Source organism: Lytechinus pictus, chromosome 11, assembly GCF_037042905.1.
Source record: "Lytechinus pictus isolate F3 Inbred chromosome 11, Lp3.0, whole genome shotgun sequence".
NCBI classification, from domain to species: Eukaryota; Metazoa; Echinodermata; class Echinoidea; order Temnopleuroida; family Toxopneustidae; genus Lytechinus; species Lytechinus pictus.
In genome coordinates, this window is record NC_087255.1 from 11,856,865 (window position 1) to 11,985,893 (window position 129,029).

Consider the following 129,029-nt stretch of genomic DNA (forward strand, 5'->3'; position numbering starts at 1 on the left):
CATCATCATCTTATCTATCACCACCACCGTAATAGCATCACCACCACCACCATCATCATCATCATCATCATCATCATTACCATCATCAATATCATCAACATCAACATCATCAACATCATCACGATCATCAACATCACCACCATCATCATCAACATCACCATCATCATCATCACCATCATCAATATCATCATCATCATCAACATCATCAACATCATCACGATCATCATCATCAACGTCACCACCACCATCATCATCATCATTATTATCTTATCTATCACCACCACCGTAATAGCATCACCACCACCACCATCATCATCATCATCATCAACATCACCATCATTATTATCTTATCTATCACCACCACCGTAATAGCATCACCACCACCACCATCATCATCATCAACATTATCAACATCATCCCGATCTTCAACATCACCATCATCATCATCACCATCATCAATATCATCAACATCACCAACATCATCACGATCATCATCATCAACATCACCACCATCATCATCATTATCTTATCTATCACCACCACCACCGTAATAGCATCAACACCACCACCATCATCATCATCATTATCTATCACAACCACCGTAATAGCATCACCACCACCACCACCACCACCACCATCATCATCATCAACATCATCATCATCACCATCATCATCATCAATATCATCAACATCATCACCATCATCACCATCAATATCACCATCATCATCACCATCATCAACATCATCATCATCATCAACATCATCACGATCATCAACATCATCATCATCATCATCATCATTATCTTATCTATCACCACCACCGTAATAGCATCACCACCACCACCACCACCATCATCATTATCATCATCATCATCATCATCATCAACATCACCATCATCATCATCATTATCTTATCTATCACCACCACCGTAATAGCATCACCACCACCACCACCACCATCATCATCATCATCAACATCACCATCATCATCACCATCATCATCATCAACATCATCACGATCATCATCATCAACATCACCATCATCATCATCATCATTATCTTATGTATCACCATCGTGCACCGTAATAGCATCATCACCACCATCATCATCAACATCATCATTATCTTATCTATCACCACCACCACCGTAATAGCATAACCACCACCACCACCATCATCATCATCACCACCAGCACCACTATCTTTCATCATCTTGCCCCCTAACAAAATAGCTTGTTGCCGCCCCTGCATGTACAATATGAATCAAAACTTCGAATAAGGGAAATATCAATCTCTTATATGGGACTAGTAAATTATGAGTTTTTATATCCGGGTATCCATGATGATTTAACAGACGTCACCATGACATCATTGTTGTTGATTCAACCTTATAAACGGCTATGCTTACTGTGCCGTACTATACAGTGTTCATACCACAAATTCAAAGAACTTTACAGTATATAGGTTTACATTATTATGTGTGAATAAATTATCATTTTCTGTTTTCTAGTAATTTTCATATATACAGTGTATGAAGGAAGTGGACCCTACGCGGAACATGAGGTGTGCAGCGCATCATAAAAAATGAGTAGACGTAAATGAGGAGATATATGATTTCTTTCCTGGTGTGATATTTATTAATCTATATTTCATTTTATGTGCCAAAAGCGAATAATTTTATATACATTCAAACGTTAATAATATGGATTTGTTCTGTATAGACCTGTATAGGAAACAAGCGAAATGGGTATAATGAAGTTAAAGGGCAAGTGCACCTCAAAGACAAGTTGTTTTGAATGAATAAAATTATCATGAAAATTTCATCAAAATCGGATGTCAAATAGGAAAGTTATGAAAGTTTCGCTCATTTCCACCCAAAATGGTTCTTAGTGTATACGCCACAGTGATTTCAAAATGAGGAAGTCGCTGATGTTACACTCTATTTTTTTTTTTCATTTTACTGTATGTATAATAGGCCTACAATATAGATCTATCATTTTTTTGCAGAGATGACAAGAAAGAAGCATCTTGATTAATAGGTTTACAACAACGGCTTCGTTCATAATATTTCAAAAGGAATCAGACCTTATTTTAAATTTTGATATATAAACCTAAGCAATAAGTTATTTCATATTTTATAGAATGAAAATGAATAGAGTGCAGGGTGACGTCACCAGCGCCCTTATTTGCATACCGATCAGGATTTTCCTATAAAACCTTTTTTTTTTAATAAAGCGAAATGTTTTAGATTTTTTACATCCAATTTTGATTTAATTTTAAATATTTCAGGGGTTGTTTAATTTTCTCTTTTCATTCAAGTCAACTTTTTATTTGGGTGGACTTGTCATTTAAGGAAAAAAAATAAAGAGAGAAGGGCCCGGGCCCGGGGGGGGGGGGGGGGGTATGACGGAGTTTCCTGTTTTACTTTCAATAGAATGTCACGGCCACCTGAATTGAAATTCGGACATCAACCAGAAGGATACTACACTTGGCCTATATTTTGTCGGAAAAAACACCGAGATTCAACAAGTAAAACAAGTTACATTCATGGTATTGCAATCAACCAATGTCCATTCACCTTTTTCACTTTCTGTCGATTGTCATGGTCAACTTCGGACAATGAAAATTCAATTCTGTTTGTCAAAAGGGAGAAGTTCACACGATGACCTTTCTGTGTAGCGTATTACATGGCCAGTGAGCGAAGAAGGTTATTTATGTTTTAGAATGATGTTCTAGATATTATTGTTGAGGTATATCTACGAAGGACTATTTCCTTCAGTATATTTATCTGCGGTTGTCATTATTTAGTCAAGAATTCACGAAACAATAGGAGTCGACTCGGGCAACTATTTGCCACCGCTATCGTGCAAACCACTATTTCAGTTCACGCGAGTGTGGGGAGCGCTGAAGAGCCAGCGGTGGACGGTTTGATACACGACTGGAAAAAACCGGTTTTCATTATGTGAGTTGATGACGAAACGGCATCCACTATTCCATGTATAAATTCACAGACACCACCTAGTAATACATATTATGTGATATACAATTCTCGTGACAATTATTTTTAGAAAATGTACCTATATCCATTTACTAGATCAATTCTTTGTCCATTTGCGACGTCAAAATAAGATTTTGTATCATATTTTATCACAGGTCTGCAATACACACACAAAAATAAAATTTTGTTTTCTTTTTTTTACAAAATAAATTTCAGTTATAGTGCTGCATGGCCGGTCTTCTACAGTGCTGAATTTATTAATTGTTGTTGTTGTTATTTGCTTTTTGTGAAATAAATCCCCCCCCAAAAAAAAGAAAAACAAATTTCTGTGGTCCTCTAATAATGGATCTGACCTTTAATATGTTATTAGATGTTTTATTTTGTGTTGGTTTAAATGTCACTACAAGGGGTACCTCCTTGGTCAGAAAATATCATCAAGAATAAAAACAACAAAATCATCATTCCACTCTTAAAACGTTTTTGGCAACATTCTGTCCACACAACAGTAGCGTATACGCAGGATTTTTGAAAGGGGGGTTCAAGCTGACTGAAATGTTGACAAGCAAAAAAAAAAAAAAAAAAAAAAAAAGGGTCTCCACCACAAGTTTTACCTTCGTTTCGTTCCCTAAACAAATTTGACAAGCGAAAAAAAAGTCTTCAACTTTTTTGAGGGGGTTTTGGATACCAAGAAAAATTAAGGGGGGGGGTGAACACCTGTAACCACCCCCTGCTTGCGTACGCTACTCCCACACAACAATTGGTTCAAAAATTTATCCAACAAAGCACACATTATTGCTACCCAGGATTTGATAAAGTTTTAATATGTTTACAAATTATTCGGTAATTTCGGTTTTAAATATGCCCAGTTCACCATTGCTCAGTACGCCAACCGGTGCTGAAAAGTGTGGGGGAGGAGGGAGGGGGGTGGCGAGGAACGAACCCGAACTGTCGAGGCGAGCGATTTTTGCATAATTTATGTGGAGGTGCAGTGGCCTAGTGGTCTAATATAAGGCGCTGGATTGGAGATCTGAGGATCGGGGGTTCGGATCCCGGCTCGGCACATATGCCCTTGAGCAAGGCATTTTATCCACATTGCTGTTTCATCGTATATCAAATAAATGAAAATGCTATATGCATTATGAATACCAACGCGTGGTCTTGTCAACAAAATTCTTGCTTTAAATAATGCAATTTGGCACATATTATGCAAGCGTCTATGTCGACTTAAAACGTCTCTTTTCTGTATGCAGCATAGGAGGAAAGGATTGCCCCCAGAAACGTTTGAAAATTTACAATGTTTTACTGAAAACTTTCACAAAATTCATCAAAAGTATGTACGAAAATTAATGCTTCACAAACTCAGTTGCTTCGCACCCTCGCTTTTGAAACTGGAAACGAAAGATAAATAAAGAAAAGGGTGACATAATGATATCATCTTTGGCATATCCATCAAAAAATTAGATTTGAATTAAAATTGTTAGATTTTTGCGCTCGCTTCGCCCTCTCGCAGGTTTAAAAAGTTGCCCATAATGTCATATTTGGACCCCTCAAGACAAGTGTTTTGGTTCGTTACGCGACAGTCTTCTTCCCTGAGGAGTGTCATCATTTGTCAAGCCGGTTTTGAGGATATAATTGTGATCCTCCCCCTAAAAAAAAAAAAACACCCCAAACTTCCTGTTAAACGTCTTTGAAATATGGGGTCTATTAATTCTCGAATATTACAATCCCAATATCGAATTATTATTCATTATTATTCTGATTATCATTATTATTACCCTCATTATCATTATTATCATTATTATCATTATAAGTAGTAGTATTAGTAGTAGTAGTAGTAGTAGTATAGTAGTAGTATATAGTAGCAGTAGTAGTAGTAGTAGTAGTAGTATATAGTAGTAGTAGTAGTAGTAGTAGTAGTAGTAGCAGTAGTAGTAGTAGTAGTAGTAGTAGTAGTAGTAGTAGTAGTAGTAGTAGTATATAGTAGATATAGTAGTATAGTAGTAGTAGTAGTAGTAGTAGTAGTAGTAGTAGTATATAGTAGATATAGTAGTATAGTATATAGTAGTAGTAGTAGTAGTAGTAGTAGTAGTAGTAGTAGTAGTATATAGTAGATATAGTAGTATAGTAGTAGTAGTAGTAGTAGTAGTAGTAGTAGTAGTAGTAGTAGTAGTAGTAGTAGCAGCAGCAGTAGTAGTAGTAGTAGTAGTCGTAGTATATAGTGGTAGTAGGAGTAGTTGTAGTGGTGGTCGGAGTAACTATTATCGATAATGATAATGGCAATGTATATACAAAAGAAGCTCTCCTCCCTCCCAAAGCTTCGGCGCCACTGCATGCTAGTCTGCTGGACAAACCCTTCACTCGAGTTAAGGGTCTGAATGAGCAGCCTACTCATGCCTTGTGTACTGAAGGCTCTCAGTTTTGTATGTGCTAGTCTTTGCGTGGAGGCACATTTGTTGATCAAAGTTCCAATCAGGGTCTGTGCCTGCAGACTAACTGCATGCACGCACACGGCAGAACTTCCACGAGTAAAAAGGTTGGGCGAACTTTGAACTTGAGTGGATTACCGAGAATTCGGGGTAGTCGCGATGTCCAGACCCCTTCCAGTTTATTTCTTATTTTCGGGACGTGGATGGGGGGTAATGGAGACCCCAATTCGTTTTCGAAAACGCTAGTGTTCGAGAGTACAAAAATCAGATTCTGAGGCATGTTAATGAAAATATATCAATTTTTAACGAGAGGTTCACCCTGAAGAAAAGTTTTCATTTTTTAATGGTTCATAACCAACCATTTTATTTTTCACTTTAGTCAAGAGCGGATGTGAAATAATGTATGTTCATAATAAGGTACAATATAAACCACGATATAGGAAAGCTGACGTCACACTTTAAAAAAAATTGTAATAACTTTTTTTTGATGGATTTTCCTCAAACCTTCACAAATTATGTTATTTTTAACAAGCAATAAACTTTTCGTCAGGTTGATCTCTCCCTAAAAAAAAATCAAATCAATAAATGTAGATAATGGCATGAAATCATGCTAGAGACTGCAAAGAGGTTAAATTTGCATTTTTTTACGGTCACACAAAATAATGCTAAAGCAATGGTTTGGTTGTTTGTCTATTTCATAGGTTTTCACTGTATAAAATTAACAAAAATGTGGCCTGAAAATGCGTTTTCCATGAAATTTGGTAAAATCCGTTTCCTTCCGTTAAACTTTCCGTCTTCCGAATTATGGACAAAGATAATTTCTTTCGTGCAAAAACTGAGGGCTGTAGTCTATATAGCATTACTACAGCATGCATTATTGAAAACAGAACATGACCTGATATTTTGGCTACCACCCTTGCTGTAGGCATTAGGTCTTTAAAGTTAAATGTGACAAGCAGGCATGGCAAAACCCTCAAAAAGTTCCAAGAAATGAAATTTCAGTTAAATGTCCTTACTGTTAGAGGAGAAAAAACAAAAAAAGTTGTTTTGAATAAAAAAGAGAAAAATCCAACAAGCATTGAAAATTTCATCAAAATCGGATGTAAAATAAGATTTATGACATTTTAAAGTTTCGCTTAATTTACAAAACAGTTATGCACATCCCGGTCGGTATGCAAATAAGGGGACTGATGACATCACCTACTAAATGTTTCATCCGAAATTTTCAGCGTTATGCTATAGTTTGATTTTCTCTATTTATTCAAATCAACATTTTTCTTTAAAACGATAATGAACTCGCTACTTTAGGATGATCCTATAACCCTCATTACAAAGAGGGTATACACCTTTGAGAAAAGAGTGATAAGACGTTCTAAGCACAATTACCCTTACGCTATTGTGCTAAGATAACAAAAAAGAGGATTATAAATTCATTGAAAGTTACCTATATAGAAAGGGTCATTGCAATATTACCTCCAAAGTTGCTATTCGCTAATTAGGCACATCCTGTTCATGATAACAAAGAAGTAATACAAGAAATTAATCCTGTTTTCAATTGATTGGAGTTCAAATTAAGGGGACTACTTTGTTTTCAGCAAGATGAACCAAAATTAAAAGCAGCATAGGCCTAATGCCCCAAAATTAAATGCAACATAGGCCTAATGCCCCAAAATACAAAATGGGTCTGTCAAAACAGCCGTTTTTTGACAGTGCATATAGAGTTATATATATATATTAAAAAAATACTGATATCTCATCCGCAATTCTTACCAAAAATGACTCTTGATTTTCTCCTATACTGAAAATGACACCGTGCGATTTTTTTGTGAATTTTAAATTGAATTTAATTGAACTGAATTGGTTTATAAAAAACGGGTAGCTCGCAGGCTGAAAATGTTCAGTTATATACACCAGATATATGGCACAGGTCATTAATTAACTTATTTGAGAAAAAAATTGTAAAATGACAACTGTGACTGATGAATTAGCAATAATTGTGAAAAGGTCCCTATATATGCAGAATCCTGTAAGATGTAACTATTCAATAAAACATACCAATATTTTTAGACGAAAAACAAATAGAGCTAAATACCAATCAAATAAAAGAATATGAATTGGTTTGTTCGAGGAAATTTCAATAATGTAATTTATTGATGTAAATAAGAAGAACCCTTGCCATGCATGCTCACAAATATTATAAAAAATTAAAATAATAATTCCCGTAAAACTGTGTGTGTGTGCATGTGGAGGGGACCTTCAACGGACAGGCAGCGAATATAGCCATACACTTATTATATGGCTTATGACTTTTAAAGGACAAGTCCACCCCAACAGAAAGTTGATTTGAATAAAAAGAGAAAAATCCAACGAGCATAACACTGAAAATTTCATCAAAATCGGATGTAAAATAAGAAAGTTATGACATTTTAAAGTTTCGCTTAATTTCACAAAACAGTTATTTTCACATCCTTGATGGTATGCAAATGAGGAGACTATGACGTCATCCACTCACTATTTCTTTTGTATTTTATTATGTCAAATATGATATATTCTAATTTTCTCATCATTGGCAAGTGATACAACAATTAATTCATCCCTGAACATGTGGCATTAGCATTGTTTAATACTATATGTTTCAGTCAAGTTACTCCTTATTGTCAAATCTATAAAAAAAATGAAATATTGTATAATTCAAACAATAAAAAACAAAAGAAATAGTGAGTGATGGACATCATCGACTAACCCACCTAGTTGTGCATATCACTGTTTTGTGAAAAATAAGCGAAACTTTAAAATGTAATAACTTTCTTATTTTACATTCGATTTTGATGAAATTTTCAGCACTATGCTAGTTTTGATTTTTCTCTATTTATTCAAGTCAGCATTTTCCTGGGGTGGACTTGACCTTTAAAGGGGTAGTCCATGCTGAAAATGACACGATTTAAACAGTTAAGGAAAATCTGAAAAACAACTATCTTTATTTTAAAATCGGACAAAGAATAAATAACAAGGTTATGGCTTAAAAAAACTGCATTATTTTGGTGAAACAGTATATGTCTTTATGAATGAGCAAAGTGATGATAACATATCCCGACTTGTTATTTTGTTATTATGTTTATTCATTTTTTATCCACTGAACTAAATAGATAGACAACTGATTTATAGCATCAGATATATGTTTTGCTGCAAATTATTTCATTATAAGGGATACATTATATCATTCATAAATGTATTAAAAATGAAATAAGTGTGATTTCAAGACCGTAATAACACAATAAAATAGAATTGGGATAAGAGTGAGATACAGAAGACCAAAAACAAAACACTGAAACATTAATCGGACAAGGAATTGATAACAAGGTAATGACATTTTAAAAATGTGCATTCATTGAAATAGTTCTATCATGAATATTCAATGAGCAAACTGATGATTTCATAAAATTCCCACTTGTTCTTATATGCATATTTTATTACGTGAAATTATGTATATTCATTTTTTTTCCTCCAGTGAACTTCATCGACAACTGATTTAATTAGATAATTTTTTGCTGCAAATTATTTTATCACAAGGGAGACACAATCATTCACAATTAATGTATGACAAATGAAATATAATGATTTCATGTAATAACACAAAAAACGCCCACCTATACTGAATATTCCTGACAACATGCATAAATGACGGTTTCACAAAATATTGCTAAAGTTTAAAATTCAATAACTTCGTTATTTGTAATAAGATTTTAATGAAATTTTGCTCAATGAATTTTAGATTAATTCCAACATTTCAAATTTATTTGTCGAATGATGTACCATGCAAGACAATTGGTGCTGACCGAAAAAGAGAATAACAAAGATTTTAGCATAATTATAGGTTAGGCTATATATTTCGTTTTCATCGAGGTGGATCATTCCATATCCTCACCATCTGCTAAAATTGCGTGCTAAGTCACATTCTTATCGTTGTATATTTTACCCATAAGGAACAATAGCAAAAAAAAAATCTATATATATATTTCAACGAGATATAGGCCTACGAGAGTCTACAGTGATGCTGCGTGTATCGTTCATATGCAACTACAGCGACTGGAAGCACAGACTACGATTGAGTTGCAAATACCAGTTATAACCAGTTCCGAAGATCGAGAGCGAAGCGATTTTTTTTGTCGTCTCTCCTCATTTCTCTCCCTAGCTCTCTCTCCAGATCAATACATATACATACATAATACTAGTTCCTCATAGAGGTGGATACACGATATACAGCTTACCAATGATTTAAGATTATTAAATAATCAGAGAGATGTAAGCTAATAACTCACCAATACACTATCTTTGCAATATCATAATCAATTAAAGATACCACTATACTATATAAATAAAACATCGCCAGTGTAGTATTTTGAAACGGGTCCAATCATGCATGACGTATTAACGGGCGATTGATAATACGGGAATCCATTCGTTTGGTCAGCTGTATTGTTATGATTTTATACAGGGTGGGTGTAGAGGTTTACTGTGTAAAGAGGTTTTGGATTGCAGTATTTTCTTTACGGGATTGTGTGATGTCGAAATCAAAGCACCCATCTTATACACATTTTATGAGAAATATAGGCCCTATCTCTGTATTATTGACAGGGGAATGAGCCTCGGGAAGACCCTATAGTACTAAATTACGGACAAATAAATATTCAAGCCCAATCAACAATCCAAAACATTGCCACATCATAGCGCATTGAAACTTATATTATTTACCTTCATATGATTATCATTGCTAACTATTTCATATTTTAATCAAGGGATATATTGGTTCAGTTGTTAAGATTGAACATGAATTAAGGCCTGTACTGTAGAAAGAACAGTGGCAAAGGGTAAACATTCGGATTAAGAACGAGTAATTGGGTTATTGACCCATTTAGGAAGGTTATATTTTAGCAGTCTTTTTCAAATGTATGAATTGGTCAAGGACCCGAAGGACAAGGCTCTAAACTCGTTACCCAAGCCTGAAATGTTTATGTGTGTCTATAGCTACAACAACAGTCATGTTCAACTGTTGGTCATTTATTTTTAAAGTTGAAGCAATTATGCCTGTATAATATTTTCCTTACTTAGGGCCTATTAAATATCCCCCAATTATTTATTCATTTCTGAAGAGCTTCGTGTGATTTAAACAGGTATATTAGGCCTGGTAACCCGGTAAATGGGAAACCTATACCGCATTTGCTGGATGGCCAAGAGCGCGAAAGTTCGTTGAATGTCAACAATGGTTTCAACAAAACGTAAATCACATGACTGCGAGCTCATGAATATTTTGAAGGTGTGTACACAATAGCGTTTCTCGATTGGCTGCATTCCAAAAGCGAGCCCCCTCAGCTGACTACGTAGTAATCCTAATTTGCATGAATATGCTAATGCGTTACGCCATGTGCACAGCAAAGCTTTCTCGCCACTCGCCTCAAACCGGTTCTAAGCAGATCTTCTCTACACAGGAAGCACTGCGCTCGATCTTGAATCCGCATCATCACGCTGCTACGCTACAAGAACTCCACCGAGTATTGTTGTGGTTCGGGGGGTATATAAGATGACAGAATCTCGCCGACCGGTTAATTTTCATTTGACAGTGATCATGTTGGGGTACTACATTGAGAGATAACATAGGTAAACGGCTTTCAAAGCCATAACTTTTCTTGACTAAAATAACATCGGACAGTCAAAAACATTTGCAACATCATATTTGCCGTGAGGCTAATTCTTTGTAGGAGGATCAGATATTGTTTCCCTTTATTTGTTGTGAAGAGTCAACTTTTCAAGAAGCCAAAATGATGCGACTTGCACGACTTCCCTACACTGCAGCCGCTAGGAGGAGCAGCCAGAAATTGGTCAGGGACCGGGCACTCCCATCGCAGGTGGTGGCTGCCCCGACAGCCTCGGCCGCCGTCGTCGTCGAGCACCGCCGACACCGTCATCAGCTAGCAGAGACCATGCGACAACTCCTCAAGAATGATCGAATGTTTGACAAGATTTACCAGAAGCACGATGCCTTTGCTCAGCGTCATCTTGGACCACGTAAGGGCGATGTCAGAGAGATGCTCAATGTCATTGGGGCAGATGTGAGTATATATTTTCATTTTATTTGTCTAGCCGGTATTAAAATATTTCGTGTTTTCAAAAATAATAATAACTTCCCATTTTAAATCGGCAAACCATTATTACCGGCACTGCGGCAGACTTAAAGAAATCTTAACTTGGGACTAGGGAGTTAACTGATTTAGGAGTGAGGAAAAATGTTCATTTAGCCAGGCCTGATTAAATTTTAAATTAAATTTCAGAGAAAGAGTTAAGTTCATGAATTGTAGATTCTCGCTGTTTTGTGACTCATCATAATATAATCTAGCTGTAATGGTATATTAGGCCCTAGTTATTTTATTATATTTATTTCTTTGATCAGTTAATAATATATTTCATTTCTGTAATCAAAGTTTCTTGATGGTAGTTACAACCCCACCCAAGCGAGTTTACCTTCTATTTTTATTTTATGGTTGCAATGTTGTGAATTACTTTGAAAAGTTTTTTAGGCGCCTCAATTAGTTGGATTTTTTTTTACCCAGCTTTCTCTAAACTGAGAGAGCATTTGAAAAAGAATTACCATGCATGCTTAACATGTTCTAAACTCGATCAATGAGAACAAATTAAGAGGAAAGTGGTGGCTGAGTAATTAAATCGAGTTAGTTCAATAGTTGTACTTCTTGTACCGTAGGCTGGCCAAGTATTTTTTATATTTTTACAACGCCAGCGGTTTATATTCCAATCGAACGCACACGCGGGCTTTTCTCTTGTCTTCATTTTTTCTTTGAAGATTGACACTGACAAGACTAATTTGTACATTCCTTTTTTTTTTAATAGGCCTACTTTTCCCTATTATTGTATTTGTTTGAGATGGAAGATATAATTTGAACTTCCCTCCAAATGAAGAAGACTGCGACCACTCTCAATCAATGAACAAGGTTATGACTGCGACCTTGTCTTGTCTTAGTTCTGTTTATGCACATGGGCTGGCCGCTGGTCATTTTTTGTTTACATTTTTTTGTGTTGCATGTCATTCATTTCAATTCCCACGGTCGTATCATGCGTTCATTGAGCAGAAAGCCGGTGTGTTAGCTTCGCACTCTGCGTGTTCTCCCGGCGCGCTGATTGGCTAGGAGCAGAACCTTAGTCGCAGGCTTTTAGCGCTGATTGGTGGAATAAGTTGTTGTGCAACAAAAGTTCGCTATCGTTCTTTATGAATGGGTTTGTTGTGTATGCGTACTAGTAGTGTGTACATGTATGTGTATTGGGTGTGATAAGTTCGTTGAACCGCAGGGAGGGAATTTCAAAACAAACTAGGGGTCTCTGCGCCCTGCTCGATCATTGTAAACAAAGTGATCTTATCCCCTTCCTCTTTGTCATTGTCATTGTCCTTGGTTCTTTGTGATGATTTTGGAGGGAAAAGGTTGAAGATCACAAGAAGGTCAAATGCTAGCTTTTACATGTATATGTAGTGATCTTGTAACACAAAGAAGTATTATAGGCCGACTGTGTCCAGAACTGAACCTCATGTAATCTCTTTTTTTATTATCTATGCTTTTATTATAAATCATCAAGAATCACAAAGTTTTAAGGAAATCGACAAGGATAACAAAAAAGTCAGAACATGAAAAGAATAAATATTAAGAATAGAATTAAAAACAGAAAAGGGCAGAATGTTTATAAATGTATTAAATGCGGCTAGTTGAATTTGAAGTTTAACACTAGAAATTCAGTGATTTACGTTTGTTTCATCAGTATCTATGAATAAAAAAAAATCCAAGGTAACTGGAAAGAAAACTATTTTAGAAATACAGCTAGCAGCTGGTAATTTGACATGCATGTAGGCCTAATTTGCAATAATGTAAGTACTTACATGTAGCTCATCTGTGTTGTTACAAGTATTGGCCTACATGTAATTGACGTTGATACCCTGTTTACATGGAGCTACAAATAAATAGATGAATATTATCTGGTCACATTGTTAATAAAACCAACAACTGATAGCCAAAAAAAAGTTGAGGCTGATTTTCTACTGTGCATGAGCTCAAGACAAGTTGAAATTCATTCATGTTCATAGTAGCTGAAATAAATTGCCATGTTCTGTTAACGGCCCCTCTGTTGATTGCGAGGTATTTTCTTTTCATTCCAGAGCTTGGAGGAATTACTCAATCTCACTGTACCAGAGTCCATCAAGCTTCAGAGGGACCTCGATGTTTCACCTGCACAAGGTAAGTACTGATATATCTGATCACCTAAATCATATTGATCTCGTGTAAATCTTGTCATATCTGTTTTAAAAGCATCAACAGAGGTACCCAATAAGGACATTTGTCAATGATCATTGAGTTAACTGAATGAGAATGATGGAAACTACTGGAGAACATGATTAAACTTTTGTATGCCCTGGTAATTCGATATAACTGGAGAACGGATTTATAGAACATGATTATATTGTAAACAGCGCTTTTTTGTGTGTGTTTTTTGTAACATGGTAAATTTCAAATTATAAGAGCAAATAAACTGCTATAACCTTACAAATTTGAATTTTAAAGTTCCCCATTTTTACAATTACATTTTAAAATGTAATTGTATAATAAGACAAAACAAAAATATTTTGTCACCTACCCCACTCCCTTAAAAGGGGGGGAATAGTAACAAGTTTGAGCTTGGTTATAACTAAAAGCTAATTTTGTTAAATCGTGTCCGTTTCAGGCGAGACAGAAATGTTGGAGAAACTGAAAGAGGTAGCGTCTAAGAACAAGTTGTTTCGGAGTTACATCGGCCTCGGCTACCACAGCTGTCACATCCCTCTTACAATTGTCAGGAACATGCTGGAGAATCCAGGCTGGTAAGCAATCGCATATCTTTGAAAATAACCACACAAAAAAAATATTTAAAAGTATTGTACCTTGATTTTAATAACTTTGTATTTAAGCCACTACACTGTATTTGACAGCATTGACACTTTCAAAAACTTGGCTGTTTTGTAAGGACATGTGATGATATGGAAAAATTCAAAAGTAAAAGCTAAAGTTATAAAGTGAATGTAAAATGGAGAAAAATACACATGACGTCCCTATTGTAAATGTGCAATTTAAATTCTATCCAATTTACAAAACAAATCTTTTACTGAAGAAGAGAAGAAAAAACTCTCTAGAGGCATCAGTTTGCTTCATGATACTTAAACTTCATTGAGAGATGAAAAAGATGAAATGATAAATTTATCTTTCTTACAGGATCACCCAGTATACGCCATACCAGGCGGAGCTCTCACAAGGCCGTCTGACTGGTCTTCTCAACTACCAGACCATGGTTGCTGATCTTACTGGTCTTGATATCGCTAATGCATCCCTGCTCGACGAAGGGACAGCGGCAGCCGAAGCCATGGGCCTTGCAAAAAGGTACTTCAATTCATTCACTTATCCCACGATTTACCAAATTCATTCGTTCTCTACTCTTTGATTTTGACACAAAATGAGAATTTATTTGGATTTAGATTTTGATCTTGACGATAATTGTGAATTAACACCATTTGCCTTACTCTATGATGTCCAGAAGATTGTAGGTCATTGCAGTTTATTCAAAATTAGTCTAAGATCTCTGTTTATGAAATTCTGACACTGATTTTCATTGATTTGATTTGATTTGTTCTCCCCTATTCTAGGCATACCAAGCGGACACTGTTCTATGTTGATGATAAGTGCCACCCTCACACTATTGCACTTGTCAAGACACGTGCTGGGTAAGTTCAATTATCTCCTCTTAATCAATATTTTGTCCAGTTTTTTGTTCCTGTTGCAGTTGCTGTGTTTTTCGTATAGTCCACTAACTCATTGGTCATCAAAAACTTAGTCTCCTGCACTTAAAACAATCACCTTGTCATTGTACAAGAAACAGAATAGCACATTAATACATGTGAGTTGTATCATTCCCTGTATTGCACATTGTATTCATCATGGTTTATTTGGGTACCATTCTTACTTGTACATGTACATATCAAATGGATTATTGGCCAAAGGAACAGGAAGGAATTAATAAATAATTTTTTTGCTTCTAGCAGGACACAAGTGATTAATGCATGACACCCAACTTGAGTCAAGGGAAAATTATTTCAGTTTCTCCGCTTCGCCTGCATTTTCTCAGTTTCTGTGACCTCTCTCTCTTAACTCTCTTTCTGCTATTTGCTAGCGCTCATGAGTATGGTTATGTCAGTGGTCTCAAAAGCGTAACGTGTGTGTGTGTGATATATTCCATCAGACAAGCGAACTAATGTCCTTTTTCTTTCTTTTTTTCTCCTCTCTAATTTGTTGCTGCATGGTTTATGCAATGCATCTTTTACAGTGTTTTACCAACGCCGATTAACTGATCTATACCTCGTTGAGAACATCGCTGGAGAGCAAAGAGGTCGTCACCGATTACTAGTAACCCATTAGTTTGGTCACAGAGAGATAAGAGACAGTAGAACCCAGATCGTCCTCTGTGAGAACTGAAGGTCCATCACAACAAACTGTGATAGCACCTTGATTGAATGGTGAAGGTTGGGCATCTTGAGCTTGAGGCAAAGACTGCCCTGCCATACAAACTGACAAACACTTGAATCACCAGAAGGACTAAGCAACCTTGAGGGAAACCACCTCCGCAAGACGGCCAAAATGTGGGAAGGAAATGCCAGTGATTGAATGAAGGATCGAGATGCGCGAGTAACCAATGGTACCAGTCAAGTTGGGTGCAATAGTATAATTGGCATATATATCCAAAAAGGTAAATGCATGGGATCAAGTGTAAAGTCATTGACATGGTTGAGTGTTTACTAAATAACTAATAACTTTCAATTTTTTGTTCACAGGAAGTCCTACATATTGAAACCTGAAGTGCAGTATCTGTCAACATGTCACTTATGAACTTTTTTTTCTTTCCTTTTTCTTTGTATTTACAGGCCAATCGATGTTGAAGTGAAAGTCATGCCTCACGGTGAGATGGACTTCAGTGGGGATGATGTTGCTGGGGTTCTGTTTCAATATCCAAACACAGAAGGAACCATTGAGGATTTCACTAAGCTGGTCAAGAATGCCAAGAAACATAAGGTAAAGATCACTCAATACCTTCTGAATTTGCAAAATTTTTGTAATATTCCTTCGGATTGTTCATCGGATGTAGGAAAGCTGTAAATTTTTTATTACTTAGAAGGATCTTGTTATTGACCTTCATTATTCTTTAACATTGACCTTTATTATTATTCTTTCAGACTCTAACAGCATGTGCCACAGACCTGATGGCCCTTGTCTTGTTGACGCCCCCTGGTGAGTTTGGAGTTGACATCGCTCTTGGCAGTAGTCAGCGCTTTGGTACTTCCCCAGGCTACGGGGGACCGCACGCTGCCTTCTTTGCTGTCAGAGATTACCTGAAGCGTCAGATGCCTGGTCGCATTGTTGGTATCACAAAGTAAGTATACAATCAGTTCCTCTCGTTGGGAAGATGGGAGATTGCCGATAGGAGAATATTTTTGGATAAATTATGTTAGTATATTAGAGTTCACTATATAAAATGGCTTGATCTTGATTTATAAGAATCTTTTGAAGTAATCTAATCGGGGATTTAAACCGATCGTTTTGTTTGAATGCCAGACTTGGTCAACTCTTTATCTGATTGCACTTTATCCAAACAGGGACTCCGCTGGAAACCCAGCCATGAGGCTGTCACTTCAGACTCGGGAACAACATATCAGGAGGGAGAAGGCAACCAGTAACATCTGCACATCTCAGGCTCTTCTCGCAAACCTGTCGGCCATGTACGCAGTTTATCATGGACCTCAGGGACTACACCACATCGCCAGGAGAATCCACATGGCTACAGTCATTCTTTCTCAAGGTAGGTTGTCAGTACCCTTTTCATCTCTACCTTTGACTTAAGATTACAAACAATCTTTCTGAATGTTCCCAAATAGCTGGATCGAGACTCTCCAACTTTTGTAAAACTATAGATTGCAAAAAAGATATCTGTTTAAAATAATGTGTGCTCTTGAGTCTAAGTAAGTAACCTAAAGACATATCTTTAACACGATACTCTGCAGAACTAATCAAATGAATGTTTATAGTATTCATCTTGGGTTCTTTAATTTTCAGGTATTCAGAACTGTGGAATTGAACTAAAAAACAATGGTCAGTTCTTTGATACAATCAAGGTCCAGTGCAATGGCCAGAAAGCTAGCATTTTGAAGAGAGCCGAGGAGAAACAGATCAACTTCAGGATCTATGATGATGGATGTGTAAGTACAATGCATTATTTTTTAAAGGATGTTAGAGTTATCCAGTGATATAAGTAGCATATATATGGACAATTTAGTAAATTCACTCCATCATTGAAAATAAATCTTCAACTGAATGCAGAATTAAAAGGAATTCAAATGTAGTATCCGAGGCATTTTCATCACAACTGGGAATTTTAGAGCAACTCTAAGTCGCACTTAAATCTTGGTGAAACACCCAGCTTTGTTTTTTTAGGAATATCTACCACTTATTAGTTATGCTTTGTTCTTTCTTCTTCCACTTACAGGTTGGCATTGCCCTTGATGAAACCGTGGAGGAGAAGGACCTCAACGATCTTCTTTGGGTGATGGGCAGCAAACAAACCGCTGCAGAGGTTGCTCAAGAAATCGCCCAGGCGCCTCCTGCAACCGGTGTCATAGATGGCCAGTTTTCCAGGAGGTCAGAGATCCTCACCCATGAGGTCTTCAACAGGTCAGTTTACCATGCTTGATCCTCTCCAGAAACAATTCTTGTACAATATTCATAACATATTCTTTTAAATCGAATGACAAAAGTATGGATGAATATTTCTGGCTTCACATGAGCTGACCAAGGCATTTTGATTATCCTAGAACTATTTCCTATCTGATACTCCATGAGTTGTGTGAATCCTGTTTCAATGTCCAAAATGACCACACTTATAGATTCTCAGTCTTGAATAAGTATTGATTGTGGCATTATGCTATCCTGAGATTAACGCCTGATTTCTGGTTTGCACCCTTGCAGCTACCATGCAGAGACTGCCATGGTCCGCTACATGAAAGAACTGGAGAACAAGGACCTGTCCCTCGTTCATTCCATGATGCCTCTTGGCTCCTGCACCATGAAACTCAACAGCACATCAGAACTTGCGGTAAGTTCCCTGGCCTGTGGACCTATTAAAACCTCAGAAGCTTTCTGTCCCATTCTTTGCCAATTGTAGTACTGGAAATGGAACTAATCTGAGCTTGCTTGTTGTTATTGAAATGATTTGTTATATTTGATACGAAGCTTTGTTGATCTGACTGCTGGGAACTTGTAGGAATTTCTATGGTTATTGCCATTATTCTCACAGTAACAGAAGTGACTTATTCATTACTCTTCTGATTTTTTTCCCTCTGCAGCCCGTTTCCTGGCCAGAGTTCAACAGTCTTCACCCATTCGTTCCAGTCGACCAGGCAGAGGGTTACACAGAACTCTTCAATGAACTAGAAAAGGACCTTTGCGAGATCACAGGCTATGACAAGTTTTCATTCCAGCCAAACAGCGGTGCTCAGGGCGAGTTTGCTGGCCTGATGTCCATCCGTGCCTACCAGCAGAGTATCGACCAGGGACACAGAAATGTAAGTCAACTTCCTTCTTAAGGATAGTATCATAAGAAAGAATAGATATGTAGAGATGAATATGGGGATATTTCACATAACTTTAAAACTTACATCGTCACTTAAACTTAATATTTATTAATGAAATCCTTCCATCTAGTAAGATGAGAGTATGGTCCTTCAAATGACATCTACATTTCTTCGAGTATCCATACAAAGATGGTCTTTGAATGTATAGGGAATAACATGTATTAAAAGAGAGGGATGAACAGTTTCAATTTTTTGTTTGTACAGAAACTTATGTTTTTATATTGTATTTATTCCTTTTCCCCTTAGGTTTGTCTGATTCCAACTTCTGCCCATGGTACCAACCCAGCCAGTGCCCAGATGGCTGGTATGAGTGTAAAATCTGTAAAGGTCACTCCCTCTGGAAGCATCGACTTCACTGACCTCGAGAAGAAGGTCAACAAGTACAAGGACAGACTAGGTGCCATCATGGTCACATACCCATCCACCAATGGCATCTTCGATGAGGGCATCAAGGAACTCTGCGAGATGGTTCATCATTTTGGAGGCCAGGTGTACCTAGACGGTGCCAACATGAACGCCCAGGTGGGACTCTGCCGCCCCGGAGACTACGGCTCTGACGTGTCGCATCTTAATCTTCACAAAACTTTCTGCATCCCCCATGGAGGTGGAGGACCAGGCATGGGACCCATTGGAGTGTGAGTATCTTTCTTATGCCATTACCTTTTCGTTACCCATCTGATGATCCATTTAGTTAATATATTAATGGGAGTTTCAAAATTCTATGCACCGAATTGGAAAATTCTGATTAAATTGCTTGTTAGTTAGTTCATTTTTTTTTCAATCGAAATTACTTTGCAGAATAGATTTTTTTCAATGCCAACCGGATAATTATGGACTTTCTTTCTTATCTATTTTGTCCTACAGTAAGGCACATCTTGCTCCATTCTTGCCAACCCATGATGTCATCCCCGTCCCTGGAACCAACCAAGCCTTTGGCTCTGTCAGTGCTGCTCCTTGGGGCTCCTCGTCCATCCTTCCAATCTCCTATGCATACATCAAGATGATGGGAGCCAGAGGACTGAGGAAGGCCTCTGAACTAGCAATCCTCAATGCCAACTACATGATGAAGAGGTTGGAAGACTCCTACAGCATCCTCTACAAAGGCACCAACGGATTCGTGGCGCACGAGTTCATCCTCGACACCCGTGAGTTCAAGAAGGATGGCATCGAGGCTATCGACATCGCTAAACGTCTCCAGGACTTTGGCTTCCACGCTCCCACGGTTTCGTGGCCAGTCACAAACACGTTGATGGTTGAGCCAACAGAGAGCGAGGACAAGGCCGAGATGGACAGATACTGTGATGCACTCTTGTGTAAGTTTGAAAACATTACTTGATAGGTACTACAAACTTTTCCTCAGGGAACTCGGCTTGCACGCCCCTAAGAAACTAATCTTTATTGAAGAGTTAAAATTCTAAGAGTAAAACCAAAAAAGCAGGACATTCTAGGCACCTTTCTGTGATGCATATCTTAACTAAAAAATTAATTTCAGTAGTAATGTAACCATCTTCCTGATAACATTGGTAATTGAATTCTAAATCTCTGTATTCTCTCTCTCCACTACAGACATCCGCTCTGAGATCCAGGACATCCAAGATGGCCGCATTGAAGCAAAAGACAGTTCTATCAAGAATGCCCCACACACTGCTGCATCCGTCATGACTGCTGATTGGAACAGACCGTACACAAGGGAACAGGCTGTCTATCCTCTGGTGAGTGTACTTTATCGTCAAACAAAACCTAAAAATTAACCAATATCTGTTGGAAATGGAACTGTGTGTTTAACACAAAATTTTGCCAGAATCTGGGATAAATTACATGGGGAGCCTGGGTAGATTTGGTAGATTTCATCCCTGAAATGGTCAAAACGGCCCTGGACAATAAGGAAGAGCCAATCGAAAACCCTGATTCATTGCGGTGTGAAAGATTATCCAATGTTGAAAGTTTTAGACAGTAGAGTTTGAAAATATCCCCCGAGAATACCCTAAACAATGCCTGGACAGAATTCCAATTATAAGTTTTTGAACGTGATGTTTAATGTGATCAATTAATGTTACAAAGGTATTTACAAATCAAAGAAATATATGATTCTCGAATACTGTGACAAACATTGCTAACTTGCTCGTAAATCTTTCCTCTTTGTTCTAACAGCCCTTCGTCCGTCCTGACACCAAGTTTTGGCCGTCTGTAGGCAGAGTGGACGATGTCTTTGGGGATCAGAACCTGAAATGCAGCTGCCCGCCGGTCGAGGCTTATTCCGAGTCAGACTCCGACGCAGAGCCCTTCTACGAGCTGGAAATTTAAACAGCTAGAAACTTTCACGGAAGACAAACAAAGAAGTGATGAAATAATGATAACGAAGTGAACTTCAAATTGGACAAATGAGATGTAGAAAGACTTAAAGCTGCCAACCAAAGAATGAGAAGCAACTACAACTCGTGGATTTTTTTATCCTAAGATGAAGCAATGAGCATGCAGTGGAGGGTTGATGGTACTCCAGCATTGCCAACAGTATCTGAAATAAGACTTCCCCGAATTGATAGGACAATTCATCAAGGGCAGTATCAGGCCCTAAGACTGTCAAAGAATTGATGATCACCTCGTAAGAGCTTTTGCAACGGCATGCATCAGCATAGTCTTACAGACATCCTTGTGATGGAAAGAGGATTGTCATTACTAGGACTTAATATCTACATGCATATTCTTAAGTGCCTTTTTAAAACGATAAGACTGGGAGATGTAACATGGTTTTGTTTAAGTTTTGGGATTATTAATACAAATAATCTGAAATTGATCAGGGTTAATGATCAGTCAGTCCAGGTAAATGTTTTATCTGTTTTGATTTACAAATTTTGTTTCATCTTAAGTGCAATGTAAATGGATAATCCCAATAGGACTTAAAAACCCTGTGATTTGAAAGTCCTGTATGAATTCTTTGCTTGCGTTTATAGTTGTTGTTTTTTTGGTCGTAAAAATGATGGAACTAGCTTAAGTATTCATTAAAATGTTACAATCGATGAGAAGAATTTTAATAATTCTGTATTCTCATATCTTGGCTTTAACTGTGTAAGGTACAAGCAGTAGAATTTCATTTTTTTTAATGTGAAAACATTCCTTGAAGAATCGAAGGTCATTTATTATTATTCTGTAATACTTTGGATACTAGCCTTGTTTTAAAGGTATAGTTGACTTATTTTGCATAAGATGTGTATATGTGAATGTGATGTCATTGCTTAAGTTTTATACCCCATATCACTGTGTGATAATGGTTGTTGATGTTGAGCTGTTATTTTGAATGATAAGTATATTGGTCATACTGCAAACAAGATATGTCTTGGTGAGTATGATGCATAGCTGTGTGTGTTTTTTTATGTCATGATTTCTCGAGCATTTAATTGGGGATGTACATGTATTTTTTTATACATGAGTGAATGAAAGTGTAGTAATTTATTTATTCAAAATGCATTCTGACAACTCTTGGCGTACATGTTTATATTTGTATTCCAGGAAAGATGCTTTTATTTCCTTTTACATTGTCAAGATATGCTTATTGAGTTCTATATTGTGTGTGCTTAGTTTTAATTTATCTTAAGTAAAAACTCATGTTCATACCCCCCACACTGCTCTGTCATGCAGTATATCTATGCTCGGCTCTATGCTATGTATTTAATAAGAATGATATTTGTATAGTGCAGGAATGTAAAAATGTTATTTTAACGCCTACTGAAAATGTACAGAGATTAATCAGTAGGCTCGTTAGAAGTTTTTTCGATGATGTACTATGTGAATATCACTTACCCGTTATTTAAGAAAACATGAAAAACAAAGAAAAAAATACATAAATGATTTACATTCAAACATAATCTATATAGTGTGTGTCTTGTAATTTCATTCATGTTTGTAAAATGTATGTGTGTTGAAATCAGAGGCTGAAAGAAAGTTAAGGTTTGACAATTGATGATCGTGAGAAAACAAATTGATTTATAGAGGGGGGACGGAGATAGAAAGAGAGTGAGAGGAAGATAGAGCGAGAGGGTGGGGAAAATAAGGACATAATAGAGTATGGATTGAAATAGAAACGAAAACCCAGATGTTCCATACGAAATCCATAGGCGGATCTAGGGGAGGGGCCCGGGCCCCCTATTGGTGGAGCAAAAAAAAGGGGGATGAGGAAATAAATGATAAAAAGGGGAAAGAGAGGAGGAAGACGAGTGAATTAAAAAAACTTGAAAAAAACAACAATTATGTCACTATATACAATATTCGCTTGCGCTTCGCGCTCGCAATGCCTGTTTGATTAGAAACATGAGCTCAATAGGCTGATAGGGAGCTTAAACTTATCAAGTTTTTGAATATACAAAATACAAAATACAATATACAAAACATATATCAGCTCGGACATCAAGCTTTCATCATGTTGACCTACAAATTGATTTTTTTAAAGTGCTCTCGATGTAAAATGTCCGAATGTCTGAATATCAATGTTTTTGGCTCGCGCTGCGCGCTCGTATTATTTGATTTGCCAAGTACCATATTGTCTTTGTGTATTCCATAAGGTTTTCAAAACGTATCAGCTAGCGCTGTGCGCTCGCATTTTGATTGATAAGTTATGTATACCTCTATATTAATTCTAAAACGAACTACTTTAAAATCCCCTTTTCATGACAGTTTATCAAAAATTTCGACTCGCGATTTTAACCCATCAATCCTATTAATAATTACAAAAGTGCTTAATGTCCAGTTTTCAGGCCTTAATATCAACAAATTTCGCGCTCTCATTAGGCTTATTAGATTGATGAATAAGATAACATTCATGAATTCTTAATAACTGAATTATCCCCTTTTTCAGAATGGAATATCGACAAGTTTCGTCTCGCGCTCAGGAAGATGAATAGGAAGATAGTGAATATTTTCATATGATAACACAATGTCCTTAGAATGTCCCGGTCCTGGGTCAAAATGATTAAGAAAATATATAAGCTCGAGCTCGCATCATTTATGTAATGCGATCCACTTCTTCTTCCCAATTTTCCTACACAGTGCTTTGAATATTGTTTAAATAACCCTTTTTCAGTTCGGAATATCAAATATTTACAGCTTGCGCTTCGCGTTCGTATAATTTATTTTCATGATAAAAAAATGTATTCAGAATGCCCAGAATCTAGGTCTAAATCTAAAACACGCGCACGCATGTTTATGAGATACACAGGTTGTTCTTTATTTAAAACGTTATTATCCAGTTTCAGATCAGAATATCTTATTTTGCTCGCGCTTCGCACTTGCATTATTAATGTAGGAAGATACCCAGATACCCATTCTTTTCCTGATTCATAAGACGGGCACAAGAACGCTTAGCGTTCGCATTATTGTTTAGTTATTTCTATCCTGTTCATGATTACAAAAAGTGCTTGGAATTTCCATTTTTTTAGGTCGGAATGTCACAAACTTTCAGCACGCGCGCTTCGCGTTCGCATTTATTTTTTAAAAATTTAATTGTCGAAATATGTATCGTCTTCATAGCTTGCTGCAAACAGTCCTTAACAGGTCCCTTTAAGATCAGGTCAGAACTTATTTTAAGAATTTTTGATTGCGCTTCGCGCTTGCAGTAATGATCTAGTTTCTGACAGCATATTGTTTTTATTCTGCATTTGATTAAAAAAAAATGTTTTTCCTATTTTCGTTTTGTTTAATTTGTGACTCTGTTTATTGTGAGAAATATTGATTTGTCATTGTAACTTTTGTGAGATAATTTAAAAAAAAATGTATATTTTATTTTGATTGTAATCCTGTATTTTTCTATTTGAAATCAATAAGAATAAACTTGAAACTTGTTCAGGATCACAAACATTGCCCAGAATGTTCAATATTCAGGACAAAATGCATGAAATTTCAGCTCGCGCTTCGCGCTGGCACTATTTAAATAGGGCTTATGAGATTATTATACATTTATATTGTTTTAAAAGAATAAAGCTAGAAATTGACTGTTAGCGGCCGATCGGCTAAAATATGGGTGAAAAAAATTTATGTTCCCCCCTGCTATTGGCGAAAGCTCGATCCACCCCTGGAAAACCAAATTATTATTGAACCTTGCTGAACTTAGAAGAGAGAGAGGGGCACTAGCGTACCTACGGGGGGGGGGGGGGCAGAGGGGGCAGTCTGCCCCCCCCCCCTGACGAGCTTGAAAGACCTTTTTTGCCCCCCTGACGAGCTTGAAGACATTTTTTTTTTTTTTGCTTGTCAAATTTTTTTCTGGTACGAAATCCTTCATTTGTGATTGAAGACCTTTTTTTTTTTTTTTTGCTTGTCAAATTTTTTTCTGGTACGAAATCCTTCATTTGTGATTGAAGACCTTTTTTTTTTTTTTTTTGCTTGTCAAATTTTTTGGCGGACGGTTTTGCCCCCCCCCCCCTGTGAAAAATCCTAGGTACGCCACTGGAGAGGGGGGTTGCTTTTTTTTGGGGGGGGGTGAACATAAAGGAATATCCCGATGTGACCTTGATTGTGTATCCTTTTAGGGAGGACAAAGTGAAGATGAAAATAAAATCCATATAAAAACTGAAGGCTGTCAGATTTTGGGGATCAAAAGGGCCCGATTTCGATTTTTTTTTTCTGTACCCCCACCATTTTGAAGTCTTTAAACTGCCTCTTTTAATGGGAGCACTAACCAGTATATGGATGCACAATCTTATTATTTTAATGGTCTTATCGTGACCTATACCGAAAAATCAGTCTATTTCGGTCTGGATATATTCCGCTGAGACTTCGTCTGGCTTCGCAGCATCCCCATGAAAATAATATTAAAAAGTGTTTAAAAAAAGGCTCCTCCCGAAACGACGGATTTTTTTCAGTCTAATAATGAACTTGCATTTCAAACTGAGTTTTGTCCACACAAGCCATGAGAGGGCGAAGAAAAGAGGGAGAGGAAAAGGAAGGGGATGTGGATGATTTCTTTCTGATTTTCAAGGCACAAAACTCCTTTCTCCCACTTGAATTTCTGATCAAGACGATTTTCAAGAACGCAATAAACTTGGAAAATGCCCAATATTGCTCGGGAATTTCTGCACGTGGTCGGTTTTCAGAGTTTACCCAACTGATACCGATGATTGCATTTCAATCGCTACTTCATCAAGCAATAATTTTAGTAAACAGAAAACTGCTGACAGTAAGCAAACATAAGAATACTCTCCATGAGTTTACCTTTGATATCAGTTGTTGATGATAAAAATATATCTTAATTTTATTTAAGATAACGCGATTATGATATTGACATGAGTAAAAGAAACGTACTAAAAATAAATCATTGTTTTAACAGTCAATCAATTTACTGATTTTCAGGGGCGTATATCCAGTATAGTCCAATGGGGGGGGGGGGGAATCATCATTTTCCGCGAACGCCTGCTATTGGATTCGCCTGTCAGTTTTCACATTTCGCCTCTTCTCCCTTTTGGTTGAGGGTCGACCTTTTGACAGTTACTTTTGTTTTGTCCTTTTAATTGTTCAATTCCTTGCATAACAAATGGAAAGGAACAATAAGCTCCCCTGCCCCTGTATCCCATCCCTCCCCCTTAAATTCAATCTCATATATATTTATTCTGCCCCCCCCTCTTTTTGCCCCGTCTGTTGGAGGAGGCGGTCCCTTCGGTCCTACTGGATTCGCCTGTCATTTTTCACACTCCCCTCTTGGTTGGGGACCTTGTGACAATTAATTTTGTTTTGTCCTTTTTATTGTTCAATTCATTGGATAACAAAAGGATAAGGAACCACAAGTTCTCCCCATCCCCGTATCCCATCCCTCCCCCCTTAAATTCAATCTTCTTATATGCTTCAAAGTTACCTAACATTTTATTGGGGAGTTCATAAGATTCTCCGACATAATTTCTGAGGGAAAATTATTCCATATCATCTTAAAATATGATGGGTGCATAGATGTCACAAGACATCTTGTGCTGTTTGCGCAAAATGGACAAGGCCCACGCATTTACAAGGGGGGGGGGGGGGGTGGCCTTCGTGACTGGGGATATTCTTCCTTAACACGGCCCTTGTTCCAGAAATACATCTTTAGCTTGGAGAAGAACCGGAGATGCAAGCAAATTAGTCCATTGCTCTTCACTGTATACATGGAATATAACGCTGTATATAAGTCCGTCACTCTCTGAATGAACTATTATTTTGAAGAAAAAAATGTTTAACAATATTGTTTGAATTTTTAAACAAGTTCTTTAAAAGTTTAAAGAAATTGTTTAAAAGTTTAAACGATCGTTGTTAGAGTGACGGGCTGAAACAGCGTTGCTTGAAACAGCGTTTTGATAAGTAACGTGTTGTTTAACATAAGGATGGCGATAGTTTCCCTTTTTTGTGAAAACCCGTGATTAACTGTTTCAATAGTTTGAATCTGTTTCAAGAATGATGGCAAGATTTTCAGAACAATTATTTGATAGGGGCATATATACTTTCGGTTACACAAAGTATCAATATTTATCCACCTTGAAATCATGCCCCTATAATATCTCCATGTTTGGATAACGGTAGTTTTCATTCCAGTGTCTAGAACCATAGACTATCATGAGCGTGTGTTTTGGGGGTGTGTCGGGGGCACGGCTGATAATCATCTCTTTATGACATCCTTGACTCGAGTAAACTCTGGGCATGAGTCACGCGAGCGCGAACTTTACCAAAACTTTGTCATTTTTTGTTGCCATTAAATTAGTTATAGTCGATCACAAACCCAGATAACCTAATAACGATTTAAACACAAATAGATGAGGTGCCATTCGCAAGGGGGTGGGGGGGGGGGGGGGTACAGAGTGTCACTCTAAAAGTGTCCCTTTTAAAATGTGCTGATCGCAAGTTTTTTTTTCGTATAATATAGTGACCACCCCCTTTCTTTCAACTCTTTCAAAAATATGCATCATTTCACCGTATAAAATGCCCTCTTAAAAAAAATGGGTAAAATGCTCCATGAGGGTAATAATGTGTCCAACCAACATTTGGTATTTCTTTTGGGCATTTTTATTCATCCAGTGTGATGAAAATTTTGCCCATTCTACAGTAATTACTGCTTATTTTTTAAACCTTACTGGACAATACGCTTCCCGAATTGGGTAAAATACTGCCCCAAATTGGACACATTACCCTCGTGCTGGTTAAAATTTTACCCAATATTTTTTTACAGTGATAATATAGTCCTAACTGTTATGCCTTCACTCTCAAAACAGAGAGTAAAAATTTACCCAATATCGGGTAGAAAGGGAACATGCATGTTTGCTGGGTAATTTTCCCCCCAATATTGAGCAAAATTCAAGTTTCAAGGGTAAATTTCAACGCAACATTCCGTAAAATTTATAACATATTTGATATCTTTTTACCCAACAAACAAATTTGGTAAACTTTTTTTAGAGTGTTTGATCCGTTTTTCCCTAGATAGTGCCCCCTTCCTAGCTCTTGGATAGCACTCACTTTAAATTCTGCATGAGTTCATTTTTTACATGTTTTATAAGAAGCGATAAAGGACAATATACAACCCTCAGTGAGTCACAGCTAGGCTCCATCGTGAATGTACTCATAATATTAAAAATATGGCTATCGCTATCATAATATTCATACTCTCACATTACGTATTAATTCAGTTGTGAATATTCCAAATTTAATATGTGATATTATTCAATTCATATATTTCATAATTATGAATATTATGCAACACAACATACGACTGTGCATCTGTTTTCTTTTTGATATTTTTTTTCATCGTAGGCTACTGTCCGACCAGTTATAATTTGATTTAAAAAAACCTGCGGAAAACCACACCGGCAGTCAAATCGGAATTGTTGATGCAAGGTGTATGTTTGATAACGATCGCTAAACATCAATAGTATCTTTAAAATAGTATTTTAAACATAAACAGATATGGGACAAAAGTTCACTACTCTCGGTTTTGACTTTGGAATTGTAACGACGAGGCAGCAGAAATCGATCGAGAACCAGTATAAACCGGTTCGTGAATGTTCGTTGTATGGTCTCACGGATTGAAATTGTTCGAATGGTGGCGGTATAGTGCGGTGGGTATCCTTGGACTACATACTGTACATGAAATCCGGGGTTCGATTCCCGGTACTGTGCGTATGTGGAGAAAGATATATATATATATATATATATATATATATATAGATAGATAGATAGATAGATAGATAGATAGATAGATAGATAGATAGATAGATAGATAGATAGATAGATAGATAGATAGATAGATAGATAGATAGATAGATAGATAGATAGATAGATAGATAGATAGATAGAAAGATAGAAAGATAGAGAGAGGGAGGGAGGGAGAAAGAGGGGGAGAGAGAGATGGGAAGAGGGGAGGGGTGCAGATGAAGATAACTTATTGAAAATATTGGGGGTTTTCCCGTTTATGGCGCACAGTGGCGGACCGTGACACAGAGGAGACAAAGCATGGGGGGGGGGGGGCACAGCATTGTTCACAAACAATACAGTGCCCCTCCAATGCTTTGTCTCCTCCGGGTCACGGTCCGCTACTGATGGCGCATATAGGCCTATATATTTTTTCTTAGGCCTATACGTCTTTTCAAGACGATTTACAAGAACGCCATGATTATTATTTTTTTGTACATTTGTTTACTTTCAAAATTCAATTGCTGCATTTGATCTCCAGGTGGCACTGGGGTATGAAGTGTACATCAAATCTGCTGACACAAAAGAAAACATCAAGATATTATGAGTTAACAGTTGATATAAAAATTGCATCGTGTGCTTATTATGTTGACAAACGAAGATAACCTCGATTAAGTCCATAAATATTGATATTAGATTATTGCGTTTTCAAAATTTTCATTACAAACATTCATTAGTCTTTAGTATACTGCCGCGTCAAAATAATTATATTAAAAATGCAGGGGCCATCAGCGATCGTAAGCAAAATTCTAGGGCTTATAGGCTAAACTTAATCATGAGAAGAGGTAAGGCTGTAAATATAGGATAGCAAAATTACAAGGGGTTGAAAGTGTTTTTAACTTCAAAATCTAACTCAATTGTACTCACAATTCCTTTTCATTATGACATAATCAAAATGCAAATGTTCAAATTCACGGTCACAAATGGACAATGGTATGTCATACGAAGTCACGTTGTATAATATCATGCTGGTCGAACAATGTTGCGTCGGTCGTCGAAGAAAAAAAACGTAAAGTAAATTGTCAAAACATTTCCGGACATGGTCGCGGGGGTGCCCGGGGGGTGCATTTTTTTTTCTGGGGGTGCGGAGCAACCACTGGAAATTATAGATTGGTAAGCTATTGAGTTTTGACCGAAATGACCTACATTTTGTACATTATTTTGGAAGTGAAAAAGATTTTTTGTTTTTCCTTTTCTTGACAAACTTAAACAAAAACAGTTAAACCAGCCCCCCCCCCCCATTAAAAATCGTTCCCAGGCCCTGTCCGTAGACCCGCCTTTTTGTGACGAAAACCATCCAAACTTGTTAGTAATTTATGGTGCGATATCATATCGAACAATATACGAACGAAACTCATAAAATCTAGGTGCATCTAATTTTATTCGGGGGCTTTCATACATGGCCTGGGAAGCGGGGGTGTGATCAGAACCCCCAAAATTTTCCTTGGGGGTGCTGCGTGGATTATTCTCCATAGGCAGCACCCCAATAATTCTGGTTAGTGTTAAACAATTGAGAAATGTAAGCAAAATGAGATATTTTGGGGTAAAACCCCTTTCCTTTTTTTTTTGCTGATCAAATTTCATTTTGAAGTGACTTTTTTTTCTTGTCAAATTAACATCAGCACCCCCAGTAAAAAAAATCGTTCCCAGTGCCCTGTTTTCATACATAAGCTCTCTCTCTCCCTCTCTCTCTCCCTTTTGAGCTACGATCATTTTATGGTTGAAAAAATATACGTCAAACGTTCCAATAATGAGCCCGAGACTCGTGATCACTGATCTCTTGATAGATCAGTGCTCGTGATTTGCTCGTGATATCCACGTACGTGTTATCCCCATTCTGAGAGCACTCTCGTAAATCCAGATGAGGGGGGAATATCACCCACTTTTGGGAGATAGAGGGGGGGGGGGGAGAGGAGCTAGGGGTATAGATCTTAGGTGGGAGTGATTGGAAGACAATACAGGGAATGATTAATATGAAATAGGAAAATGTTTGTTGATTTCAAAGCTTCAAAATGTTATGATTCTCCATGACAAGGAAACAATGGGGCCTATTCCTCGTGGAAAGAATTCTGTATAGGGCCTATAAGGCCTACTCTGAAGATAATCATGTAATGAGGTAAGTTTGTAGATAAAATATTTGACAAGTCAAAGTGAAAGGGCTTGGAAGTGTGTTTAACTTCAAAATATAACTCTATTGTAGTCACAATATCTTTTCACGATGGCATATTAAACTCGTTTTAAGAAAACAATTTTTACTGAATAACGATGTCTGGGAAACCAAGACTAATTCGAGGTCATATCACTGTATACAGATGGGTCACATTCACGGTCACATGGACAATAGCACGTTCTTACGAAGTCACGTTGTATATCATGCTGGTCGAACAATGACTATGTGGTATGTTGCGTCGAAGGAGACCGTCGAGAAATTATTATTGTCGAAACATTTCAGCGGATAGGCCACCTGGAAGCCTGGACTGGAAGCGGGGTGCAAGAACTTTCTGAGAGTGCGGAAGAACGTACCCCTGGAGAAAAGAGCGAGTTTTTCTGACAAAAACTGTCCCCCCCCTTTTTTTAATACAAATCGGCACCTCCATGTTTTAAAAATCGTTGTCATGCATGTCCCTGACGTACATATGGGGGGAGGGGGCTTGGGGCCGTGGACCCCCCCCCCCCCCAAAAAAAAAAAAAAATCACGACCAATAAAAAAAGAAAAGGAAAGAGAACGGTGATCAAAGATATCTTCTGAAAATTATGTCAAAATCCATCCCGAAATTGGATTTTGTAATAGAACTTTCGAAATTATTGCTCGCTCGCAACTATACAACTTTTGCCGATACACCATATCTGGCCCCCTCAATTTTTTTCGGCTCTCTACACCACTGGTCGAAAGCACTGGCATAAGTCCAGGCGATATAGTATCCACCACTTTTTTAAGGAGAGGGGGGGGGGGGGGTAGGTATAGGGTAAAAGTGATTGGAAGGCAATTCCGGTATTATAATAACATGAAAGAGGAAAATGTTTACTGATTTAAAAGCTTGATTTTTATTATTTGATTTGGTAAGATATCTCGCTGCAAAGAATGGGAAATATAGTTATTTCAATTAGTGAGAATATGGAAATATGAAAGAAAGAAGAAGAAAACAAATTCCCACACAATGTTACCTGGGAATCGTATCTAGCCAACAATAAAAATATTAAAAATAGACATGGATATAAAAAGTTCGTCTCTATTGTGATTCAACTGTTTACAACCGATTTGAAAGACACATGAAAATCTAAAGGGAACCAGTTTAAACTGGTTTGAAAAGCTGTGGGGTCTAGTCTCAATCATTCAGACGTCGATATTTTTTTGTCTCGTCTTCACCAACGTTTCCATCTGATAAAGTATAGTATTTTCAGTATATTCCACTGTCAGTAGGCCTATTTTATGTGCTCCATTAGTATATATATAGACCTGGATCTATAGATGCACTTGATCATCTATGACAGTACCAGATATAGGAATGTCAACAAAAAGATGATGAATTTCCGAAGTGCGTCACATCAAAGTTTCATCCCGTTTTTTCCACCCCTATTAAATTCAATGTTTTTCATCATACTTGTAACTTATGCATAAACTTGTCATTAAAAAAAACGTTTAGGCTGAAAGACTACAATCGCACGCCAGTTTGTTTTTGCCTGACAGCCGTGCTCCAGTTTTGGGTTCGCCATGTTATGGAGGTAAACCTTTTTTTTTACATCCAAGTTTATATAAGGGAATTTCATTACCACGAGATTCGTGCCTAGATAGTCTGCATTCTTATCCATAATGGTACTTTGTCTTCGTCAGTATGTTATTGTCATTTTGTCCTCATTTTTCATTAATAGCAATATTTGTTTGACATTTTCAAAACATGTTTCAGTATTAATGTAAATAAAGAGCAAATGTGGATAATCTGTATATCTTTTGTTTTCCCAGTGCTCAGTCTTTGTGGTGGCAACCTCCCATTAGCAAAACCAAGCTCGAATCTGTTTCTATGATATATTTCTGCCTTTATACGTTTTATTTATTTATTTTACAAAGAAATACGATGACCTGAAGATGAAGAAAGGAGAAGTAGGAAAAGAATAAAAAGATGGAAGAGAAGAAGTAGAAGAAAAAGGAGAAGGAAGAGGGCAGGGAGAACAAGAGGAATATGAAGAGAGGAGCAGAAGGAGAATAAGAGGAAGAAGATGAAGAGAAAGAAGAAGAGGACGAGAAGAAGAGACTTTGTTCTTTTCCTGTTCCATTTTACCATTCAATAATTTACTCCCCCTCTCCCTGATTTCTTAATAATCCTGGATGTTTCCTTATTTCTCACAATCATGATTACATTTCCCCTTTCTTTCCATATTCTCTTCTCTTTTTATTCATTTCTTTCCCTTCCTTTATTTCTACTCTTGTCACTTCTCCCTGTTCTCATTTTCCCCGGTATTTTTTTGAATTTCTCGGCGAAAGCCGTTGGGGGGGGGGGGGGGTTCAGGCTAGATCGCCCCAGATTACGCCACTTGATACCAATTGTACAGTAATACTTGGTCATGTCCACGTTTCATGATATAAGTCTTAGGTTTTGATGACATTTCAAACACTTGACTTGGTTAAGCTGCCGCCACCCTTGCCGTCGGAAAAGCAGCGCCTATAGTCTCGCCCCCTACCCACTCTATAGGCCGCCAGCACTGTCTGAAAGAATGATAAGCACAATCACAAACAAAAGACCAAGAGATATGTTTACTTTGTACATGTTTATTTGTGAGGACATAAATTCGTTGTCGTTGCAAAAAACGCCCTTAGCACCGTACTTTCGTGCATTGCATGCGCGCAGAAACGCCCTTAGTTGCGTAAGGGCGTTTCTGCACCAGTGAGGTGCGCGGAAGTGTGGTGCTAAGGGCGTTCCTGCACCGACACAACAAATCATTGCCTTAATAAGATAGCCTGAAACAATATGGCAGCACAAAGGTTCTTACCCATGCAAAATACAGTGTTGTACAAATTAAGAAAAGAACATTTGAACACTGGACAGCAAATCATTGAAAACTCGAACGATCACTGAAGGTGATTGATATCCCTCCCGTACACTGTTACCATGGCAACAGTTTCCATCACATGAATTTAAGAATTATACCATCACTGGAGACCTTCAAATCTAAACTGAAGTCTTATCTTTTCTAATAGTATTAGATATTGGCACTTTGACACTGATCCGAACTCTCTCATTCTTTCTTTTCTTGTGTGCCTTGGAATAGAATATTTCTAGATAGATGGCGCTATATAAATGCCTATTATTATTATCATGAAAAATATGTCTTGCCAATTTTTACCTCAAGACCAATGTGTGAATCAAATTTCATGAGAATTGGTTAAAAACTGATGAAATAGTAGTACAAACTACAAGATTTTTACAAATTTTGGGCATATAATGTTGTTACCATGGCAACACAATTTCTGACACACACAAAATATGTCTCCCGCACATCTTTTCTTTGAAAACCAATGTGTGAGCCAAATTACATGAGAGTACAGAAGCAATCCATGAAATATTATAATTGGGGGAGAAGATCCTTTGTTCATGCATGCCCCATGCTGTGGAACAGACTTCCTGAAGACATCAAAGACTGTATCTCTGTTGAGTCTTTCAAAAATGATCTTAAAACATTCCTTTTCACTTCTTAATTTCTTCATGCACATTGAGCACTCTACAGAGTGGATTTGATGCTTTATAAAGTCACATGTATTATACATCTATATATAATAATAATAATAGGCATTTATATAGCGCCATCTATCTAGAAATATTCTATTCCGAGGCGCATTGTTTATTATTATTACCCCGGCTTTAGCTCGAGCTGCCTTTCAGCGCTCAGTGCATTCAAGAAATTAATCCTGCTGGGTACCCATTCACCTCACCTGGGTTGAATGCAGCACAATGTGGATAAATTTCTTGCTGAAGGAAATTACGCCATGGCTGGGATTTGAACCCACGACCCTCAAGTCAGAAGACTAATCCACTGGGCCGCAACGCTCCATATACCTGAAAGAAGTGAAGGCTATATGATACTGGTCCTAGCTTCTCTTTTCCTTTTTAATAAACCAAGCTGTACCTCTGAATATACAATTTGAGTATTTTTTTTCTTCAAAATTTTGAAAACTATTAAAGCATTATCTTTAACTTGTAATTTTCACATAGATTACCCTGGTGAAAATAATTTAAAAACAAATACTTGATTTATCAAAGAGGAACAGAGAATCTACGACCAGTTTCATCTCGCCTTCCTTTCTTTCATCGAAATTCATCTAAATATGAAACCTTAAGGAGGTAGCAATGAGCCAATGATGACATTCTATGAACCCTGATATGGAAAAGCTTAAGATTACAATTACAATTCATTTACAGATATCCCAAATAAAATTATTTGTTATTTTTGCTCAATTAATATTAAATATTAATATATAATAAAATATAATGCTGCCATCTTTATTAAAAGTTGAAAATACATTCAGGTGTAATAAAAATATATCCATTTACTAATGGAAATAAAACTGAAAAATCCCCCAGTGTTATAATTTTTCAAAAATTAGTAAAACTTGAAAAAGCTAAGGTACAACAATGTAAGTTTTGTGTATATTCACTGCTTGCCAGCTGAAAAGAAAAAAAAACCCTCATATTATTGTTTTGAAACAAGGCTTTATTGTGACTTTTGACAGCCTAACTTACTTAACGCCAAACTGTGTCAGGAGAGTCGTGATTAGAAAGGTTCAAAAATAGATTTCCAGATTAAGAATTCGTTCATTAGAGATTTTTAGTATGAACCGATGAATCATGATCAGTGTTTAATACTCTGGAATTGAAATAAGATTTTAATCTGCGAGACATGATACTAATGTAGGATAAAAATTATTTCATACATTCTCAGTATAACACTTTAAAAATCTAAATCATATATTGTAACTTTAAAATACTTAAGAATGATAGCAAAGAAAGAATATCCCACATACACTATACATGTATGTGTCAGGCTGTATGGGGAAAGTGGGGATTTTCTATTTTTGGCTTGTACCCAGATAAAAAGATTGCATACTTGATCTGTAATTAAAAATAAACAATAGCAAAGTCAAAGAGTCACAAACTGCTGGCTTAGCAATGCAATTGTCACCAGGGTCCCATAACACAAAGCTTAGCAACGATCGTAGAACATTTTTCTACGATTGATTCCATTGACTACACTGTACAATCAATCGTACAAATCAAGCGTACGATTAATCGCTAACCTTTGTGTTACGTGACCCAGGCTATTCTGCCATCCCATGACAAACAGTAGCAACTCTGATTTTTTTTTTGGGGGGGTCAAAATTGACTTCTTTTTATTGAATTGGGATATTTGATGTATGCTCAAAATGATGCTAAAGGAATAGGAGTCACATGGACCCATATTTCTGAAATATAGACATTTCAAAAAGCTAGTTACTTTTAATTTTCCCATTAAAAAATGACCCATGTTCCTAATTTTCTAAGAAAAATTAATCCACAGAGTTGCGTCCTTTTGTCATGGGATGGCAGCATTTTCTCATGGGCGTATATGTATAGAGTACCAAAGCGTGACATCATCAATTTTCACTTTTTGCATTTCAGCGTTTTTGTACCAGATCTTGGTATAGCATGATGAAAAACCCCCACAACCCAAATATGTATTCATGACGTCATATCTCAGGCCCCCATGGACCGATTCTCACAAAATTTTGGAAGTGGGGGTTTTTCATCAAGCTCTACCAGAATATGGTATCTAAAACGCTGAAATGCAACAAAAAAATTGTGACGTCATCACTTCGGTACTCTATACATGTATATGACAGGTTGCACTTGGAACAAAGACGCATTACCGGTAATTTATCTCCCAATGTTAATGAAGTAAGAGCTACCTATCATGGAAGGGCCTTCATCAATGATCTATCTTACTAACTGGAAGAAGAGACAGATCTTGTTTAAATGCCCCAATGTCCGTTATACACACCCCTGACATGCCCTCATCCTGGGGGACAACTCTTGATTCTGATTGGTCAATCTCTGAGTGGATCATGCTCTGATTGGTTGAATCCATCTCATCTCCATTTTGATTGGCCGATGTGACGGCTACGTCATCCATGTCTGTGTTTTCATTGGTGGAAGGTTTCAAGGGGTTTTTCTTCTCGTGCTCACCGTATCCGATGACCTAAACAAATAAAAAAGAGGAACGTTGTCAATTTGACATCTTTCTCCATGATTGCAGAGCTGATTTTTATGAGGTATTGCATGGACAACAATGTGCAAACAATCAAGGCCTATACTCTTAACACTGTGTGGGATAAGTCTGCATTACCAAAAAAAAAAAAAAACTGTGAAATATCATGTACCAACTGTGAAAAATATCATGACTTTTTGAGCCAGCCCCCCCCCCCCCCCTCTGTCCATATTGTCAACCTTAATTGCCTTGCATAATTAGTGTTGAATACAACCAAAGTAACGCTTCCATGACATTTGCTCCAGCTAAAATTGCTCCGCTATGAATTCCACACACTAATCGAATGACAACTTCAACCCTGGGTTTAACACTACCCTAAACCTAACATATAACTATATATTGCAACCATAACATAACCCTAACCCTATATGTACATCTTAGATGAAATAATGCCTGAAGCAATTGTTGCAGGAACAAAAGTGTAACCCCCCCCCCCCCCCCCCCGGTATCATAAAGGTTTGCAATTGATGGCAGACATTATACAAGTCATTCTCAAGTTGTAATCTTTAGTTACAATTAATCATACCAACAATACTAGTACTGCAAATGATGTATACCTGAACACTCAGCTTGCGGAAGTGAGTACCATCATGTATGTGATCCATTAAGAAGGATTTAATGTCATTCAGAGTCAGAGATCGCAAGACTTCAACCTTCAAAATAAAATAAATCAAGCATATTCAATAATATCAGCCAGAAAAGAGACCAGGGGGCGTTTCATCAAACATCTTTGTCTGACGAGTTGTCAGATCTGACACCTTTCCTTGTTTCTGATTGGCTGAGAGGTACTGTTACTATGGTAGATGTCGCATAAAACGTCTCACTAGTCCTTTCATGAAACGCTACCCCTATATTGTTGAGTTTGAGATGATCACAATATGAATGGAATAATTACATAACATGGATTCAACTTTAAGAATTTGAATACCATGGCAAAAATTATTTCAGTTTAATGACAGTACTGTTTAATATGAATGGAACATTTCAGCATACAAAATATCCTTCTCAAACCTTACAGCCGAATTCACCGTCATTAAACTTATTATTCATCATCATCATCATCACTATCTTCATCATCACCACCACCACCACCACCATCATTATAATCATCATCATCATCATCATCATCATCATCATCATCATCATCATCAATATCATCATCATCATCACCATCACCACCACCACCACCACCATCATCATCATCATCACCATTCTCCTCCTCATCGTAATTCTTCTCTCCTTCCCTTTCCTCCCCTTCCCCCTCCCTACCTTCCTGTGAATCCTATCGAATGTGTATTCCTGATTGATGACATATCCCCAGTTTCTGTCCGATTCTTCCAGTAACGAAGCGTCTTCGCAAAGGAGCATGTTGATCAGACCGTCCATCTGAGTCTTGAAATCCTCTTGGGGCATATCGTCAAGCTGGTCACTGAACGTCTTCAAGAAGGCATCCATACAACCATCTACATAGCTTGCACTGAAAAATAACAATAATCATACAAATACTATTACTAAACACTAACACTAATACCAATTTAGTGGATATATAATACAGGGTGTACTCACTTGTGTAACAATAATTTTCTCGATTATCCACAATATTTCTGACATAGATTTGTTGGTTCATGTACATGTAATTATCTTGAGCCTCTACTCGTATCAAACAAATGCATGGTACGAACAATGTCTAATACAGCATTGTATTTTCTATAATTTCAACAGATTTAGAAATTTTCAAATGCTTTCATGGGGCGTACTCACTCACTTCTGTTGGATAATGTAGTTTTCATCGGTTTATTTTCAATTGGTCTAATTACCAACTCGTCTACTATAATTTGGTCTACCATCAGTTCGTCCACTATCCACATGGTCTAATTGCCATTTCGTCTAATAACCAGTTGGTCCAATAGCCATTTAGTCCATTTACCATTTGGTCTAATTGGACTAAGTGTTAATTGGGCGAAATGAATGAAAATAACATGGATATTAAACCAACTATTTATGAGACGAAATGGTCATAGACAAATTGTGTTTAGGCAAAGTGATGATTGGACCAAATGGTTATTGGACGTAATGGTTGTTAGACAAAATGTTGATGGATGAAATGGCATAAGACTTAAAGAAGGTAGACCATGTGGAGAGTGGACAAGTTGGCAGTAGACAAATTGGCAATTTACCTCCTCGTCATCTTTTAAACACAAGGAAAGAGCAAAGCAAGTATAGGAAACATATGGAAAATGCAATTCTGAATTCTACTGTATGGTTTCCCATATTTCTAATAAAGAGTGAGAATGCAAATTTTTTACCTGAATTTACTTGCTTGCGTATGGACTGAAATGGCAAAACCTAGCACACCAAAGGTATTTCTCATAGATGCATGCACTGTATACCTGTTGATAGAGATAAGATAATAACAATGTAAATGTGATGTATAAATATAAAAGTATACACCAATTCATCGCTACCAGTATGTTAATACAAATCTCTATAGAAATGAGCTGGTATTCATCATTTCTTTATTGAAGAACGTGAATAGAAAACACAGGATTAACATAAAAATAATGATAATACTACTACTACTAATAATAATATTAATGATAATAATGATAATAATAATATTAATCATAATGATAATGATTTTAAATCTATTAAGTTCATGACACTTAATATTAAATTCTCCATGTACTTTTAGAATTTATTATATTGAACTAAACTAATATAATCTATTTTAGGAGTTAATAGGTGATGGGTTCAATTAACAGACAATTAACATTACAATCAATATCATTTATCTCATAAGTACGACGGACTCGAACGAAGGACAGATTTTGTATAAGATAATAAGGCCTTAGAAATTTGCTATTTCCCCATGATTTGGGACTTATGTTCCCCTTTAACTGAAAACATGGTTGCATGATGAATATATCGCTGCTACTTACCCTAATTGTTGTTGCGTTCTCAAAACATGGAAGCATGGCTCTTCCATAACAATCTAATCAAAGAAAGAAGTAAAAGAGGCGAACAGTGAATAATTAGTTAAAATGATAATTATCAGATGGGTGCTTCATAACACTTTATGCACAACTAGTGATCCTTACTTTCAAGCTAATTCAACATCAGTGCAAATTTCTCCCCTCCTCCTCCTTTCTCTATTCATCTTCTTCTTCTTCATCTTCTTTATCTCTTCCATCTTTTTATTCTTGTTTTCCTACTTCTCCTTTTTTCTTCAAACTTTAGGTCATCATGTTTGTTTTCATAATAAACATTAATAAAACATAAAAAGCAGATATATATATCGTACAAGCATATCGAGCTTGCTTTTGCTAATGGTAGGTTGGTACCACAAAGACAGAGCACTGGGAAAACATATGATTCATATTCATCTTCTTCTCTCCTCCTCCTCTTCTACTTCTTTTTCTTCTTCTTTCTCCTCCTCCTTCTTCTCCCTTCTACTTCTTTTTCTTCTTCTTTCTCCTCCTCCTTCTTCTCCTCGTCCTTCTTCTCCTTTTATCCTTCTTTTCTCCTTCTTCTTTATTTACTTATTTATTGTTGTTTCACATAATTCACAGTCATATGCATGAGAATACAGTGATACATGATTATAAAGACAATATTACATGAAAGAAAATACTACATGATCTCTCATTAATAGAACAAACTTAGGTCTTGCAACATCTCCTTCTCCTCTACTTCCTATTCCCCTTCTCCTACGTTCCCTCCGTTTTCTCCTCCCCAAACTCCTCCTTTGCATAAACTGCCATCTACTGTTCAATGATGAAGATTCATGTAGATGTACTGAAGTGCATGTTTGTCTTCAGTAATCATTAATTCATAATCATTATCATTTCCTTAACATACCGTGAGTGCATCAAGAACACTTAAACTCATGACTGTTCCTGGACCGGCCTGAAAGTAGTTCGTGATGACTGTGTTTGTATCAGACTCATTATATGCTTTCCATCTCAGTGTGTGGCTCCCTCCCGGAACACATAGCACCCTGGTTACCGGTCTCTCATCCTCTGGGATGGATGCAAAGCAAAGCTTCTCACGGAAGTACTCTTCTAGCATCTTAACCTCCTGCAAATAAAAAAATTATAAAAAAACCACACACTCTTGAAAGACTGTAATAAGAATAATGATAATAATAATAAATATTAATAATGAAAATCCATTTTCTATTTATTGTTCGAAATAGACATGAAATGAAATTCTCCGAAAATTTGCTTTGCCCAATTGATCGTGGGCCCGGCAGCCGCTGTGCAGCGCCAGATCGACGAAGCTCCATCCCTTTAATCGTTGAATGCCAAACAGGGTAGCAGCAACTCCCATCTTTTAACGTCTTTTGGTCTGATGCGGTCAGGGTTTGAACCCCCCTCCCGGTTGTGAGACGGACGCTCTACCAACTGAGCCAACACACCAGTAATAATAATAATAATAACAAAAAGTTCTTGCGTAGTGCATATCACAATATGATATAATGTATATTCTAAGACACACAAGTCTATTGTGACACATTTTACTACAGCATGAAGACGAATAAGAATTACCTGTGAGGTGAAATTTCCCTGTACTAATGCCTCAAAGAAGAGCTTGGATCTGAAGTCTTTGGCCATCTTCATGACGTCTACTGAGCTGACCGCTTGGACAACACTGTTCTTGTCCATTGCAGTCCACTTGACCTTCTGGAGAATAGACAGTCGCAGGTCTCTGAAAGACAACAGAAAATAATCAGAATTATCACAAGGATTTTTGTATGCACGAAGAAAAGTGATTCTGGCAGAAAATCAGTTATTTTCCGCCCAAAGCGGGATAGTTGGGTGGTCTGCATTAGTGATCTCAACACTCAAATGCTTAAAACAGGGGTGTGAGTGGTCAACCAAAAAAAAGATCTGAAAAAAAATGAAGAGTGTTGAAAAAGTCTGAAATAGAGAGAGCTTCCATAATTTTTGTACAGATGAAAGCCAAAATAAGCTGAAATTCAAAACAAAAAAATATGAAATCAGTTTAAAATCTGAACTCTCACACCCCTGTTAAAACCTTCTTGATACTCATTCAATTTTCCCTTAACTCTCATTGTTCTGTTTTCTTTATTTTTTTTGTCTGTTTTATACTGTACAATTCAGCTCATTTTAAAGGTTTCAATCTCCTTTTACCAAAGATTAGAAATACCTCTATGTAAGCATACGAGTATCTGGGCCCCGTCTTACAAAGAGTTCTGATTGATCCAATCAACCTCAACTGTATGGAAATCCATCCACATCATATTTTTTTCTGCAAGAAATTTGCACAATGTCCTTTGAAAACAAAAAGAAGCATACTGAATTGTCAAGAAAACAGCGAATGTTCGAACATACATATCTAGAAAATATTTTGAACCTGTATTTTAGATGTTGGTGTTGCTGGCCTTCCATAGTTGTGGTTGATTGGATCAATCGCAACTCTTTGTACGACAGGGCCCAGGAGAAGTGTATCGAATTTGGGATACTTAGCAAATCAGAATTTACCTGCAGACCTTGGCTGGTTTGAGGATGTAGTTATGGTAAGAATTCTTGAGATTCTCCTTCACAGCCACAAACATGTCTTGTGAGAAGTTGAAGTTTGTTATGGCCTCTACGATAGTCTTAAAGAGAAGCTGACAGAATGAGGAAGGGAAAAGAGAAATTCATAAACACTCAAATGCAGTAGCTCTTCACCAGACCCTAAATCAAATTCCCAGCATTTCAAGAAAACAAAGTTTCCTAATTTTTCCACGATTTTTCCCTGATAAAGTCTCAAAATTCAATGATCATTATTTCAACTAATTTCCACTTTCACATACATGGTGCAACTCCCTATAACTTCAATCTACCAAAAATAATTATAATTATCCACACCCATAATAAAAGTGATTACTTATTACGGTGCACGGGTCCAACTGTCAGTGCTCATGGTGCTTGAAGAAAATAAATATACACATGAACAATAATTTGGTGGATTCGCAATACAGTGCGCCATCTATCCGTTGCAGCAAATAGTTGAAATCTTTAACTCTGGGGTCGACATCGCGCGCTGGCGCAGGCAGCGCACAGTGTGACTGTGATGCTTCAAAAATGATAACTATATGGCAAAGTCGGACAAAGAATTCACCAAAAACAGACTAAATTCCACAAAGAAATATGCAGACATATTTCTCTCCCACCTCGTGGACCCTAGTAAACAGCAATATATGCGAGCCGGTCGAGCCACGTCAGCCAGCGCGCAATAATCGCATGCACGCATGCACAACAGATGTCGACTTTTTTCCATGGGGCATTGCGAATTACGACCTGTCCACTGCAACTGATAGATGGCGCACTGTATTATGAAACACCTACCAGGGTGGAGAATGACAAATGTAGATAAATGCGAGTGCTGCTATGGGAATCGAACCCAGGACCTCGTGGTTGTAAGTCCGGAGGCTTATCCTCACCAACTCTAACAATATAAGCATTTGATTTTAATCATTATATCAACTTACCGGAAGCTTGTGATCAAAGCCATCGAGCCTGATCTCAAGCCCTGTCTCCATGGCCTTCAATGTGTAATTCAGCTCGGCCGCCTCGGCTTCATACGCTGTATCCGTCAACTGATGCTCCAGGAGAGACACAAAGAGGTCAAAGGTCACGGCGTGTTTAGGTGAGAGGTAAGCAAGCGGGGTCATCAAGTGGAAGTACATAGATGCTATTCAAGGGAAAGATAGACAAAGAGGTCAAAGGTCACATGTTTAAGTGAGAGGTTAGGCAGAAGGGCCATCAAATGGAAGTGCATGAATGCTATTCAAGGGGAAAACAACATCTGAAAAAAAGAACTTGTGGAATGGCCCTGGAGGTCTTGTCTGAATTACGTAATTAAATATAGCTTTTGGGACATCTAATTGTCAAACATTACCTTGTTCAATTTAAATTCATACATGAACATACAAAATCAAACAGGTACAAATACTTGTCACATTTTTCTATTTTCATAATTAGAAGCTTACTTTATAAAAGCTACGTAGGATGGACGGATGAATAAATGGATGTGATTGAATACTTTGGAGTAATGGCAAAATATAAATTGTTCGGCATTGATTAATAAAAAGATCTGAAATGACCTTTGACCTTGTCCCAGTCATCTGCAATTCTCTTTGATATAATTGTGAATAAATATTCCAAATGTGATAGTGTCCTAGGTACAAACACTGATAATAATCTTTTACTAGTAAATATCATTATAACTACCTCTTGGCATGTTGAACTTTGTGTCACGGCGATACCATAACTTGCTGTATCCATTATCCAAGATGCACGTTGGGTAATCGGTGTCTGGTACATCTGCTTTCTTCAGTTCAAACTCAGTTGCTATAAAAAGAATTAATAAAAAAATGCAGGATATCAATAAAGAACACATTTGTTACAAAAGTGATGAGTACCGTCCCAGGTTGTCTGAAAACCCTCAAAGCTTATTTCAAAGAGATTGGATATGCACGTATGTCCAATATCAGGTTTAAGCGTGGAGTTCATTAAAAAATTTCAAAGACATTGCAAAGTATATCCATCAATCGATTTTCACTCCAAGATACACATTGTCCAATATTCTCAAGAGGTTTCAATTGTACCGTGGTACAAAAGCATGGACTATGCAGATTTGTGTACATAATTATGCTTATTTCATCGCATACACTAAGAGAAGTCAACTTATAAATGCGCGCTTTTGGCAAAGGGTACCTAATTAAGGTGCAATTATCAGGGAAATCTGCATTAGCCATGGTTTTGTACCATGGTACAATTGAAATCTCTTTTGAGAATACGGGCCGTTAAAACTCAATACGAGTATGGTCGCATTACAAAGACGCATCATATGTATAACATTGCTTCAACCATGAAATGATGTCAATCTGCAAAGCCTAACCCAGTGGCTTTTAATATAAAGAAATCGTAAGCTCCTATAAGGAGGCGCGATAGCTCAGTTGGTAGAGCGGGGGTTTCGGATGCCGGTGACCCGGGTTCGATTCCCAAGTGGTGCGCTAGTGCCCTTTGGTAAGGCATTTATCCTCATTACCAGGTCCCTCGGAGAGGACCTTAAGCCGTTGGTCCCCTGGTTGCTTGCTCACAGGCATTCGTGCTTTCTTTGCAGTCAGGTAAAAAACCTCGGTAAAACAAAACAGATAAGATTCATCCTTGTTTAACGAGATCAGGGGCCCGTTTCATAAAGGACTTAAGACTGTTATAACTTTGCCATTAAGGCTTCTACCACGGTAACAGGGCTCAGCGGTCAATCATAATCAAGGTTTCCATTATAAATGTAATAAATTCAAAGTTACCATAGAACAGGCCCCAACACTCATGTCTAATTTCTGCAACTCCACAATCATTACCCCAGCTTTAGCATCGCTGCCAATAACATAATTTTAGCATTTCAAGAAATAAATTCTTTCCTGGATACCCTTTTACCTCACCTGGGTCAAGTGAGGCAATTGTAGATCAATGTCTTTTCAGAGGAAGTAAAACTTACCAATGAATTTATTGGGCGTTGGAAGGTACAATTCAGGGTTCAAACCGGCATCTAGATATTAAATGGAGAAAAATAATCAAAAAACAGCCATCACTGTGATAGTGCAAGCAACTCTAAACAGTGCTTCTCTTATAAATATATCTAATCTCAAGAATCAATCTTATTTTTGAGAAATTCCCCCCAATTACTTCATGTATGGCTTTATTCAGTGACAATAATTCAGGAAATATGAAACAAGAAATAGTCATCAACTTTGCAAAAAATCTTTTTTGTCAGTCATACCTGTACTCTCCATTTCTTAAATTATTCTTAAAGGACAAGTCCACCCCAACAAAAATTTGATTTGAATAAACAGAGAAAAATCAAACAAAAATAACGATGAAAATTTCATCAAAATCGGATGTAAAATAAAAAAGTTATGGCATTTTGAAGTTTCGCTTATTTTTCACAAAACAGTGATATGCACAACTCAGTGACATGCAAATGGGTCAGTCAATGATGTCCATCACTCACTATTTCTTTTGTTTTATATTGTTTGAATTATACAATATTTCATTTTTACAGATTTGACAATAAGGACCAAGTTGACTGAACCATATAGTATTAAACAATGCTAGTTCCACATGATCAGGGAGGAATTAATCAATGTTTCACTTGACAATGGGGAGAAAATTAGAATATTTCATATAATAAAATACAAACGAAATAGTGAGTGGATGACGTCATCAGTCTCCTCATTTGCATACTGACCAGGATGTGCATATAAATGTTTTGTGAAATTAAGCGAAACTTTACAATGTCATAACTTTCTTATTTTACATCCGATTTTGATGAAATTTTCAGTGTTACGCTTGATGGATTTTTCTCTTTTTATTTGAATCAACTTTTTGTTGGGGTGGACTTGTCCTTTAATACCATATAAAACTTACACTACATTTAATACACTGATTCCTATATATCCCCTTCAAACTTTGTTTGGCAGGAATAGGCCTAGAGATGTATACCCCTCCAAACTTCCATTAGCTGGGGTATGGTAATAAAATATACACCTTGCTCTCCTTTTTAATATCATATAAAACATACTTTTTTATTAAAACAATACCATATATAACTCACTCCGTATATTCGCCATCAACTCTTCCGGGATGTCCTGAACGGTGAACTCTGTACCAAACCATTCCTCCTTCTGATCCGTCTCCCCAATAAACTCTTTAGATGAAATGATGATGTTTGCCGTCTCCGGAGAAAAGTAATCGGTACATTCCTTGATCACCTGACATGTATGGTGGAGTGGAAATAATGAAGGAAAAAAAATCATAGCGGATTGTAAGGAAAGTATTCCTATAGTTCGAAGATGCAAATAGAGAAATGATCCCGATCTATAGGAATACTCATGAATATTCATGATCTTGAGCTGCGATCCCAGCGCACGCGCAATTTGCGTTTGCCATGTTTTGGAATCGGCAGCGAACAATACGTGTGAGGAAATAGCAACTGGCTTTAAATCATTGATTTTGAGACTGATATAAGAACAAGAAGTGAAACAGGGTGAAATGTAAGAGTTGTTATGGATCATTTGTAAGGTCATGTCGTTGCAAGTCTTTTTTTATTAGATGACACAAAGTGACACCTTTTGTCCCTTGGAGTGTCGGAACGAGTTACCTAGCCTGATAGTTCTGGTAGGTGTAGCGGTAGTGAAGTGTACTGGAGCCTAAAGTGTGAGTGGAGCCCACACGAACCATCACCTGAGGGAGTTTGGAGTGGACTTGTCATCGAATAAATTTGGTTGTTTTTGAAACCCTGAAGTGTTTTTTGAGTGATTACCTGTGGCTTGTATTCTGTCTGTATGAGAGGTCCTGTGATGTATTCCTGAGGGGGGTAGAGATGCATCCTCTCTGACATGTCATCTACATTATCAATAGGATCCATCTATGAAACAAAGGTAAAACCAAGTAAAAACATAGGCCTGCACTTTCAAAAGGAAGTTTTGATTTAATTATGGTACAAAACCATGGACTATGTAGATATCTTTTATTACCACGCTTCATTAAAGCATAAATTTGGCATCCTTGCAAAAAGAGTGCATTCATGATTGGACTTTTCTAAACATGTGAGGAAATAAGCGTAATTATGTACAAGAAATCTGGATAGTTATTACCACCATCATCATGATCGTTTTTGTTACCATCATTATCACAAGGCCATTCTTGGTAACGTGTGTGACCAAACTTATGACAAATCTTGACTTTAATTAGTCATCTTTCATTTGGAAATATTTTTTGCTGTCTCCATTATGCAGGTTCAATGTCAGGAAAGAAGTGGGTCACGTGTGTGACTTCAAACAGAAGCATGCTTTTGAAAGTTTCATTTCATTCTGAAATTCCTGTGAATTTGAAAATGAAAATTAAACTTTCAAAATCATCATAATTAGTTATACATCTCTAAATTTTTAGATTTATAACTAATTAAAATCACATTTGGTCATAATTTCTGTCTTACACGTGACCAAGAATGGCCCACCACCACAATTATCATTAACACCATCATCATCATCATCATCATCATCATCATCATCATCATCATCATCATCACCATCATCATCATCATCATCATCATCATCATCATCATCATCATCATCATCATCATCATCATCATCATCATCATCATCATCACCATCACCACCATCATCATTATCATCACTACCATCATCATCATCATCATCATCATCACCATCACCACCATCCACCATCATCATCATCACCATTATTACCACCACCACCATCATCATCATCATTATCATCACTACCATCATCATCATCATCATCATCACCATCATCACCATCATCATCATCATCATCATCATCACCATCATTATCATCATCATCATCATCACCATCATCATCATCATCATCATCATCATCATCATCATCATCATCATCATCATCACCATCATCATCATCATCATCATCATCATCACCATCATCATCATCATCATCATCATCACCATCATCCACCATCATCATCATCACCATTATTACCACCACCACCATCATCATCATCATTATCATCACTACCATCATCATCACCACTATTACCATCATCATCATCATCACCATCATCATTATCATCATTACTATTAAAATCATTATCACCATGACCAACAAATTCTTCTCATCACCACAATCATAAAAATTATCATGATTACAATCCTCATAAACAAATTGACTGTAATCAGCTTAAACCCGTGAAAGTCTGAATCTAGACTAACCTCTGAGAAGAACCTAAAGGTGTTGTCCCCCACCGTCTTGATCTCATCAAATATCCTGCGGATAAAACAAAATCACAAATGTTTGATCTCGTTCTCATCTATTTTCTTGAACTGCTTTCCCTTAAATCACTTTGACAAACCCGTTAAGAAGATCGTATCACTTGCATTCTCATCATAATCTCCTGGGCACCGTCTTACAAAGAGTTGTGATTGATCCGATCAATCGCAACTATGGAAAGCCAGCAAAGTCAACATATAAAATGCATGTTTGCTCAAATTGTTTTTCTAGATATGAATGTATATCCATAAATTCATTGATTTCTTGACAATTTTGTGTGTTCTCCTTTGTTTACAAATCACATTTTGCAAATTTCCTGAGAAAAAATTATGAGACTGATGGATTTCCATAGAGTTACGATTGATTGAATCAATTGTAGCTCTTTGTAAGACGGGGCCCCGAACTGGATTCCAGAACAACTTCACGTAAAGTGGCCTTGACACCATTCTCATTACGCTTTCTAAAACTAGTTTACTGGAAACCGTTTCAGGAATCCAGTTAGGAAGATCGCTTTGCTAGCGTTCCCACTTGAGCACACGAAAATGGTTTTCAAAATCACTTCACGTAAAACGATCTTGTTGCTAAGGAAACGCTCTCAGTGGGGTGACACGTTTCACACGAAATTCACCTGTCGTGTGGAGTAGCGTGCTCAACATGTGCGAAGATCGCTTCACGAAGAACGGTTGTGTCCTCACTTGCGCTAAAACCAGATTACCGGGGTGAAGCGATCTTGAAAACTACATCGCGAGGTGGTTTTCCGAACTGGTTTGGAAGATCGCTTCGAAGACCGATTTGACCGTTCTCACTACGCGTTAAACTAGTTTCCAGTAAACTAGTTTTAGGAACGTAGTGAGAATGGTGTTCTTGTTGCCAAGGGAATGCCCTTAGTGGGGTCACATGTTTTGCTCAAAATTTTAAACCACAGCGTAGGTATTATTATCAGTATTCTACACACAGAGACCCATATTCTGTAGTCAGGTTCAACCTAGATCATGGTCTAACTCTGTGCAAAAATTATTGGAAGCCAAAATCTCAAAATTTCTGCTTATATTGCATATTTCTTATATTTACTATTTTGTTTAATTTTGGTTTCATAATTAAGAAAATATTTCAGTTATCATTCTGGGACAGTTATAAATGACTTCATACCTGCCAACCTTTGATAATAAAAAATCAGTATCAAAGTTCCGAGGGCGCCAAGCGGGTGTCCGGTCCGCTCCAATGGTATAGCCTATAGGGACTCTTTGCATTTTCAGCATGTAAAAGTAGCATTTCCCTACACTTTTAAAAGCAAATTTACCCTCATTACCACACCAGAGGATGACCTACATGTAGAATCTACCTTTATTTATCAATTAAAAATTTAAAAAAGGTCTTTAAAATATCACTTTTGTAACATAAACCACCCAGTTTCATTCAGGTGTGATATATCTATATAGACTTAAGGATAATTTTATTTGTTCATCAGAGCTCTCTAAAAACTTTGATTTTTGAGCATATTTTTGTGAGGCCCTCTATTGGTGGAAAGTGAGATTGATGCAGATCTTCATCTTCACACATTCTATTTTCAATTAGACAAAAAAATAATTTCAAGATTTTATGATGAATTTAGATTAAAAGTTATCCCTACTGTATTACAAAACTGACAAGCCAAAAAAATCAAACATTTCCTATCCAGCCTATCAATCATGCATCAAGAGAAAATAAGCCAAACATTGCCATTGTCTTATTCATGTTATTTCACCACACAGGGGTTACTGACTGAGGACAAGGTTATATCATAACCTACATTTAATAAGTGCTTGTTGGTAGAAGAAAGCAGATTTTCAACCATGACAAAAACGGAGCCGAAGCTAACGGCTGCATGCGCCCGACCCGCACCCACCATTGCACTTGCGGTGCGCCGGTAAAAGACGGGGAGGCTGAGGCGCAGCCACTGGGCGGGCGGGCGCCGGGAGTTCAGGCATGGTTTAGGCAAGAGAAGCAAGTAAAGTAGATTTGGCGTTCGGCTCCGAAGGTTCAACCCGAGATCGAAAGTTGATCATCTTTCTTCCTAAAAAAATTGACAATTATTCGAAAAATAAAGTACAGATCAATGTTAAATTGCGTAGGGAAAGATCTAACTTAATTGCGTCGGTACGCGGCCGGGCGGGGGCCGGTGTTCAACGACCTGCCGTTCATATCATCAGCAGACTCAGCGATATACCACTGTAATCACCAACACACTCTAGATATGTACGATACATCACTAACTCACTCCCACACTACAAAATCATCCGGCGACATGGGCAAAAACCTCAAATAAAAAGTGAAATTTTCTTACCTAAATCACCTTGTTTCGCGTAAAAAATATCACCATCGGTGATTCTTAACATCATAGTTAGGAAACAAGGGGTCTAAAAAGTTTACTCTTTCACGGTTTTTCCGATGTTCGTGGATTATGAAAACATGTTCTCACTAAAAACTGGCTCTTTCGCTAGTCAATGTCAGCCGCCATTTTTTTCTGGAAGTCAACGCTAAAGACAACACCTTAAAATGTAGCGCCCTAAGTGCTGCCGTTGCGTGTATGCTCGTTAATTTTCACATGCATTTGCAATGGAACTGCGCACTTAGCAGTGTTCGCGCGCCGTTTAAAGTCGCTCTCTGTGTATATCGTGTAGCTAGCGCATTTGCGTTGCCGTGCGCTCCAGTCGTTTATGCGTTAGTCGCATCTTACAGCCGTGCATACGTTAGTCGCATTATACAGCCGTTTCAATAATTTCAACACTATATTGATTAACCCAAAAATCAGAATTTTTGTTTTAAAATTCGGAATTCGGAAAGGAGGTCGAAAAATCGGTATAATTCCGCCAAAATCGGAATGGTTGGCAGGTATGTGACTTTAGTGTCATAAGAGTTAACAAATTGAACATGTACTAAAAAAGATTTGTGCCGCAATTGGCTCTCCATAGTTTAACTACAACTTTAAATCAGGGTTTAGTTAAACCCGAGTTCAGATTATGGGCCGTTGCATAATGAATAGCACGGCCAACATGCACACTTTAAATGAGGCAAAGCAGTCTTGAAAACCACATCGCAAGGTGGATTTCCAAACTGGTTTGAAAGACAACTTAAGGTCACTTCCAAGACTGCTTCGAGCGTTCCTATTTACCGTTTAACTGGTTTCAAGTAAACTGATATAAATTAAACTGGTTTATGAACGTAGATGAGGATGGGGTCATACTGATAAATCATAATGAACCAGAGCAAAGAAAAAAATATATTACCCAATTAGACAATATTTCATTTTGATTCATACATTTCAATTTGTTTGATCAAGGTGAGCTTGATAATGTCAAAATCATGACGGCATCGTTATGGGGTTTAGCTAGATTAAAATATAACTATTTCTTTTAAAAATATATTGTCTTAGTAATAAGATTTAATAAACTTGTTCAGAGATCAAACATTGTAAAGCACTGCATGAATCTCCCTAACAAAGTACATTGAAAATAAAAACCAGATATAAAAGAAATAAAATCAAACACAAACCCTTTACCTCACATACAACAAACCATAAAATCAAGCTTCAATTGCGCAATCAACAGCTGAGATCTTTAGGAGACCCTTCCCTTCCCTGAAAGACTAATTATAATAGTTCGTATTTATAAAGCGCCTATTCTGCGAAATACAAAGTACTTTGAGGTGTCATCCCTGGTCAGCATAGAAGATAAAATATTTACAAATTACCAAGCAGTGACAGTATTATACAGTGACGTATCAGGATATCAGAAAAGGTAGGCCTTCACGTTTTGTTTGAATTTATTCAAGGTTGCTGAGGAGAGGAGGGAGCTTATTCCACAGCCTTGGAGCAGTAGAGGAGAAAGCTGCATAGGAGGGTAATTTGTAGGTGCATGGTACAGTAAAAGTCATTGACAAAGAAAGACTAAATTACCTCTTTTGTGGACCTTCCTTGTGCAGCATATTGATGTATTGAAAGATGATCACCAACACCTTCAATATTAAAAAGATGAGAATATGACAGAGGGTGTGAGCAAATGTACTATAGAGAACTGAAATGTGACGTCATCAATTTTTTTTTTGGTATTTTACCAATTTTTTTTACCATACTTCTGTTGGGCATGATGAGATCCCTCTAAAACCCAAATTTGGTGGGAATTGGTCCATGGGGCCCCAAGATACATGTATGACCTAATGAATACATAATTAGCCCCATTTAGGTCAATGTATTATTGGTCTGGTTCCTAACATTTAGAACCAGGCCAATAATACATTGACTTCCATGGGGCTAATGAGGTATTCATATCTAAGGGCCCCATGGACCGATTCCCACCAAATTTTGGTAGTGGAGGTATTTAATCATGCTCTTTCGAAATATGGTATCAAAAATGCTGATATGCAAAAAAAAAGTTTTTGTGACACTTTGGTACTGTATTTATATCAGGGTAGGAAGTAATGTCATTTTATTGGGCCTATTCCATTACAAATTGGGGATCGCTAAATATTTGAGAGTTGTTTCTTTCATTTCAAGGGCTATTTTTTCGAGCACCAATTATGCTGTAAAAGCATTTCTTATCAATCTGTTGTATGTAGAAGAGTGATTTTCTACAATTTTTGAAATAATTTATTTATAGTTGCAGGAAAAATTTGATTTCATTAGAAAGTATGTATAACCAAGGTTATTTGCCAATATATCATCCTAGATCTAGATCTGGTATGCCTACATTAACTGAACTTTGTGAAATCATGAAATCTAAACTGAAAAGGGGTTGCATTGAAGATCACCAACAAAGTTAATTAAAAGACCCAACATTGTGCTCGAATTTCATGCTTGTTTTGCTAATTTCTCAGCAATTACATGATTTCTTCCAGAATACTTAGGCACATATTCCTTATTTATACAGACACTTGGATAGTCATTTAAATAGATTCTATACACACTCATTTTTTAATTTAACATCAACCGGCATTTCTCTTTAAAGCTGAATCTACCTCATTTACTCTCTTTAGTCCTTCATCTGATAGTACAATATTGAAGTTGAATGCAGCATAAGTCTCGTTGTGTTCGGTGCTATTTTCAGAGTTCCCGCAGAACAATCTCAAGGCAAGAGCTCTGCAAATTTCAGCAAAAATAAAACGGATAACAACATTTTTGTTGAAGGTATTATTCACAGCTTTAGTCCCTTCTACTACAATTCACAAAAATGGGACTAATAATAGCCAAAGACTGTTTTGTTTGATATTGATAAGGGGAATCAGTGCAAACAAAATATGTCAAGTGCAGGGGTACAATAAGCTGGACAAAGAAGGACAACCTTAAGCATCTCACACTTTGTGAAAGCAAAGATTACCAGTGGAACTGAACTTTTGTTAGTTTTTTCTGATTCATTCCGGTTTATTGCAAAAAACTTCCTTCTTAAAACAGTCCGGGGGGCCGTTTCATAAAGCTGTTCATAAGTTAAGAGCGACTTTCAGAACGTCTGGTGAACCTTTCTTATGCGGTAAACCATCGTCAAATCAATACCATTTACCACAAGAAAGGATCACCAGTCGTTCTTAAAGTCACTCTTAACTTAAAAACAGCTTTATAAGACACCCACCTGAGACTGATACAAACAAAGTCAAAATGAGATAAGTGAAGCAAAAAAGTGAAATAATGATAATAGTGAATTATTCAATATACATGATATAGGCATATTGCACTTACAGAGTATAAGCTAAATATATCAAAAATATTATATATATATACTGAACTCGTGATTTAATAATAAGTAATGAAATGAGAATGCAGATGTTGACATATCAGTGGTCTGTTAGATGGACATTTTATTTGGGACATGTTTTATATTATTCATATAAAGCAGTTGGGACCAACTCAACTTCAACATAACTACATGACGTCACACATTGCAGTCCCTCACACACAGTTTGTGCATTTAGAAAATACAGAGGAGTGAGTGGTCACAAATAAAAAGATCTGAAAAAAGCTGAAGAGTGTTGAAAAAGTCTGAAATAGAAAGAGCTCCCATACTTTTTGTACAGAAGCCCTAAATAAGCTGAAATTAAGTTAAAAATCAAAACATCTGAAATCAGCTAAAAATCTGAACTCTCACACCCCTGATGATATAATTGTCCTCTGTACAATGAAAGCCTCATAAGCAAACTTTTACCCCAAATCAGGTAAACTTTTTTTTAAATAAAAAAACGTCTTTTCTTGTGTGTATTTACCGTTTCTTGAGAAGAGCCATAATGCTTCCTTGACCTTCATGACCCAGGAGCCAGCCAAGATAATGAAGAGGTTTACATCTGTTTAGAAAGCAACAAGAAAGCATCATGACAAGTACTATTAATTTATTCAGGATACAAACAGCTAGAGTTTTCAAGGTTTTATTCATACCATACATACACCTTTATACATCTACAAATAAATTTACCAATAATAACTTAATTGAATGAACATAGATATTCCTAGACAAGTTAATTAAGAAGTTTACATCTATTTTGTAAGCAATTCATTTTCAACTGATGTCACACAAGATCTGCTGACATTAAAGTATACATGTGAGACTTCAAATAGCTCTACTGACATGAAAGTCTACAGGTGGGACTACATATGGTAGTCTCACATTTAAACTTTCATGTCTGTAGATCTAGTGTTTATCTAAAATGATCTTTCATGGGCAAGAAAGAAGGCAATATTCTTCATTTTCTTGATAGTAATACAATTTCAAGAAAATATGAAAATAGATAGCCATTTTATGGATGCAAAGAGGTGAAATGTAAAATTTCAGCAAGTTTGGGGATTTTTTTCTTTTTAATGTACAATGTATTTCTAAACCCCACCTGTTTATTGTGTTTAAACTGCTTTCAAAATAGAATCTGGCCTAGATATATCTGCATACATGTTATCACTTTTGAATTTCTTTACATTGGAATTGAAAATAAAGACTTGAAGTTGAACCATGTAAGGTGGCTCAGTGGTAGAGCGTCCACCTCATGAACGAGAGATCGTAGGTTCAATCCTTGGCTGGGTCATATCAAAGACTTATAAAAATGGGACCTTCTACTTAGGTGTCCACATTTAGATAGGAGAAGGGTAATAATAACATATTATATTATGCAGGGCCCGCAGGTAAAGCAGTTTCCTAACTGAAGTAGCTACCTTGGGTAAATAAAACATTATTATTATTATTTATTCTGAACCCTAGCTTACCTGTAATGCTTCTGCTGTGACGGTAGAGACCATGTAAGATCAAGTGTGTGTTCATCTTGAACTGGTATAACTGAAACATGATAAAATAATAATAATAATAGAACTTGGTCTTATATAGCACTTTTCATGAAATCCGTATCAAAGCGCTTTTCAATGTAGAAAATTTGAATATACAAACAAAAGATAATTAGAAATTACATATTAAACATATGAAAACTTCAAGGTCACTGTATAGGGAGCACTGGCGGATCCATGGGGGGGGGGGGGCCAAAGCCGGGCCGTGACCCCCCCCCCTTTGACAAGCACAATTAAAATTTGTAAAGTAAAAATGCAGTCGAAACAGAAGTGTGCCCCCCCCCCCCTTTTTTTAAAGTGAAAACCTTTTTTTTTTTGCTTGTCAAATTAGAAAAATGTGCCCCCCTTGGAAAATCCTGGATTCGTCCCTGATAGCTAGCTATGTTGAATATGCTTTTTTCATGAGATAAGTCTTTAAATTGGATCTGATTAATATGCTCTTGGGGATAGAGCGAAGGGAAGCTGAAAGAGCATTCCAGAGGTGTGGGGTAAAGCTAGAAAAGGACCTTTCACCCAAAAAAATTTAGTTTCTGCTTTTTTGACAATTAAGAAATTCTGATCAAGATAGAGTTGATCTTGAACTAGTATAACTAATACATGATAGATTGATAATACTATTGATAACCACATTGCTGAAAATCAATAACAATTACTGAAGAAGATATAAAGACCAAGTGAGATAAACCGATGGCTTAAATATTCACATCTGAATGATATGCACCTTAAGACCCAAATAATCAACAAAATGAACAGCAATAATACTGCTGAACTGGTATAAGGCCAAAAAAAAAAATTATGTACCCTTGTCTGACAGACCGTAAAATGCGAAAAACAGGGCCAATATTTTTTTGGGGGGAAGCAGACCCAAAATATACAAATGCAATTTTGGGGGAGAAAATGTCAGAGTTGCATTCAACTCAATGGATAAACTTAATAAATAATCACATGAATGATATCCTTTGTGCAACACAGCAGTGAAGGTAATAACAAAAAATATTGACCGACTGACCCCCGATTTGGGGCTAATATGAAAACAAATTTCAGGACTAACTGAAAGATGATTGAATACTGATGAAATACATGATGAAATTGTAAATGTGTTCAACATCATCTGTTCTATGGATAAAGAATGTTTCATGCCAAAGATTAAAGCCTCTAAAATTGACTGCTTCATATAGAAAAGCAAAACTTTCAAATGTCATGATTTTGTTATTTCACATATGATCCTTATGAAATTGGTATTCTTGCATCATTTTTCTCTACTTATTAAAAGAAAAACAAGGTTTTGTAGTTAACTTGGCCTTAGCCCTAAAAAGACTGAAGGGCGGGCCTAAAAGGCTCTCTTAACAATTTTTTTTGCTAAATCCATAACATGAAATGATTGCGCCATATGACTTTGTGATAAACGAAAAAATAGATACCTTAAGTAGGAGAAAAATATAGATCAAGCTTACCTTTGTAAAGCTTATGGAATTTCTCATGTTGAAAAGGCTGTCCACAAGAACTAAATGACGGCTTCTCTAAACCACTACAAAGGAATAAAGGGAAACATGTTTGGTAAGGCAAAAACCTGGCTTAAATTTAGATTACAATATCACAGGATAGTTACTACAAAACATGTGACTGGTTTTAAAAACATCAAAATATTAAAGTCTCGACTATCAGTAATACTAAATTTTGGATTTCTGTATAAAAACAACTTTTCTTCTTTGTCTACAGTTAATAAAACAATTAATTTGAATATCTTCCCACTTTTAACATTTGTGAATTTCAATTTCATGGCAACTTATTTTTTTTAATGCTTTATTAAAGAAATCAACAAAATTCTACATACCGTTCAAAGTACAATACATACATGTATGAACTACGATTGCTACGATAGGGAATTCTTAATTTGTTATTGAATTTTTGTATACAATGTACTTTGTAAATAATGTTTGAATATGCTTGTATGTATGTGTTTGCATTTGTCATGAATTATGTGAAACTTTGTGTTATGTTATTGTTAATAATTTCACATTCGGAATGATTGAATGATATGCTTCAAGAAGTTTTATCTACTTACTTGTTTGGTATATTGCTGAACGATTCCCTAACCCATTGCTCTAAATCATCCAAAGAATCTAGAACAAAAATAAAACATTTCCAACCAATAATAAATATTTAATCAAGATTTTGTGATAATGTACCAAATTATAATAGGGGATTGGGTGGAAGATGATTTTTCTTATAAAAACAAGTGTAATGCCTGCATTATGCAATTCAACATAGTAGCGGTGCTAACTTTGAAAACAACTAAATTAAGGACAAATAATTTTCAAAAAGAGAGAAAAAAAACCATTCATTTGAAAGTAAAATCAAAAGTTTGACCTCAAATGACCTTGACTAAGAAACTTGATATTAATTTCATATTATTTGTGATATGTAACAACCATCTCATATAAGTTTTTTTTTCAATTTGATTTAATATCTTTAAATATTAGACAAAATACAAATTCTTATCCAAGTTAAATGATCTGAACATGATATTTACCCTTTACCAAGTAACCTGAATTTACACTTATCTAAATTCTTACATTTGTTAACCATTATATCCAAGTTTGAAATAATTTCAGTCCTACGTGAGTTACAATTTCAACATTCTCTTGAAAATTTGAAACTTCATATTTTTGTTAAATTGTTTTAAGTTGATATCACTTCGTTGACCCTGAGGAATATTGTTTTGGGGGATAGTGATTCTAGTTGTTACAGGAGGAATCAATTAGTTTTTTAATGGCCATATTTTTTTTTTCAATCGAAAAGTTTGCTTTTTGTCTCCCAGGCACAGGTGACACCAAACAAACAAAATAATAATAATGAAGAAAAAGAAGAGGAGAAGAAGGAGGAGAAGGGGGAGAAGAAGGAGAAGGGGGAGGAGGAGGAGAAGGAGGACAAGGAGAAGAAGAACAAGAAGAAGGAGGAGAAGAAGAAGAAGGAGAAGGAGATGAAGAAGAAGAAGAAGGAGGAGGAGAAGAAGGTGAAGGAGGAGAAGGAGAAGGTGAAGGAGGAGAAGGAGAAGAAGAAGGAGGAGGAGGAGAAGAAGAAGGAGGAGGAGGAGATAGAGAAGGAAAAGGAGACAGAGAAAGAAAAGGAGAAGAAATAATAATACAAATAACAATAACAATAATGAATTCATAAATTTACCTTTTGATTGGACTACCAGCGTCATGTAATGTGAAGAGTACATCTCTTTCCTGAACTGCTTAAGCCTCTCATGTACGTTGATATTCTTTGCTGCAGGATCAACCTTCAAGGATTTAGAGTTACCTAGATTTTATAATTCATCATAATAGATAGATAGTTGTTGAATTCGGTCAAAATTGGAATATATGTATTAAGTCAGTCAAAGCGTGTATGTAGTAGTATTTTATTCAGGGGAGCGTTACAAAAAAGGAGTTGACAAACATTTTATCTGACATATCCTGTTTTATCAAAACAGTTACCATAGTAATCTTGCTTCTCAGCCAATTAAAATCAAGGAAAGTTGCCAGATCCGACAACTTGACGGATAAAACTGTTGATGAAATGCTCTCCAAGTTTTAGGTCCTTAACAAGAGGGGCAGCCGGGAATTTCTGATCTTGCAGCTTAATCATATGGTTGGCAATTATAATAAACTTCTTCAATATATACTGCTGGGCTGTGGAAATGTGAAGCCCCCAGAACATAATACATGATCCATTGTGAAACAATTTTCAAAGAAATTATCATAGCACATGATAGGAACTTTCCAACCTATAAAATCTGAACAATCATAAGTCTGAATAGTGGTATGAATATTAAAACCAAATATTCAACTTGATTTCAAACCCTGTAAGAATAGAAGCAAATAAATTCCAATTCGTAATGACGTCATATTGGCTGCGTCTTGAAGCCGATTTGGACTTAACTCAGACCACAAGGCTTGCAGCAAATTGGAATTTTGCTTTAGTATTCCTTGCATTATGGCGAACTTCATATAAAATGATTTTACTTCACTGAACTTTTAAATTTTAAATCAAAGTGCAATTTTCTAAAAATCATGTCGTAGTTGGAGAGTGTGGTGAGTGCTGGGCATTGGATTTCAGGGATGTATAGAGTATTATGACCCCATTCTAATTACCATCCTAAAACTAGTTTACTGGAAACTAGTACTTTAGTGGAAACTAGTTTAATGTGTAATGAGAACGGTCAAAGCAGTCTTGGAAGCGATCTTCCAAACCGGTTCGGAAAACCACCTCGCGATGTAATTTTCAAGATCGCTTTGCCTTGTTAAACCGGTTTTAGTGTAAGTGAGGACACGACCGTCCTTCAGGAAGCGATCTTCGCACATGTTGTGTGTAGAATGCCTACGCTGCGGTTTCAAATTTCGCACGAAACTGAGAGCGTATCAATAGCAACAAGATCGCTGAGAGTGAAGCGACCGCTAAGTGGTTTTGAAAACCACTTTCGTGTGATCAAGTGGGAACGCTAGCAAAGCGATCTTCCAAACTGGTTTCCTGAACCGGTTTCCAGTAAACTAGTTTTAGAAAGTATAATGAGAACGGTGTCTTTGACTCACCCCAGGTGAACTTTCCCATTGGATGTCCTTCCTTACAGAAAACACTCATCATCTGCTGTTTACGATGATAGTCATTCTGAACACTCATCTGAAATTCTGAAGACAAAAAAAAGGGAATATTAATCCATGATACCTTTTACTCACTTCATCTCTTCTGGAATTTTACTTATTCGTATTAAAACATAATGTGTGTTTCTGCATTTACATTGTATGATTTGTGTGTGTTATGGACAAATAAATGATGATGATGATAATAATAATTATAATCAAAATGGTAAATATACAACTACTACTAATAATAATAATTTTGATTTTATTATTAATAACATTAATAAAGGATTATGGCTTTTATCACCATTCATTATCAATAATTTAAATAATAAATTTCTACATTCATAACGGGATGTGAAAAAGACAGGGTATTTAACAAAATACGTGTTGCTTCGTGGCCTGAAATTGCATCCATCTATTTGCCAATACTTGATAAATGGTAGGCCTATATGTAAGTTTTCTTGAACATTAGGAGCTTTATCCTTTCCAAACCATTATGAAAATTCAAAATCTTAACCTGGTTGAGTTTTTGATGATGATTCAATAACATGTTCAAGGTCCACTGACAATTCTCCATATTGCCTATAGCTGTCCGAATCTGGCTGCCAGTGGTGCTTTAATTTTTTATGAAGCATAATTATATATCGCACCGAGCCATGAAATCGGGAGTGTACGTCCAAATAGCAAATGATCAGATAGGGGAATTGCAGGTTGATTTAATATCGCTTGATATCGGATATATGCGATATGGAGCATTGCTTTCACTGGTCATCGAAGTGCAGAAAACCACCCCAAATAATCTGCATTATCTTCTCTGTATAAAAATATTAGATTATCGTATGCCCAGAGATGCCATCCTGATCAAGAACATTTCAGTGTTTTAAAGGCTGAAAATCAGTATTTTGGTAAGAAAATCAGTATCTTCACAGAAATACCATAGGACAGTACATAAACTGAAACTTTAGAAATCGGTAATTTGCATGAAACCAGCAGTAATCTTTCTCATTTTTCAGTAATAATTACTGAAAACCAGTACTACTTGGCAGCTCTGTATGCTATCACAATGAAAATTAAAAAAACACCCAAGGAAAATAAAAGAGGCAAACATGATAATTATGAGGATATATTTACCACTATCAACAGCTTCCAACTCTCTGTCGGTCGAATCTTGCTTTAGAAGGGGCTCTGTAAAGAACTGAGCAAACCTGTCCAATCCTTCTCGAAAATGCTTCTTCTGAATCTCAAACTGAAAAACAGTCTGCACGAGATGGAAATATATATTTCTTAAGTGATTTTGAATTGCGTTTTGATAGCTAAAGTCTGTCCAGGGCCCTGTTGCATAAAAGCTACTATTATATGGTAACTTTGCCATCCAATGGTAACTACCATGGTAACCAATCAAAATCATGGATTCCAGACAAGTTACCATTGGATGGCAAAGTTACCATAACGGTCACTGTTATGCAGCGGGGCCTTGGTCAATATTAGCATTTTCTCACTCAGCGACAAATGGAGCATTCAACGACATACTACCCACCACTGATGGTATACACACACCACACCCCACCCCTGATTGAACCTACATGATAGTATACAAACACTACCCCACCCCTGATAGCGTAATACCTAGCCTACCCCTGATAACACCTTCCCCCAACCCTGATATTACCCTACCCATGAAAGCATACATACCACACCCCACCCCAGATTACCCCTACCTGATAGTATACAAACCCTACCCCACCCCTGATAGCGGAATACCTAATCTACCCCTGATAACACCTTCCCCCAACCCTGATAGTACCCTACCCATGAAAGCATACATATCTCACCCTACCACTGATGGCATACATACCTTAACCCAACCCCCGATAGTACCGGACAGCATACATACCTTATCAAATCCTGTTGCGGCATTATCGCTTCCTCCATGCTTCTGGATGAACGCATCAAAGGAGTTTTCACAAGGATACTTCGCACTCCCCATAAACACCACTGAAAATAAAACCAAAAAACTCTTGTGAGATTGGACTCATCTCACAAAATGTCGAGGGGAGGGGGGGCTGAAAGCAGCCCCTTCACCCGTCCGAGTTAAAATTAATGAACATAGTAGCTTATGAAAAAGCACTGTTTAAAAATGTATGTTTTTATTCAAAGTATTTACCATTTCTTGAAAGGTCATCAATCTCTCAGGTACAAAAATCCTAATCAGGGGCCCATTTCACAAAGGACTTACAACTTGTAACTTTGCTATTATGGCAACTACCATGGCAACAGGGCTCAGCAACCAATCAAAATAAAGGTTACCACAGTAGTTGCCAAATGGCAAAGTCACAAAAATTGTTACTCTTTATGAAACAGGCCCCAGAAGTTTTAAATTACTCATATTATTTTAAGGTTGGTCATTTTGATTGTTAGGTTGTAATCATGTTCTACTGATCATGACGATTGCAAGGTTGCGACTTACTGTGTTCAAGAAAATGAGCAAAGCCTGGAATATCATCAGGGTCACTGAAGCTTCCAATACCGACACACAAAGCTGCTGCTGCCTGTCAACAAGAAAACATTGGTTCATGTACAAAGAACAGATATGGGTGGTGTTTCATAATGCTGTCTTTAGTTATGCACAATTATATGCACAACTGCAATATATTCTTAGGTGCTTAGTCAGCTACATATGATTACAATGTAGCACAAAAATCAAAGGTAAAGTCGTGCATAATTTTAAGCTTTGTGAAACTGCCCCCTTTAAAAAAAAGGGAAAACCGATATCAATGTATGAGCTGTGTATCATGAAGATCAGAAAGTTTCATACTGTAGTATCCATGGGAAGATTACAAAAATATCTGAGCCATTAACTGAACAATATCGGGTTGATTAGACATTAACTTTCACTTCTTGTAATGGTCGATTTGATTAATCTGTGAGATGAGTAATTTTGTTAGTTAAACAATGGAGAAAACACGAGAGTTCCAATTAAAAAAGTAACAATCTAAATGTCTCCTATTGTAATATTCATTGGGAGATTTTAAATAGGGAAAACCTGAGCGATACCTTAAGATACCAAAGATGTGATTCTTCTAAAGGCAGTTTTTAATTTTCTCCTGTGGTGATATGTTGCCAGAATATCTAATTTCAACCTATCCAACACATCTTATTCAATTCTTTTTTCTTGTTCATTTTTTGTTTAATATCAATTTTAATGACTTTGAATACCGTAAGTAACGGTCTATTAACCGCACCTTTTTCTCGGCGGGATAGAAGCAAAAGTCGGGGGTGCGGTTTATCCACGGTAGCCCGCCGTAACCCCTCCCGAACATGTAAGACGTCTGCCAGTTCACAACACATCGAGTGGCCGGGCGTAGCCGCCCAGGGCAATGTCATTTAGAGGGGTATGAGCCAGCTTATTTTTTTCTTTCTCGTTTGCTTTTCATAAGATACCATGTACACAACGCAACGAGAGAGACGGCACGAAGCCGTAAAAACAATTGGAAAAAATGCAAATTTCTTTGTTTCTTGAACCTTCCTGTAATCCCGTATCCAAAATTTATGCTAAGACATCGAATGCTAGACAAATTCTGAAAGTGATTGTGAGGTTGTGATGCAAGAAATGTGAATGTTTCTTCCTCCTACGCTGGGAAAGACACATCATAATTTGATAAGATGTACTGCTGGTACCGTATCGTAGTTTGCAATGTAAGAACAGCAGTGCTGTGTGTGTGTACACTGTGACTGTGAGGTGAGTGAGTGTGTAAGTGGCCAATATTGTCGGGACTTTTCTTTCTTGCTAACATTTAGATGAATTGATCAAGAACAGCAGATTTCCGCGTACCGGTAATCTCTTTGGATATCTTGAAATCTTTAACTGAGTTTTTGTTTCTTTGTACCTCAAATATGCATGTAAATGTGAGAAGGATTTTTTTTTTTTTTTTTTTTTTTAGTCCAAAGTTGGGGGTACGGTTAATACACGGGTGCGGTTTATAGTCCGTTACTTACAGTAATTTTTCAAATCAGCTCACAATTCTCCTCTCTTATGTTGTTGAGGATCATTTATCAATTTTTAAACTTCTCACCATCTTTGACCGTTTGTTTTTATTCTTCCTTTGGGGTAACTCTTCTCCTTCCTCCTCGTCTCCCCCTTCTGGTTCCTCCTCTTCCTCCTCCTCCTCTTCTTCTTCGATCTCCTCATCATCTGTTCCACAAGATTCAACCTTCCTTCTCTTTAAGCTTTCATCTTCTCCATCTTCTGCCATCTCCTCATCTTCTGTTCCACAACATCCGACATTCCTTCTTTTTAAGTTTTGATCTTTATCTTCTGCCATCTCCTCCTCCTCCTCCAATCCTTGATCTTCTTCTCCATCACCGTCATCATCATTGTTGTCTACATCCTTTATCAGTAGAGCAGTCAGGCCATTCTCCAGTTTTACAACCCTAGTGTCAAGGATAAATTCAATGGCAAATTTCTAATCATTATCAATATTAAGGCAAAATGCAGAGAATTTTTTTAAAATACAAATTAAATTTTTTATTGATGGTGAAACTAGAATGAGTACCAGAGAATTAAGAGCACTTTCTTTTTAATCTGAATTCTTACAATTTAACTGCCATAACAGTTTTGAAAAAAAAAATGAATATGGTGAGGAAGAAAAGAAAGACATTAAGAAGAGATAAAACTCAATCATTTTTTTTTGGGGGGGAGGGGGTGGGGAATTCTCAATAACTTGAAAGCAAGGTTATATCACAAAAATCGAAATGTGACTACTTCGCACAATTCCTAGTTGCATGCAGTTTAAAATACATCACCACTTTGGCCAGATAATTGATGTCTGTATCATATACATAAATGTTGATGGAAATTATCAATGACAAAGATTCAAAACTTATATTAAAAGCATCAGTGTGAAGGGGAAAAATATTTGTATCAGGCACTTGCTCACTGCAACCATCCTGCCTGTGGGGAATCTACAGGTAGGAATATGGTATGCCAATGCTGTACAGAGCACACACTTTAAAAATTCATTAAAATATCACTCTTGTGGCCAAAATTACTAATTTTCATACAGTTGCAATTTATTTTCATTAGTAAATTGGGAATAATTTTTGTATTCACCAGAGCGCTCAAAAACCTGAATATTTGGCATATTTTTGTGTACGCCCTCTATTGGTGGAAAGTACTAATATGGCAAGAAAATTTTCATTTTTCAATCTCTATTTTTAATTAGGAAAAAATAATTTAAAGAATCAAATTTACTTAAGAGCCAAGTTGATGAATAGCTGTAATGGAAACTGACAATGTAAAAAAAATTAAGAATTTGTCCCAAAGAAAAAGAGAAAATAAGCCAAACATTGCCAACCTTATCTTGCCACACGTACACAGTCATAGAGATGTAACAGAGAACAAGGTTATATCATAACCCACTCCTAGTACCAATGAGGTCCAAACATTAACATGTATGGACCTCTTAGACGACATTACCCAAATTATGGGTTGGACAAATGCTGTTCTGATTTCCAACCCAAGACTTTGGTAAATGTACGCATTAATACAAGTTGCAGTGTTAAGATATAACTTTTATTTGGTCGCATTTAATTTAGTAAGTTCTAAAAATAGTTGAAATTAAAATGGATTATTGTTAAACTTACATTTCAGGCCCTTTTTGTTGATTTTCGGTGAGCGTTCCACACACCTGCGACGAGTGATCAACTCCGAAGTGATACGCGTACTGGTCAGCTGATCGGTCAGGTGATCGGTTGGTTATCTTTTTGTCAGACGTTCATAATTTATGTTAAGCGTATCAATCTTCAGTATCTTGATTTCAAAGCATTAGTATTGCAGAGAAAAGTCATTATTGATTGGAATCAGTGGCGGAGGGGGGGGGGGTTGGGGTGAGCATTTCTGCCCCTTCCCCCTTTTGAGATTTATAGTAAACATTTTGGAATTAAATATGTTGTTAATACTAGTTATGTGCCCCCCCCCTCATGAGAATCACGTACAGCATTATTTGTAATGGGGATATTTTGTTCATATTCTTTTCTCTTTTTGGCCTTTTTTTTTGCTTGTCAAATTCAAAATTTTACTGGGAACAAATTAACAATATGACTTTCTATACATCACTTTTAGGGACAAACTTTTTTATGGGGGTGGGGGTTGGGGGCTTGCCAAATATAATCAATGGTGGAAAAAATGACCTTCTTTTTAGTGACAACTTTATAAAAAAATTGTCAAATTTTACGCGAGACAAAATGACCTTCGATCACTATTAGTTAAACACCATTTTCCGTTTTTTTTTTTTTGGGGGGGGGGGGGCTTGCCATATTTTACGTGGGACAAAATTACCTTCATTTTTTTAGTGACAATCTTTTTTTTCATTTGTCAAATTTTACGCGAGACAAAATTACCTTCGATCATTGCTATAGTTAAAACCTTTTTTTTTTTTTTTTTTTTTTTTTTGGGGGGAGGGGTTGCCAAATATCACGTGGACAAAATGACTTTCCCTTTTCTTATTTTTTTTTTTTGGGGGGGGCTTGCCGAATATTACGCGGACAAAATGACTTTCATTTTGAGTGACCATTTTTTTTTAACTTGTCAAACTTTACGCGAGACAATATAATGACCGTTTTTTTTTTTTTAGTAAGAACCTTTTTTGGGAGTTATCAAATTTTACTTGAGAAATTTCACCCCGCCCCCCCCCCTACTTAATTTGGAAAATCTTGGATGCGCCTCTATATAGTTTGAATCATAATGAAGATTAAGATCATGCGTATATATAGCTTACATCCACGGCAGAGGCGTAAACCGCCGGGGGCATGCAGGCTGGCCCTTGATCCCCGGTCCAGTGGATTTCACCAAAAAAAAACGGGATAAGAGAAAAGGAATGAAGGAAGGAAAAGAAAGAAAGAAAGAAAGAAAGAAAGAAAGACAGAAAGAAAGAAAGAAAGAAAGACAGAAAGAGAAAAGGAAGAGAAATAAAAGGCCATAAAAAAGCAAAAGGAAAGAAAAATGCATGCGAGAATAATTCCGAATGTTATGTCAAAATCTATTGCAAAATTGATATTTGTAATAAAAGTGACAAAGGTTTTGCTCGCTCGCCTCTTCATCTGGTAGGCGCGTAGCTAGGGGCGGTATCCCCCGAAAAGGTCCCTCCCCCATAAAAAATAAGGAGGGAAAAGAGAAAATAAAAAGCGAAATGAGAAAAGGGGGTGTATATAACTTAGTTTATAATTGTTTTTCCTTTTTTGGGGGGGAAGGGGTCAAAACATTAACGTTATGTTTTTCTATAAATAAGTCTAATTGCTAAATATCCAGAGTTATCGAGACCCACCTGCTGATATTGCACTGGGGGTACACGATGGAAGGGTTAGGCCCAGGGGCCCCCGAAAGTTCTACAACCAAGATAAAAAATAAATGAAGGGAATTAATGAAAAGAAAAGGAAAAGTGTAAGTTGTGATATCTATCTCAAATTTAGATTTGCACGAAAAGTTTTTTTCTCGCTTGCTTCACTCGCTTGGAACATATAAAGCAACTTTATTCCCACGCGCCATGTATGCCTACATTGGCCCTCTTTCTTTCTTTTATTTTATTTTTTTTTACTCATCACGCTACTGCCACACACGGGTTTGCCCTAATGATCGTGGACAATCATAAAAAATATCATTTTTCATACCATGTGACTGGGAAATTTTTGGCTCCACCCCCCCCCCCCCTCTCGATCCCTGTATCGATTTTGACTTGATAGGGGCCTATACCTGATGTAATTTGCTTCATTCAATATAAAATCATAACGGATAGAACGCCTTGAATACAGGCCAAACAGCCTAACGACATTGCCGTGTCACGTGACAACCAGTATTAAACGAGAATGTGCACAACCCTATGGCGACAAGATTAGCCGCAAAAGTTGAGCAAGCTCTGGACAAAAAGGCTTCAATACCCCAAGAAAAGACCAGGCGAGTACTATTTATACATTTTTTTCCATTAGTAATATCTAGAGTCTAATTTAAACATAGATTTCGTCATGGAGCTCCATGGTAAGATCTAGTAATTAAGTCCAACATTTGATTCGCGTGCACTCACTTTTTTAACACAGGAATTAATAGCCATGGTGCCTAGAGTGTCATAACCTTGTTCATTGAATGAGTGGTATATCAGCCAGGGTTGTATAGCTGTTCGGATGTTGTCAATAGGAATGATTCAGACAAATATGAAATTAAAGTTTGCATATACCTCGATATTTGGAGGGGTATTTTTCATTCTTTCAATTTTCATACTTTTTTTCCACTTGTTCACTGCAACCACCCTGCCTGTGGGGAATCTACAGGTAGGACTATGGCATGCCAATGCTGTACAGAGCACACACTTTAAAAAATCATTAAAATATCATTTTTGTGCCAAAATTACTAATTTCCATACAGTTGCAATTTATTTTTCATAAGTAACTTGGGAATAATTTTTGTATTCACTAGAGCGCTCAAAAACTTGAATTTTGGGCATATTTTTGTGTATGCCCTCTATTGCTGGAAAATAATATGGCAAGAAAATTTTCGTTTTTTAATCTCTATTTTTAATTAAGAAAAAAATAATTTAAAGAATCAAATTTACTTAAGGGCCAAGTTGTATGACAAATAGGTGTAATGGAAACTGTCAGTGTAAAAAAATCAAGCATTTGTCCCAAAGAAAAAGATAAAATAAGCCAAACATTGCCATCCTTATTTTGCCACACATGGAGATATAACTGAGAACAACTTATATCATAACCTTGTTCATTGAATGAGTGTTTTTTTCCTATTATCATTTTTTTACATGTATTTTTCTTTTCTTTCATTTTTTTTTCTTTTTTTATTCATTCTCAAACTTTCCTTTTTTTCCCTTTTACTTTTAGCATGTTTTTTTTTACTTTCCTTTTCTTTTTTTACTCTTTTTTTTCTTTCTTTGCTTTTCTTTTCCACTTCTTTTCTTTTAAGTTTTTTCTTTATTTTTATCCCTTTTTTTTCTTCATTATTTTATTGAGACTGAGTCTCTGAGATGAGATTTAGGTTAAAAATTCAATGGAATTAAAAATAAACAAATAATCTTTAAAAGCCTTGTTGCGTATATAATTTTATGAGAAGAGAATTAACCCCCCTTGGTCTTGGGCCAGTCGACTTCACAACAGTATCTAACACACACGGAAGTCAACAGGTGGGACACTACACTGCAGTCTGCAGCTAGTGAGTTAAACAGGCCAGGGTGGTATGCAAGTCCGTCAGAGTGGTAATTAAATAATTAAGAAAATAACTGTTAACATAATATCGGGCAGATATCAAATCAATACCGTTACCTGTAATCTTTCTTGTCATTTGGGCTTTTAATAACAGAATCGTTTCCAACGGCAGCGCACATGTCCATTTCGCTCGTCATACCGTCAATTCTGGCTTTATGGAACGCTAGAAAAGTATAGAGTGGGCTAGTCATAGAGATGTATACTATACATCTCTATGGGGCTAGTATAGCTCGAGAACGGATTCGGGGGCCGGGGCGGGGGCCAATGACATTTTTCGCGATGAATCTGCAGCATTTAAGGATCGAGCTGCGTCGTGTCATAATAATTTTTTTTGCAAGTCTCGCACAACTTTTAAGATCAATTTCACGACCCTCGCACTACTTTTCAGACCAATTTAATTTCACGACCCTTCTCGCGGGAAAGCACAGCGGCTCATTCCACACACCCTCACGCACACTTACCATCAAACACTTTTTCATTCTCTCACACACACACTCGCCATCTGATACTATGTTCATTTACACACACCATCCATACTCGTCGTCTAGCTCTCCCTCTCACACCCTCATCCACAGGGGCCGCGGAACCGGGGGGGGGGGGGGGGGCTGGGGGGCTTCAGCCCCCCCCCCCACTTTTTTTCCAAAACCGTGTACAAAAACTTAAAAATGACCATATGATTGTGATTTTTAGCATGGACAGCCCCCCCCCCCCCCCCCCACTTTGAAAACCGTTCCGCGGCCCCTGATCCACACCACCTATATTCTCTCTTTCTTTCTCATTCACACACGCCCTCACACACTCTCCCCCACACTCGACATCAAACACTTTCTCTCTTTCTACCACACACCCACATCATTTGTGCACACAATCCACGGTCACACTTGCATTCATAAATCATGCTCCCGTATACTTTTTAAAGGTCACGTGAACAAATTGGAACAAACAATAACTACAATAATGTCCACGAGTACTCTTTCTTTCTTCTCTCTAACTATATTTAATATATTACACACACACACGCACGCTCCTTACACAGCCCCATCCATCAACGTGCTATTTTTATTTAGTCATCCTCAATTGATTGTTCATGTTCCAGCATCTCAATTCTCCTTTTTTTTTAGGTCTATGTACAATAACTACATCTTTGAACAGCCTTTTCCTCGATCATGTGCTTTTTTTCTCTCTCTCTCTTGATGCATAAAATGAACAAAGACATAGAACTTTGTCAAACTTATCAAGAACACCCCCTTCCCCTTCCTCGGCTTCCACTGGCACACACGCACACCCTCACATACATATTCATCCCACATCTCTATTACAATATTTCAGCTCTTGAACAATACTTCCAATAGTAAAAAATCATTTAAATTTTCATACAATTTCATCTTGTCTGAATATTCCTTTTACGTATAATTAAAGGAGAATGAAACCCTTGAAACCAGCTGAATCCATATCAAAGAGAAAAATCAAAGAAACATATTGCTGAAAGTTTGAGGAAGATTGAATGAATAATAAGAAAGTTATGAGCATTTGAATGTCGAGATCACTAATGCCATGTAGATCCTCCCATTGGCAATGCAACCAAGATCTGTGATGTCACACACGTACAACTCCCTCATTACTTTAGTACTTATTTCACTTATATTCTCACTTTTATAGAGTCTATCACAAGGTGAGGTGTTCTCTTTATGAGAGGACAAGTACAGAGGTTTCACAACATTATATCATTGATGAATCGTTTGTCACATGATTAGAATGAGCAAAAAGAGATGTTTTGGGGTATATTTTCAGTGTCCAAAAGGGGAGAGTTGTTCATCTGTGACATCATAGATCTTGGTCACATTGCCAATAGGGGATCTCCATAGCATTAGTGATCTCGACATTCAAATGCTCATAACTTTCTTATTATTCATTCAATCTTCCTCAAACTTTCAACAATATGTTTCTTTGATTTTTCTCTTTGATATGGATTCAGCTGATTTCAAGGGTTTCATTCTCCTTTAAATTTTACACAAAAGACATGTGCAAATAGTGCAATATTTCATTTTTGGATGTACATTAGACACGATTGGGCATGAGGATTTGGGTTGATTTTTTTCCCCATAAGTATCAAGATAACTGGCAAGAAATTACATGCAGCTTGTATACTACGGAACACAAATAATGAGAAAAACACGATGATAAAATATAACATAGTTGAAAATCATTTTTATTATACTCGAAGTTAAATTAAAGTTGTATCCTTCAAAAGAAATAAAGTTACAAATGTGAAAAAATGACTGAATTTGAAACCAAAACAAACCTGCTTGAAAGACACAAGTCTAGTTTTTAACTAATTTCATTTTGACGTGCCTATATTTATGTGTACCAAAGCAATTTCAAACCATATTGAGAGCATATGCCCCTGAATCCTAAAAGATATAATAATAATGATACTGGATATTTAGAGGCGCTAAAAACAAAAAGTACCATAGCGCGTACAATGTATGAATAATAATAATTATAGAATATTCAAGATAAAAAGGGAAATTAATTATTGAGGAAAAAGGTATGTATTAAGTGCAGATTTGAAGCCAAGAACGCTGGAAGCATTTCTTATAAAGAGGGATAGCATCCAAGTCTTGGCAGCTGCTACAGCAAAACGTTTTTTTCGGCAGAGGAGAGTTTTGACAAGGGAATGCAAAGTCTGCATGTGTCAGTGATTGAACGAAGATTTCGAGAGGGTGTGTATAATTTGATGGTATTATTAAGATATTCAGGCGCTAATTGATTTAGAGATTTGTATACATATAAACAGACTTTAAACTGAATATATGCATACAATCATTGCCTAAATTGTTTTTATTTACCACACAATTTTTCTATACAAAAAGAAAAAAAAAACGAAGGATAATTCCGTGCTGTACTGAATTAACTAACTCGTGGAAACAAACTTCCTGAAAATGTTACAGCAGTACTGGGTGTAAATGTCAGCCAAAGAATTTTAAACTTATGGTCTTCTCAATATTAGCCAATATGAATCATATTTGCTTTTATGCTTAATTTTCACTTTTGTCAATTTTTAAACGTCGAAGTCACCTTTTAGAAAAATAAAATTATCGATGAACAGTCATACTCATTATAGGCCAAGTACATGATCAAAATAGAGTGGGTAACGTATAATTAAAAAATGACATTTACTATGTTTTAGAGCATTTATTTATTAAACACGTTACTTTGCCCAGTTAGGGACATATTCTTTACAACTGAATGTCCCGATGCATTAATCGTCAGATTGACATCCCTTTGAGTAACAGTAGGCATATGTCCACTCCCTGTAGAATGATTTAGAAAATTAATATAAATTAAAAGAATATGATGGCAACATCATATTTTCCTACATCGCATTCTCGAATTCTTTTACAACTTATAATCAATTGTATATAATCATGCATTAATTAATATTTCAAACACTCATATTTTTTGTATCATTAATAGCAACTCTTTATTATCAGGGAGGAATGAAACTTTGCTTAAAAGTAAAATGAAGAAGAGAATAAAAAGTTTCATGTACTTAATACGATAAAACACAATAAAATAGCGGGTGACATCATCGGTTCCCCCATTTCCATACTGGCCATGCAGATTTCATAAGATCAGAACTTTCTTATTTTTACAATATCTTTTTGCGTTAAAAATATTTTTATCTATTTATTAAATAAAATCTTATGGAATGGACTTTCCTTTCCAGAGTATTATGTAAGTGTTTGATATAAATCAATAATCATGATCAAACAAAGCCACAGACAAAAAACCCCAAATATTTCTTTGTTAAAATTTATATAGGTCTACACTGACACGAAAAGGAATGTTTTAAACACAATTGATATCCTGCATAAGAAAATTATGAAAAGGATACGCATGTCAGTAAATGAATTCTGGGAGCTCAAAGCGCGAGCTGAAATTTTTTTAGGTAAACAATTATTGTTGTTGTTGTTTGATTATTTTACAGCGCTCTCATTAAAAACAGAATATAGAAGCCATTCAATTTTTTTTATCTCACTTTCAATCTTCTTTTTTTTCATTAAATAAGGCCTTATGAGAAATTTCGCATGCGCACTCCTCATCGCTTTAATAGGCAAAATCTTGCCTATATAGTTCGGTACATTGAGTTAGACGTAAGAACTAGCTGGACATTTTCCACACTTTTTTGTGACCTAATTAAAAAGTTAATGCAGTCACTGTGTGCATTTTTTAAAATTATATTTAGACCTGAAAAGTAACATTTCAAGCATTTTTTGACATTGATACGAACATTTCTATTCGGATACGTTTGTCAGTAGATAACCAACCGAAATACATAACTTCGAAATATTTGGGGCTTGGCCTGATTTATCCTCCACCCTTTCATTTTAATATTTTAATTTATTTTGTTTTTATTATTATTATTATTATTATTATTATTTTTTTTTTTTGGGGGGGGCTTCTCCACCCCCCCTCTTCCCCGGTCTTACGCCCATGTATCTGCACAGAACCTACCTTGATTAGGCGGCGTATATTCTTCATGTATAGTAGGACCAGAATGCTCTTGGTAAGTGTCTTCGTATTTCTTCATTATATGATAGAGATGAGTCGAACCTTCCATCTTCTTAAGGCACTCCATAAATGACCCATAGGCTTTATCCCCTCTCGTCGGTATGATATCCAGAAGCGCTGATACTTTATCTCTTCGGGTTGTTTCAGCTTTGACTTTTTCAGCATCATGTCGTTTGATTATATCATCTGCTAGAAGGTGTGGCACTATATCACCTGCATCCAAATCGTTCAGAAGATCAGGAGTAACCTTCAGAAGAATCTCACGATGTTTCTTTGTCATAGACATGTTGCTGAAAAAAATATTTTGGTATAAATTGATACCGATAAACAAATTCAGGTATTGTCATGAATAGTGATTTACGGTTTTAAATAGGAATATCATAGGAGGAAAAAATATAGATTTAAAAAGAGCAGAGCTCAGAATATAGGACTTCACACAGAGAGTACACATGCATGCATATACTATTTGTGAATAATAAAATATCGTACTAGCAAATTATCTCAATGAGCAAACTGATTAGATCATAATTATCAGGTAAGAAAATTCGCAACAAGGTATCCGATTTCACATCAAGCAAGCGATAAATAATGGGCGTACATACGGAAATGTGTATAATTCTTCACGATGCTCAACTAAACTTGCCTCTTCCGACCCTGTTCCGACTGTCAAATCTAACAATATGATAAGGGAATTAATATGGCTGTTCAAAAGCTCAATACAGACAATAATGAATACGCATACTGATTCGGGGAATACCCAATACCACAATCAAAACAAATAAATGGAATCACATTTGTTTGCGGAGGAATAAACTGAAGCCATGAATAATGTCGCCGGCGATTTTCTTTTTCAGAAAAAAATGACTGAAATAAAAAGGTAAAAATAAACAATGAAATACATAATAATAATGATACAGGGGCCGCGGAAGCGGGTGGCTCGGGGGGGGGGGGGCTTCAGCCCCCCCCCCCATTTTTTTCCAAATTCGTGTACAAAAACCTAAAAATGACCATACGATTGTCATATTTTGCATGGTCAGCCCCCCCCCCCACTTTTGGCTCAGCCCCCCCCCCCCCCACTTTGAAAACCGTTCCGCGGCCCCTGTGATAATAATACATGAGATTTATATAGCGCACTTTCCATCTTGATTAGATGCTCAAGGCGCTTCAGAGCAGAACAACAAAAAGTATTTACATATAATACATGTCTGAACAATAAGTCAATGTCTATCAAAAAACACTCTTATGTTTTCAGGAGTTTTCAGGTTGCCCTTGAAAGTGGTCACTGAAGTCTGGGTTTTCAAACTGTGTGGGAGAGAATTCCACAGGCTAGGCCATGCATGAGCAAAGGCCCGTTCCCCGCATGACTTTTTAGCAACTGGAATTGGTGAGAGATTAGATGATGAGGATCGTAAATTTCTTGAGGATTGGTAATTATGCATCAAAGACCTATTGTAACTGGGGGAAGTTCCATTGACTATATGAAAAATCAAAAGAAGGATTTTAAAGACTATGCGTTCCTTTATAACATAAGAAGTCGAACTTTGGTAGTAATTTGTTTCTTCAGTTATGATATTCGGAATGCTGTAAAGAAACTTTACTCCCCCCAAAATAAGCATTCTTGGAGCTTTATTTAGTGAATTAGAGCAAAATGATTTCGTGAATAGATTATCATAATAATTCATACAGAATTAAATATATAGATTTAGTGAAACTTAGCTATATGCAATCGAGTATTAATATCATTTTCTATACAATCGTGCGAATTCTCGCCTCAGTCGTGTTATCTGTGGTTGGGATCTTGTGGGGCATATGGCGCTCGGCAGTGGCGGAACTGAAAGTCTATACCTGCTACTAGCAGGCAGTCGCGGATCCAGGATTTTCCAAACGGGGGAAAATTTTGTACAGGAAAGTTTTGACACCCCCCCCCCCCAAAAAAAAAAAAAAAAAAAAAAAAACATAGGCTACCAAATCGAGATAATTTGTTGCTCTTTTTGACAAGCAAAAAAGGGGGTCCTGTGCATGGCATATTCCACTAAAATTATTATTTGGGGGCCTCTCAAAGGGGGAAGACACGGGCCGGATGTGCCCCCCCCCCGGATCCGCCATCAGGGTTGAGGTTCTCTTGGTCCCTTGTCACCTGAGAGCATACATGAGCATGCCTGATGTGGCAGCTATCCCCCCCGCTTTCAGTTTATGTGAGAAAAAAAATGAAAAAGGTGCTTCCAGAAATGACAGTGATTCTCTCTTCCTCTCTTCATTCTCTTTCATCGGTCTTACTTCCTTCAGTCTTGGTCCCCACACTCTCTCTGTCTCTTTCCTCTCTTCCTCTTTTAACCACACACGTGCATCCGGGATGTTCACTACCCTTGCCTCTAGCTCTCGATTAAATTCTTCATTCTCCTTGAAACGCACGTACCCCAGGAAACTGATCGTTAAAATAGTTAGTGTATGTATGGTATAGATGCGGCAAGTACCAAACAATACATGCGAAAAAAAAAAAGATCAAAATAACATGAAACCAACTTCAAAGACAGAAACAACAAACAAACAAATAAACCATCCATGTTTCGGATGGGGGGGGGGGGCAACATTTTAAAAATGTCATAAATTTTCTGTCTACCTATGGGAATGCTTAATGATCTAGTAATAGCTAAAAATGTTGGCATCAATTTTTTCAAACATAATTCATTAATAAGGCGAGACAGTATTTTGAGGTATCGTTGAATAATAATTGGAACAACTTGTACCTTGGTAAAATCTGGAGTTTTAAAATATTGCACGTAATTATATAAATAATACGAAAGTCGAGACATTATCAGGGCGGCAGAACCGGGGTCACTTGCCCACAACATTTCCCATAGGAAAAAATCCTTTATTTTTTCAAACTCTATATATTTCATTTCTTATGTTTTTCATATTGTGGTTTATTTCCTCTTTTTTCATTTACCGAGGGGCTGGGCACTATACACTAAAAAGAGAGAAGGCACAATAGGATGAATTATATTCAACTTGTGTTTTAGGCCTGAAAAGGACATTTGGCATCTCATCTTAGTGCCCTCATGGGTTAGCCAAATTTGTTCCCAAATTATCGAGTGAAGTAGGCCTACATATTTCTCACTAATGGTGATTTTCATTCTAGGTATTTTTGCCACTGAGTTAGAGGGGAGATCAGTGGACGGGGCACAGCTCATGGAGAGAAAACATTTGTTCTTCATTCAACCAAGAGTGCGCCTAATTTTTGGCCTCTCACAGGGTGAGTACACTCGGAAAGGCCAAAAATAGACCTCTCCATCTTTTTTTTAATGGCAACAGCCTTCTGTTTATATATTTTCTTCAAACATTTTCAAGCGATTAAAGGGAGAAGGAATTTCCCGACGATCACTTTTTCTTAAAAAATAAAACCATTTCAAGAGCCAAAAATTTCCCGGTCATATATTATTGTATGGACAGGATATTTTATGATTGTGCCCCGAGCATTATAGGGCGAAGTTTAGTGAGTGATAAGAACAAAAAAAGAGGGGGGCACAGCATGGTGTGCGCAGCAAAAAGTTGCTTAAAAGTAAGTCCCGAGCGAGCGAAGCAAGAAAAAAAATCACCTTTAACTTTGAGATTGATTTTGACATGGTATTCAGAAAATGACATCATATCTTACATCTTCCTTTCCTTTCTTTTCTCTTTTATTCTCGGTTTTAGAACTTTTGGGGGCAAGTGCTATGCGGATCGTGTTCGGGGCAATGGCGGCACCAAGGTTTTTAACTTAGAAGGAGGCAAAAGAACATTTTGGGGCCGGGGGGGACATACAAATATTTTGCTTATTTCTCAAAATCGAATGAGAAGCGCGAGCTAATTTTATTTCGAATGTGGTCCCTATTGACTTTAAAAGGGACCTAATAAGGACTAGCTTTTTGCATTGGGTCATGAAGACAATATCTTACCAAATAAATAATCCGAGCGCGAAGCGCAAGCTGATTTTTTTTTACATCCCGAGATGATACCTGGACGTTCTAAGCACTTTTTGTAATCATGAACTGGATGGCTATCTAATTCGCTGAAAATATTTCATTTATGAAAATTATGAATACGCAGAATGTGTATCTCGCTAAAACGAAAAATGGAAACTCTAATAACATTGAATTTTTAAGCCCCTTGTGAACAGATAATTGACACTGACTTCTCTCAATTATTAGTAACTGCGAGCGCGTAGCGCGAGCGACATTTTGAATTTTAATATATAATGACCTGAAAGATTTACGTTAGTGACCAAAATTGTTGGGAGCTAAATGCTAACGGTGAATGAATGAGAAAATTTTCAAAATTTATAGAACAAAAAATCAGTTTTGGAGAAATTTTGCAACTTTAGTAAGATGCTTATGCACTGTAAAAACGCTGTTTAAAATTTTAAGCACGTTGTTTAAGCCTGTCACTCTGACAACTACTGTTTAAACCTTTTAAACAGCTGTTTCAACTTTGTAAACAAGTTGTTTAAAAAGTTTAAACAATTACAAAAAAGTTTAAACAACCTGTTGTTAGAGTGACAGGCTTAAAAAACGTGCTATTATTTTTACTGTGTGACAACATTATTTTACGATACATTTTTTTATTTTTCAAAATTTCTCACAATTTTTCAAAAAAACTCACTGGGGCCTCCCCTTTGGTGCCGCCACTAGTTTGCGGCGGAGCCCCCGGAACCTCGTGATATTTTTAGACATTGCAGATGGCCATTTTATTTAATCGAATCGCGGGTACACCACATTATATTAACTTCAACGCAGTTGCGGATAATAAACGAAATATATTTATGTTGAGGCAGCACAACATAACAAATGTGGAAAAAATTGTAAAAGTCGCCAGCGAGCGAAGCGAGCCATGAAAAATTTGGCCTTATAAAATGACAGTTTTCATTTGAACTCCGATTACCACTCAATTAATACAAGAAAGAAGGGTGACTTTCGTCTTCCAAAATTTACAAATTCTTTTTTACAAAATAGATCAATTAGATTTCAGGGATCGAAAAATGGAATTCTCTAAACAGTGATTTAAAGGGTACTTCGAATTACATTTCATTAAAAAATGAATTAAAGAGCACAATACTTGCCACTTATTGATATATTCAAATTATGCTGAATGATTCTGATTATTTCTTTAATGTTAGTTAATTCTTAAGTTTTCGTATGACTTTATTGTTATATTTCTATTGTTATTTATGTTATATATATTTATTTTTTATTTTTTTTTTGTATCTCATGTAATTGTATATTCATTGTATTTCATTATTTTGTATGTCGAGGGTTGCTTGTTTACAAGTTTTTAACCTTTTTTAGCAATCCTGGTATTTTATGTACTACGTTGTTTATATATATTATTGTAACTTGATTTTTATCTTATATCAAATAAATGTTAATCTGAATCTGAATCTGAATTTTTAAATGAAATTCTAATTATGTGATAGTAGCTTTGGAAATTTAGCCAAAGTAAACATGAAGAGGCTTTTACGGTAAATCTAGCCAACGTATAAAGCTTTACTAAGGTTAAAACATAAAATAGGGGAAATAACAGCCCTTGGATAACCTTTGGCTAATGATTTTTTTGTCCTCAGTGATTGCGACCATTAATATGGCATAAAATTTAGCAAGCTTGTAATAGACGCCATCCACCTTTCTTCCCGTTCGTTATATTTGTCAATCCTGGGCAGCGCGGTCGTGCTCTTGTCCCTTTTCTTCATATTCTGATTTTCCAATTTAGCTTTTGGTTCTACCTTATATATCCCGTTTCTTTTTGCCTCTTTCTCCCACTTTCCCGCCATTCTTGCCCGTGCCAATAAGTCATATCTTTTGATTTTATCAGTCCCTCTCTTTTGCTAATCATGCTATGTATTAGTATTTCAGGATATTTTGTACTTCCTCTTATGTTCTTCTTTCCTTCCATTTCCCCTAGCCTATAGGCTCTTTAATCTTTTTCTTTCTCTTTCTCTTCATTTTCCCTTTCCATGTTTCCCTTTCATCTTTTTTTTTCTTTCTTTCTTTCCCTTTCTCTCTTCTTTCTTTTTCCCGTTTTTTTATTTTCCCGGGGAAATTCGCCAGGAGGGCAGCTTGCCCCCCCCCCCCTCCTGCGCATGTTACACCACTGTTATGCCACTGGGAAAAGTAATGTACATAAATAACAATGATATTAATAATTATGATAATAATAATACGAAGAAGAATAATATAAAACTGATAACAAACAATCGATTTGTTTAAATTTTGCACTGTACTTTATATAACTTAATGATTTTATTTGAATGGATTTTACAAATAAAAAAATAAATAAATACATTCAGTTCACGCTTCGCGCTCATTCATATATTTTCGAAAAGTTGAATAAGTATTTACATCTGCCTTGAAATTTCTCAAGGAGTGGCAAATAAAACAAGGATGTTGGATTTCGTTCGAAGAAACTTTTTCTTCTTCTTCCTCCGATAGGTGGCGGAGATCAACAGCAGTCAGCTGTAAACCCTCTACGTCCGCGTTCATTGCTTTTTCTTTTTCATAAACTGTACACACGTACACGTACGCATGACGTATCGTCCTATGTTTGTAAACAAATTGGATGGGATTCTACGCATATACACGCACATACACATACGGTACACAGAGGCCGAGGCTAGGCTGTACTGTGGAAAATCACTAGAGTCGGCCGTCGGAATGTGAGAGAGCTGGAGGGGGTTAAGGAGAAGGGTAAATGGTTGGAGGTTTTAATGAGGGGGAAGCTCATTGGAATAACAATATTAAAGGCTCAGGCTCCACCGATACTCTTCGAAGACTCTTTCCGTTTTCCTTCAGCTTGGTTAATCAATGAAAATCACGTTAAATGCCGAACGTAACGTGGCAAGTATTCGCAAGGACCTGCCTGAGCTCCACGTCGAAATTTTCGGAAAACTTCGCCTTTCGGACTCTTCGACAACATTCCAGGACAGAAACCCAACTCTAGTACTAGACTCTCGACCATATCATCCTGCTTCCATGACTTTAATCTGGGTTTTGTTACAAGTCGACTTCTAGACCCAGTCCTATCATTTATGTTTTTGTTCAGGTGAGTCCAATTGCCATGATTGCCGGCGCTAAAATATAATAATACAGTTTCGCACCTGCCTGGCCCAGTTTGTAAACTAAAAATGTGCAACCACCTTGACCTTGTCCTTGTCTGTCGAGCGAGTGTCGTGTCTAACTAAGTTTATGTGAGTGAGTGTGACTGAGCGAGTTGTCAGTTGAACTTCATGATTAGGCCTATGCCCTTCACATGACAGGAATTTAGTTTATGATTGATGTTACTGTTAGTGTTACTATTAAGAGCAGAGATGCCACTGTTCTGTTTTTGCCAGATTTGTTTAATAATAATACTAATAGTACCGGTATGGCAAGTTCCCCCAAGTCTGCGCAGTCCCCCTTGTCTGCGCACACGCGTATCTGCGCGATTCTAGTGAAAGAAGATACCCAACAAGCACGAACTTTACACATGCAATACATAGACAGACATTCATTGAAAAATCCTACTCAAAATAATTAATTTTGGGCATTCCATGTGACGGCCTCAAAATGCAGCCATTCTCATCAAAATCCCGAATCGTGTGCAAAGTGAATGGGTGCGCAGACATGGGGTAGGAACTAGGATGGGGGATCGGGTGTCCGGACACGTAACAAAAACGAAGCCTTCTTTTTTGTCTTTGGATTAAACAAAAACTGTGCATTGATTAGTGCAAATCATCATCAATATTTGTTCTCTATAATATTGTCTAACATTTTGTGCTAAAACATTTAAGAGATTTGAATTGTGAACTTTTTCAATTGGCTGTTTAAATCGACTGTCCGGATACACAACCTGTCCGGACACCCGACAACTGGGTATACCATTTTTTTTTTCAATCTGAAAACGAGTGCCCGAGGTTTTTTCCAAGAAAATCCTATATTTCTTTCAAATTTGTATGAGATATTTGGTACACTTACTCATGAATATAAGGAACATTATTATCTGAAAGATTTTGTGAAATAAAAAGAAATTCATGTTAAATCTTAACTCCAATTGTTAGGTGCACAGACTTGGGGACCACCATCATAGTACAGATACAGTTGACTATTTCCTTAACCTAATGAAATGGGTGTAAGTTAACTTATACTATTTGTTTTGCTTATGATTTTTGTTTTTAATGCAAATTAAACTTCTTCGCAATAGTCCTTTGGTTAGATTTTTTTTTTTTTAACGTTCACTCTTTTTAACAAACAAAATACCCATTTTTTTACCTCTCGGAGAAGATCGGCATCTTAGTGTAAGCCTAAACCTGAAATTATTAATTGTATAATTTTTCTGCCTTCATGTCTCTCCTTCATGAAATTATTATGTTAAAAAAAAATATGAATCCTAACTTAAAGGAGAATGAAACTCTTGGAGCAAGTTAGCTTTTGTGAAAGCAGAAAAATCAAAGAATAAGATCAACAAAACTTTGAGTAAAATAGGACTAGCAATAAAAGAGTTATGAGCATTTGAATGTCGAGATCACTAATGCTATGGAGATCCTCCTATTGGCAATGCGACCAAGATCTGTGATGTCACACACGTACAACTCTCCCATTCAGACACTGAAAATATACCCCAAAACATCTCTTTTTGCTCATTCTAATCATATGACAAACGATTCATCAATGATATAATGTTGTGAAACCTCTGTACTTGTCATCTCATAAAGAAAACACCTAACCTTGTGATAGACTCTATAAAAGTGAGAATATAAGTGAAATAAGTACTAAAGTAATGAGGGAGTTGTACGTGTGTGATATCACAGATCTTGGTCGCATTGCCGATGGGAGGATCTACACGGCACTAGTGATCTCAATATTCAAATGCTTATAACTTTCTTATTATTCATTCAATCTTCCTCAAACTTTCAACAATATGTTTCTTTGATTTTTCTCTTTAATATGGATTCAGCTAGTTTCAAGGGTTTCATTCTCCTTTAAAGTGCATTTAATGTGCATTTATTGCTAGCCTCATTGCAGAAGGAATATTTTAATAGAGTCTAGAGACCCCACTCTACCTATACTAAAGTGACATCTTAAGTACCCATGGAAAAGGAGGCGTTCAATATGACCAGTGAATGAACTCTTCCAAGTAAAACCCATTGTGAATCACTTGCCCCTCATCAGTCTTGTATGCGTATGTCATTAGGCAAGTCTTCACTAAAACAAAGTGGTGCTGTACTGTATGGTAGCCTGCTTTTATGTGGATCAGTTTGCATAGATCTGTGGCCTCTATCAGAACAAAGTCAGAATGGAGTTTGAACTCGAGTTCAACCTTGTACTTGGTGCACAAGTGATAGGTGTACATGTACCTGTATGTGTGATGATTATCGTGCTGCAAGTCCATGTTGTTTATACTATGTTACCATTTTTTCATGAGCAAAATTTTCCTTAACCCTGTACTATAGGTGGGGCTTACTTTAATTAGTCTGGGGTTAAGCTTGGTCAGTTTTCTGTTCACACAGTGTTTTTGCGTAGTGGGCAAATCCCACCGATAATGTGTAACTCTCTTGCTATGCAAAATAGCACTTACATGTAGCAGGGTTAGCTTACTTGTTCACTGCAACCATCCTGCCTGAGGGGAATCTACATGTAGAGCTCAATGCAGTATACAACACACATTTTAAAAATTAATCAAAATACCACATTTATAACCAAAAATGCTAATTTTCATACAGTTGCAAATTATTTTTCATTAGTAACTGGGGGATAATTTTTGTATTAACCATGCAGAGCGCACAATTTTTTTGTTTTGTTTTTGTTTTAAACAAACAAACAAGTTCACACCTAGTTACCAATAATGCATATAGCATTTCCATTTACTTGAAAGCGGGATAAAACAGCATTGTAGATTAAAATGCCTTGCTCACGGGCATACATGTACATGTAGGTGCCGCGGCCGGGAATCGAACCCCGGACTTTCCATGTATAGCCAGGCGCCTTAGACCACTCGGCCACGGCACCTCCACAAAAATTTGGGGCATATTTTTGTGTAGACCGGCCCTCTATTGGTGGAAAGTAAAATTTCAAGAAAATTTTTTAATCTCTATTTTTAATTTAGAAAAAATAATCAAAAGAATTCAATTTACTTTATACAAGTATGTAAGAGCCAAGTTATATGATGAATGGTTGTAATGGAAACTGACAGTTAAAAAAAAATCAAGCAAAAAAGAGAAATTAAGCCAGACATTGCCAACCTTATTTCCCCAACACACAGAGTAGTAACAGAGAACAATTCAACAAATCATATCATAACCTTGTTCATTGAATGAGTGGGTTAAGAGACAATGGGTGGTTTCAGACTGTCTCGAAGTTTGTCAGTTCCAGGTATTTTCTGATTGGAAATTTACCCTGATCAGAAAATAACAGGTAATTTTGTGAAAGCAAATAATGCATAATCTCCCCGGAAAAAAAATCTGCTTAATAGTATGAACTTGTCAAAATTACGAAAGTTTTCACTGGAATTTTTCCAAGGTCGCAGGTATTTTGGCAGTGTGAAAGCAAATTACATGAACTTTTAGCCCAGCGTGTAGTTGGGCGCGGGCGCCGTGGGTGGCTGCTGAGCGAGCGTTTTTGAATCTCCTGCCTTGCTTGCTTATCAGACCATACTGCGCATGCACTCATAACGTCAGGAACTTATCCAGAAGTGTATGTTTCGGGGTGGTGTGAATTTGAGAATAAATAACAGGTATTTTTTAGCCTGAAAAAGTTCTCGTAATTTAACGGGGATTCTTGTGATCGAGGCGGTTTGAAACCACCTATTATGAGAACAGACCCCTGGGCCAAGCCAAGGAGGATGGTCCATGTGCAGTATGCCCGAGAGCTGCGGCACTATCATCCAATATAAAGAGATGAGCACCCATGAATGGCTACCACTAGTCTGGGGTTACTAAATTTCTTGTTAGAATTAGAACAGAAAGTATGAATCCATGACTGGGGTTAGGTAGAAAATTATATTATGGGGTGAAGGAGAGAGTGGGATTGACAATATTCTGGGGTTATTAAACGGGTAGGTCTCCATGTGTGGCAATATTGGTTCGGGCTGAATTTTGTCAAGATGCCTGGCAAAATACATGTGCTAATTTGTGGTTTACATGTAGCAGGTCATTTTGAAAACAGCCCAATTTGTTTTTAGCTAAGGCTATGTTGTTATCTGACAGAGATGATTCATTGGGTCAGGAATAGCAGGGCTAGAAGACAACCTTTGCGCTGATGAAGACACCCCTGGTGGGACCGATGCCAGATGTGATGATATTTCAAACTTGTGATCTCTCACCGAGTGACTAGGTTGCATGGTATTTTCCACTGACGTGACTCCCCTTCCAACATCACATGAGTCCCTTGTTTACATGTGGGTCAGTGCATGGATCTGAGCTGTTGCATCATGCGTGCTTCAATGATTGCCTTGCCTTGTTAATTGATATTTCATTTTTATTGTGATTGCTCCTGAATTAGTGATTCATACGAACATTGTTGGTTAGAGGTGTTGTCTTTCCAGGAGCTCTTGAGGCAAGTAAATTATCTTTGGCAGAAACAATTGAGTTGTCGTTGAGGAGATTTGGATCCAGTTTGACTTTTTTTCTTCCATGAACGGAGTGATCAAAGAGAGGTAAATCTATTATTTTATTAGAACTGTGACTCGGTCACAACTTTCAGGTTAGAGGCGTTGTCTTTCCAAGAGCTCTGAGACAAGTGCATTATCTTTGGCAGAAACAATTGACTCTCATTGAGGAGATTCAGATCCGGTTTGATTTTTTTTTCCATGAACGGAGTGATCTAAGAGAGGTAAATCTATTATTTTATTAGAACTCTGACTCAGTCACAACTTTCAGTTTCTAGTACACCTCATGTGTATTCTTATTTCATTTTGATATTTCCTGAACCTGAAGTTGGTTTTATTGAAACCAGCCATATTTTCTGAGGGAAGGGTAGGCCTATATTAATTTTTTTTTGATAAAGTTCTGATTTTTTTTAGTTAAAGACCTTAAACAAACCTTAAGTAAATTTAACAAATCATATATCTGTATTAAAAAAATATTTCCTGTTTTGAAATATAGTTTTGTACTTTTCATTTTCTTTATACTTACAAAACTTTTTAAAACTGTTTTATACAAAAATATATTTTTCATTTTACCTAACCAAATTAACAAACCTATAGCTCCTTTGGTTTGGAAAGGGGGTGGGTTATATACGTAGTAGGCCTGTATATGTAGTTATCCCCTTCTTTCTCATCCCAGTTTACCCTTATGCTTGTTAAACTTCCCAGAAAATACTTGGGGTCTATTAAAATCACCCAGTTACTCAGAAATCTTACATGTGATGATCCCTTTTTTTCTCATCCCAGTTAATAATATGTTTATGCTTTGAACTTCCCAGAAAAATACTTGGGGTCTATTATCATCCACCTAGTTACTCAGTAACCCTACATGTGATAATCCCTTTCTTCCTCATCCCAGTGAATAGTATGTTAATCCTTGAACTTCTCAGAAGATACTCAGGGTCTATTGTTACTATCCAACCAGTTACTTACTATCTCTTTGTTTCTCTACCCAGTGAATGGTGTATTTATCCTTGAACTTCCCATAGAATAATAAGTAGCTTAGAGTCTATTCACTTATTCACCTTTTTAAAGATAAATACCAGTTGTGGTAATGATCTCAAAATGAGATTGAATGGAATCCAATGAAATTACCACCTAACTGTTTGTATGTATAAATAAAAAAGATGTGCTGAATAGCTCTGGAAGAAAATACGTAATTGCTGAGAAATTAGCAAAATAAGCATGGAATTCCATCAAATGTCGGGTATTTTTAGAAGCAGTAATAATACACTGTCCCACATATGCATTTCTGTGTTGGTGATCATCAGAATTATTGATTTTTAGCTAAGATTTCATGATTTTACAAAGATAAGTTTACATTAATGTACCAGATCTAGAAATATGATAATATTACATGACAAATAACCTTGATTTAAAAGACTTTCTCATGAAATAATTATTTGCTGCAACAACTGTCTTTTACCTTTAACTCAGTAGCCCTCCATATGATTATCCCTTTCTTACTCATCCCAGTGAATAGCAAGTTTATTCTTGAACTTCCCAGAAAATACCCAGGGCCTGTTGTGATTGTCTATCCACTGAGTTCCTCCGAGCTTGGTTAGTTGGGTTTGCCATCAGGTGGAAGCCTGATGACATCATTGCATTGTTTGCTCGCTCCGGGTTTACTCCCAAAGTTCATGGCTAACATCCCCATTGAATCGCTAATTGGGATGAACAATTGGTAAAAACTATTTGCAGATTTTCTGAAACCGTAAAAGTTTGTACAGTGTGAAGTGATCACACAGTACATGTAGCTGCACAGTATTAGTGCAAAAAACTTTTTGTTGAACCCCACAATTACATGTACTGTACATGTATGTGGTGTTTTAGCTTTGTATAGTATTCTGAAGCCCATCTTGATATAGCATTTTAATTTTCAAGATAATTTTTGAAAGTGTACACAAATGTACATGTAATGGTTATCAAGTATCGGCGAATAGATGAGTGCGATGTCAAGTCACTGAAGGACGAAGGTCATTTGGGGTCAAGTTTAACCAAAAGTTCAAAATTTGTGTTTTCAGCTAGGGCTGACCCAAAATGGTAAACCGTTAAAACGGTTAATATAAATTGGAAAACATTAAGCAAAACAGCTTTCTACATGTATCTTGACATCCAAGAAGAAAAAAAGCACCTCTCCAAATATGTCGTAAATTCACATTTCATTTTGCCTAGCCTAGGGTGTCTCTACTCGGCTGCTCCCAGTCTTTTTTTTGTAATGTCGGAAAATCGTTCTAGGTATTTCTTGACGTGTTTGTTTTCTGAAAAATGTTGCCTGACTGATATGAGGCTCTACCCTTGGTTTTTTTTTTTAATGGTGTATCCTACATTATCTTTATTATGGCCAGGCTTCATTGTAAGGCATGAAGATTGTTGTTCAACTGAATTGTGTTTATTTATATTATTGCATGCGGATAGTTCCTGGAGGGGCTATAGTTCGTGTTGACACATGGCATGTAGCCAAGATTTAACATGTAGATCACGAGACTACTCCTTCCCTGGATAAAAACATCACCCCATTATGGCATAGTCTGCAACTACAGACTCTTTACTATTCTACTGTTATTTACCCGTTTTTTAATGAAAATCATTTCGGGGTAGTCCTAGTCTGCAGGCACAGACCCTGATTGAAACTCTGATCAACGAGTTGGTCTTCACACAAGACTAGCACAAATAAAACTTGATGTTAGGTGCCTTCTGTACACAAGTCATTGGCAGGGACCATATAGGCTGTATATATTCAGACCACTCTTGAGTGAATGGTTTGTATAGCAGACTAGGCAGCCCTGGGCTTTCCAAGATGTTGACCTACATGTAAACAAAGAGTTGTATAAAGTTTGGGATGGACAATCGGGTCCATGGGGGGGGGGGGGGGTTGACCTAAATATGAACCATGTTGAGAGTAATTTTGAGTTGGAGTAAATTTTATGGCACAGGAAATAAAATTCCAGGGATACTAATAGGATAGGTATCTTACCACAAGCCTGTGTCCTTAAGTGGTTGTTGTGGGTAACTCAACCTAATTTACCACGGCCTTGGAGGGGGGGGGGGACATCACTATTGAGGGGGGCGAAATTTATGGAAGTGGTAGCGCTGCGCAAGTCGACTTGATAAGCGAGTGACCGCTGGATTCTGCTAGGTCATAAGTTCATGTACATGTAGATAAACTCAGAGGGCTTGTCTGCACAGGTAAATTTACTCCAACTGGCTAGTCATGGTAGCGAGATACTGTTGAACAAATACTGGAGTATATTTATTGGAGGAGGAGGTCGTGGCAAGTTATCTGGACTGAATGTGGAAAGTTACTGGTCACAACTTTGTTAAGATAGGCACTATCACAACATTTCCTTTAACCTTACTCCAACCAAAACTGCCTTCGTCTGAGCAAGGCAAAGGTTACAAAAGAAGATTGGCCGGCCTAAATCCAAGGTCTATACAATCTAGAGTAGACTATCCCATGTTTGTTGTTTCATGTTATAGTTGAAGGCACTTTGACTCACTTGATGATCTCTTGCATTTAACTTATTAATGAAAAAAAAATGAAAGAAAGAAAGAAAAGATGAAAATATTGATATCAAATTGCAAAGCAGAAATATGTATGTCATTTGTACAGAGTTACATATAGAAAATAAACTGTATTTCATGAAAATTTGGGAAATCTTGTGGTTTCTCATTAAAACATAATTTAACATACAATGTATGTCTAAAATATGGAGGCCATGGGAGGGGGTGGGGGATGGCACTGTTATGACACCATTCTTATAAAATTTGAAAAGCATGTTAAAGAGTTGTTTGGCGATGTGGGCGGGCGCATAGAGTGAAAAAATCCAAATAATCCAGAAAATTTTCATATTTTTGTCTCACCTGCATAGCAGAGTGAGACTATAGGCGCCGCTTTTCCGACGGCGGCGGCGACGGCGGCGGCGGCGGCGGCGACGGCGGCGGCGGCGTCAACACCAAATCTTAACCTGAGGTTAAGTTTTTGAAATGACAGCATAACTTAGAAAGTATATGGACCTAGTTCATGAAACTTGGCCATAAGGTTAATCAAGTATTACTGAACATCCTGCCTGAGTTTCATGTCACATGACCAAGGTCAAAGGTCATTTAGGGTCAATGAACTTAGACCATGTTGGGGGAATCAACATCAAAATCTTAACCTAAGGTTAAGTTTTTGAAATGTCATCATAACTTAGAAAATATATGGACCTAGTTCATGAAACTTGGCCATAAGGTTAATCAAGTATCACTGAACATCCTGCTTGAGTTTCACATCACATGACCAAGGTCAAAGGTCATTTAGGGTCAATGAACTTTGGCCGAATTGGGGGTATCTGTTGAATTACCATCATAACTTTGAAAGTTTATGGATCTGATTCATGAAACTTGGACATAATAGTAATCAAGTATTACTGAACATCCTGTGCAAGTTTCAGGTCACATGATCAAGGTCAAAGGTCATTTAGGGTCAATGAACTTTGGCCAAATTGGGGTATTTGTTGAATTACAGCCATAAATTTGAAAGTGTGTTGGTCTAGTTCATAAAACTTGGACATAATAGTAATCAAGTATCACTGAACATCCTGTGCGAGTTTCAGGTCACATGATCAAGGTCAAAGGTCATGTAAGGTCAAAGAACTTTGGCCACGTTGGGGGTATTTGTTGAATTGCCATCATATCTCTATAAGTGTATTGGTCTAGTTCATAAAACGTGGAAATAAGAGTAACCAAGTATCACTGAACGTCTTGTGCGAGTTATAGTAGTTTTCAAAATCAGCACTGCTGCTATATTGAATCGCGTGATGCAGGTGAGACTGCCAGAGGCATTCCACTTGTTTATATTTTCAACACAAAATCACTTTTCAGTTTTCCCATGAATCTGTATATAGGCATCACATGTCACTGTCAAAGGTTTCAATGCACCTGTGGATTCCTTATTATCTCTCCAGAAATGGGAAGCTGCATAAATTACTCTGCCATTCCTTGTGGCTCATTTTTGAAAACTTCTTGGTTTTCTCAATAACATTACAATCTTGTTTTAATAGCCAAAATAAAGTTCACAGTGGCAGTTCTATGATTTAGAAATAGAGGGGATGCAAATAGGAAATTTGAGAATAGAGAGTGCAGATTTAAATTTTCTTAATCTCTATGTTAATATATAATTTGAATGGATGATTTTTACATTAAGGCGGGGTTGCCCTTTTGCCCCCCCCCCCCCCCTCCCATTGAATTCCATGCTATTGTGGTTCTGGTATCACTGCTTCTTGAACATTCTAAAGTCCACTGGTCTTCTGCTAACGTTTACAAACAACTAGGTGTTAGTCTTATCTTTTCTACCTCCATTGTCTTATCCAATATAAATACCTGAATCGTACGATGATGAAGGCGATACAGCAATCTCTCTGTCGACGCTTAAACTGCAATTGTTTCTATCTTAGTAATATTGATAATGTTATATACTGGTGTTGGTTACATCATGGCAATGTATCCAATGTTGCAAGTCTGTAGAGTTTGTGTCGTTGAAAACATAGAGTCTGAATATGAAGACTATCCCAGAAGGCTGAGGCATTGAGTGAACCTTTCCACGTAAACAGGGATTATTTCATCAGCCCTCAGGAACAAGCCAGCCAATCACATCACTCTACTTGTACAAAAGGAATAGCTTTGCCCTTATTAGGACGTGGACACTCCATATATGCATGAACAGCTCACATGATGTGTGTATACATTAGGGGCTTTCGTCATTGCATACAATGCATGTAAGCAGCGTACGTGTCTTGTTGTGACATGGCTGGGTAGGGTATATATAGCACAATGAAATCAATAGATTCTTCTATTCCAACGCTACTTCGTCCTGCAATATCAACTTGAGATTCTCACCGTTTTCAAACTTCACTATGCAAATGCCCATTGCTAAAAAGCTTATTCTATCTTCTACTTTGTGTGCTACTCTAAGTCAAGGTAGGCTTCAGTACTGTTATTATTATTATTTTTTTGTTCATTTACATGTAGTATTATGTTTATACTGAGGAGTATTGGTACGTGGAAACTTGAAAGGTACATGTACATGTAGATTACACCCTTCCGCATCAATTTCAATGGCAAAACGCCCACATACAGTACATGTATGTATTGAACTGACTGCAATGTTGGTGGCAAATGATGCCTTTTGAAGATATCCATGGACATGATGGAGGCTGCACTAAATTGAAAAAATATAATATACATATTTATATATATAATAATTAATATATAGAGAGAGAGAGAAAGAGAGTGAAACTGCAAATTTTTGCAGTGGACTTTCTGTTCACCGGAATTTTTTTTTTTTTCAATAGTTTGAAGAGATCTAACCCTATATAGTTAAGATTTATGCACAGGAAATGACTTTTCTTTCAATGGAACTCTTTTGGAGGGCATGTCCAAACTGTTTTACATTAATTTTATCACTTAAATGGATGTTTGATCACTTTGATGGAATTGTGCCAAAATTAATTTCTCATATTTTCCTTATAATGAACTTGCGACAGGATGGACGTCCCCTCCAAGTGTAAGCTCAAGGGAATTCCCCTTCCCTTTTGAATTACTAAACCACCAAGTTTGGATTTGTGGCGTCATGGGAACCCCGCAGTGCCAGTGTTGCCGTTAATAAATGAAACCACTCAGATATTCCCTGGTTACACAACATTTTAGTCAGGATGTTGTATTTTTTTATATCAGAAATGTAATTTCTTCAACAACTCTGCACAACATTCATAGCATAGCTTCAGTTTCAGTTTTCAGTTTTTTTTTTATTTCTCGTTTCCAACAAACATATAGAATTCATACATATTTCAATGAATCTAACAATTATAGTAAAACAATGCATGCAATAAAAAAAAATCAATTATGAATTATAAATTTGAAACCAAATTAATACATGTACATGTAGTACACATTGCAATCCATCCCCCCCCCAAAAAAAAAAAAAAATTGATAAATTTAAGTGATGTTTCAAGGCAAGACCATTCTAAAAAAAATTATTTGAATTATTAGAGAAAAATCAGACAAGTATGTTATACATCTACATGAAGCTGCTAATTGTGGATATGAAATAAAAAAGTTATGGCATATGTTTGTTTTGCTATTGTGCTAGTCTTGTGTATGGACCAACTTGTTGATCGAAGTTTCAATCAGGGTCTTTCCCCGCAGACCCAGTATCATTATTTCATATCAAATATGTTGATCTTCATCTCATCCTTTCTTCAAACCAAGATTACTATCACAGGAAGTATTGAAACGGAGATATGACAGGCTCTGTATGTAATACATGTACATGTACATGTAATACATGTACATGTATGTACATGTAGATTGACTTTAACTTTCTACAGTAACATTAAAAAAATGTACCAGCAAAAAAAATCATGCGATGGTTAGGACGAACCTTTCACTGGAGGAAAGTGTTCTGAACGTCCAGCGTAATTCATATCAGATATTTTTATCCTCATCTGATACTTTCTTCAAACCAAGATTATGATCACTGGAACTTATGAAACGGAGATATGACAGGCTCTGTATGTAATACATGCATGTACATGTAGGCCTACAGTAGACTTCACTTTCTACAGTAACATTAAAAAAATGTACCAGCAAATAGATCATGCGATGGTTAGGACGAACCTTTCACTGGAGGAAAGTGTTCTGATCATCCAGCGTAATTCATATCAAATATATTGATCCTCATCTGATACTTTCTTCAAACCAAGATAATGATCACAGGAACTTATGAAACGGAGATATGACAGGCTCTGTATGTAATACATGCATGTACATGTAGGCCTACAGTAGACTTCACTTTCTACAGTAACATTTAAAAAATACCAGCAAATAGATCATGCGATAGTTAGGATGAACCTTTCACTTGAGGAAAGTGTTCTGAAGTCTGAACATGCAGCCTAAGGCCCCTTCCAATGACTTGTGTACAGAAGGCCCCCCTCTCATTCAGGAACTGAAACAAGTTGTATAATTTGTGCTAGTCTTGTGTGAAGACCAACTTTTTGATCAAATTTTCAATCAGGGTCTGCGACTGCAGACTAGTTATGACACGTGACTGTACTTCCTGATGGCTTATAGAGTAGTTGATTATGATCAGTTCATGGCAGAATTCATTTGCCTACATGTACATGTAGTGAAGGCAAGGGCGGAAGAGGATGTGACGTTTTTTTTTCCAATGAGAATTCCAATCCATTGCCTTTTATAGAAGTCAAGGATGTAGGCCTATATAGCATAGCTTTATGCATATTCATGTATGGGGTTGTTAATTTTTTATTTTTTGGGGGGAGAAATTATATCAAAGCTGGGTAAATTCATCTCATGATGGAGCATTGTGGCCCTGTGGATTTGTCTTGGGACCTTGAAACAGAGGGCCGTGCGTTCAAATCCCAACCATGCAGGGAAAAAATTATGTGGGGCTCGGGGCCCCCCAAAAAGAACCGCCCAAAATCCTCATTCACTGCACTGTTTATGCCTAAGTGCTGAGTTTTCAGTCTAGAAACAAAATATAATAAATACAAATAACAAAGTCCTAATTGTTTGTTGTTTGTTTTCTTATGATACAGGTAATGCGTTCCTTTGTGTTCCCAACTGTCGACAACTCTCAGGATTCTGCCCAGAGCCAGGAAACGATACAGGTAAAAAAACTTGAGAACCTTTACATGATAATACGCTGTACTGCCAGCACAAGCAAACAAAGTACTGCATTAAACAATTAGCCCTCTTTTCATCTTATAATAAAATTGATTGGGCTTGTTATCTATGTAATTAAAAGGAAAGAAACATATTTGCTGAAGTGCCATGCCTCTGGAACCAGCTCCTCTGCTGTATCAGTGAATTGTCATTTCTGGGAGCTTTCCAGTGGTCATTCATAGGGACTTTTTTTGTAATAGTTAATTACATAAGTGTTCTTGTCATATGTAGTTTTCATTCATACATGTGATTTTCCAAGAATATTTGGTTCCTTGTAAAGCGCCATCGATTCTATTCTTTTGCTTCTCTGTAAAGCGTTACAGTCAATGTGGAGAGGGCTATATAAATACCAATATTGTATTGTATTGTATTATATAAGAAACATTGGAGATGAACCACTGGATCAACACAGCTAATGCTCATACAATGTACTATGGCTATATACATGAACATACATGTACAACCTGCTTACATGTAGGAAACAACATACACAGCCAGCCAAAGTTAATATATTTGACACATAAAAATTCAGTCAAGTGCTCATTAAAGTAATCATACTTCAATTCATTTTACCTTTTTGTAACATTATTTCCTAGGTAACCAAGATGCCAACAGGTGATCAAATGAGTGTCTCTCAGCGCCCGCCTGCTACTGCAGCCGTCCAGATGCCAGACTGTAAGGCCACCGCTGAGAATTACGCTAACAACAATATAGCCAGTGAAACATGCTTACTATCAGGTAACCAGCTATACCGCAATAATTATGTTACTAAGTAGCAAATCAATTGCCTTTCCTCTCAAAACATTTTAGTTTCTCTATACAAATACAATTATAGGTCAATTTATTCTCTGTAGTATACGGAGATATCTGGAAACGTATATTTTAAGACTATGTATTTATAACACCCAGTCAATGAGAGACTACACACAGTTCACTCCCCCTTTAAAGGAAAGCTTCCTTCCCCGAAGTCAACTTGGTTGGAGGCTTAAAAATCCCCCAACTCGCAGTGCACTTGGCAAGTTCCCCTTTGAAATATACTCCATAGTGAACCACCCAGTAAGATTCCAGACTGGTGGTGGTATACAGAAATGAAAGGAGAAAGAGAAACCACCATTTGCATTCAGATCATCCGTAATGGATGATGTCATAGCAGAGATATTTGTTTACCTGGTCATGCATGTTGCAGTTCACATGTGCCAAGGGATTGAAAGATATTGCGCAATGTGAGTAGCAACATACCCTTTCATGAAAGTCATGCAATAACTGTATGCAGTGACGTACATGGGGGGTTACATGGGTTCAAACCCCCCCTTATATTTTTTTGATACCCAATCCCCCCCTCCCCCTAAAATTTTTTTGAAGACTTTTTTCTTGTCAATTTTTTTGGGATAGGAATTGACCTAAAATTGGTGGTGGAGACCTTTTTTTTTGGGGGGGAGGATGTCAACATTTCATGCAGCTTGAACCCCCCCCCCCCTTTAGAAAATCCTGCGTTCGCTACTGACTGTATGTGTACAGTAAATTACTGGAGGGGGAAATATTGGAATGAAAAAATTTGTTTATGGTTATCTTTCTTAGAGGTATGGTGGAACTGGGATGGAGAGATGTGGCTTTGACATTGGGCAAAGGAAACTATAATCCTTTTGTGGCAAAATAAATTTATACAGATCCATTTTGTTATCTATTTTACATGTAATTCCTCAATCTGTTTTCTTTATCTGTATTATGACTTATGATTTTGTTTATATAACAGAGCAAATGGATTTGATGATGAGTATATCATCGGTGGAAGACTTCCATCATGGTCTCGAAGACTCAAGGAGAAAACGCAAGAAGAAGAAAAAGAGGACTTCAGGAATTGTGCCAAATAGATTTGAAGGTGAGGCTGCCTTGAAAACTCATGCTTTCTGCCTGGCTCGAATTATTTGTCCTATTTCTCAACTCAGTTGACTTGATTTCATAGGATAATTATATAGTTTGGTCCCCCCCCCCCCTCCCTCAAGTCATCAAAATGTATAGTTGTGTTAATAATGGTGGCTCATCGATATGTTGGTGGCACTGTGCGACTGCTTATTTTGGGTGTAAATTAGATTTTTTTTTTTAAATCAGATTTTCATGTAACAGGATCCTAAGTCAAAGAAGTCTTTATATTTTCAATAACTTTTCAATAAAAAATAAGATTTAAACTTGATTTATGAACAGTGTATGTCTCTGAATACATGTAAGTATATTGAAAATCTAGATTGCATAAAATCTAGGAATGGTTGAGATATACATCTCATTCTGCATTGTTTAAAGAAAATCCATCTAGTGTTTTAACAATTTAAGAAATTTAAGAAATGTTGGCAATAAAAGGCCTCAATCATAATGTCTGTCTATTTGATTATCTCAGTCTATCCTTGGAATTAGTAAATAGAAAGCATACTGTTTTTTATTTCTGTAGATGTGTATGAGTTGACTGATGAGCTGCTGGGTTCTGGGTCATATGCTTCAGTGAAAACCTGTCGACAGATATCTACAGGGAAGGAGTACGCAGTCAAGGTGCGTTTTCACCCCCGTGCTTCCTTTTGTACTTTTGCACTTTGTCAAACTTCATGATGACAACCAATGTGTTTAATATGCATTAGGCCTTAGAAGCAGTCAAACAAAAGTCTACAACCATGGAGTCTATTTACCTTTTTGAATATCCATGTGGTTTACAAGTAATATCCGATAACCCCCTTTCTATTATAAAACAAAGCAACAAGATTGTGCTGATAGCTGGAGCGTTTTTGGTCCAGTGATCTAGAATCAGGGTCCCGTGGCATAAAAGTTACTATTATGGTAACTTTGCCATCCAATGGTATCTTTCATGGAATCTCTGGATCTGTTGGACATCATTACCATGGCAGTTACCATTGTATGGCAAGGTTACCATAGTAGTAACTTTTATGCAACGGGGGCCAAGAACTTTGATTCCCAACACCAATTGATGGTGAAGTTTTACACCAGTCACCTTATTTTGGTCCTTTGTATTTGTCTTTGGATGTTGTAGGTGATGGAGAAGAGACCAGGAAACAGCCGTACCAAGATCTTCAGGGAGGTAGAAACACTCTACCACTGTCAGGGACATAATAACATTCTGCAGCTTATTGAATACTTCGAAGACAATGACAGGTAAGGCTCAGAGAACCTGACGCAACCTGACGCAGGTAGTGGTTGCAAGATAGCAGGTCATCACAAACCCCCATTTCATTTTTAGTTGGACAGCATATTCAGATGATTTTGCTTTATAAATTTCAAGTCTGGTTTTTTTTGGTATAAAATATAAAATTAAAGGATTCGCATGAGTGACAATTCATTGATCCCTTGAAAATTTGTCAGTATATGCATAGTGTCATTATGATAATGGTGATAAAAATACACAAAATTTACCATGTGCCTTATGCATGTCTCAAAGCGCAATTTAAAAAAGAAAAAGATGTAAGTATCAATTAGTACACAATATTTCATGAATAAATTATAAACTTCAATGTCAAAACATTGTTGCTTCAACTAGTTAGACATACAATCTAAAAATAATCAGAATTATACCAAGTACTTTATCATCTGTTTGCTCACAATACGCTCATATTTGTTCGTTGTCAGGTTCTACCTTATCTTTGAGAAGATGTTTGGCGGTGCCTTACTGCAGCACATCGAGCAGCGTAAGACGTTCACTGAACTGGAAGCTAGTCTTGTCATCAAAGACATCGCCAGCGCTCTCTCGTTCTTGCACAATAAAGGTAAACCCCTATTTTAATTTCAGCTAACAGTGTTTTTTTTTAAAAACAAATTCACAGGCTTCACAGTCTACCTCCAAGTTCAAATGGAAATCATTAGAGCTTCAGAATATATCTTTCTGTTATATTATTATTATTGGGATTCAATGTTTATAATATGTTTCATTAGGTTAAAAAAATACCACAAGTATAATCATACAAGAATCAAGAACAGACAAAAATGGTGATATGTGATGTTCTTTGATGTTTTCAGGTTGGCTCATCAATATTCATTTTGATACCAATGAATCATGGAAAAAATTTACAGAGGGGCTTGAGGTGATTTTGCTCCCGAAATGATAAAAAAGCGCTGGAAAATGAAAAAAAAAAGAGCTTAGGAAAATACCCATTCACTGCAGTATTAAAGCCTATCCAATGTTGCAGATTTTGGGAGTCAATTGAGAGAAGTAGCTTCTGAAAATAAATGTATTCTTTGCCTGGTATAAATCATTCTCCTTGAATTGTTGTTTTTAAAAGGTATCGCCCACCGTGACCTGAAACCCGAAAACATTCTCTGCGAGAGCCAGCTAAGCATCTCGCCGATCAAGATATGCGACTTTGGACTCGGTAGCGGGATCCACCTGAGTAGCCAGTACAACACCCCCGTCACGACGCCGGAGCTCCTCACCCCCGTCGGCTCGGCGGAGTTCATGGCTCCGGAGATCGTGGAGGCGTTTATCTATGACCTTCAGGCGACGGTGTACGACAAGAGGTGTGACCTCTGGAGTCTTGGGGTGATCCTGTACATCCTGTTGTGCGGTCATCCGCCGTTTGTGGGTTCTTGTGGAGAGGACTGTGGCTGGGACAGGGGAGAGGCTTGTCCAGACTGTGAGGTAATCAATCTCTCTTTTAAATTTCTTTCATAATAGACCTTATGCATATGATGTCATAATCTTATAGCGCCCTCCCTCAGAGGATATAGGAATACATGTAAACAGACTTCTATCTCTCCATGAGAATAGATAGCATCAGTCAAGCGATTGAAAGTTGTATTTTTTTAATAATCAAAGTGTAGTTTAAAGATAAATGCCAGTTGTGTAAAATTTAAAAAAAAATTGATCAGAATCCAATTTAATGTCTTTGCATGTATATATTTAAATAAAAAAGATATGTGCACTGTCCCACACCTGCATATCTGTGTTGGCGATCGTCAGTCTGATTGTTTTTCAGCTTAGATTTCATGATTACCTAAAGTTCAGTTTATGCATTTGTACCAGCTCTCGATCTACGATGATATAGTGACAATCAACCTTGGTTTGACAGACTTTCCCATGAAACCAGTGTTTACTGCACCTACATTCATTTACCATTAATATTCTCTAACAATTGCAGGAATTGCTGTTGCACTGCATCCAGTCCGGCGAGTATGACTTCCATGGCGTTGAGTGGGAACACATCTCTTGTGGAGCCAAGGATCTCATCTCACACCTACTGGTCCGGGACGCCAAACAGAGGTACACTGCAGACATGGTCCTCAATCACCCGTGGGTCAAACAGGTATGTCAAGCGAAACTTCAAGTCCAGGGCTGTGAGAGATCAGCTTTTTTTTTGTTCTGATTTTAGCTCATATTTGTTTCCTCTACAAAGTATGGAAGCTCTTTCAGTTTCAGCCTTTTTCAACACTCTTCGGCCTTTTCAGCTCTGTTTCTTTGTGATCACTGACACCCCTGTTTAATACTAAATAGACCCTTTTTTTTGGGGGGGGGGGGTATCATAGTCCCGCTCACAGCATTTTTCCGGACCGCTCAAGGAACAGAGCTTTTTAGACCGAAATTGTTGGATATGGGTATAGCGTCAAGACACCATGTGACTTGATATGGGATAGTGTCATGCCGAAAATGGCTCATTCCCTTAAATTTAAAACTATCATATTTTTACAGTATTGTTTATAGCTATAGCAGAAATTCTGCTTTGATGCATGAATTGGCATTATCATTGAAATCATAATATAAAAAAAGAATTATACCCAAAGTCCCAAAGGCAGGTCATGTTAGGGTTAATGGGAAGTCCATCCTGATGGGAAGTTGGTTTTGATAAAAGCAGAAATAAAAATTAAACATTAAGGCTTGGCACAAATCTATCAAAAGACTAAAGATTGTTTTGATCGATTGTATTCTCACAGCCTCCGAGCACACCTCTACTGACGCCAGCAATCATCAAACGTAATAACAGTGCCAAAGATCTTAGTCAGTTTGCAGCAGAAGCCGTGGCTTGCAACCGCCTTGTTGCACAGAAAGAAGAAGATGAAATCCAAGAAGAGGACGATGTCACCAAAGAAGAAGACGACGATGATGGAATCTGCATCATCAGACCCTCGGGTCAGCTCAACAACGGTGGCATCAACTTTGGCCTTTCACCTCCGGGCCAATCGGCGCTGGCGAAGCGACGAGCAGCGATGCATAGTCAGGGGAGAGAACAGTGTATTACTATTCAGGCCTAAGTAGAGAAGAACAGTCAAGAGATAGGCCAGACCTAAAGAGATGTGCACAGGAAAGGGATAGACCAGGTCTAAAGAGAGATGCAAAGTCAATGGATAGACCAGGCCTAAACAGAGATACACGGTAAAGGAATAGACCAGTGTATTACTAGTTAGGCCTAAAGACTAAAAGAGAGAAGCAGAGCCAAGGGATAGACCAGGCCTAAAGAGAGGTGCACAGTCAAGGGATAAACCAGTGTATTACTATTTAGGTTTAAAGAGTGAAGCACAGTTAATGGATAGACCAGGCCTACAGAGAGATGCTCAGTAAAGAGATAGACCAGTGTTTTACTTTTCAGGTCTAAAGAGAAATGCAGAGTAAAGGGATAGACCAGGCCTAAAGAGAGATGCAGATTAAAGGGATAGACCAGTGTATTACTATTTAGGCAGAGAGAGAGAGAGAGAGAGAGAAGCACAGTTAATGGATAGACCAGGTCTAAAGAGAGATGCATAGTAATGGGATAGACCAGTGTTTTACTATTCGGGTCTAAAGAGAGAAACACATTTATTGGATAGGCCAGGCCTAAAGAGAGATGCTCAGTAAAGGGATAGACCAGTGTATTCAGGCCGAAAGACAGATTACAGTAAAGGGAGAGATTTATTTGGCTATTGAATTTATTTCTTGAGATATGTATATGATATTCATATACATGTTTTATATTTCCATGCATTGATAATGTGAGAAATAACATATCAACATTATTAGGCAACTGAACCATGAAAAGAGGTCTGTAATGTTGTTGTTGTTTTTTAACAGCATTTTGGTATTCGTAGACAAGTAAAATAAAAGATCAAATATTTTTTTTAACATCGGTGTATTTTTTTATTTTTTGAGTTATTGTCGGTGATTTGATAGTCTTCCTGTCAGAAGGCAGTAACATTAGATTTGGGGTAACGATGTGCTGTTATCTCCTGAAGAAATGTGAAACATTTATTCTATGACTTGGTGAATTTCTTATTTATTTCTTCATTTGTTGGTGCACTGGTCTGGACAAAATCACACCGGTGTCCGCCAGTCTTGGTCAGGTACTGGTGGACCGACTGCACCAACTCAGCCCTAGATAAAACCATTCCATTTGTTTGAAAAATCAGTTTCAATAGGTGTTAAATTTTGTAATTTGTATTTTACATTGGTATGACATTGCCTGAAATAAATAAAAGAGATATCTCATCTGTTTTTTTATTCATTTATTTTTTTTTTTCGGGGGGGGGGGGGGTGTAGTTGGTAATGTATGCACTCCAGCAGATCGTTTCCTCAAAAAATTTCGTCCAAAAAGTGTCAGATCTGGCAACGTTCCTTGATTTTAATTCCCAGAGTGGAACAATTTCTGTGGGAGCTGTCAGATAAAATGTCCAACAAGTCCACTTCATGACGGTGATTGTTTTCTATGTAAATCATGCAAAGTTTTTTTTCCTATGACCTTTTTGCAAAATCAATTTTGTGTACATATTAGGTTTGGTCAAGTTTTGTAAATAATATACCATGACTTTTGGGAAAGAACTAACTTTTTGTTACATTGCATGAAGAGAACATTGAAAACATCACTTTGAGGTGCTTGGTATGGATCGTCTTTTGAGGGATAAGTCATTTATCCCGGACGTGTATTTGAGATGGAGACACATTTGTTTATTTTGGATGTTAACTTGTGTGCATGATATCTTGATATTTCAATCAAGTTATGGCTATCACTGTACACTGGTATGTGTTACCCTAGCTGTATCTTGTTAAGGTTAACATGGTTGATTTGTTTGAGATTCCATATTTGTTTGTGTCGTGAAATTATGACAGCCTGGTATGAGTGGTAACTATTCAAGTCTTCCTCGTAATTGTTGGTTAAAACAACAGGTGATACACACTTTGATATACAATCTAAAGTTGAGTGTTACTACTGAGATGCTATGTTGAAGACCGTCTTTCATTCGTCAAGTATGTGTAAGGGATATTTGTCAGCTGATCAATCTAACATTTTGTCATGGCTTGATTTTTTCACCAATTCAGGGTGGATTCCCCTCTTACGGTCAAAACGTTACTAAACGAACGATTTGTTTATGCTATTTATGGTTGTGTTAAATTTTAGACAATGGTGCATCATTTTTATTATTGGTCATATTTCTTTGACTCTGAAAAAAAAGTGGAGGGGTAAAAGTCATGGGGGGGGGGGCATCATGGAAAAAATGTTTGTAAAAGAGAGTATGAAAAAATATGCACAATTTAAAGAAGAAAAAAATAGACTTAAAAAATTGAAAGGGATCTTTTCCAATCATACATCCCTCTCTGTTTTCTTTTAAGAGAATTTATAACACAAACTAGACAATTTGACTTCTTTAGACAATGAATCATTATTTGTGCAATCTTAAGTAAGAGGGTGGGTGCGATTGGAGCCCTGGGCCCCGCCTTACAAAGAGTTGCCATTGATCTGACCAACCACAACTATGGAAAGCCAGCTGTGCCAACGTCTGTTTCTGTTCAATGTGCTTTTTAGACAATTCCTATGATGTATGTTCACACTTGCATTGTTTTCTGGACAATTCAGTGTGCTCCTCTTTGTGTACAAAGGGGCATTGTGCCAATGTCCTGTATGAAGAATTATGACGATGATGGATTTCCGTATTAGTTGTGATCAATCGTAACTCTTTGTAAGAGTGGACCCTGGCCCCCGACTTACAAAGAGTTACGATTGATCCAATTTGTCGTAACTCTATGGAAATCCATCAGTGTCATAATTTTTTATCCAGGAAATTTGCAAAATGTCATTTGTAAACAAAGGGGAACACACCAATTGTCAATATACATTCATGTCTTGAATTTTTTTTGAACAAACATGCATTTTATATATTGACTTTGCTGGCTTTCCATAGTTGCGATTGATCGGATCAATCGCAAGTCTTTGTAAGATGAGCCCCTGTTGTACTCCCTTGTATCTGCTATTAATAAGAACCCGGTACAATCATTGCTCTACTTCCGTTCATTCAGACTTTCACATGGCTCTTTACAGTTCCATGTATTCTCAAAACTTTTGTTAGTCACCAAGAAAGTCTGGTTTGACTTTAGGGCCCGTATTCTGAAGTCGGGTTTTACTTAAACTCGGGTTTAAAGTTGTGGTTTAAGTATGGACAGCCAATTGTTACATAAATCACTAATGGTAGAGATGCCATATTTCAGCTCATTTGGCTCTCAAATCATTCACAATTGTCTAGGAAGTATAAATAGATGATTGTCTTCACCATCGATGAATCAGGAAAGAGCACAGTAAACATAAGAAACATACAAGTTAATAACAATTTTGACACTCATGGCTTCCCATAATTTTAGCACAGAGTTAGACCATGGTCTAAGTTAAACCTGACTTCAGAATATGGGCCTAGGAATCTACTCGTATGTTAAATGTTGGTCTCTTCTGAGACAATTAGAAGCTGGTCTTCTATCAAAGTTTTGTAGTTGTCATTGACACTAATTTCTCTCTGTGGATTATTTAAGCAGAATGTTGCCAGTGACGGGATAGAGATGCTCATGGCCAATATGTTCAGATTGTGATATATCCACGTTAAACATATTAAGTTTATTTGTTGTTACGCAAAACCTACCACATAAAAAAAAAGGTTACCTTTTGCTCAAGAATATATGTGCAATATAAGTTGAGCTTTACAAATTGCTGATTTTCCTGATATATATATTATATTATTAATGGCTACGTGTGTGTGTGATCATTGAGGATGTAATAGGTTGTCATTACCATTTGTATCATTATCTATACATCCAGTTTTGTTGTTGCTCTCGTTTATTTTTACCACCAGTATTTTGAAGTTCTATTCCTTGTCATTGTGTATTTGACTTATGATTTATGCTGTTATGAAATGTGAGCGAAAAGATTTTCCATGCGGACAATTGAGGTTGAATGGAATCGAATTTTGCTTGAGATCGTGAAGAAGGGTAGGGGCCAGAAAGCTTGATGTCGTGGTGCGCATGGGATATTCTTTACTATAGCCCTCACACTCTCAGGTGCCAGAAAGCTTGATGTAGTGGTGTGCGTGGGATATCGTTTGCTATCGCCCTCATACTCTCAATAATCACACATACACTGAGATTTTCCTCAAACTGGTCAGTTGAAACAAACTGCAAATACAAATAGGAAATGCAATTTTTTTTTTAGATTTCCATCGTATAAATTGTTTTGTATGTCAAATGTATCGGGTTTTCATTTTCCTTTGGTGCGTTGTAGAAGCTTGGCATTCTGTACAGATTTGCTACTGTTTCTTTTTATATTACGTTTTATATTGTTTACTATTAATTCCCAAGTGAGGAAGTCATTTTGATAGGCATTTTTCATTTTTTTAAGTTCTCAATGTTGAAACCATCAAAGTCTGTAATTGATTTCTGCACCAGGGGGTGGTTCAAAAGATTTAAGTCTGACTGAGAATTCTTAAAACGAGGTCAGACTGTATATTTAGGTTAAATTATAGCTACTTACGCTTCCAGGTGGGTGTTTCATAAAGCTGTTCGTACGTTACGAATTACCTTTACTCTCTTGTGCTAAATGATATATCCCTCGGTAGCTGACTTATCACTGATGTTCCAGTTGTGTGTAAAGTCGGACGTAACTTTACAAATAGCTTTATGAAAAACCATCCTGTATTAAGCTTTCAGTGAAAAAAAAGAGTAATGTTTATTAGCCTGCTGGTCAGGCTTTTGATGTTATTTTTTCAGACCTCTATACTGTTTTTTGTGAGAAATACACAGCATTAATAAATGAAACTTTCTTTTAAGTGTACTATTTATGGAAATAACATGTTTGCAGAATTACTACAGTATTTCATTCTACATTTTTTTTGTCATAAAGTGAAAACTAAGATCAGTTCCAAATCAAGCATACATGTAAGTTCCAAAATCAATTGTTAGTCATTTGATTAGATGCAAATTGGTAGTTGAATTCTGCTCAATAATTGCAAATAAACTTATTTGCGACACCAAATTACGCTTGATTTTGGGACTTACGCTTGATTTGAAATCAAAGGTTTCTTGCAAGGCCCCAAGAGATTATTATGTACATTTGTAAAATGGGTTGTATGTAAAGACCACACTTCGGAATTTGAAGAATGATGTCTAAATTTACATACCATTATGCAGTGCCTTTTTGTAATGTTTGGAAGAAAACAACCATTCCTTTTATGTGTTGAAGGTCTTTTGGTTGGAGTATAATATGGGGATAGTTCCTTTATTTCAAAAAAACTATCATGTGCTATATGAATATGAGATAATGTAAATGACGTGCATTGGTCATTCGTATGGAACGATACATGTTACAAATGTAACAACAAATCCTATTAATAATAATTAATGGTTTAATAAGGGGGATAGCGTACTGAAGTGGGTGCTTAAGTTTACGATATACTAATTATTTGTCAACCTCTCAAAATTGACATCATTAATCACCACGTACAGTACTGCCCACAGAGGTATTCAGCTAAATCTGTGTTACTTGGAATCGTTATTAACCCTAAAAAGACTGGGGGGGACATTTTTCACAATAAATGTTTTTTTTACCCTGAAAAGACTGGGGTGGGGATTTTTTGCGATAAATCTTCAATTTGAAAGGTTTATACCTCATCATTTTATAGCTCTTCTTTAAGTCTCACACAAATTTTGAGGCTAAATTTGCGACACCATGGTATGTGGTTCCGAAATTCCGCAACATTATGTATGTGCATGTCATACCAAAAATTTATCAAAGGAACGACATCATTTTTGTGTTCAAATACAATACAAAGTCTGTTTCTAGCTGAAATTCATAACTAAATCCTCAATTGTTTTCATGTTGTCCATGATCGGAAAAGTGTTGCCAAAAATTATCTATAAAAATATATAGGAAAATATTTTGACATGCACTGTTCATCGCAATCAGCAGCCGAGATCTTTTGGGTTAAGGCCTAAAAAATAACCCAGTCTTATTCGGGTTAAAGAACTTCCAAGATTGGATACCAAATCGTTTTTTTTTTCACGGCATTTTAGACATGTTTACTAATATCCATTTTCTCTTCTCCTCTGGGAGGTATATGTTCCTTGTATTAAGTTCAGAGTGGCCATCGTGTATGTAAAGGTTTTGGAGGAAATTTCCCTTGAACTATCAGTATTGTACAGTGCAAATATATTTATATATATAAAAAGGTAATCCAAGTTAAGAAGTCTTGAGACTCAGAGAGTTTAGAATATCACCCCCAAAAAAAGTCTTCAGCATTTTGCCGATACCTTGTAGCTCTAACACAACTCTCTAAGACAACAGAACTGTATGAATTTCATTTTCCCAAGTTTTGGCATGTAATGTTGATGTGTTCACTTCACTGATGTATCGGCTGAGTGAACACTGAACATGAATAGCCCTTTGTAGAAAAGTATGCTGATGAATGCAAGCCTGAAAAGGTCATCCCCCCCAACCGAACTAACTGATCTGTTTCCGTCCCCCTCATCCAATAGAGTAAACATTGAGAAAACTGGCATTTGTACCTGTGAACTTTCAGATTCTTTCAGTCCTTTGAGTTGTTAGTGGTAGGAGTTTGTCTTTCATATTCAGGCATTAATTGAAATTGTATTATTGAAATATCTTCGAATCTTGGCCCTCTAAATTTGGATTACCTTTATTATAATATGCACTGACTGCAGTACACATTGACTTTATGCTTTTGTGAAGAACTTTTAAATGAAGCTTTATTTCAAGAAAAAAAAATGGTGTATTTGAAAGATCCAATAAAAGTATGGAAACAATAACTCTTACATGTAAGTTATCTTGCTTGATTTTGTTCTGTGTGTGTTGCATTGCTGTGAAAACTTGTTAGGGCCTAATGAGTGGTACAATCTTGATTCCTTGATTACTAAGGAAGCATGAATGCTAGTATAAAGCAAGCAACCAAAGGACCAATGGCTTAAGGTCCTCTCCGAGGGACCTTGTAATGAAGATTAATGCCTTATCAAATGGCACTAGCGAACCAAGTGGGAATCGAACCCAGGTTACCAGAATCCGAAACCCCTGCTCTACCCACTGAGCTATCTTGCCTCCCTATATGATGAACGATTGTGATGAAATAAAGTGATGCATCTTCTTCCGGTACTACATCGTTACTATTTTTTTGCCTATAACCTTTAATGATGTAGTCCCCAGTGTTCCATATTTTATGGGGTCAAAGGTCATTTTGTGCCTTGTTTGCAATCTAAAGGCTCAATCGACTTTGTAGAAATTCACAACGAAAATGTGTTTGACACCCTATTTTTCATGGCTATATTTTACATTATATGACACCTAGATAGATCCTTGTGATTTGATTGGTTGTTTGATATCATTCATTCAGCCCATTTTACAATGACGTCATCAACCGTGCAATTTTGGATCCATACGATTTTGTCCATTGCATGCGCGCACCAAAACAGCAGCTGCAGGCACCAGCAGTGCACATATTGTAATGATGCAACAATCAACAGACCGAACTCGCACTGCATGAGCATGTTTTGCTTTGAAATTCATGAATTTCATATGAAAAAAAAAAAATCAATTTTTAGGTGTCATATGAACCAAATAATGAATGTTTCTTCATTCGTGCAATGGACAGAATACTTCATTCGGTGAAAGATGAAATCATGATCCATTCAACTCATCTTTCATGAAGTATTCTGTCCATTGCACTTATAAACATTCATTATTTGTATACTATATGATATACACTTGGTGAGGATAAGCAGTCATAACATGTGTAAGATTGAATTGAATTGAACTTTATTATCCCAATATGGGAAATTTGCTTTTCACTGGTGCATCACCAATATAAATGTTTACAAAGGAAATGAAGTTTACAAATGAGATGACCAATTACACAGGGTTGATGTCTTGTAACGATGGATTATAGAACTATTTAGCTAATAATCTGGACATACATTTGACGATTCATAAACAAATCACGATTCATTAACAAAAGAATAAAGTTAACAATCATCTACTATGAATTTGGATTCCAGGAATGCATTTGATCGTAACGAATAATGTTACGTTTACAGAAGAAATAATTTAAAACATAAATGCCTGTTGTTAATAACAAACCAATACAGTTGAACGAAATCATGATTTGCTAACAAAAGAATAAAGTTAACAATCATCTACTATGAATTTGGATTCCAGAAATGCATTTGATTGTAACGAATGATGTTTCGTTTACAGAAGAAATAATTTAAATTATAAATGCCTGTTGTTAATAACAAACCAATAGACCCGTATTCCGAAGTCAGGTTTAACTTTCACCATGGTCTAACTCTGTGCTAAGATTATGGAAAGCCAAAACTGTCAAAATTGTCCTTACATTGTATGTTTCTTATGTTTCCAATGCTCTTTCCTATCTCGTGAATGGTGAAGAAAGCTATCTTATTTATTCTTCCAAAACAAGAATAATTTGATACGAAAATTAATTTCAAAGTGTTAGAGATTAATTGCCACTATTGGCTCTCCATAGTTAAACCTCAACTTGAAACCAGAGTTTAAATTAAACCCAACTTCAGAATACGGGCCATAGAGATGAACAAAATCAAATAAATTGACCACTGATATGTTCATATGTGTGAAGAGAAAAAATATGTGCCAAATAATTCTGGTATACAATGTGCAATTGCTGAGTGAGATATGGATGAAACAATCATGGAATTCTAGCCAAATGCCAGGTCTTTTTCCAAGCAATAATAATACACTGTCCCACATGTGCTCATTTGTGTTGGTGATCCACAAATGTTTACTATAAGATTCCAGGCATGTATCCGATTCTAATGAATGATGTTTCCTTAATAAAAGAAGTCCTTAACAAAGAAATGGAGTTTACAAATGAAATGACAAATATAACTCAATTACATGAGCAGAAATAAACACATTCATTCTAATACAGGTTTAATAACTTTTAACATAAAATTGTAACTACTGAATTAAAAATATTAGACATATACTGCAAATAATAAATCATGATTCGTTTACAAAAGAAATAAAGTTTTACAAATGTTTACTCCAGGCATGCATTTGATCATAATGAATGATGTTTCCTTAAGAAAAGAATTCAATTTTAACAAATGTATACTAATGAGTTTAGAATCCAGAAATCATTCATCATAAATCACAGATGCCAGTTTTGATAATGATCTTTAAGAATTCAAATTGAATAAAACTGAATAACCACTGAAAGGTATGAATAAAAAAATATGTGCCAAATGATTTTGGAAGAAAATACGTAAATGCTGAGAAAATGGACAAAATAAACAGGGTATCCCAACCAGATGTTGGGTCTTTTTCAAAGCAATAATAACACACTGTCCCACATGTACTTATCTGTGTTGGTGATCCACAGTTTGGTAATTTTCCAGCTTAGATTTCATGATTTCACAGAGTATAAACATATAAACAGATCTAGATCTGCCATGATATGGTGACAATAGAATTTGATTTTAAATACTTTCTCATAAAACCACTGCCTGCTGCAACTACAGACACTTATCTTTAACTCTTGGGCGCTGTTTTTGCTGCTGCTGCCTTCATTTTTGCTCTCCAAAATCTCACATTTTTCAACTGTTTTGTCAGTGCATTGGGATATCATTTCTATGTCAACTGTTTCAAGTGGAATCACTGATTCTGGTGAACTACTTTGCATTCTGGATTGGTACCTACTTTTTTCAGAATTTTGAGAGAAAATTTCTGCTCAACTGCTTGGTTTTGAGAAACCTAAGTGTAGCTGGATATAGCTCTTATGCACAGAGTCAATGTGGACTTTCAGCCCTTTGTTATTGTGAAACCAGCCCAGATGGGAACAATGGAAAGTGATCCTGCCTGTGGACTGTGTCTATTGTGAAAGGATTATAATCAATGGTAGAAGAGATTATCATTGACTTTCACAGTGTTAATGATGCCCAGGTCAGCCTTTCAATATAGCAGTGCTGAGCTTCATTCACTGAGACATGCATGTGGTACCAAACATGTTGATGCACATGTGTTTCAGACTTTAAAAGAACTTAACTTGCTTCATCTTCGTAGTCGACGGGCTGGATCTCACTTACATAAACATCATCGGGAGAGGCCCCACGTATCAGCAAGAACACATAGGTCTACATCTCGACTTGTGAACCAAAGGAATATCTGCCCAACAGTGTATCCTTTTAAAACTCAAGCAAAGTTCTGCTCTATCAATTCTCAGTCACTGCGAAATAAAACAACAGAATTTATTGAATTTGTGTTAGACAATAAACTTGATATCGTGGCCATTTGTGAAACCTGGCTCAAGACTGGAGACGATATTGTCATCGGAGACATCACGCCAACGGGTTATACGTTCAAGCATTTTCCACGCATAAACAACAAACGAGGTGGAGGCCTTGCTCTCTTATACAAATCTACTCTGAATGTGCGTTTTCCTGAATCTATCGCTAACCCCAAGGCTTTTGAGGTTTTCTCAACTGAAATTGTCAGTTCAACATTATCACTCCTACTTGTTGTAATGTACCGCCCACCAACTAGATCAACAGGTTCTTCCTTCGATGCGTTCACTGCAGAGTTTGAGTCACTTATTGAAGATGTATGTTTGAATCAAATGCCTATTATCATCACAGGTGATTTTAATGTTCATGTCGACTCAGCGTCAAATGCAAATGCTTGTGCCTTCAAGAATCTCCTCTCTAGCCACAACCTTAGACAAAGTGTTACCTGTCCTACGCATAGAAAAGGTCACACTCTGGACTTACTGATCACCAGGGAATCAGACCCAACCTTTTTTGATGATCTGCATGTCATCGACGGGATAGCTGATCATTCAGCAATAACCATCAAGCTGTATCTTGAGCGCCCTCAGAACCAGAAGGTTGAAGTAAAAACAAGGAATGTATCAGCCATCAGTAAGGAGGCTCTCTGTGATGATATAAAGTCTTCCAAGCTTTCCAGTACAGAGTTGAAACTTAACTCATTGTCATCACAAGCTGAGCAGTATAACACCATCCTTGAAAATATTTTTGATAGTCATGCTCCAATGAAGACACGTACAGTGGTTCTGAGACCCCATTCTCCATGGTTCAAGAGCAGCTTTCATACTGAAAAGCGGGAAAGACGTCGCCTAGAGACCTTGTGGAGAAACTCTGGACTTGAGATTCATCGGCAGATGTATACATCGCAGAAGCAGAAGGTCAATCGACTCATTCGTCAATCAAAGTCAACATACTACAATGACCTGTTCACAGAGAATGCAAAAGACCAGAGACGACTCTTCAGTATTGCTGATAAAGTCCTTCATCGCAAGAGCAAGTCTCCTCTCCCACAGCACCAGTCAAAGGAACAGCTATCCAAAGAATTTTGTAAGTTCTTTGATGAAAAGATCTCAAACATCCGCCAAGGATGCCAGATTGCTGATGACCTAAGCCTTCCTTCTGCTGGAATATTGTCATCACCTAGTAACTTGTCGGTATTCGAAGAGGTAACAGAGGATGAGGTACGACGCATTGTATTATCTTCACCACCAAAATCATGTGATCTGGATCCTATCCCAACTCTGTTGCTCAAATCCTGTTCTTCTACTGTGATCCCTATTGTGACATCAATCATTAATACCTCTTTACAATCTGGAGAAGTCCCAGAAGTTCTGAAAGTTGCACAAGTTAATCCAGTGCTGAAGAAGTCAAAACTCGATCCAGAGAACATGAGCAACTATCGCCCGATCTCCAACCTCAGCTTCTTGAGCAAGACACTGGAGCGCGTCGCGATGAACCAGTTGAGTTCCTACATCACAGATAATTCTCTCCATGATACATTCCAGTCTGCCTATCGTGCCAATCATAGTGTCGAGACAGCAATCCTCAGAGTCCAGAATGATCTACTTTCCGGCATGGATCAAAAGAAGATATCGCTTCTAGTCCTACTGGATCTTTCAGCAGCGTTCGACACTGTCGACCATGATATTCTTCTCCATCGACTTAGTGACCTATATGGAATCAGCGGAGTCGCACTACAGTGGTTTCGATCGTACCTGACAGGAAGGACGAGCTATGTTTCCGTTGACGGTGCCAGATCCGACTCATCAACGCTGAAGTATGGCGTTCCTCAAGGCTCTGTCCTCGGCCCGCAGTTGTTCAGCATGTACACTTCGCCCATATCTCACATCATCAAGAGGCACGGACTCCAGTATCACCGATATGCAGATGATACACAGATTTACTGTACCGTCAACTCATCTCAAACTGAGGTCAATTTAGGACTTCAGCGCATTGAATCCTGTGTAGCTGACCTCCAGGAATGGCTGTCTAATAACTATCTTAAGATGAATAAGGACAAGACAGAATTCCTTATTGTGGGATCTCGTCAACAACGAGCCAAAGTTACAATAAACCATCTAAGAATTGGCAACTCTTTAATCAAGCCTTCTGATCAAGTGAGAAACCTTGGAGTAGTGTTTGATTCCTCACTTACAATGGAGCAGCATGTCACAGGCACTTCCAAGGCTGCCTGTATCTCTATCCGTAATCTTGGAAGGATCCGCAAGCATGTAACTAAGAAAGTTGCTGAACTCCTTGTTCATGCCTTTGTAACAACCCGACTGGACATTTGCAACTCAATTTTGACTGGTTTGACTCAACATCAACTGCACAGACTTCAGCGTCTGCAGAACATGGCCGCACGTCTTGTATCCCTTCAAAGAAAGAGAGTCCACATTACTCCAATTCTGCGTGACCTACATTGGCTGCCTGTCAACCAGAGAATATCATATAAACTTGGGGTCCTCGTATTTAAAGCGCTTAACAATAAATCTCCACCCTACATATCAGAGCTCTTATCTCAGCATAGACCAACACGCAGTCTCAGATCAGCAGATCAAGCATTGCTGACAGAATCTCTCAGCCACACAACTTGGGGTGACAGAGCCTTCTACATCTCTGGACCAAAGCTGTGGAATAGCCTTCCTCAATTTATCAGGAGAGCAGAGACCCAATCAACTTTTGAGTCTTACCTGAAGACTTTTCTGTTCCCCACTCCAACATTATTGCAAGAATAACTCAATTGTAGCATTACTAGGACAGTACTTGAACTGAATGATGATCCTAAGCACTGTTTAAAGACATTGAAATTTGTGAGATATTTCCTATTTTTGAGCAAGCGCCATGAGCGCCCAGCTGAGGCGGATACCGGCGCTATACAAGAACCCATCATCATCATCATCATCATCATCATCATCTTTAACAAATAAATGTCTGTTTTGTTTACCAAAGAAATACATTTAGAATCTTGGTATGCTTGAATTAATTAGATAACTAGAAATTCGACGTGTCCAAACAACACAGATGCCCCCGCTTAACGCGATCAGAAATTCATTCAATATGATTGAACTTAATATCGTGCAGAAACCAATATGCATATATATAATGAACAAATATTTGAACCAACTCGCATATATAATGAGCTGTGACCTTAGACCTGCGGACTCTGAATTCGAACTTAGCCTGTATTTTGGTGTCATCTACCTACACACCATAAATTTTTAAAATCCATCAAATATTTTTCGAGATATTGTGCGGAAACCAAGTGGGGGGACGGTCGGACGGACAGAGGCAACGCTTAATGCCCCCTCCGGACCTTGTCTGCGGGGGCATAAAAAAATTTAATAGTAATGTAAATCTCAGTACTGATCTAATCTGACCATTTTCCCTCCAATATGGAAACATGAACTAAGTTTGAAATTAATCCCTCAAACAGGTCTTCAGCTATCCATTTCAAAATATATGATAATCTCTGTGGTCTTTGACCTTGATACCCCCTAACTATCATATGATTGTCACTCCTATACTTAACCAAGTATGAAGTTGATCCATCGAACAGTTCTTTAGTTATCCCCAGACAAAAATGGGATAGACAAACAGATGGATCGCCCCAAAACACAATGAAGTGGGCGATGGCATAGAAATATGGTTCCATGACATTTGCTCCGGCGACAATTGCTCTGATGGAAAATCTGTACATTAAGCGAAACATAAAATCTAACTTTTATAACAAAATAAACCCTAATCCTTATTTTAACATAATTCTGAACAAAAAACCCCTATGACAAACCTAACTTTAACCCTTTGCCATCTGAGATATTAAGACCGGAGCAAATGTCACAGGAGCAAATGTCCTGTTACCAGGGCCCCATCTTACAAAAAGTTACGATTGATCCGATCAATCACAACTATGGACGGTCAGCAACATCAACATCTATTATGCATGTTTGTTCAAATCTAACTATGATGTATGTTCATGCATTCATTGTTTTCTTGAAAATTTACTGTGCTTCTCTTTGTTTACAAAGGACATTGTGCAAATTTCTCGTAGAAAAAAATATGGTAGGGATGAATTTCCATTGAGGTACGACTGATTGGATCAATCGCAACTCTTTTTAAGACGGGCCCCAGAAATACAAAGACACACAGGCCTGTATTCTGAAGTCTAGTTTATATGAGGCCATGGTGTCACACTGTTTTAAAATTAGGGGAAGCCGAAAATTCGAAAAAAAAATATTGTTTACATTGTATATTTCTTACTCTTATTGTATACTTTCCTTATGCTTGAAGGGAGAAGAATTTTTTTTCATTTATTATTCCTGGAAAACTGGGAATGAATTGGGTACCATATGTACTGACGAACTGAATCACTAATGTAAGAGATTTCCATAGTTAAACCACAGCTTTACACCAGAGTTCAGAATACAGGCCTTATAATCTAAAGAATGAAGCCATCATTTTGTTATATCATGTTCAATCATATGGGGTCTAGTGGTTCTGACTCTCGCCTTTCAAACAGAGGGTCGTTGGTTCGAATCCTGGCCATGGCGTGTTTTCCATCAGCAAGAAATTTATCTACTCTGTGCTGCACTCGACCCAGGTGAGGTGAATGAGTGCCCGGCAGGATTAATTCCTTGAATGCACGAGCGAACAATGCATAGATTGTTTCTAGATAGATGGCACTATACAAATGCCTATTATTATTATTACTATTACTCAAATACATTGACAGTCAACATATCATATACGAAGGAATGGTGTTGTAACACTGCCCCTGGGAATCTGAGCGTCGATCATGTTGTTGTCACGTTTCTTCATGGGTATATCCAGCAGCAATTCCTTTCCTGCCTTCAGTTGCCATGGCAACAGGAGTCTCACCAAGCTTCTGTTCCAATCCCTGCCATGACCGACCAATAAGAAATTCACCTTAGGGAGAGAAATATGACATTAAAGATTGATTAACTACAAAAAAGATGACTGAGGAGAGGGAAAGAAGAACCACAAAGGGCGAAAGAGGATGGAATAGAAGAGAAGAGGACAGAAATAGAGAGAGGGAGAGAGAGACAGAGCAAGTGAGATAAATAAATATATCATACATAAATAAATGAAAGTAACATTTACATAGAACATACAAATGCATCACTTAAATCTGACTTCAAGAAATATACATTTCAATCATCAATTCAAAATATCAATATCTTGGGTATCATAATAAGTTAATTCAAACTCAAAGTTATTTATTGAGTATATGTATGAGTATGGCGTCAATGCCACACATTATCGTTAAATACACAAGAATATATAGGAAGTTTGGTGGGAGGGAAGTGCTTGGAAATATCATTCGTGGCAGATGACTGTATAAATAAGTGGAGTAAGTTGGAGACACATGAACAAAGAGGACAATTATTTTTTTTAATATATAACAAGAGAGAAACAATAGGATAAAGAGAGGAAAAAAGGTTACATATATGTGTGATAGCAAAGAAAAGGGTATTGTTGATCCTTAAAAATTTGTAAGGAACTTACTTGCATTCTTGTGTACATTTGAGATTGTTAATGTCTCCTCCTTGCTCACAAGTGTCTTGGCATCCTTCGTCAACGTACTATCATCTCTGTTACCTAGTGATCGTAGCTTGCCCGTTATCAGAGATACATCTGTCCTATGGGTAGTATCAGTAGGGGTTGCTATCTCCACATGTTTGCTTGAACCTTGAGGGTAAATAATAATAATAAGCGCTTACTACAATGCTTCTAAGCACTGCATACTATTACCCTGGCTTTAGCACGGCTACCCTGATTGGGGGCATCAAGCATTCAAGGAATTCCTCCCTACCAGGTGGCCGTTTCATAAAGCTGTTCGGAAGTTAAGAGCGACTTTAAGAGCAACTGGTGATCCTTTTTTATGGTAAATGAATTTCACCATTGAATGTTCAACGATGATTACTTAACGGGTAAGAAAGGTTCACCAGTCTTTCTTAAAGTTGCTCTTAACTTACGAACAGCTTTATGAAACGGCCCCCTGGTACCCATTTACTCCTCCTGGATGGAGACTGGCAAATGTAGATCAACGCCTTGCCAAAGGATGTGAGTGCTGTGGTGGGATTTGAACCCCGGACCTGGTGGATCAAAGTCCAGAGACTTATCCACTGAGCCACAACACCTCTACATAACAGTTTGATATGTGAAAGTCTTGATTGAGTGAGGCATTTCAGAGGACCCTCCTCAAAATCATTCACAAATAATGTTGTGAAACCTCTATTACATATCCTATAATAAAAAAGAGCACAGGATTTGCGATAGACTAGATAAGAGAAAATTAAAGTTAAATATGTACTTAAGTAATGGGGACTTTGTACGTGTTAGACATCATAGATCTTGGTCGCATTGCCAATGAGAAGATCTACATGACATAAGTGATCTCAATATTAAAATGTTCCTAACATTCTTATAATTTGTTCAATCTTCCTAAAAACTTTCATCGATCTGTTTCGTTGTTTCCAATGGAAGAATCTACATTGCATTGGTGATCTTAGTATTCAAATGTTCATGACTTTTTTATTATTCGTTCAATCTTCCTCAAACATTCATTGATCTGTTTCTGTTTCTTTCATTGAACTGTTTCTTTGTTTCTTCTCTTGTACATGTATATGAATTCAAGGGTTTAATTCTCCTTTAATATTACATAATAGAAGCGTAATAGGGAAATTGAATCCAAAAGCAAGACCTTCTCAATAATAATAATAAATTAATAATTCCAAACTCAACGAAAATAATTAATAATTTTACCTGGGACTAGTGTTTGGAAGTCTGTTATGTATTCACCAGTCCATTCCCTAGCCTCATTGCACGCAATCTCCATCTCAAATGGTGTCACCACAGGACGATAGAATTCCTTAGAGTCTACAAGGCTATTCTCCGGGCAGGCGACCAACACATACGCATCAACTTCCATGAAATTGGCAAGCTTGGGAACATTCAGCTTGCCAACAGCAAACACATAGCTCTTCTTCCCGGCATTTTTTAGTAGTTTTTTTAGGTGAGTGATGATATCAAGGTAGCTCGCGACACCCAATGTGCCAGCTAATATCCCGACCACATTGGCGTCCTTTGCCTTCTCTATCAGATGGTATCGTCGCATGAGAGTCCGACTGACGTTGAGCGTTTCTTGTCTCCCGTGACTGGTCACCGGGTCAAACGTAAAGAAGGTGCACTTGTTAAGAACCATCATGAAGTTCGTCAACGTCCTTCCCTCCGCACCGACATAGAAGACTACAAAGTCCTCAAGACGAGTGCTGCCTTTTAAATCAAATGTCCTCCCAAAGAATTGAGTCCGAGAAGGTTCCTTCGACACACTTTCTCTGTCTGTAAGATCATCTTGTTCTTGACTACGTTCATCGTTTTGGCCTTCTTCTGTACCCTCTCTGCTTTTTACCGGTGAGGTTTGTGCCTTTGGTTGAGTGTTTCCTTGACCTTTACTGCAGCATGTACCCGAGGTACACTCGCAGTTTAGACCTGACTGGCTAAAATCCATTTGGCTCTCATCTTGGGATGGAATACTTTCTGGTGAGTCAATCCTAGCAAAAACAGCATTTGGGTAATCTTCTTCAAGCCTTGCTTGGAGCTCATCTGGATATGAATAAAAAAAAAAGATGGACAGCATTTATGTATATGAACACTAACCAGCTTATTGCTGAATTTTTTGGGCTTTTTCTTAAAAAAGGCTTCCTTTTTTTGCTATTCATTTTTGTAAAAGAAACTATCATTATTCTGCCATATAAGTAGTATAATCACTGCATGCAGAGCAAAATAAATTGTGAGATTTATTTGAGCTTGAAGACACTCACAAGGTTTACAATGATGTATCACTTGTCAAAATTGATCAACATATCCCTCACAAGAGCTTGATTGAATGCAGAAAACACTAAGCGAGAGCTTTAAAAAAAAGAAGGAAAAAACAAGAATTGAATTTGGGGTTCACTCGAGTATGAGATTTGCACACTCTGTAATCTCAGTGAAACTTTCAAGCAGTCCAGGAAAGAGGGTGCAAAAGAAACCTTTCTATTCAACATGACTTAAAATTTTGACAGTATGATTTTCGTCTCACATAAGTTCATTTTTTGTCTCGCCCACCAGAGGTGAAGACGAGACTTAGTGATCCAAATGTTGTCCATCCATCACAAACCTTATGACACATAACTCCACAACCGTAAGTCACTTTTCAACCAAACTTGGATGGTAGATGGACTTGGGGGACCTGCATGTTATGCTGCAGTCGAAGCTCACATGGTAAGGTCAAAGGTCATTTTCAGGTCAACGTTAAAGTTTACATGCTTTTGCCTTGTTTAATATTTAATTTTTCAAGACCAAATTCTTGTTATTTACAGAGAACTTTCAGTGGTGACTTATTGTTGGTTTTGGGTGGCTGGTCACATTAAAGCCTGATATTAACATGTATTAAAGCTTCATATGAACTTACCAATGGCGTGGGAATATATGACATCTGAGAGAATAAGAACATGCTTGCCCCTGTCTGTTATCAATGATCGGAAACTCTCACTGCATTTGTCAACGTCAATCTTTCCCTGGCCAAAGACGTACAGAACGGGAAATCTTTTGGTTGGACTAAGGCATGCTGGACCATAGTGAATGATAGCATCTGCTCCAGCATGTTCGGCCGCTACCTCATCAACGCAACAACTGAAATCAAGATAAAATTGGTTGAATGAATGTTAGTGGAACGTCGCAATTGTAGTTATTCTGAATCTCGACTTGTGATCAGAGGGTCGTGTGTTTGAATCCCAGCCGGCAAAGTTTCCTTTGGCAGGGCTTCAATCTACACTTTGCCACTCTCCACCCGGGGTTTTAAATGGGTATCAAATAGGATGCGATTTCAAGCCTATGTAAGATGCCTAGCAATTGAGTCTCAGAACTCATTAGAATGCTTGTTAGAATGATTTGTTAGAATGCTCCACAGGGAGTGATGAAAGTGCAAACATTGTCTGCAGGCATGCCATGTGGAGGTGTTGTGGCCAAGTGGTCTAAGGCACCTGGCTATAACATGGAAAGTCTGGGGTTCGATCCCCAGCTGCGGCACCTATGCCCTTGAGCAAGGCATTTAATCTACAATGCTCTTTTATCCTGCTTTCAAATAATTGAAAATGCTATATGCATTATTTAAAAAAAAGGAAACAAAAAAATGCCAGGAACCAATGACCAGGATAATAATAATTACATGTAAAGTGCTTACAAAACATAAAGAAATTACTATTGTACTATGGATGCTACTTCTTTGACGATTGCTGTATTGAAAGGGGGGTCCACTAAATGCTTAAATCAATACCAATTAGGATATCACTGTTCTTGGGCTCAATATGATTCTTAAAATCGATATTGCTTCTATGAACTTATTCATCATTTGGAATGAATACATGGCTTTAGAATCGCTATTATGGTAAAGATGAAATTTGCACTTTCACAATCAGCTGAGCTCGCTAAATGCAAACGATGGAGTGGATCAGCTGCTGCACTGAATGCTGGCGGAAGCGCATGCCCCAGCAAAATTACCCTAGATGTTGATATCGATAGTTGATATTATTATTTACACCCTGCTTGTTCACATAATACGGGAAATATCTACGTTCTGGTTCCATATTCCATGAGGCTAGAGACCGAATAGAATATGGAACCAGAACGTAGATATTTCCCAAATTTCGAAAGAACAAGCAGGGTGTACCGGTTTTATCTCTTTAAGTGAATCCTTATATTATTGCAGAATATTAGGAGAAATGAATAGAATAGAACTAAAAAAATGCAATACCCTTTCATTTTGAGAGTGACTTTGGAAAGAAAGCCATTCATGACATCACAATGATCACAGTAAAAAGAATGCGCATTTTGCCACTGAAATTGATGCGCAAATAGTAGTAGTGTGCATCGCGATGCTTGAATACGCACTTAATGCAGGCTCATAATACGTGGTTGAAATCAGCACTGGGCATGCGTGTAACAATGAAAGCAAAATAAATACAACAGCCAAACACCACACAGGTGATACAGGCTCATATTACCCGTTTGATGGGTTTGTCTCACAAACAAATCAACCAATCAGATTACAGAATTCATGAGAAATATGGCCCACTAAGAGATTGTGTTGAGTGTTGGCTTTTGCAATAAGGGTAATTGAGCAGTGTCAGCTTACCTGCCATAGGAAGTATCACCTAGGATGAAGACTATAGCTGATGTCTTTGACTGCAGAATACCAGCCAATCTAGAAGACAGTTGCAATAGATCATCCGGAAACTGCAAACCAACCTGTGATGGATACAAACATACAAGTAGATCAGGGTCGGAAATAATTTTAATTTTAAAACTTAATAAATTTAAATAATTTTTTTTTCTGGGGGGGTGAGACTAGTTTTGTCCACATTGGGGGCAATTGCTGAATTTTGGGGGCTTTTTCTTTCAAAGGGCTTTCTTTTTTTGCTCAATAATTATTCTGAGCAAAAAGGATGAAGACTATAGCTGATGTCTTTGACTGCAGAATACCAGCCAATCTAGAAGATAGATGCAATAGATCATCGGGAAACTGTAAACCAACCTGTGATGGATACATACAAGTAGATAAGGGTATAAAATAATTTTCTAATTTTTGGGGGGGAGAGGGGAGGGGACTAGTTTTGTTCACATTGGGGCAATTGCTGAATTTTGGGGGCTTTTTCTTTAAAAGGGCTAACTTTTTTTGCTCAATAATTATTTTGAGCAAAAAGGATGAAGACTATAGTTGATGTCTTTGACTGCAGAATACCAGCCAATCTAAAAGACAGATGCAGTAGATCATCAGGAAACTGTAAACCAACCGGTGATGGATACATACATACAAGTAAATCAGGGTCGGAAATACTTTTCTATTTTTTGTTTGGTGGGGGGCTAGTTTTGTTCACATTGGGGCAATTGCTGAATTTTGGGGGCTTTTTCTTTCAAAGGGCTAACTTTTTTTGCTCAATAATTATTTTGAGCAAAAAGGATGAAGACTATAGCTGATGTCTTTGACTGCAGAATACCAGCCAATCTCGATGACAGATGCAATAGATCATCAGGAAACTGTAAACCAACCTGTGATGGATACATTCAAGTAGATCAGGGTCAGAAATAATTTTCTAATTTTGGGGGGGGGGGGAGAGGGGAGGGGCTAGTTTTGTTCACATTGAGGCAATTGCTGAATTTTGGGGGCTTTTTCTTTCAAAGGGCTACCTTTTTTTGCTCAATAATTATTTTGAGCAAAAAGGATGAAGACTATAGCTGATATCTTTGACTGCAGAATACCAGCCAATCTCGATGACAGATGCAATAGATCATCAGGAAACTGTAAACCAACCTGTGATGGATACATTCAAGTAGATCAGGGTCGGAAATAATTCTTTTTTTTGGGGGGGTGAGACTAGTTTTGTTCACATTGGGGGCAATTGCTGAATTTTGGGGGCTTTTTCTTTCAAAGGGCTACCCTTTTTTGCCCAATAATTATTTTGTAAAAGAAAATATAATTATTCTGCCATATAAGTAAGTAGTATATTCATTTTCTAAATGTTCTTGAATATTGTTTGTGGCTGGTTGATGTTGGGGCAACTTAGGAAAAGATGGTCACCCCAAAGCTTTCAAAATTGAGAATTTTTTAGTACAAAGGATGATCACTTTAGAAAGGAGAACCATTCCATGAGGTTGATATCTTCTTCCCAGCCAGTTACTAGAGGTGAGATAAGCTAAATGGGAGCCATTTCATAAAGGTGTTCGTAAGTTAAGAGCGACTTTAAGAACGACTGGTGAACCTTTCTTATGCGCTAAACCATCGCCAATTCAATATAGTATTTACCACAAGAAAGGATCACCAGTCGCTCTTAACTTACGAACAGCTTTATGAAACACCAACAAGGTGTGTGTTTCATAAAGCTGTTTGTAAAGCTACGAACGACTTTACGCACGATTCGAACATGTTCTTAGGTCATAACTCAATGACATAGAGATATCATATAGCTTAAGAAAGGATCACCAGTCGTGCGTAAAGTCATCCGTATCTTACAAACAGCTTTTATGAAACACCCACCAGGGCTGTTTTTGCTAAGTATACATGGGGGATGATTCTTACGTGGTAGACCTTTATAGTGTAACTATATATTTTGTAGGCCTACAATTTAACCAACCTACATGTAGGACAAAGTTATTGTCTTCACTCTACCCTTGTTCACTCATAAATTGAATTTCAATTTAGTAACTCACAAAATTTGCTCAAGAAACCGAAAATTCATTTATCATAATACCTGCAAGTTCAAAAGGATTTGCCTCTCAAAAACTGAAGAAAAAAAAAAAAAAATTGAAGGCTAATTCCTACCCAGCCTAATTTTAATACCCGAAGTAGCCAGCGCTCACTCAAGCATGAATAATTTTTCAATATTTTGGTGTCATTTGAAAGTTGAGTTAACCGGCTTTCCATATAAGCTTCCCCCAAAGTTTGCAGCCATTTCAAAAGGGTTCAGGTTTTTTTTATACACAATGTGGAATAACCAAGAAATACAAATAGGCGATAGTGGACTCGTGTCACAAAGTGAAACATAAATTTTAGATTAAAGTACATTACATGATAATGCATATACAGACATCTTAAAATAACATAAAAATAAGTCTTCTGTTTTACTTACCTTTTTATAGTTGCCGTTGTTGATAAACTGAACACAGCGGTCCACTTGGTACTGCTCCTCAATATCTTGTGATTCTACAGCATTTATGTTCACATCAACAGTACGTTGTATAACCGCCAAAGCATCGGTGAAAAAGGTACTCGTTGACATGATGGCCTGTAATTAAATAAGATAAGAAAGAATTCATTTCTGGTTTCAAGATAAAAGTTTGAAATTCCAGTCAATTTATATTTTTCATCAAAATATGTATTCTTATTTTGGCATTTTATTATTGTTTTATTTTTTCTATTATGTTTTCTTCAGCTGTTTTACATTTCTGTTCCGTCTAGACTTAAGTTCATTTGCATTTCTTTTCTGTACTGCCCTTGCAGTCTGAACTTATATGTTATAGGTTATATGAGTTTGATTATGTTCAGTTGCCATTCCTTCTTTCTACTCTGAATTCCTTTCCTCTCATTCTCTTTTTCATCTTCATTCCTTCTCTATTTAGGTGTTCTACTCATTCCATCCCTCACCTGACTACTTAGTTTCTATTTCCATTATTACATAATCACCCAGACAGACATCTTTATCATCTTCACCTCCATATTCATATAGATATTATGAATTGGATTGCTACATTTCAGTTGGGTTCTTCTTTTTTCTTTAATTTCATTGGTTAGTTTAAGATGATTTAAATAATGTTATGTTACTGTAGCAACAATTTTTATGTGAGCCGAGGCACTCATTCAATGAACAAGGTTATGATATAACCTTGTTCTCTGTTACATCTCCATGTGTTGCAAAATAAGGGTAGCAATGTTTGGCTTATTTTCTCTTTTTCTTTAGGACAAATGCTTGATTTTTTTACACTGTTAGTTTCCATTACAGCTATTCATCATGTAACTTGGCTCTTAAGTAAATTTTATTCTTTAAATTATTTTTTCTTAATTAACAAAAGAGATTGAAAAATGAAAATTTTCTTGCCATATTACTTTCCACCAATAGAGGGCGTACATAAAATATGCCCAAAATTCAAGTTTTTGAGCGCTCAGGTGAATACAAAAATTATTCCCAAAGTGCTAATGAAAAATAAATTGCAACTGTATGGAAATTAGAATTTTTGTTCCTAAAAGTGATATTTTAATGATTTTTTAAAGTGTGTGCTCTGTACAGTATTGGCATACCATAGTCCTACCTGTAGATTTCCCACAGGCAGGATGGTTGCAGTGAGCAAGTTAGCCGAGGAAGGCCAAAGGTATAAATAGGTCACTGAATCTATTTTTAGCACTCTCAGTCCCTGTAATTGCCGTCCATGTCCCGCAGGGGTAGGTGAAGAAAAACTATCCCCATAAACAAGGACAATCTCAATTTATCAAGACATGATTTGTTTTGGTTTATGAGGATATCCTTGTTTTTTGGACAATTCCAATTTTTGGACCAGTGCCTCTACTGAGCATGCTGAGTTTAGCTGTAGCTATAGTTAAGTTAAGCAGGGAAAAAGTTCACAGGGGCTCGAGCGAACAAGACTATTTTGCCCCCGCCCGAAAATCGAAAACAAAATCAAAATTCAAAGTTCAAACAAATGCTCAAATTCAATCAAAATTCAAACAAACATGTCATTGACATTGTCAAAGCCCTACTCCTGGTGAAAACAGGAGGGTGACCAGACGTCCCGTATTTCTCAGATTCTCAATGGTGCAAACAATCTCACATGATAAACAGATTTTGTACCAAAATAATCACAAAATCGGCTTGAAATTTTTATAATCATGGATTCTCAGATAACTGATTTGGTGATGTAATCGGAGGAGCAAGTTATTGAGTTTTCATAACTAGATCTAGTTGTTTCAGCTTTCGTTTTGAGTCTTGTTGTGATCGTTGCGAACTTGTAATGGGATGAGAGATGCCTGTGTGTGATGCCGCGATGTTTCATCTTATTTTTAAGTTTGACAATGTTTCACTTTGAAATTTTATTCATTTCTAAAATAATTTAGTTTTCTAACAGTTTTTAAAATATATTTAAAAAACCCCACCAAATATTAAGATTTTTGTTAGATTGGATTTTTTGGGTTTGCTTGAAGTTTGAACTTTTTTTTATCTTTCTTTCTTTCTTTCTTTCTTTCTTTCATTCTTTCATTTTTCTTTCTTTTCTATCCTCATCCTTCTTCCTTTCTGCTTGCTTTTTTGGTTTTCATCTATCTTTATTTTAACCTTTCCTAGCTTTCTTTCCTGATCCTTTCTATTCATTTATCTTTCTTTCCTTCTCTCTTACTTTCCTTCTTTTGTATTTTTTCATTTCTTTCATTCTTTCTTTCCTTAAACTTTTCTTTGCTTCCTTCTCCCTTCCTCTCCTTTTTCTTGTCGCTCTTTCTCTCCTTCCATTATTATTCTTTCTTTTTAAAATTCTATCCTTCCTTCATTCTTTCCTCCCTCTCTTTCATCCTTTCTTCATTCTTTCCCTTATTCTTTCTTTCTCTTCCTCCCTTCCTGTTTATCGTATTTCTTTGTTTCTTTCAAAGAATGAAGGAAACATTTTTCTTTCCTTTTTCTTTTTTTCTTCCTCCTTTTTTTTCTTACTTTCTGTTCTCTCCTTTATTTTTTTTCTTTCTTTCATTCATTCATCTTCCCTTCCTTTCATTTTCTTTCTTTCTTTATTTCAAAGAATGACGGAAACCTTTTTTCTTTCTTTTATTCATTCTTTCATCTTTCCTTTATTCTAACTTCCCTTTATTTTTATTTTCTTTCATTTTCCCCTTCATTTTTTCTTGTTTTCTTTCTCTCCTTCAATCTTTATAGTTTTTTTATAAGTCTAACAGTGTTTTAGCCTTCTTTGTTGATATCTTTTTATTACTCGGTCGATCCGCTCGTGCATCATGCTTTGTCGATTGTCCCATATTAATTTCATTTTGTGAAATCCACATTCACTGCAATCCAAGGCCAACGCTGCAGATTTAGGATGAAGGTGGTATAAAGAAGCCTTAGAAAATAAGAAAATCAATTTTAGCTTGGCACCAGTCATATTCACAGTCACACTCAGTCTCAGAGACAAAAATTTCAAATCACTCATCTCGACACTCAAACTTTCAAAGACAGTCAAACAACTTTCATAAAAATACGCATGTGGGACTACCATTTAAAATTTGAAGAAAAAAAAAAGTTATAGAATCTAGATCTACATGTCATTTCGAAGTGAATTTTACTTAACAAAATGTCCTGTATGATTTAATCCGCACTTCTGATTACAAATCCTCTAAAATACATCTCCGAAAAATATTTTAATAGAAAATTGTTTGTCGAATGCAGTGCTGGCCGTGGCGTAGATTACCTTTCTGCTGCACGAAATGATTGCTGCCCTCTAGCGCCGAAAATGGGGGGGGGGCGAATATCACCATGATATTGTACGTCTACTTGCACTATTAAATTACCAAACATTGTAACACACAAGTTTCAAGTTCACAAGCATTTTATTTCAAGAAAAAAGGACAACTCAAAACAGTGACAGACAATGAAAGTAGGCCTGCTTGAATACGAAATAGCATAAGTAACGTTTAAAGCAACCAATAAGAACAGATTTATTGATCATAAGGTAACATATGAAAATACACCTTTGTGTGTTATGAGATACTTACATAATTTTTTTTTAAATCTCGTTTCAGATTCTGACATAATAATTGTTCACATGGCATGCAACAACAAAATACAGTATTACCATCAAAGTTTAGAATTTTCAAATACTTTACATAATACATAGAAGTCATATCTATTTGTGAAATTTATCAGTTGAAAGAGCCGGGTTATCTCCCGGGGTTTATAGCGTTTTAATGTATCGCCTGAAATATGAGCCTGTGTAATTTACACTTTGGATTATTGCTTTGTTACCCTTCAATCCGCATGTTAATTCAAAGTTTCAAAAATTATACAAGGCAGTGTGTTTAAATACGTATGTGAACTGTCTACGTCTGAAATTTGAGGCTGGCGTTATTACGACTTTGGATGATTCAAGCAAGATCCAAAGTAGTAAATTACACAGCCTCACATTTCAGGCGTAATCATTTTTTACACTCCAAACCACACGTTCATTCAAACATCATTATATAAGACAAGTGTGTTTAAATATTCTGATTAGCCTCATGTACACTGGCAAATAATAATCC

At 36.9% G+C, this 129,029-nt stretch overlaps 4 protein-coding genes and 1 long non-coding RNA gene across 8 annotated transcripts; 2 read left to right on the top strand and 3 right to left on the bottom strand.

The window, feature by feature from the left end:
- Positions 1-10,873: 10,873 nt before the first annotated feature.
- Positions 10,874-23,046, top strand: LOC129270820 (glycine dehydrogenase (decarboxylating), mitochondrial-like). Its single transcript, XM_054908150.2, has 16 exons — positions 10,874-11,531; positions 13,637-13,715; positions 14,200-14,335; positions 14,724-14,888; positions 15,152-15,229; positions 16,424-16,571; positions 16,733-16,929; positions 17,153-17,355; positions 17,610-17,752; positions 18,040-18,224; positions 18,519-18,645; positions 18,896-19,114; positions 19,430-19,818; positions 20,048-20,496; positions 20,750-20,895; positions 21,335-23,046. Exons 1-16 carry the CDS (start codon positions 11,241-11,243, stop codon positions 21,485-21,487), a joined length of 3,108 nt encoding a protein of 1,035 aa, XP_054764125.2. The 5' UTR covers positions 10,874-11,240; the 3' UTR covers positions 21,488-23,046.
- Positions 23,047-35,883: 12,837 nt separating this feature from the next.
- On the bottom strand, positions 35,884-70,854 carry LOC129271779 (nardilysin-like). The gene is made up of 27 exons (XM_064106761.1): positions 70,738-70,854; positions 65,493-65,850; positions 63,887-63,968; positions 63,314-63,414; positions 62,551-62,677; positions 61,369-61,464; positions 59,975-60,097; positions 58,857-58,914; positions 58,246-58,319; positions 56,717-56,786; positions 55,732-55,809; positions 54,496-54,616; positions 53,438-53,496; positions 49,446-49,500; positions 48,002-48,106; positions 47,294-47,450; positions 46,178-46,228; positions 44,905-45,024; positions 44,163-44,365; positions 43,171-43,298; positions 42,214-42,373; positions 41,525-41,743; positions 40,606-40,658; positions 39,973-40,056; positions 38,936-39,143; positions 38,224-38,319; positions 35,884-37,597 (listed from the first exon to the last, which is right to left on the bottom strand). Exons 1-27 carry the CDS (start codon positions 70,815-70,817, stop codon positions 37,328-37,330), a joined length of 3,336 nt encoding a protein of 1,111 aa, XP_063962831.1. The 5' UTR covers positions 70,818-70,854; the 3' UTR covers positions 35,884-37,327.
- Positions 70,855-72,868: 2,014 nt separating this feature from the next.
- LOC129283825 (uncharacterized) lies at positions 72,869-75,991 on the bottom strand. The gene is made up of 3 exons (XR_010295084.1): positions 75,858-75,991; positions 75,199-75,545; positions 72,869-73,994 (listed from the first exon to the last, which is right to left on the bottom strand). It is a non-coding gene; the product is annotated as an uncharacterized LOC129283825 (long non-coding RNA).
- A 16,213-nt stretch (positions 75,992-92,204) lies between these two features.
- On the top strand, positions 92,205-103,072 carry LOC129270821 (MAP kinase-interacting serine/threonine-protein kinase 1-like). 2 transcript variants are annotated; one of them, XR_010295124.1, is made up of 11 exons: positions 92,625-92,862; positions 95,499-95,570; positions 96,222-96,363; positions 97,379-97,504; positions 98,069-98,166; positions 98,660-98,781; positions 99,253-99,389; positions 99,903-100,258; positions 100,758-100,922; positions 101,548-102,062; positions 102,099-102,370. XR_010295124.1 is itself a non-coding variant. In XM_054908151.2 (10 exons), exons 2-10 carry the CDS (start codon positions 95,502-95,504, stop codon positions 101,863-101,865), a joined length of 1,533 nt encoding a protein of 510 aa, XP_054764126.2. In that variant the 5' UTR covers positions 92,205-92,862; positions 95,499-95,501; the 3' UTR covers positions 101,866-103,072. The 2 variants fall into 2 exon arrangements, 1 of the variants encoding a protein (XP_054764126.2); XM_054908151.2 differs by having other exon boundaries at positions 92,205-92,862; positions 101,548-103,072.
- Positions 103,073-116,511: 13,439 nt separating this feature from the next.
- LOC129270822 (2-(3-amino-3-carboxypropyl)histidine synthase subunit 2-like) lies at positions 116,512-128,219 on the bottom strand. Of its 3 annotated transcripts, none has more exons than XM_064106764.1 (7): positions 128,076-128,219; positions 124,894-125,049; positions 122,403-122,515; positions 120,681-120,901; positions 118,991-119,830; positions 117,731-117,913; positions 116,512-117,130 (listed from the first exon to the last, which is right to left on the bottom strand). In XM_064106764.1, exons 2-7 carry the CDS (start codon positions 125,041-125,043, stop codon positions 117,009-117,011), a joined length of 1,629 nt encoding a protein of 542 aa, XP_063962834.1. In that variant the 5' UTR covers positions 125,044-125,049; positions 128,076-128,219; the 3' UTR covers positions 116,512-117,008. The 3 variants fall into 3 exon arrangements, with proteins under 3 accessions (XP_063962834.1, XP_063962833.1, XP_063962832.1); XM_064106763.1 differs by having other exon boundaries at positions 116,523-117,130; positions 128,201-128,219; XM_064106762.1 differs by having other exon boundaries at positions 116,523-117,130; positions 128,080-128,160.
- Positions 128,220-129,029: the final 810 nt, after the last annotated feature.

Bases quoted from the DNA above. Each gene is read 5' to 3' on its own strand.
- LOC129270821 (XM_054908151.2), top strand. From the start codon at position 95,502: ATGCGTTCCTTTGTGTTCCCAACTGTCGACAACTCTCAGGATTCTGCC. The intron at 98,782-99,252 runs GTAAGGCTCAGA...GTTCGTTGTCAG, and splicing joins TACTTCGAAGACAATGACAG to GTTCTACCTTATCTTTGAGA. The intron at 99,390-99,902 runs GTAAACCCCTAT...TGTTTTTAAAAG, and splicing joins CTCGTTCTTGCACAATAAAG to GTATCGCCCACCGTGACCTG.
- LOC129271779 (XM_064106761.1), bottom strand. From the start codon at position 70,817: ATGACGAGCGAAATGGACATGTGCGCTGCCGTTGGAAACGATTCTGTT. The intron at 65,851-70,737 runs GTAACGGTATTG...CCTTGACACTAG, and splicing joins AATGACAAGAAAGATTACAG to GGTTGTAAAACTGGAGAATG. The intron at 61,465-62,550 runs GTAAATATATCC...TTTTGTCTTCAG, and splicing joins GTTGGAAGCTGTTGATAGTG to AATTTCAGATGAGTGTTCAG.
- LOC129270822 (XM_064106764.1), bottom strand. From the start codon at position 125,043: ATGTCAACGAGTACCTTTTTCACCGATGCTTTGGCGGTTATACAACGT. The intron at 117,914-118,990 runs GTAAAATTATTA...TTTACCCTCAAG, and splicing joins CTTCCAAACACTAGTCCCAG to GTTCAAGCAAACATGTGGAG. The intron at 117,131-117,730 runs GTAAGTTCCTTA...TCTCTCCCTAAG, and splicing joins AAATGTACACAAGAATGCAA to GTGAATTTCTTATTGGTCGG.
- LOC129270820 (XM_054908150.2), top strand. From the start codon at position 11,241: ATGATGCGACTTGCACGACTTCCCTACACTGCAGCCGCTAGGAGGAGC. The intron at 18,225-18,518 runs GTCAGTTTACCA...GCACCCTTGCAG, and splicing joins ACCCATGAGGTCTTCAACAG to CTACCATGCAGAGACTGCCA. The intron at 19,819-20,047 runs GTGAGTATCTTT...TTTGTCCTACAG, and splicing joins GGCATGGGACCCATTGGAGT to TAAGGCACATCTTGCTCCAT.